We start from the raw sequence: 121,896 nt of genomic DNA, 5'->3' as shown, positions 1-121,896 counted from the left end.
CTGAAATGTACAGTATGTTTTTATAGTAGAAAGACCTCTTATATGTCAAAATATCAAGGAAAATTTGATTCCTCATGACATGACCCCTTTAAATTTTAACATTATAAGACCATCTATATTTTATTAAAATACCACAAAACATTAGCCTCTTCTACAGTAAATAAATGTGAGATGGTCATACCAGTTTGAAACGGTAGTGGGCGTATTGAGACTTCTGTATGTTGCCATTAACCTGGGCTGGGTGGAGTGAATGAACTCAGGTTGGTTAGCCTACTGAAGAAGTGTAGTTATCGAGGCTATGTGTAGTGACCTGACAGACCCAGGAATTAGTGTGCAAAAGCTTCATCAGTTTATCAAACATAATGTGCTCCCCTATGCCTTACATTTTCCCCTTATCACATGAGTGTCGACTACACGATTGTTTCGAAATGAACTCAACTTTAAATGTCAAAATCCCCTAAGAGTTCTTCGTGGTGTATCAGTATTTTAATCAAGTATGTGATCCATGTGATGACTCCAAAGCCATGAAAACACTCTTTTAGCTTTGCATTTAATCAATTTTACCAAGAAATCACACGTTTCTAACACTGTCACCCAATACAATAATATCCAAATGCAGGGATTCCCTACAGTATAAACAAACTTGTCCGCACACCAATTAGAAACATTGACCTTGAATATACTGTAGCTATTTTTGTAATCACACTTTTAGTAAGTGTTTCCTTATATACCATAGCTGTGTTTGTTCTCAACCATAAAACTGACTCACACTGGCACACACACACACACACAAAGAGCCAACAAGGTTTTTAACTCATTAAAGTGTCATACCTGAAACTTTTACCCTAGAGCAAACAGTTGTCACCCTGTTTTACAAAACCTCCAGGGCGGGAAAAACATAGACAGTCTGAAAGACTCCACAACATATTCGTAATGTTGATTCCTGTTGTAATATTTTCATCAGTGGATTTTACTTGTCTCACTCAGTGGCGTTCAACTCCCTTGGCAATTGCAATTTTATGCCATGTTTGAGTTCGGTGGGGTTTTTGCAATGTAGGGTCATTTTGGGTGTTAATAATGGGGTCACACTACATATCCAGTGTGAACCGCCACATGTATTCACATAATAACTCTTAGCACACTAGATTAAGGACGTGAGCTCATAGATTGTCTTCTCTGGTCTTGTGTTATTGCTTAAAACAGATATTTGCTCTACTGTGCTCTCAATGGGATGCAGATGTGGAGTGCCAAATATAGCACGACAGCTTGCTAATTCTGAAGCCGAACTGTGAACCTATTTCACACCATGATGAAGGATCACATGAGGTTTCACGTGAGAGAGAGAAAATTGACTTGGAAGTTGTGTCTGTTGAAAAAAACCTTCCCATCATATTTGATTAAATGAAGGCCTGAAAGTCTTGTTTATCCAAACCAAGATAGTGAGAACAAGGAATCGATGATAAGAAAGAATAAAAGAGAAAGTTAGAGAAAGCAAGATGAGTCAAATGAGATCTATTATTGCGTTTCCTGATTAAAATATCTAATCGTAATATATATAATCTATAATATTATGTCTTTTTAAATAATTTTTATATGCAGATATATGTTTTTAAAATGTTGATATTTAAATATTATTTTATATTTTATTAAATAAAATATTTTAAAATAATCTTATTTAATAAATATATTTTTAAAGTTTATATTTATATAATTATTTATTATTTTTATATATTTATATTAAATATGTTTCTAATTATATGAAATATTTATTCTGTAAAATATATTTGCATAATGTGAATGTGATATTTTTTTCACAATGTAAATAAAAATTGCATAATCTATTTAAATGTTAGTCTGCAGCTGTTAACAGATAATAATAATAATAATAATAATAATAATAATAATATATATATATATATATATATATATATATATATATATATATATATATATAATAATAATATATATATATATATATATATATATATATATATATATATATATATAGTGGTATTTAATTGACAAAGTTTTACATATTAAGAAAAAATAGTTCACTTTTATATCCTAATAATTTGTTTACAAGTAATTGTAAATAAAACATTTTAGTGGCATTTTATGGACATCAAAGTTTCCATTTTACTCAAAAAGTCACTTTGTATCAGAAAATGAAGCATTTAAAATGTCCTTGATTTTAAGCAAGTAAAAGCAAATTTTTTAAAACCACAACAAAAATAAAATAAAATATTTTTCTCCACTTTTTATAGAAGCAAGGGCACCTGTCTCACCTTTAGCGCAACTGTCGTCACTGTCATGTGCCGCCCAGCAGATGGCGTCTCTTTTCGAGGGTGGGGCCGCAGCTCTCCCCTCCTCCTCTGATTGGTCAGCAGGGAGCCGGTCTGTTCATCTCGTCCTCTGATTGGCCAGACGAATCGGGAGTGACGCGACCGCAGTGGCGGAGAATCACAGCAGTACGAATCCACTGCGCTCATGGCATCAAGGAGAATGGAGACCAAACCAGTAATAACCTGCCTCAAAACACTGCTTATCGTCTATTCCTTCGTGTTTTGGGTGAGTGAGTCTCGTTCTGAATAGCTTTTACGCGTTGTTAATTTTATGCAGCGTTTTAGGAGGATATGAAATAGATTTATTGTTTTTACAAGGCGATTATTGGGTTGTTGCGCCGCTGGAAAACAAGTACATCGGTAATGGCCAGGCTGGACCCATCTGAGGCCATTATAAATCATAGAAACCCTCGAATGATTATCTGTATATGGTATTTCCTACTCAGAATAAGATAAACAATGTGCATTTGACAGCCAGTGACGAAAACCCTAATAACTCATGTTTTTGAGCCTAATTAAATTTGCATCACATCAGATAATTGCACATTATTCATTATTATTTCAATATTAATGTCTGAATATGAACAGATGCACATATTTAATTATGAATTTAATATTAATGTCCAAACTGGGACATGTGCACAACATATTTATTGATGAATTAAATATTACAGTACAAATATGGACATTGATCATTAGAATTTGAATATAATAATGTTAAAATGTGGATAGATGCATAACATTTTAAACAATACATTTCATATTAATGTCCAACTCTGGACAGATGCTGGGCATTATTAACGAGTTTATTATGAGGTTGCAATGACCTTCATATATAATCTTAGAGTAAACAACGGTTAATGGAAACCAAAAAACTGTGCCACGGCACTGCCCTGGTACCTCTGTGGGTATTGAATGATCCATCCACCTATCAGTGTAGATTAAATTTGATTGCAATATTATCAGCATTATTGGTAAAACTTTCATTAATAGTTAGAGATGTTAAAGTTGACTAACGGCAAAAAGTCTGGACCACATTGCAGCTTATTCTGGCCAAGAACCACCCACTTAGGGGGTGTTCAGAATCAACGCGTTCTTGCGCTTATAAAAGCTAGATGCAGCGCTCCGAATATAACAGAATGGAGGCGTCTTGAGATGCCCTTTCGCGGTCCCTTTCCCGCCACCCCATTCTCCCCCGTCGAGGTTCGTGGGAGCAGCAAAACTATACGCATTGTGACCGACTGGCAGGGAGGCCCCGCGGAATTGTGAGCCCATGGGCCCCGAAGTACCTTAATGTGCTCCTGGCCGCGTCAAGCTAAAAAGAACGTGTCTCGTTGCACTGCGCGTAATGATTTTTTTGGGTTTGTGCTCTTCCACAGTGATGTAACACCAATTCATCTGTAGTAATCCCTGCTGAAAAAAAACTAGCTTAACCAGTATGCAATCCCATGCTGGTCTAGACTGGTTAGTGCTGGTCTATGTTGTCCGCCAGCACAACTTGGCTGGTAAAGTCGGTCGACCAGTACGGATTTTCTGGGAATGCTGGTTAAACAAGAAAGTCTTGCTGTTTAAGATGGTCAAAAAGCCTTGTTCGAACACCAGCATCCAGTACGGTGGACCTTATGTCAAACATTCTTCAGAATATCACAGAGGATCAGCGTTAGTCTTGAGAGGCATTCTTTTAGCTTTCAACATTGCAGCTTATTCTGGCCAAAACTGTCCATTTAAGGCCAGGGTATACTTTTGTTTTTCCGCGTGCTGTTACCAGGGGTGCTTTAAGGTACCTCTGGGCCCATGGGCTCGCTGTTCTGCAGAGGCCCCCTTGTAGCTGTTGAGAGGGTGGGGGGTGTTGGTGGAACTGCTGTGCATTGAATATGCGCTACATGGAAGCCTTTCACAGTTGCGCACTGTCTCTGTGTCAACAGCTCCATCTCCCGCTGAAAGTGTTAGATATTGTCCTCACATGGATAGGGGAAATTGGGGTGGCGGATGCAACAATCTGGGCCCCTGGGCTTCAGCCCATGTAAGCCTGTGCGTTAATGCATCCCTGGCTGTTACGCCTTTCAAAAATGGGGGGATTTTTTCCCCTTTTTCACCCAATATGGAATGCCCAATTCCCAATGCGCTTTTTTAAGTAGTGATTCGCCTCAATCCGGGTGGCGGAGGACGAATCTCAGTTGCCTCCGTGTCTGAGACCGTTAACCCGCGCATCTTATCACGTGGCTTGTTGAGTGTGGTGCTACGGAGACATAGCGCATGTTGAGGCTTCACCATCCACCGCAGCATCCACTCTCAACTCACCACGCGCCCCACCGAGAACGGACCACATTATAGCGACCACAAGGAGTTTACCCCACGTGACTCTACCCTCCCTAGCAACCGGGCCAATTTGGTTGCTTAGGAGACCTGGCTGGTGTCACTCAGCACTCAGACCTGGCTGGAGTCACTCAGCACGCCCTGGACGCCCTAGCAAACTAGCGAACTCCAGGGGTGATAGCCAGCATCTTCTACCACTGAGCTACCCAAGCCTCCTAAAAGTATACTCTTTTGACCGCGAGCCCTTTTGGGTATGTTCGATACAAGTAATACGCTTTTGTGCAGTTAACGAAATCCAAACTGTACAGTTAACGCCACATAATTTGTGTCACGTGCACTGTGCGCAGGACATAGTGGCACTTGGAAAAAAATTATACTTTGGCCTCTAGACAGGAAGAGACCATTTGACCGGCAAGTAGAGCGACCAGCCACAGTTTCGTTTTTTTATGCGTTTTGGGGCAAAACTGAAATCGGAAATAAAAAAGCAGAATATTTGGGACTGCTCAAAGATATCTCGTTTACGTGCTACTAAGTGTCTCAAACTAAATTGTGAATGTCTTTCAAAGCTTCAACCGTATTATACTGGTAAACTTTGGCGAATAGTTCTTCCTTGGAGGAGCTTATTTGAGCAGCTTGGCAACTCGTAAACACGACTTCGTTTCCTAGCGGACAGATTTAAAACCTGTTGAATTTAGAACAACAACAAAAAAAGATTTAGAGACGCAACTTCTTAGAGTGTTTAAAGTTGCGTCTCTAATTTCATCCCCTTTGAAGCTCTGCCGCGCAAAATATTACTGCTAAAACAAAAATGTGAAAAAGTCTAGATGAACATCTCACTAATCGATTAGTGATCATCCTGACCCATCTTTTGTTCAAACTATGAGCTTGCTGGTGGACTGATTTATGGTGCTGTTTGTCATCATTGAATCATCTGTTTGAAAGGGAAAGGTTCTGATGGTAATTAAAAAGATGAACGCAAAAACATCAGATTTTTGTGCCTGTTGGGATTTTGTGTATTCTCTGTTTGTGTAATAATCTTCTACAGATTTCATTATCAATCAACTTGTTCTAGCTGGCCGTTCTTATTTGCGTGGTTGCATTCTTACAAATACTAGATTGCAAATAGTAAAATTGAATTCTTACAAATTGCTTTCCTAGTGGAGGAAATGTCCTCTGGCAGGGTGAGATACGCTGGTAGAAATGCAAAGTGCAAATGACAAAATAGCTTTGAAAGTCACATTGTGTTGCTAAAGGGAGAGCGGCATAATTGAACCAAGAAATGTCAGATGGATGGAAGATGTGAATATAAAGGCGGAAGGAGATTTAGAGCGAGTGAGTGACAGATGAAAATAGAGACCGACTCATTTCATGATTCCTCCCATCAGCTGTTCTAGAACTGTTCAGTTCATTCTGTTCGTTTCTATGCAGACAGACAGAGCGTCCTGCTGTCTGTCCGCACAAAACACATCTCTCTCACAGAGGCAGACAGGAATAGACCAGCAGGGATGAGAAAAGACAGAATTACAAAGAGACTACGAGAAAGGAAGATGAAGTAGATGACTCCGAGCTTGTTGCTATCATACTCGGCCATTCTAGATTATCCAATTCACATTTATACATACTGTAGTAGCAAACATTGTACTTACTATGGACAACCAGATAGTATTCGTAGAGATAATCGTAAGTCTTCTGCATTCAGGTTATTTTTCTGTTCAACCTGAAAGGAAATTCTGCATTAAATAAAAAAAATCACAGCCAAACAGGATTCTGAACCAATGAGATTTCACTGTGGGCAGGGAAATAGAAAACAAGTGACAACAAAAACTCAGATTAACATTGATTGATCAGACTGTGAATTTGGCGACAGCTGGTCATAAGTTTTGCTGCTGAAATCGCTCCGTGTTTACCAAAATTCGAATTCGCTGCCCCAGTGGCCATATCTGGAAGTTTTATTAAACGTTTGGGTATGTATGAGCTCCAGTTTCCAAGTGAAATGTCCACAGAGTGGCGCCAAAATCACCAAATGATATTATACAGTGAACAGGAATGCATACTAATACACCTTCCAATCCAAACCCTAAACCTAACATCGGTGGAGTAAAACATTTATTTTAGAGTGAAAATGCAACCTTCGAATCACGCTTATTGTTTATGTGAACCCAGTTACTTCCTGGTTTCCAGGGGACCAAAACCAGTTTCTCTGAAGTTTCTAGCACAATGCACTGTCGGTAGCAAATGGGGTTTATATTTTAGAGTACATTAACTTTAGGAATTAAAATGTCGATTTGCCGTGTGATCATGTTGGATTGATTGCTTGTCGCTTTGTGTCGTTCCTGGTTATGCACACAGTGTTGTATGTTTTTTTGTTTTTTTTTTTTACCCCCAAATAGCTCTTTTTCTTGCCTTTTGAGAAAAATGACACGACCAGTCCATTTGGAGATGGAAAAGGAGTTAATGTACCAATAGCAAAAAAAGAAAAATCAGTTGTTTATAATGGACGCCCACTGGGAAACAGGTCATTAAGGGTGTATTAATTATATTTGAAAGCTGGCATTATCTAGAGATACAGAAGGAAAGCTCTGACGTCCATATGCACCCATGAGGAGATCTGAAGCTCTAGAACTTGTATCAGTGTCAGGACGTCAGTATATCATGTAGGATTGTATTTCAACTCAGTCGACATTATTAAAGCATTTGAATGTAAGGCAACACTTTATGCCACCTTTTCCTGGAAACACCATGATGGTTGGACTGCCATTTTTACTCTTTATTTTTCCTTAGAAAAACTGTTTATTATTTTACACTTTTTGAACTGGAAAACTGTTGTTTCTTCAAAGATTTATTTAAAATACGTTCTCTGAAAACTCTAAAAATGTGTATTGTCTTGCACAAGTAAATGTATCTTGTTTTTAAGGATGTTTTGATATTTTTACAGGAAAACTTGACAAAATTAAGACTGTATACTGATAAAGAAAATTAGTTTTGGCAGTGAAATTAATAATTATAAAAGTTAAGTTGTCAGGTTTGGTGAAATAGCTCATAATTGAAGTATGCACAGCTGAATCTTGGGTAAAGTCAAGCTGGCCTTTTACTGAGCAATCGTTTCGATTGATTGAGTGTGTGTAATGATATTCTATAGCTTTACAACAGCAAAGCCTCATGGCTCAGGATGTGACAAGATGACTTGCAGAGTGTGTGTAACTGATACACATCTAGAATGGCATGTGTCTATAGCAGCCATCCCAGACTTCGTGGCATCTTAATATAGCTCGCTAGAAGACATCAAAGCAGGCGACCGAAATCTTATTCTCACCGACACTAAACTCTCTCTTGGGAATCAAGGTAACTAGGGATCCACTAAAAAGGACAAGCACACTTTTTGCCAATTTAAAATTGTAGTGAAATATAGACCGAATTGGTGTAATTGAAACACAAAAAATTATATAATCGTAGACTTGGCTAGCGCTCAAGAAATAATAAAATACGTCAGAAAATTGTTCTGTTATTCTACAATCTATTATTGGTGCATGTCACTAGTGTAATGAAAAACTGAAAATCACTCTTCAGAATTACGAGGTGTGGCAAAACAAACGCATCTTCAGAAATATGTAACTTACAGCTGCAATATTTCAGAACGGTCTCAGCTGCGTCAGTCACCAAGCTGTGTGCTTCGTTTTGTGTTGTAATTTTGATGGGCAATGCTAGTCAGATCAGATACCTGCAAATCTAGAGGTAGCATCGCCATTTCGCTTTGTCATCTTCCGAGCATCGGGTAGTGAAGCAGCTTTTATGGTCAGAAGTCATAAATATCATGTAGGCATATTCAACATTCAATGAAACGACCATGCATGCTGCTTTAATTTGTTTAATAAGGCTAGTCAAATCAAAGACGTAATTGTAGCTACATCAGTAACTTGCAAGATTGGGTTTAACTATATTGCGACCTTTAGTTAGTTGTGTTTAATCTTTTGGAAAGGAAATTATAATGCCAATACAAAGTACAAGTAATTTGTGGATGCTATTTGGAGTACCGACGAGTAATAGTGGTGCAAGTAATTGGTTTCATTTTGAGATTCTTGGGGTGCCCCCCAAGAGTTATTTTGCTTCGAGCCAGTGTTATTAGCACTGGCAGATGGGAAGCTTGGTCATTACAAGCTTGGACTCGCCTGATCCAGTTTTCTCTATGGCCTTTGGTGTTATTATGGAAATGAGAGGGTAAAGTACTGCAGTGTGTGTGGGTGATTAGCTCTGGTGCACTGTTTGTTTCTCCTTAAGCTTGTTAAATTTAGTTTTTCAATTCTCTTCTTAATTGTATTGTTCCCTTTGGAATGCCTAACAGAGAATCTAACAGAGAATTATTTATATACCATTTCACTGTGAAGAAGACCACATTTGCATCATGAGGAGTTCAAGAAGTTCTTGTCAGTAGACATGGCCTAGTGGTTAGTGCGCATATGGTCCATGGTGCTTATGTGTGTGCCGCAGGTTCGAATCCGGCCATTCCTTGTCCAACCAGGGAGTCTAGTTAGGCTAAGTCTAGTGTATCTTATAATCTAGCAGTGTTATATAGTCTTATGAGTTGTCCTGTAGGTCAGTATGGCTCACCCTATTGGATCCTTTCACTGTCCTTGTGAATTAAGTCTTCACAGCTCCGTAGCCTTTCTCTAACCGGCTGTGTTGGTATTATCCAGACCGCAATCCTATTAAAGCAAGCTTCTGAAGACAAGCTCGAGCTCTGAGCTCAGCAGGTGGTGAGCCATGATACCTGGGTGATAGGTGGGGAAGATTAGCGAAGTGTTTGTACGTGTGTCCAATGAAAAATGTAAATAGGCTACATGATATCTGATATATCCATTCTCCGTAACTCTTTAAACTAGGAGGCAAATGGGTAAAAGTCAATCTTGATCAAAAGGAAATCAATCAAACAGGTGTAGAATGTGATTTACCTCCTGCGCTCTCAATTAATTCCCCGGGGTTGCCCTTTAGTGGTGTCTCCCTGGAAACAATATCCCTGCCTCCTATTATCTGCATCAAACCCTCATTGTGATTTTGTAAACAGGATGTTCTACACAAAAGCTAAAGGAGTGTTGGATTAATGCAGTTATCTGTGTGGCAGTAGCTTTGAGTCTCGATTCAAGCTCTCTTGAGTAAGGTAGGACCCATTGGAAACAAAACAACACTATCGAACTAAAAGTAAATTAAAATGAAATCTGATTGGTTCTGGGTCACTTGACTGGCATGGAAATGCGATTAAGGATTTTCACAGCCAAATCTCCCATCATTGATTTTGTTTGGTACTGAACATCTCTCCTGAAGGGTAACACTCATATCGGTTAATGATGTTTTGGGAAATCAAAGTCAAAATGTTGATTCGTAAGTGATTCGATTACTAGTACTTCTAGCTTTCTTCAAACAGAAGCCAAACCATTTGCATCGGCATTGGACTAAATGAATGTTTAAGTGGTAGGTGGTAATCCTAGTATGGCTAACAAGTTTTATGTGTCCCCTCCACTATTCTTAGACCCCTGTTAGTACCAAGCTTCTGATAAGCACAGTTGAAATAACACTTTGAGGTAAAAAGGTCATGCGACCTAAAATGAGTTTGCATTCCTGAAATATCCCTAATTAGTTTGTGGTTGTGGAATTTAAAGGTGACAGGGATTCCTGGCTTGAGGTCCTGGAATCCGCGAGAATACGCTTTTGCTAGCGTATCTCCAAGTTGACACACTGGGCTGTTTTACACAGGCCTGGTAATGAAAGAGATGCTATTATTAGCTGCTAGATTGAGCTGTGGTGCTAGATGCTTGTGCTTTGTTCTGACCTAGCAATTAGCAGCTTTAAGCTCGGGGAAGGGGGATGCTAAATGTTTGTTATGTGCTAGCAGCACGTAGCATCAGGTTTGCACGTAACGCAGGCTTTCGAAGAGACGTCATATGCCATCAAACTCTCATCTTATAACTGTTGGCGGGAAAATGGGAGATTTTTATCCTTAATCACTTGACCATAATCATGTGTTAATGCCTTCATGTTTTGCCGACTTATTCATCTCATGTTAGCCCTTCAGCAATGATGTGCAAACCATCTCCAGGACTCAACAAGTTGAAGACTCCTTGTCTGGTTGCCCACCCAAAACTTTACATTTTACATCAGTAACTGTTTCAGAAATGCTTAACATTCATCCTAGTCCTCAACTAGAGGAACTGAATAAGAAAAGCTGAAATAAATTTCTGCACCACTAGTGTCACCAAACAGAATTGCAAAACTAAGCTAATGACTGTTTTCACTGTATTTTACTTCAGCTTTGTTTTAATGACATGGTGACTGAAATGAAGGGTTTCCCCATTAGCATTACCGTTCTCATTTCCTGCACTATTAAACACAGATGCATTCTGGAAAGGCAAGTCTTGTATTTAGATGAAAGCTATTTGTCATTGTCAGTCACTGCCTGTTTTCTCTTTAATTTTACATGTTCACCTCTCCATCAGAGATGCATTACGATGGTCAACTAGTTTATCAATATTTTTTCTCCCCAGTTTGGAATGCCTAATTCCCAATATGCTCTAAGTCCTCGTGGTGGCATAGTGACTCGCCTCAATCCGGGTGGCGGAGGACGAATCTCAGTTTTTTTCCTGCATCTGAGACCATCAATCCGCGCATCTTATCACGTGGCTTGTTGAGCGTGCTACTGCGGAGACATAGCGCATGTGGAGGCTTCACGCTATTCTGCACGGCATCCACGCACAACTCGCCACGCGCCCCACCAAGAGCAAGAACCACATTATAGTGACCACAAGGAGGTTACCCCATGTGACTCTAGCCTCCCTAGCAACCAGGCCAATTTGGTTGCTTAGGAGACCTGGCTGGAGTCACTCAGCATGCCCTGGATTCAAACTCGCAACTCCAGGGGTGGTAGTCAGCATCTTTACTCACTGAGCTACCCAGGCCCCCTATCTAGATTGTTTCTTAAAGTTTTGAGATTTTTAGTGGCAGTGCTTTAATTAGCATGCTGACAGCTAACAGTTTGCCCAGTAAAACCCTCTTGGAAAAGTTGCATTTTTAAATTATTCCTCTTTAAAGTACCACTGCTACACTCAGTTATATTCAGACAGACATCATTGGCTATTTTGTCGAGGCTTGCGCTGTTTTTTGAATGTCCCGCTATGAGTGATGCGTTTTTAAGGTTGAGCGTCACGTTAAAAATGGTTCAACGCGTCTCAAGACCCCTGAATTCTGTTCTATTCTAATGCACTTTGTCTACATTTTTGAACACAAAAACACTTCATTTGTAAACTCTGTTCACACCGTAAATGTTTTTGCATCCATATGCACTGTTTTGCAATCATACATTTATTAGGCATGTCACAATTCTGATATCGGAAATGGGTCCGCACAAGTTAAAACCATGTTATGTCCTAATGTTATTATTAAACTGCAAAGGCTGCAATTTAATATGATGAATATATAGTTTGCATTTGCTGCGGGCTTCAAATGTGAGCGCTTGTGAATGTGTGGAGCCAGTGTTGTGCTAAAGCGCTAATTCACTTTGTAGTGTGAGGCACATACAGACTATATATATATATATTAAATAGCAGCCGTTTGCAGTTTAATAATCACATGGGGTCACGTAGCGACCTGCTCTTCTGGAAGTGAGAAACTACTGTCAAAACACAGATACGGAAAGGGCTTCACTCCAAAATAGAAGCTCCCGCCAAAACAAAAGCTCAATTTAAATGGAAAAAAGTACAAAAGAAATATATCACTACTGTATAGTAATGCAATATTCACTGTAATACTGCTACTTATAATAATAAATCAATAGTAATTATATTATATATAAGCAATATCTCAACATCTGTGATGCTCTGTTATGCAGCACATTTTTTTTTTGACAAAAATAACTCCAATTTTGGATTGTGCTATGAGGTTCTGTAGAAAGACAATTCATTTAAAAAAAATAATACAACGTTATGTTTAAAATGTATTGTTCTATATGTTTTATTTTATTAAAATTTGTATGTATTTATTTATTTAGACACCATTTTAACGATAAAATACTGAAAAAATAAAAGTATCAGTATTGGCGAATGAAGTATTAGTACTCGTACTCGTTCTCCAAAAAATGGTATCAGGACATCCCTAATATTTATATATATAAACATGCACTTGACAGATGTTTTTGACCATTAAGGTACCTCCTGCTGTATTTTCAGCGTTTCGCGTAGGAACGTCTGATTTTTTTATTTATTTTATTTTTTCTTTATTTTAAGTTTACTTTTAAAAACGTTCCTTTTTACAAAGGTGTTTCGATACTGTTTAATTCTGTGCACACTACGCTTTCGGTGTGAGAGGCCTCTAAAAAATCTGACTTACTGGGGTCTGGTGAATTTCAAACAAGATTAATTATACAGAGCTTCTTTCCAACTAATTAGTCAACTAGCTGATTTTGAAAATATGTAGTTATGCACATCCATCCGTTTGTCTGACCAAAGATGCCAGTCCATCCATTTTAGTTAACTGCCAGAGACACAGTCAATTTTGGACACGTAGTACTGATTAAACCTGGAGGCGGCCTCCATTTCCTCGTCAGTTGACTTTAGAATAATGAGACAGACCTTTCTGATGCATTAGCTTCTGTGAGATGTTATCATCTAGATTCTGAGTCTCTTTAGCCCACTCACTCTCTCTCTCTCTGCCTCTTTTCTGTGAACTTTCATGTAACGTTTCTTGGAAACAGTGCGAGAGAATCAGGCTGAATGGCCCTTGACAACTGTAGATGGACGTTAAATGTATGGTTGACCATCTAACTGCCGCTCTCAGGATAAACAGCACTTACCGCAAGCCACAGTGCATCATGATGATATACAGAGCTCTAATGGCCGAAAGAGAGAGAGAGAGAGCAATGAAGTGGAAGACAATGGAAAATTACTGGCTCAATCTGAGCCAACACTCGAGACAACAATGCTCTCGCGTATAGAAAGAAATAGAACTGTATAACTTGCTGCCATTTTATTCTACTTAATGTGATGGTGACCAGCCATTTGTGTTTAGAATAGTGTTTTTCAAGTGCTGAAAATGAGTAAACAATTGTGCCATTTTAGCACAATTTAGCACTTATTTGATAACCACCTGTGTTTCAGCTTAACAACTACATGCGCTACAGTTGCACTGCACCATATTTAAATGAAAACACACCTCCTTCTTTCTACTTAAATTAGACTTAAATTGTGTCGTATTCGCAAAACTTAGCGCAGTCTACCTTGACCTTATCATGGAAGAGCCCATTCGCAAGTCCCTGTGCTTTTCTTTGGATATGGCTCAGGTCTAGTGTTGCCACCCATCCCATTAAATACGGGATTGCCCCGTATTGAAAGATGAAATGACGCGTCTCTTATCGAATTAACATGGGACACGATTTGGCTCGTATTTATGCTAGTCCGATGCCGTCACGGCGAAATCGTACAAAATTTAACCTTGATATTGGTTGTAAATTTTGCCTTTGTTGGGTAATGGACTGTCTGAAAAGTCTTCATATTGTGCTAAAACATGGTAAAACTGTGGATGTTGTTTATAAAAGTCAGCCAGCACCCCCCCCCCCATCATCAACTCCAGAGAGAGTGTCCCATATTTTACAACTTCAAAATTGGCAACCCTACTCGGGTCCCTCCATCAATAGAGGTCTATGGGATTTTTCCACCAATTTTTCATCTGCCAATTGAAAATCATCTATCTGATTGCTTAAAAAAGTAATAGCAAACCTCATCTTTATAAGCCACATGATTTGAGGTAACATTAATGACTGTTGCATATGGGACAAAGTTACGCACCAAATTTTAACGCTTTAGGTTAGGGATCCCTAACCCTAAGTATGAGTAAATTACCATAGCAAATGCAACTAAAAGTGTGAAACAGTGAGGAAAAAATGGTTATTGTGTTGTGGATGGGTGAAAACTTGTCCAATGTAGTTTTCAGGTTCTGCTTATAATCTGGACTCCTTTAGCTGTTAGAAATGTACTATTGTGCATTCACTAAATCTAATTGAATGTCCACTAGAGTGACATTATTCACCATGGATCTTTTCTCATGGATGAAACTCAGACCTGAAGTGTGTGACTGTGTGCAAATTTGTTGTTCTGGACACCCTGTACGGCCAAATGCCTGTCTCAGTTTGACCATATGAGAGAGAAAGTGCCACAACAGCAAACTCTGATACACAGGTCAGCTGTCTCGTGAGCCGCCATCTGTGTTTAGAAGAGAGAGAGAGAATGTGTGTGTTTGAGGGAGGCAGATAAAGACCAAATATGTTTGTCATGTCACATGTTGTTTGGGAACCGTGCAGGGAGTCTGCGTATGTGTGCAGATGTCTAATCTCACACAGCCTGTTACTTGCGGACAGCAGGTCCGTGTATCAGCAATTCATAAGCAAAGAGAGAAATGGAGAGAGAGAGATCCACAGTGGTTCACACCCTTTACAGTGACTTCATATTATTTTATTGCAAACTGAATTCATACAATCATGCACTGCAGAAAATCATTTTATTTATTAGTAACAGAAGTCAAAAATAAAAAGGATTTTATATGAAAAAAAGACAACGGACGGGCACGTTTGCTGTGCTCAACCAGCCATGAGCTGTAACATTTGCAATTTGGACTAATTTATGGCTCGTCTGACTTTTATTAGCTGTGAGCCTTGTTCGTGGAAGCCCCTGGCTTTTGATGTTTTTCCATTTTTTATGGTGATGAACTGGCCTGTTTTTGGACTGTGCAGAGATGAGGAATTTGGCTGTATGAATTTAGGGTGCTTTCACACTTGGTTCAATTGCTTGGACCGAACTCATCTTCGCTTATGTGTGTGGTTTTAGTTTCAGTGATTTCAATGATTTGGCAGTGTGTTTTAAAATTATTTGGGATCAGTGATTGCAGTGCTTCGAGATTTCAACAATTTTGACGTCAGTGATTTCAGATATGTTGGTCCTCACAATGCAAGTCAATGGGTACCAAAAAGCACATAAAGCAGCATAAAAGCAATCCATAAGACTTCAGTGGTTTAATCCATGTCTTCAGAAGCGATATGATAGGTGTGGTTGAGAAAATATATTGTGAGAAAAGTATTCAAGTCTTCTAAGAATATTTAAAAAATATTATTTTGTTTTTGGCGATTCACATTCTTCTTGCATATCGGCACCTACTGGGCAGGAAGGATAATGTAAAGTAAAATGGGCTTGAATTTTTATCTGTTTCTCACCACACCTATCAAAACACTTCTGAAGACATGGATTAAACCACTGGAGTCTTACAGTTACTTTTACACTGTCTTTATGTGCTTTTTGGAGCTTCCAAATTTTGGTACCCATTCACTTGCATTGTATGGGCCTACAGAGCTGAGATATTCTTCTAAAAATCTTTGTTTGTGTTCAGCAGAAGACAGAAAGTGACATATCTGGGATGGCATGAGAGTGAGTAAATGATGAGAGAATTTTTGGGTGAACTATCCCTTTAACCATTTGGTGTTAGTGTTTCCAACAATTTGAGATCAGTTATTTCAGTAATTTGGAGCAGGGATTTCAACAACTTTGGGGTCAGTAGCTTCAACAATTTAGGTTCAGTTATTTCAAAGATATGTGGTCAGTGAAAACAATAATTTATGGTCAGTGATTACATTGATTTGGGGTCAGTGATTTCAAAGATTTGGGGTCAGTGATTTCAGTGATTTGGCTATGTGATGATAATGATTTGAAATCACTAATTTTGGGTTAGTGATTTCAGTGATTTGGGTTCAATTATTACAAAGATTTGGGGTCAGTAATTTCAAAGATTTGGGGTCAGTAATTTCATAGATTTGGGGTCAGTGATTTCATAGATTTGGGGTCAGTGATTTCAGTGATTTGGGGTCAGTGATTTCAAAGATTTGGGGTCAGTAATTTCAAAATTTGGGGTCAGTAATTTCAAAGATTTGGGGTCAGTGATTTCAGTGATTTGGGGTCAGTAATTTCATAGATTTGGGGTAAGTAACTTAAAAAAAATTTGGGGTCAGTGATTTCATAGATTTGGGGTCAGTGATTTCAAAGATTTGGGGTAAGTAACTTAAAAAAAAATTTGGGGTCAGTGATTTCATAGATTTGGGGTCAGTGATTTCAAGATTTGGGGTAAGTAACTTAAAAAAAATTTGGGGTCAGTGATTTCATGGATTTGGGGTCAGTGATTTCATGGATTTGGGGTCAGTGATTTCATGGATTTGGGGTCAGTGAGTTTGATGATTTGGGGTCAGTAATTTAAAAGATTTGGGGTCAGTAATTTAAAAGATTTGGGCTTAGTGATTTCAATGCCAGCAATTGTTTGCAGCACTGGTAAACACACAGGCTTGTTCTCTTTTAGTTGAATTCAAGGCCACAGAACAACACCGGATTTGATCAGATATTTGAAATATAAAGAACAGGATCGCTTTTCTCTGGCACTCTCTTGTTTTCCCTCGTTTTCTCTTTTTCATAAAAGCACTCCTCTCTTTATTCTTCTACTCTATCCTCTCTGTCCATGGTGATGTTTGGAGCTGGCGTGACTCGCCCTTGCTCCAGATGCACAGTGTGCTCAGTAAAATGGACAACAGCCACTTCCTGTCTGCAGCAGCTGTGCAGTCCATCAGCATCTCTCTCGCTCACTTTTTCTCTTTATAAATACAGCACTGGAAAAAATGAAGAGACCACTGCAAAATGATCAGTTTCTCTGGATTTTACTCTTTATAGGTATGTGTTTGAGTAAAATAAACATTTTTGTTTTATTCTATAAAGTACTGACAACCTTTCTCCCAAATTCCAAATACAAATATTGTCATTTAGAGCATTTATTTGCAGAAAATTACAACTGGTCAAAATACCAGGCATTGCTCTCTGATTCTTGATGTTTACCGAAAAACGTTTTTGTATTTAAGCTCTAGATTGTCTGTAATTCAAGAGGCATCACTGACATATCAAAGATGAACGCTGCTGAGCTGCATCAATTTGTGAATTATTTGAAAAAATTATAGGACAAATGCAGATGCCATTGGGAGTGAAATGTGCCTAAGATTCAGTTTAATATTGGACGGCTTTTGTCATTTCCAGACCTACTGCTGAATGGCCCTTTATTGCTGCTTTTATTTATGAAATAGTAGAGGACAAGAAATTTTGGTGTGATTTGGATATGTTGCAAGCCAGATTCAAACTTATATTTCCCACTTGAGCACCATGGCGCAATGTGTCAAACCATGTGCACTAACAAAGAAGCAATAGCTCCGCTGCATTCTTGAAACACACGTTACTTTAGAGTATTAGTATAGAGTATTAGTATATAGAGTACATTTATCAGTATTATATCATCATCAGCAAGCCTACTTTTTAGAGATCAGCACTGGCCATTAAAAAATGTATACTGGTTGAATGACCAAATTTAAATAAGAGCCTGTGTGATTGTATTGTTTAAAGTTTAGCGCATTGTTTTAGCGGTTTATGAGTTGGGTTTTGTTAAGTGAAAGATTTTTGGACGTGCAGCAATGTCCTTGTTTAACAGACCCCTGGCTAAGATAGACAGAGATGGAGAGAGGGTATGACAGACATACTGTTGAATAATTTATACCCTTCTGCTCAATAAAACATTTTCTTCTGCCAACGTTTTTGTAAGAAACGCAAGTTCTGTTCCTCTTGTCTAGTTTTGCATCATGATGTATGGACAGCGGATGGCTTCTTTATTTCTCTTTATTTATTTAATCCATTCCCCAAGTGAAAAAAAAAAATGCTCTGAATTTCTTCTACTCTGCTTTGTAGAGTCATGCTGTCTATCCATTCAACACCATTTAGGGGAGGATTCACTACAAATGAATTAATCTTTAAGTTTGATTCAAAATTTGTACCTTGTTGGGAGCATTAAAGGTGCACCTAGCGTAGTAGGTGCAGCATCACACAAGAGCAAAAGTTTTCAGTTTCCGTTGTCATTGTAGAAATGTGCTATTTACAAACAGCATCTCTAAGACTAACATAACTAGTCTCATTTTAAACATATTTCTGAAAAATACTATATATTTTTACCTGTTTAAAAGTTTATAAATCAGCAAAAAATCATTTTGTGCACATTTTAATAGCAGAATAAAAGACTACCACTCCTGGAGTCGTGAGTTTGAATCCAGGGCGTGCTGAGTGACTCCAGCCAGGTCTCCTAAGCAGCCAAATTGGCCTGGTTGCTAGGGAGGGTACAGTCACATGGGTAACCTCCTCGTGGTCGCTATAATGTGGTTCTCGCTCTCGGTGGGGCGCGTGGTGAGTTGTGCATGGATGCCGCAGAGAATAGCGTGGAGCCTCCACACGCACTAGGTCTCCGTGGTAACGCGCTCAACAAGCCACGTGATAAGATGCGCGGATTGACGGTCTCAGACGCGGAGGCAACTGAGATTCGTCCTCCGCCACCCGGATTGAGGCGAGTCACTACGCCACCACGAGGACTTAGAGCGCATTGGGAATTGGGCATTCCAAATTGGGGAGAAAAAGGAAAAAAAAATAGCAGAATAAAAAATCCTGAAAAAAATGTAACTCTGGTTCAATTATTAACTAGGGCTGTCAAACGATTCAAATTTTTAATTGAATTAATTACATTTGTGTGCCAACTAATTAATCGAATTAATCGCATATAAATATTTTCTGAGAAAGCCAAATAACAATAACAAGCCTAATAACAATAATTTAATATATAATGATGAAATTATTATAAATAGTTATATTTAAATAATTACAAATAATATATATAAACAGATGCTTTTGTAGCATCATGTTATAAACATACCATTTTTAGGTCAATGAAATGTTGTTTAATACTTAGAAAAACCCATCTTGACATCCCTAAATTCGGATATGCGCTCCATCAAGCTGTGTTTTGAATGCAAAATCATGTCGTCGTGTTGTCCTGTCTGCTGAAGTGTTGGTTTGTTCTCTGTATAAGCTGCGAGTTGCCTATACAGCTGATGTTTCGCTTACTGCCCCCTGGAGAAAACTGGTGGTACTTCAAACTTGAATTGATCAGGAATCTTCCTAACTACGGTCCGGGGACATGATTAATTGTTAATTTTTTTAACGTGTTATTTTTTATATAATTAATCGCACTGAATTAGCGTGTTAAATCGACAGCCCTATTGTTAACACTCATAGGTAGCTTTGCATTATGATATGGCACTTACAGGCTAAGCCTTGGATGCCATTTATATTTAGCGATACCCCTGGGGGGCAATAACAGCACAACCTTTAATAGGGCAGGCAAATAGTGCTGAATCCAATCCTTAAAGAATCCATCCAATTGTGAATTTAATGTGAAACATCAGAATATTGCATTAATACATGTTCCGAAATGCAGCTATACTATATCTCCATGCCTCCAAAAACATCTTGTTTTCCAGCTTAAAATAAAATAGGGAAAAGCTGTCTTTCAAAGACGAGCATTACATCCTCTGTATGCTCATGTCTGTATCTTCTCTCATCTTCCGACTCTCTGGATTTCAAAGTTCTTATCACTTTATTTTTTCTTTACTCAAAGTTAGAGCTGATCCTCTCTCTCTTTTTCTTGGATCCCTAATGAGTCACCATCTGCACACTCTTTCTCCTTTTCTCTCTCTGTCTCTTTCTTTTTCTCAGCGTGAGATTGGGGCAGGACTTTGTGTCCTCAATACTATGGTGGACATGGTCTGAATGACAACATGGCGGTACCATTGATTAGTAGAGTGGATGAAACTCTCTCCCACTCTCAAAACTTCATTAGCACATCCCTGAGAAAGATGAGTCCTTTAGAGGTGGCTCAAACTGACTGTGCATTTTAAAAAAAGAGATTATGTACTGCTCTGAGTTGACTGTTGAATTTACATTAAAACTTCTGTATTTATGAATGTTTTACTGTGGGTAGCATTGCTTGCAAATATTCATACACAATACTGCACACTATTATTCATCTTGGTTGCATGGATGTTAGTCCAAGGTCAGAAACATACCTAACCTTACACAAACGCAGACACGTCGCTAACACATTGCAAGCATGCGGTCTGTGCGTAACTGTTGTGTGAACAAACTTCAGCACTCAAGGGGGCGATAGAGATACCTATTTAAAGCAGTGTTTAAAAAACTTTGGCTGACGTTATCTAAAGGTTAAGAACATGCGTTAAAATAACATTAATGGAACATCGTTATGTTATTAGTAAGGCTGTGAATCAATTAACATTTCATACATGACATGCTGATTAATTAATCAAATTAATCACAATTAATATATCAATATTTGCTTAGAAAGGTCCCCAAAATAAAGCCTGAAGTCAAAAGTGATACATTTTGCAATTGAGTTTGTCAATCTGTCATAACACGCGTTCTTGTGCTCCGTCTGCACTATTTTTAGCTGTCATCTATGTGCATATGTGTAATTTTTAGGACGCTGTGTCAAGTCAAAAGTAGTCCTTCTGTCAACAACACGTCCTGTATGAACTATTCGTATTATGTGGCTGCGCTGCTTGCTAGGATTTTTAGACGTGCTGACTGACCCCTGCTGATGTGACGTAAAACCTGAGTTACCGTAGCCTTTCTATCAGCTCGAAGCAGTCTGGCCATTCTTCATTGACCTCTCTCATTAACAAGGCGTTTTTGCCTACAGAACTGCCGCTCACTGGTTATTTTTCACACCATTCTCTATACACTCTCGAGACTGTTGCACGTGAAGATCCCAGGAGATCATCAGTTACAGAAATACTCAAACCAGCCCATCTGGCACCAACAATCATGCCATGGTCAAAATCACTGAGATCACTTTTTTTTCCCCATTCTGATGGTTCATGTGAACATTAACTGAAGCTCCTGACCCATATCTGCATGATTTTATACATTACACTGCTGCCACATGATTGGCTGATTAGATAATTGCATGAATAAGTAGATGTACTGGTGTACCTAATAAAGTGGCCGGTGAGTGTATTTCACCAGGTGAGGTTTAATGAGGAATAAGGTTTTATTATTATTCACATCGGTGACATGACACGTGCTGCCTGGGGACGTTTTCCAGATTTCCAGTTGCAATTTTTTTTGCATGCTTTTGGTTCAATTTAGAACACTTGATTATCTGATCAAAATTACAAAATATGCATTGAAGTGAGGATAAAAAAATTATGAATATTGTCAATAACGAAAGATTTAGACAGCAAATCCCCACAAGGTGTCAGTGATTGTTTTTATTTCCCCTGTAGAACTTAATCCCAAAGTATACTTTGGTTGTCTGCGTTGCTGATCACTCCACGCTTGGTATGCATGACGCAAATTTCATTCATTAGCGCGGACTGTCCATGCACAGCCCAGATTTTCTCGACATGCGCACAGTCCACATTGTCCATAAAGTGCACATTGTCAGCGCATGAGCCAGCCATTGATTGTACTAAAAGAGTATCACAGAGCAGTTTTAATGTTCATGCGTCGAACGCGTTCGTATTCGCTTGTGGACAAAAGGGTATACTTTAAAAAGCAACGCATTTGATCGGGCGTGATCCGATACGGAACGCAGAAAAAACGAAGTATACCAGGGCCTTAAGCCGTTCTAACGGTAGAATCTCCAGTGCCAGCCACAGAGGAAATTATCAGCATAAATTAATTGCAAAACTGATATATCAGTTTATCTCTAGTGTCTACATTACATAGAGTAGGTTATAAAAGCTAAAAATCAAGTGCTCTTGCTCTAAATGTTCTGTAAAATAAGCTCTTGGATGAATAATACATGCAGAAATGTCTTGTTGTCACTCATACGTGCTGATCTGTGTTCTGTCCATCGTGTTCAATCTGTAACCTGTCAACCAGCCAGCAAAACTAGTGCAATACAAGCAACCAAAGGCGACTTCTACCCGCAGGCCACACTGTCCTCCAGACTGCTCATAAAAACTTCATTAACACTGGGGGAAATGCTAAAGCCTGAGAACTGAATTGATTTAACCCAGTTTTCTACACATCAGCCCCTCTGCAAACTGTTGCTTCTCTTGAGAGTCAGAGCTTTCAGAAGATAAATGTTTATGTTTACTGGTTTTAAATTATTTGTTTGATATTTAATTAACAAGAAGGGTTTAATTGAGAGTTCCATCGACAACCCATGAAAAACTACTGTGGAAGTACCACGTTACAGTAATGGTATCAAATTTTAATACCATGGTACTTTGAAATATATTTACATAGTTTACATACATTTAGGTTGAAGTCATTAAAACAAATTTTTTTTAACCACTCCACAGACTTTATATTAGCAAACTATAGTTTTGGTAAGTCATTTAGGACATCTACTTTGTGCATGACATGAGTAATTTTTCCAACAACTGTTTACAGACAGATTGTTTCACTTTTAATTGACTATATCACAATTCCAGTGGGTCAGAAGTTTACATACACTAAGTTAACTGTGCCTTTAAGCAGCTTGGAAAATTCCATAAAATGATGTCAAGCCTTTAGACAATTAGCCAATTAGCTTCTGATAGGCTAATTGGAGTCAACTGGAGGTGTACCTGTTGATGTATTTTAAGGCCTACCTTCAAACTCAGTGCCTCTTTGCTTGACATCATGGGAAAATCAAAAGAAATCAGCCAAGACCTCAGAAAAAAAAATTATGGACCTCCACAATCCTGGTTCATGCTTGGGAGCAATTTCCAAACGCCTGAAGGAACCACGTTCATCTGTACAAACAATAGTACGCAAGTATAAACACCATGGGACAACGCAGCCATCATACCGCTCAGGAAGGAGATGCATTCTGTCTCCTAGAGATGAACGTAGTTTAAATATATTTGGCTAAGGTGTATGTAAACTTCTGACTTCAACTGTATATGTGGTATTGCCATGGTATGTTATATGTACAAAAACATGGTATTACCATGGTACTATGTCCAAAAACATTGTAATACCATGGTATTTGTCCAAAAAACATAGTATTACAATATTAAATGTCCAAAAAACATGGTAATACCATGGTGATTGTCCAAAAACATGGTAATACCATGGTATATGTCCCAAAAACATGGTATTACCATGGTATATGTCCAAAAACATGGTATTACCATGGTATATGTCCAAAAACATGGTAGTACCATGGTATATGTCCAAAAACATGGTAGCACCATGGTGACTATGTCCAAAAACATGATAATACCATGGTATATGTCCAAACAACATGGTATTACCATGGTATATGTCAAAAAACATGGTAGTACCATGGTGACTATGTCCAAAAAACATGGTAGTACCATGGTATATGTCCAAAAACATGGTAGTACCATGGTATATGTCCAAACAACATGGTATTACCATGGTGACTATGTCCAAAAACATGGTAATACCATGGTGACTATGTCCAAAAACATGGTAATACCATGGTAAATGTCCAAAAAACATGGTATTAACATGGTATGTGTGCAAAAAACATGGTAATACCATGGTGACTATGTCCAAAAACATGGTAGTACCATGGTATATGTCCAAAAACATGGTAGTACCATGGTATATGTCCAAAAACATGGTAGTACCATGGTATATGTCCAAACAACATGGTATTACCATGGTATATGTCCAAACAACATGGTATTACCATGGTATATGTCCAAACAACATGGTAATACCATGGTGACTATGTCCAAATACATGGTAGTACCATGGTGACTATGTCCAAACAACATGGTAGTACCATGGTGACTATGTCCAAAAACATGGTAATACCATGGTATATGTCCAAACAACATGGTATTACCATGGTATATGTCCAAACAACATGGTATTACCATGGTATATGTCCAAACAACATGGTATTACCATGGTATATGTCCAAAAACATGGTATTACCATGGTATATGTCCAAAAACATGGTAGTACCATGGTATATGTCCAAATAACATGGTATTACCATGGTATATGTCAAACAACATGGTAGTACCATGGTGACTGTCCAAAAAACATGGTATTAACATGGTATGTGTGCAAAAAACATTGTAATACCACGGTATATGTCCAAAAACATGGTATTACCATGGTATATGTACAAAGACATGGTATTTTTTTGTAAGCTAAATCATTTTAACTGTCTAGGTCTAAAAGTAGACAAATCTAGATTATTTACATTTTTTATTTTGCCATTTTATATCGTGTCTTAATTTTGTTTTCCGGTGGGCTAATTCAGTTGTTTTGTTACCTTTTCGTTTGTTCTTTTAAATTATGGTGTGCTGCGCCACCTCAGACTTTACAAATCGCACGTTAATTTTGGTTCTCATTACTACTTATTTACATTGTAGTACATTTATTTATTTTTAGTAAGAAGGGTTGAAATAAATATTCACCGTCTGATGTGCAGATCATATATTACATGAAATCACCCCATTCTACAATCAGTCCAGTGTTTCATAGAGTCTAGTGATGGAAAAATGCAGCAGTGCGCTCTGCTGGATAACACGACAAACTGACTTTCTGTTTGTGTTTTAGTTTCCTGGTACAAACATACAGATGTGACTGTACTGCAAAATAAATGACTGTTCATTTGATTAATTATATAAAATAAATTATATAACTTAATTATAATTGATTTAAGAAATAATTTAGTGAGGGCTGTGCTTTGAACAAGTGGGAAAATGTGCCAATCCAAGACTTGCTACAGCTTTGATTTATGTTGTATAGAGGATGTTTAGATATTTTAACTGGAAAAGAAGGTTAAGATACTGGTCATTTCTATTTATGATTATTATTATTATTGCTGTTGAGTTACATACATGAGTAGCCATTTCATTTGCTGTATTAATTATGCTAAACATGCACTGTAAGTTGCACTTTAAATTATTCCCAAAACAGCAAATGAAACGGGTGACATTGTTACGTCATTCTGAGTAATAAAGGTTTAACATATTTCTTTGTTTATCTTCCCTGTGACCTCTTAAATAATATCTCATCCCTTTCTGCGCAATCCAAAGGATTTATGACATATAGTCTAGTGTTACATATATTTATCATTTACGTCATTGTATAGAAAAAGATGTTTTCATGCTCTTAATTGTTAGTGAATTGTTCGGGTATGTTCATGTGTTGTCCACTAGGTGCCAGCAAAGACATATAAATAATGACGTACTAGGCCAGCAAGTGTTTTTAGTGCATTTTACGATATTTCCTCTCACTTTCTTTCTTTCTAGATCACGGGGGCAATCCTGTTGGCAGTGGGACTATGGGGGAAGTTCATTTTGGGTCCGTATATCTCTCTGATTGCTGAAAACTCCACAAATGCCCCATTTGTGCTCATCGGAACCGGGACTACCATCATCGTGTTCGGACTGTTTGGATGCTTCGCCACTTGCCGTGGGAGCCCATGGATGCTCAAGCTGGTGAGAGAGAGACAAACATGTGAATAGCAAGATTTCCTGCATATGTAAACATTTATAGACATCACATTTAAACTCTCTGTCTCTTCAGTATACCATGTTCCTGTCTCTGGTTTTCCTGGCAGAACTGATTGCTGGCATCTCAGGGTTTGTTTTCCGTCATGAGGTGAGACATGTGCATATGACCCATAATGCATTTCGGAGCTCTCCATCTGTCTCACACTAGGAGAGCTTGTTTTGGTGATATCTGATGGTGTGTGTGTGTGTGTGTGTGTGTGTGTATGCGTGTATGTGTATGTGTGTGTTCTCTCAGATCAAAGGCACCTTTCTAAGGACATACAATGAGGCCGTGCAAAACTATAACGCTCAGGATGAGCGAAGCATTGCTGTGGATAATGTCCAGAGGAATGTGAGTTCAAACTCTGATCAACTTTCACCATAGAGATGTGTGTGCTTGGAGTGTTCAGAAAGATAAAAAAGACACAATTCAGATTGAAATTTTACGAAAAATCACTGACAATGGTTTTTGAGAGACCCAGAAATCTATTTAATGCAATGTATCTAATGCAAAGTGAAAGAGAAATGTAGGGTGGGACTTGATATGGTGTCCATATGACATGTGGCTGGAGGGGAGGGGTTGTCGACAGCATTTGTGGCATAATGTTGAAATTAGTTAAAATACTCACTTTCTTTTCAAAAGTATAGCCACAAGATGTAAACAAATGTGTGTTAACATGATATTAGTGTGATAAAATCACTTACTAACCTTTTCTGTGTAAAGTTATATCCAATTTGATGACATAATGCTGTAAACCCTGTTATCCCGCAAAAACGACGATTTAAACAACTTTACAGCTAAAATAATACACCACTTTAACCCTCCTACTGCATTCAAACCTGCTTACACCTTTTGCATTCATGGGTCAGTTTTGACCCGGCGGAGTTTTAAGCTTATAAAACATTTATAATCGAATTGTTTTCATCAAAAATCAAATTGTAGCTCATTGTTAACTTCTTAGCTGTTCATACATGTAAAAAGATCTATATTTTTGGCATGTTAACTAAAAAATATAAATGTTATTATGTAGTATTCAAAATGAGAATTTCTAGTAATACACAACATCTGTACGTTAGAGTATGGGAAAGACGCTAAGTAAAGTATTTTTAAGAAATATTGAAATCATAAATGTGCGAAAATATATGCATAATATCATGTATAAAGCCACAATTGATGGCCGGGTCAAAATTGACCCAGGAATGCAAAAGATGTAAACATTTTATAAAAATGGTTATAACTCTTAATTTCTTCTAAAAATTAAAAAAAATAAAAATAAGATAAAATAAAATAATAATAATAAAAATAATTTTCATAGACTTGACAAAGTCAAAAAGTTTGGTTCCCGTACGAAAAACTATGTGGTATTAAAATAATTATGATTTACCTCTACTGGGTCAAAAATGACCCGAACGCTTCTATAAAATTGTAAACTAAAATTATAAAATTCTGTGCTCTCTATCAACATCTGTGGTTGAAACATAAAATTACACGTTTTATTTTGCTAGCTATACCAAGAGTCCATGTGTTTCTATGCAAATGTTGGAATATTGCATAAAAAATGCTGTTTGTAGACACAAAGAAGCGAATAAGATCTCCAAAATGTGCATAGAAACAAAATATACGATCGCATGACGTGGATGCATTTATTATTCGATTAGAAGATGTGCGCATAAACTACGATGGAAACACATTTACCAAATATATACCTATAGAATTTATTTAGGACTATAGATGTGCATCAAAAAGCCATCAACAAGTCATTAATAATATCATCAGTATCATCGCATAGCATTTGAAATGTTGCTCTGATTAGTCTGAAATGCTTAACACAAAGCCTGTCCTCAAAACAATTGTCTATTATTACCTTCCAGAATTGTAACAAGCTTTTGCACCCAGATATAAGGCATCTGCCACTGAATGCTAGCAAACATGAAGTTCGTCAGAGCGTTTTTTTTTTCTTGTGCACTCTAAACCACAAGTACTCTATTATTTATATATATATATATATATATATATAAGAGCCTCGGTGGCTTTAAATTCCATTTTCATTTCTATTTTTTGTCCCAATTTTAAAAAATGGGATGGAAACACTGCTGTATTTGCAAATTCGTTTTTTGGCGACGAATGACGGAAACCTGAAACTTCCCACCAAATTGAACCCAACAGCTCTGAATGTCAAATCATTATTGTAGGCTTACCGTAGTGACTTAAAATAAGGCTTTTGAAAAACAAGTTCCATGGTTTTTTAATAAAAAAATTAAAAGAAAACTTCTTCGTAGTACACCTTTGTAGTGTACGAATGCTGGAAGCCTGAAATTTTCCACCAAATCTAACCCGACAGCTCTGAATGTAAATCATTATTGTAGGCTTACCGTAGTGACTCGAGTAAGGCAAGAACATGGTTCTGAATGAATTTTCTCTCAAAAAAGTTCTAAACAAAAAGTTATGTGGTTTTCTAACACTCTTCGTAGTGTACGAAAGAAGTTAGCTTGAAATTTCCCGCCAAATTGAACCCGACAGCTCACAATATATAATCATTACTATACTCTTACCATAGTGACTCGGGTAAGGCAAGAACACGGTTTTGAACCCCAAAAAAATAAACCTTCATACATGGTTTTCAAACAAAAATTTAAAGAGAAATCCTTCGTAGTGTACCTTTTGTAGTATGCGAATTACGGAAGCCTGAAAGTTCCCACTAAATCGAACTTGACAACTCAGAACATAAAATCATTACTATACACTTTTATCAGGAAGACTCGCAGACTTGAGTGAAATTTAAGATGACATTTATTTGATGAATATAAAACAGAAATGTAATGTCTCTCTTTGGAGTAAGCCCCGTCTGGCAGTCCGAAGAAGTTGTACTCAGAGCCGTCATATCCTGCCGGAGATAGGAGGCAGGGGTGAGGAGCCTACCCCCGTGCAGGACGGGACTCAACTGGTGGCGGTGGGGTGGTGGAGGTTGCCGTGTTAGGACAACTGAAACGCAATGTGATAGATTGTGAGCAGACTTCTAAAGCAATGGCTTACATGTGATTGGCTAGGAGTTACCTAAGCTAATGGTGTGATGATGTACAGCTGCTAGTCTTCCCGCTAGAACTGCGCTGCGGTAAGGCAAGAACAGCATTGTAAAGCCGACAACTCTGAATGTAAATCATTACTATAAGCTTACCGCAGTGACTCGGGTAAGACACGAACGCAGTTTTGAACAAAAAGTTATGTGGTTTCAAAACAAAAAATAAAAGCGAAATCCAATGTAGTGTACGAACGACGGAAGCCTCAAATTTCCCACCAAATCAAACCTGATATCTATGTATGTAAATCATTATTGTAGGCTTACCATAGTCACTCGGCTGAGGCAAGAACATGGTTTTGAACAAAAAGTTACATGGTTTTCTAACAAAAAAATAAGAGAAATTCTTCATAGTGTGCGAATGATGGAAGCCTGAAATTTCCCATCAAATCAACCCCGACAGCTCTGAATGTAAAACCGTTATTGTATGCTCACCGTAGTGACTCACGGTAAGGCTTTGTGCTTTTGAACAAAAAGTTACATAGTATTCTAACAAAAAATGAAAAGAGAAATCCTTCATAGTGCACCTTTTGTAGTTTACGAATGACAGAACCCGACAGCTCTGAATGTAAATCATTACTGTAGGCTTACCGTAGTGACTCCGGTAAAGCAAGAACACAGTTTTCTCACAAAAAAGTTTTGAATAAAAGTTACGTAGTTTTCTGACAAAAAAATTTAACTAGAATTCCCTTGTAGTGTACGAATGACGTTTGCCTGAAAGTTCCCACCAAATCAAACTTGACAGCTCTGAGCATAAAATCAATACTATACACTTACTGTAGTGACTCGGGTAAGGCAAGAACACCGTTTTATCAAAGATTATGCGGTTTTCGAACAAAAAATTAAACAAGAACGTCTTTGCAGTGTACCTTCAAAGTGTACAAATGACGAAAGCCTGAAATTTCCAGCTAAATTGAAGCCGACAACTCTGAAAGTAAATCATTACTGTTGGATTACCTAAGACGAGAACATGGTTCTGAACAAAAAATGTAATGAGAAATGCTATTTAGTGTATGAATGATGGAAGCCTGAAAGTTTCCACCTAATCGAACTTCACAACTCTCAGAATGTAAAGTAATTGTTATAGACTTACCGTAGCGAATCAAGGTTATGGCAAGAACAGCGTTTTGAACAAAAAGTAACTGATTTTCTAACAAAAAATTTAACAAGAAATCCTTTGCAGTGTATTCCCCTTTTTCTCCCCAATTTGGAATGCCCAATTCCCAATGCGCTCTAAGTCCTTATGGTGGCGTAGTGACTCAATCCGGGTGACGGATGATGAATCTGTTGCCTCCGCATCTGAGTCCGTCAATCCGTGCATCTTATCACGTGGTTTGTTGAGCGCGTTACCGCGTGTGGAGGCTTCACGGCATTCTCCGCGGCATCCACGCACAACTCGCCACGCGCCCCACCGAGAGCGACAACCACATTATAGCGACCACGAGGAGGTTACCCCATGTGACTCTACCCTCTCTAGCAACCGGGCCAATTTGGTTGCTTAGGAGACCTGGCTGGAGTCACTCAGCACGCCCTGGATTCGAACTTACAACTCCAGGGGTGGTGGTCAGCGTCTTTACTCGCTGAGCTACCCAGGCCCCCTTGCAATGTACCTTTTAAAGAAAAACGTTAAATAAAAATGCTTTACAAACCATATAAATATAATATCTTGTTAATTTGTTTTACCACTTTATAAGCACGTTTTACCAAAAATGGTGCTATTCAGTTGTATGACATTTTCAGTAAAAAGCTTATCAGACCTTGCAAAAATAACTTACTCTCTTTGTCCTTAGTTGCGTTGTTGTGGCGTTCTGAACTACACTAGCTGGTTCTCCAGCGTTTATTTCCCTGTCAATGGAATTCCACCCAGCTGCTGTGCCAACATTTCCGACTGCAACATCTCAGACCTGAGGAACACCACCATAGCAGTCACTAAAGTCCACCAACAGGTAACACACACACACTCACTCACACAAACAAACACACATGCTTGCTGTTTTCATTTCCATCTATTTAAAACATGTTTTTCATTTCTCAGGGCTGCTACAAACTAGTGACATCCTTTATTGAGACTAACATGGGCATTATCGCTGGAGTAACATTTGGAATCGCATTCTCACAGGTAGGAAAGAAGAGATTTTAGTGAAGAGTTTGGTGAAACTGGTACTCCCAAAATCGTGAAATGCTCTATACCTTTGTAGCATTTTCCCACTTTTCACTTACAATGTTAGTCTCGATTTCTTGCACCAAAAAACATTTTATTATTTAGTTTAATGTGACCATTTTCCACCCTCTGCCTGACCTTCACACTTTGTTTACACCAGATGCGAGCATTGCAACAGTTTAGGGACAACTCGTTAATTTCGTACATCTAACTCAAAATAGCAATAACCCATTTTCCTAAATATGACCCCTTTAAGTGATACTTAAGGTTTATTTTTTATTTTATCCGAACTTGAGCAGGATTCCTTTTCCTAAGGTTACGAGTCAAAAATCACTTCTGGTGTTACTGTTTGTGAAATAAAATGTACTGAAATCTGTTTTCTGTTTCTACCGAAACAAGTGAACAGCTGGCTGGTGTTTTCTCACACATGTGTAGCGGTGGATGTCGTAGAAATTAGTCACTCTGTACGGCTGTGTGTGCATTTGTGTGATGGCTAAAACAAGAAATGTGCTGCCATGACAACCTTGCGGTGAACGGCGACCTGGGCTGTCTGTGTTTTCCCAGCTCTCATTTAGTAAACACACACAGACACACGCACACAGTGGCGTGGGAGCCGAGTGTGTGGCACAACTGGGGTTTGCTGGCGAATGTGCCTGTTTCAAACACAATCAGCCACCCTGTCACTCACGGCCGACTCAGCGGAACACACACAAATACACTTCTTTGCCTCGGGACTATTATGCATATCTCTATCTCTCTTTTTCTATCCGCACTAATGGGTCTAATGGGTAGGAACAATTTTACCTCTCCGAAACACATTACAGTTCTGTTTCAAAACCTAGTAATCAACCTTGTTGTCTTCTAATGCTTTTGTGAGTGGTTTTTCCTTTTTTTTTATCATCTATTTGCTTAGTAGTTCATTTTATTTGGTCCTGTGGTCTGACAAATTAATTTATAAAAGTAGGAATATTCCATGTGGTTTCTGCATGATTTCTGCAAAAAAAACAAAAAAACAAAAAAAATGTTTTTTTTGCATGTATGCTAAAGACAAAAGAATTAGTAAAATGCTGTTTAAAATACGTTTAGGTGGAGTCAACTTCCCAAAAGTATTTTGTCATAAAATAGTCATGTTTTAATTCTGATGCCGCACGCATTTATTCACGCTCAAATTTAAAAGCTCACCATTTACACATACTGTGGACTAATTGCAAAAAAATTGGTCTCATTTTTCAGAAATCCCCCCCAGATAAAATAAAAAAAGACTCCAAAAATATTATTTGTGTTTATAATCGTATGATAATTTTCTTTTGATTTTATTTTATTTTTTTTTTATTTTTTTTTGCCGTTTTCTTTGTAAAAATGTTAAACATTTAATTCTGGTTCTGTTCACTCTACCTTATACTGAAAAGTCTTATTTCATTCCACTAGATGGCAGCAAGCACAAAAAAAAATATTTTTTTCTCTATCACATTCCTTCCCAATTTACCAATTTGAAATCTAGGTGGCGCTCTAACACATTTTAGCTCTCAAAGACTTTAGTTCGTCCATAGACATTCAGTCTAATTTTCAGTACATGCACCACCATATCTCGGCCTCTGAGTGGACTAGAAGCTCAATCTGGGTGCCATTAGGAAGCTGAGATCCCCTTTGTGATGATATATCATATTTTATCATCAATAGTCGAAAACATATTTTTCTGATGATTTGTTTAGCATGCTTTTCCTACTGTATGGCATATTTTGTTCTGGACATCTAAGATATAACATTGGAATATTCAGCCAAGCAAATTTACAGACAAGTAAACATTGGCTCATTTTTTAGATAACTTTCTAAGGTAAAAGCAGATATAAGGTTTTTAGCTATTTAAGGGTTAACATCAGCAGTTATCAGAGCATAAAAGAGACATTTGTATTTGATGACTTAAAGAAATCATATTTTACTTTGTGATTCTTTTGAAAATCTTTCAAACTGAGGTATTAGGGCAACAACATTAACTGTACAGTCACATTCCTGAGAACGAGAGCTTTCATTTGATATATGACTTGTCCATTTAGGTGCTATGTGAAAGATTATTATTTTCACATAAATATTTCTGCCCCATTACCTCTAGGGGGTGCTAATTTGTGCCGTAAATTATTTGAGGCCTTATTTTGTTAATGTAACATAAATTCAGAAGTGATTCTAAGCTTTCAAATGATTCATCATATGCCTGACTTATGTATACGGAGACTTTAACATTTTAAGCGTAAACTTTTTCCGTGTTATAGCGCCCCCACCCCTTTGGACTCACCGGTGGGTCCATAGAGTTTATGGGGATAAACAAATCTTCACAACAAAGGAGACACAAGCTCAGCTCTTAAACCTAGCGAGCAGCCTTTATTGTCTACATAGGCAGCTGCCTTCTTAAGGCTAGGGTATACTTCGGTTTTCTGTGTGCAGTTCTGTCTCACGCACAATCAAATGCTTAGCCCAAAAACTAAGCTGCACGCAGACAGTCCGTGTGTACCGTGCTGATGATCAAATTTGTGACACGCGCACTCTGCACAAGAAGTATTGACACATGGAAAAGCAAGGTAAACTTTGGCCTTTAGGTAGCATCCTAACTGAAATGGAGCCTCATAAGTGACTGAATTGGAAGGCTTTACATCGGCAGTAACTCCACATGGCACACAAATAACACTATTCGCATGAAGCACACAAGAGACTCAACTTTCTGACAGATTGATGTTAACATTTTCACAAATGCTGTCGATTGAGCTGAACTTGTATTAAACCCAGAATATTACTTTAATCCTTTTCGGTCTTGATCAGTGACATATCTTGGAGACGTTGCCCTGCTAATACATCTAATCCTGTACTATATGTGTGTGTCTGTGCTTTCCACGGATGTGGAATTCTTTCAGCTGAGTGAAATGAGAATCAGTAAACATTCATTATGATTATAACTAGAATTTCAGCCTGCAAAGAGAATAAACGGTGAACCCGAGAGAGCATCCAACAGTAACGACTATCACAATTTAATTTAATTAGCAATTACGCTGCAAGAGAAAAAAGTTCTCATCTGCAAAATACAGTTTTACCATGATAACAGCGATGTGTGTGTGTTTCAGCTGATCGGGATGCTGCTGGCTTGCTGTCTGTCACGATTCATCACTGCCAATCAGTACGAGATGGTGTAGTGGCGTGGGCACAGGTGAGTGACACACACACACTCAAACACAGGCTGTCTTTTTCAAACCTTAGTGAGCTGCCTCGATATCTGTTGTCTACACTGGCCGTTCTCTTCTTACATTTTAACCAAAATTGAACCTCATAAGCGACTGATTTGAAACAAAATTCAAAACACTAACATGCGGCACAAAAATAGCATTCCTCACTTGAAGTGTACAAGAGGCTCGACACTCGCAGCTGATTATTATAGAGATTGACGTTAGCATGTTGCTAAGCTAATGACGCAGTACTCAAATAAGCACAAAAAATGCGTTTTATTAGATGGAACTATTTTGTAATGATACTTTTTTCTGCACGATTCTCTTCCAACTGTTGCTCTGCCATGACAGTAGTTGACCTGACAGAAAACTGACCATAGAAGAAGACAGTTCACCCTAATGACCACTATACCACCCCTTGTGGAAACGCTGAGGATGCAAAGCGTACATGCGCTACGTTACAAATTGCACATTTTGGAAGACAAAGAAGTTGATTTAGTGTAGCTTCTGCGTTCATGTACTTGAATGTTGAATGTTTCATGTCCTAATGTGTTTTGTGCCTGTGAAAACTAAGGCAGCAATTTTACACGCACACACCAATTATCAAACCCACGGCGGCATTTGACAGCACTGCTGAGGGTGACAAGTAAAGCCGTTTGCATCAAATAAAATTCCTCTGTTATTACCCAGCTGACTTCATGTCTCTTTAACACCTTAGACAACTTCATTTCTCAGCCTGACACGCACATACAAACACACACATATGAATGAGTGTGAATATTATGCTGCTTTCAAGTCATGTTGGAATGATTGTATTTACGAGAGGAACGCACATGAACACCACCACAGTTTCGTAATTACCCTTTGGAAACACTGGATATTTGCTAAGCCCAGACTTTCCAGTTTTATCGAGCAAATTGGTATAGAGCTGTTCGGTCATGACGTCAATGTTTAGTCCAACCCGGAAGGCTGATTCGCCATGGAATTTCCAATAGGTTTTTAGAATAGCGGACTTTGCTCTATATGAGTAAAATAAAATAAAAATTTCCCCAAATTTGGAATGCCCAATTCCCAATGTGCTCCAAGTCCTCATGGTGGCGTAGTGACTCACCTCAATCCGGGTGGCGGAGGATGAATCTCGTTGCCCCTGCGTCTGAGACCGTCAATTCACGCATCTTATCACGTGGCTTGTTGAGCGTGTTACCGCGGAGACGTAGTGCATGTGGAGGCTTCACGCTATTCTCTGTGGCATCCACGCACAACTCGCCACGCGCCCCACCGAGAGCGAGACATTATAGCGACCACGAGGAGGTTACCCCATGTGACTCCACCCTCCCTAGCAACCGGGCCAATTTGGTTGCTTAGGAAGCCTGACTGGAGTCACTCAGCACGCCCTGGGATTCGAACTCGTGAACTCCAGGGGTAGTTAGTCAGCATCTTTACTCGCTGAGCTACCCAGGCCCCTGTAAAATAAAATTATTGACGAACATTACTTGAATAGATTTTCAGGTTTTGTTCTGCACATGGTCAGACCTGAAAAGTGAAGTGTGAAGCCACTGTCATAAGAACTACAATGGTTGTCTGATTCGTCAAGCAGGTACACTGAAACAAATTTATTTTGTATAAAGGTTAAAGTAAATTTAGCAGAAAAAATTAAGTACTTTCTACATTGATAAAGTTAAGGTGTAAACCTAAAAATATTAAGTAAATTCTTAATTTGTAATCTTCAAATGTAAAAAAATTATTTTGTGGTGAAATAAATTTAGCAGAAAAAATTAAGTACTTTCTACATTGATAAAGTTAAGGTGTAAACCTAAAAATATTAAGTAAATTCTTAATTTGTAATCTTCAAATGTAAAAAAATTAAGTACTTTCTACATTGATAAAGTTAAAGTGAGAACCTAAAAATATTAAGTAAATTCATAATTTGTAATCTTCAAATGTAAAATAATTATTTTGTGGTGAAATAAATTTAGCAGAAACAATTAAGTACTTTCTACATTTGTTAGTGTGAACCTAAAAATATTAAGTAAATTCTATATTTGTACTCATTTCAAACATGTAAAATAAATGCTCTAGCTTATAAGTAATTATTATTTGTGATTGTTTGTTATGTTTACAATGCATCATCATGTACCAGTCCTACAATAGAAAATCTTGTAATATTTATTTGCTCATTTGAGTAAATTTCCCAGGTAAATGAAACGTTTGGAAGCTGGTGCACCGGGCTTGAATAATTAATGAGCTTGCCTAGTTTCACTGTTTTCAAGTCCATTTATTGTTGATTTTGTTATTACGTTTAGGAACTTCTTGTTTAGTGAAGTCTGAAGTTCATTTTCTACTCAAAATGACCTGTTCATGATAAAAAAATAAATGTGTTGATTGTTACCGTCATCGTGTTTTGGGCCGCAAGTGTTGAGGTCTGCGTGCGCAGCTCCTGAATCTTGTTTCTTTCGACATTAAAGCAAGGTGATGTTGGCTAATAGAATACATAGTATGCATTAAGGTTCTCTGTGGAAGGCTCCCATGTGTCATGTCATGTGGTACATGAATAACTATGTTAAAAAATAATCGAAATGCTAGTACACTTCACTTAATTCAGTGCTACAATGCTTAAGAAATAGACACAACTTTTGAGAACCTTTTTAAGGGGTTTTACCGTGCAAACTGTCTAAAAAACAGCACACTAATGAAAGCACTGCCGTTAAAAGTACCCAGACTTGCACAATATATACAGTATATTTAGATAAACTAGTCCCTAATCGTAATTACAACTTCCACGCTTGTAAACTGGACTTTACGTGACAGAACTTGAAGGCAGCATTAGCTTGTTAACCTGTGATATTGAATATACGGTACACACACTCACACTGTCTAATCCTTTTCCCCTCCTTTACAGGTATAGACGACGTACGACACCTTGGAAAGGGAAAGCAACCCAAAAATGCTAGCACACTCCATTTTTATCATTCTCTCCTTCCTGTCTCTTTTTATTCTCTCTTTATCTTTCAGGCTGTCTTTCCAGGCTTCAATCTGTTATTGCATCATTCCTTAATTGTGCAGTTGTGTCATGACCGAAGCCTCTCTTTTCTTAACTTTAACGTCAGACAGGGAAAAGGAAATGGTTTTTGAGGCGCTTCTGTGTCTGTATTTTACTCTGTACAAAGCCTTGCATGCAGAGACCATCTCACGCCATAGACTAGAACTAAAATCAACAGCATTTTTATTTGTGTCCAAATCAGCTGCAATCGCAACAATGTACTGGTTAGGACACGGTATCAGTTGGTTTTTTGTCCAGTGCTTTTTCCAAGATGTTTTTGTATTTAATCAGCCGCGATAGCAACAAACAACGTGCAAAGGCTTGGGTTTAAAATTTTGTCGCATTGAATTTGGCAGCCCCAGCCACAGTGAAATCTCACTGGTCCAAAATCCAGCTCTTAATAGTTGTACATTACACATTAAATGTTCTAACTGGCTGTGGTTTTGTCGTTTCACCCAACATTTTCAGTGCTGTGGGCAGATAAACCGCAGTGTTAATTAACCCCTAGAAAGTCACTTCGATGCACATTTCTTAGTTACTTGTGTGCTGCTTTTTTGGAGAGGAAATCAATTAAAAAAAGAACAAAAATAAGAAGTTGTTGCTGTTGTAAAATCTTTGGCAAAGAAATGTCTTTTTTGTCTCCTTAAATTTCGTTTTCATCGCAGTACCAGGTTGAAAGTCTTGTTGAACTTGAGTCTTGGTAAAGTCACTCAAAAACGGTCAATTCTGCCGTGTTTGTGAAAGTCAAAAACAAGCAGCCTTCTGCCACATACACAAATGTCTGTACAGAATTTGTCGACGTTTAGACTGAAGTGTTAAGATGTGCCCTAAAACTAGCGGTACTTTTTGGTGTACAGTTCGGACTACGACCTAAACACTGTATAATTGCTGATTGTATTTCTCAGTCTTTGGGTTGTAGTGACAGTTTTACATTGTATCTCTCTCGTGGACTGTCGACACACTGTATTTTCTCTTTTGTGTAGAGTTTGATTGTAAGAATCCAATCACACTGGGCGTCTCTTTTAGCATTTATGGTATTCACACTTTACAGTTCAGGGAGCAGGCATTATTTTCAGTTATATTTCAGTAAACAATGTTGCAAGAAAACGTATGTGAACCCTTTGGAATTAGCTGGTTTTCTGCATTAATTGGTTATTAAATGTGATCTCAACGTCATCAAAGTCACAAGTATAGATTAGACACAATGTGCTTAAGCTAACAACACAAGCAATTATAATCTTTCATGTCTTTATTGAACACATTCCATTAAACGCTCACAGTGCTGTGGAAAAAGTAAGTGAACCCTCAATGATGGCAAGCGCTCCAGGCCCCGAATCAGCAAAGCAGTCCCAAATCATGACGCGCCCTCCACCGTACTTCACTGCTGGGATGATGTTTTCATGTTGGTATGTGGTGCCATTTTTACACCATATGTAGTGCTGCATGTTCTTCCCAAACAATTCAACCTTTTCAGAAGTTTTATCAGTACATAAAACATTTTCACCGTAGTGTTGTGGAGTGTCAAGGTGGTCTTTGGCAAACTTCAGGCATGCGGCAATGTTTTTGTTGGAAAGCAGCAGCTTCCATCGTGATATCCTGCCATGGACATCATGCCTGTTTAATGTTTTCCATATAGTAACTCATGCACAAAGATGTTAACCAGTTCCAATGATTCCTTCAAGTCTTTAGCTGTCACTCTAGGGTTCTTTTTTACCTCGTTGAGCATTCTGCGGTGTGCTCTTTGAGTCATCTTGGCTGGACGGCCACTTCTAGGAAGAGTAGCTATAGTACTAAATCATCTCAATTTATAGACAGTTTGTCTAACTGTGGACAGATGGATATCTAAGCTATTCGAGATAAATTTGTAACCATTTCCAGCTTTATGCAAAGCAACAATTCTTGATCGTAGGTCTTCTGAGATCTCTTTTTTGAGAGGCATGGTCCACGCAGATGCTTCTTATCAAAATGTTTGAGTACTTTTTATAAGTCAAAGTAGCTCTAACCCACACCTCCAATCTCATTTCATTAATTGGATGCCAGGTTTATCATGTCCTGACTCCAATTAGCTTTTGTTGACATCATTGGCATAGGGGTTCACATACTTTTTCCAACCTACACTGTGAATGTTTGAAAGACGTATTCAATATGTACAAGAACAATATAATAATTAGTGAATTATTAGTTAAAACAGATGTTGTTTGTTCATTGTTGTAATTTATGAAGATAACCAGATTTTAAGACAAATTTATACATAAATGCAGGTAATTCCAAAGGGTTCACATACTTTTTCTTGCCACTGTTTAAGTGGGTGAATGTTTGCATGAGAAGATAATGAGGATTTTGGTATGATAAATAATATTTCTAAGAAAGGATGGTATATTGTAAAAAAAAAAAAAGAAAAAAAAGAGAGAGACCCTTTTATCAAAGTCGTTTAACAGCCGTTAGATCTTAAAGAAACGGTGGTTGAAAGGTTTACCTTTCGTCAAATTTGGTCTGTAAAAGAGCTTTATTTTTATTGCAAATTGTCTTGTAATTTACTACCAACTAAAATTTCATAACTGAATTATAGACGAATGGAAATATTCACGTGAAATAAGATAGAACACTTTCATTTATGGCTCTAAATAAAGTGAAATTCACATAAATAAAAGATTTTCTGAAGAATCGACACAGAAAGTTCTTTACTTTGCGAAGCGTTTTGCGAAGCGTTTTGTTGGTTCACAATTTTTGAATGCCTGATTTCAGTCACATGAGCCAAGCTTTAGAGAGCTCTGTCATTTATTTTATTTATTATTCATTTATTTTAAATATGTGGTATAAATACTGCTTTCAATTTAAATTAATTGTTCTGTGAGGTACTGTTAACAAATTCTGACGATTCCATATTTACACGTGTCAGTGTGCATGTTTTTTTGTTTTGTTTTTCTAATTTAATTTATTTTTTTTGTATGGTTTTCTTATCATATAACTTTATTATCATATGGACTTAGTATTATTATATTAATCTTTTAAACAATCATTTCTGCAGCTGCCCCTTGTGTTAAATGGATCATTAAGTATTCGAGTCTGAACACACGTGATGAATTACACATCTCAAGATAGCCGAGCAGAGTAATAATATACAGTACTTTGTATAATGAAATAAAACTTTTTAAAATGCATCACCAGCTAGCATGCCAACAAAATGTATGTTGATATTGTAAACAACCGTGATCTCTATCAATAAAATGGTTCTTCGTCGTTGCCAGTTTCTGCTTTGTCTTCATTTAAATTCGAATTATTGGTGTTTGAACTGCATTGCCGACATTAAAATGCATATGAGCAAATTTCAGTAAAAGTTTTTAGATGGTATTTATGAGACCCAAGAAAGACTAAACAAAGATATGCCATACTTATAGTTTTAAAATGTAATGCCAAATGTAATTGAAATGAACAGAAAATAGACACCGTTTTCTGAAGTGGTTATTCTGAATAAGCATTATCTTCATTTTTGATACTCAAAAAAGCATCTTGCTGTCTCAATGTATTTGAATAAGTTGACAAATTTTGCACTATCACTACTGTCCTATATGTGCACAATATCACCCCCATGGGGGCCTTTTACCCCAAATGTGGGGTACCTCTTGCCACATTTTTTTTTTAATTTTTTTTTAATGTATTTTAATCAAAATAACCTTCCCTTATTATTCTTATTTTCACACAAATGATGTTGCTCCATCAATATTCAATAAAAAGAAATGTATTTTTTCAATCTTTATACCCTTTGTGACCAGAAAAAAATCCCATCTTCCTTAAGGGGTGCCTTTAGTCCCATTGTACCCTAATTAGTCATGCAGAATTGATAAAATAGTGATTAAAGTTGTGATTTTTTATTTTTTATTTTTTTATGCATTATAAGCCCAGACAAGTTCACTGAACTTAATTTTATGGAAACTCGTTGCCCTAAAAATTTTAATTCTTCACATTTTTCCTTAGTTATTGCTTTGACTCAAGTAACATTAATATAAAAATAAGTTTTTTTAAAGTGATAGTTCACCCCAAAATGAAATTTCTCTCATCATTTACTCACCCTCATGCCATCCCAGATGTGTATGACTTTCTTTCTTCCGCTGAACACAAACAAAGATTTTTAAAAGAATATTTCAGCTCTGTTGGTCCATACAATGCAAATGAATGATGACCAGAACTTTGAAGCTCCAAAAATCAAAGGCAGCATAAACGTAATCCATACGACTCCAGTGGTTTAATCCATGTCTTCTGAAGCGATGCAATCACTTTGGGTGAGAAACAGATCAATATTTAAGTCCTTTTTTACTATAAATCTCCACTTTCACTTTCACATTCTAAAAGTGAAAGTGGAGATTTATAGTAAAAAGGACTTAAATATTAATCTGTTTCTCACAAACAACTATCATATCACTTCAGAAGACGTGGATTAAACCGCTGGACTCGTGTGGATTACTTTTATGCTACCTTTATGTGCTTTTTGGAGCTTCAAAGTTCTGGTCACCATTCACTTGCATTGTTTGGACCAACAGAGCTGAAATATTCTTCTAAAAATCTTTCTTTGTGTTCTGCAGACACATCTGGGATGGCATGAGGGTGAATAAGATGAGAGAATTTTCAAGTAAATAAGTCTTGAGAGACAACAGGTAAAACAGTTAAAAAATTGTTTAAGTAATGTAGACATGACCTATTTTTTTTTATTTTTTATTTTTATTTTTTTTTTGTGTCTAACATGTTTAGATTCAAAGTAATTTACATTTCTTAGTATCGAAGATTTTACGATGAAGATTCACTGATTCACTGACCGATATTAGTTAATTCAGCTTGTTTTTGAGTTGATTTGGCAAATTCGCTTGTTAATTCAACTTAAGTATACAAATGGATTCAATGAGAATGGACTCAAACAAGCTCAGATTGATTGAACTCATATTCCAGCAGAATGAGAGAAATCATTCAAATCATCCACCTAACTCAAAACACCTACGCAATGGATTTATGTTTATTGTACTTAATTTATTTGGGTTAAAACAACATCAAGGATAACTGTGAATATATGTGTAAATTTGTCTGCATTAATGAAATAATTTTTTTATGAAATGAATTTAAATTGAATGGCCTGGGAAAATTGTTACATTAATTCCCCAAGAGAGCACTAGATGGCAACACAATGTTGATGAAAAACGTAACGTGGCCACAAACTACTGATATACAGCTCTGGAACAGAAAATGAAGAGACCACTGCAAAATGATCAGTTTCTCTGGATTTACTCTTTATAGGTATGTGTTTGAGTAAAATGAACATTTTTGTTTTATTCTATAAAGTACTGACAACATTTCTCCCAAATTCCAAATTAAAATATTGTAATTTAGAGCATTTATTTGCAGAAAATGACAACTGGTCAAAATAACAAAAAAGATGCAGTGTTTTCAGACCTCCAGTAATGTAATTCATAATGCAAAATAATGCATATTCATTTTTAAACAACACAATATTAATGTTTTAACTTAGGAAGAGTTCAGAAATCAATATTTGGTGGAATAACCCTGATTTTCAATCACAGCTTTCATGCGTCTTGGCATGCTCTCTTCCAGTCTCTCACATTGCTGTTGGGTGACTTTATGCCACTTCTGGTGCAAAAATTCAAGCAGCTCGGCTTTGTTTGATGGCTTGTGGCCATCCATCTTCCTCCTGATCACATTCCAGAGTTTTCAAAGGGTTCAGGTCTGGAGATTGGGCTGGCCATGACAGGTTCTTGATCAGGTGCTCCTCCATCCACCCCTTGATTGACCTGTCTGTGTGGCATGGAGCATTGTCCTGCTGGAAAAACCAGTCCTCAGAGTTGGGGAACATTGTCAGAGCAGAAGGAAGCAAGTTTTCTTCCAGGATAACCTTGTACGTGTCTTGATTCATGCATCCTTCACAAAGATGAATCTGTCCAATTCCAGCCTTGCTGAAGCACCCCCAGATCATCACTGATCCTCCACCTGGTCGTCTAATGGTTAGACGGAGACCTGGAGAGGCCTTCAAGCCACAGTGTCTCGCAACCACTGTGAAATTTGGTGGAGGATCGGTGATGATCTGGGGGTGCTTCAGCAAGGCTGGAATCGGGCAGATTCATCTTTGTTTTCTTTGCATTACTCGAGGTCTGAAAACACTGCATCTTTTTTGTTATTTTGACCAGTTGTCATTTTCTGCAAATAAATGCTCTAAATGACAATATTTTAATTTGGAATTTGGGAGAAATGTTGTCAGTACTTTATAGAATAAAACAAAAATGTTCATTTTACTCAAACACATACCTATAAATAGTAAATCCAGAGAAACTGATCATTTTCCAGAGCTGTATATTGTTATAACATGTTCAATTACTGGTTAAACAACCAGAAAGTATTCAAAACCTCTTAATTTTGAACCTAACAGACGCCATTTTGTGAAATGTTTGAGAAACGTGTGGTATCTTTAAAATAAATTCCACTTGCTTTGATATTGTGTTATATAATAGGATAAAATTACACAATCATGCATGTTAAAGTCTCATTATTTGCATGAAAAGTTTAAGGTGCATTTGCATAATTCCAGCACTGGCTTTGCATGCACATGTCAGAATTTACCTTTGCACTTTAAGGATAAGTTAAAGGATGTTACATAATATATTAAGGTCTCATTTAGAAATTGTATCTTCTTTAAATATATATATATATATATATATATATATATATATATATATATATATATATATATATATATATATATATATGCATATGTTAGTCTCCTTGCATCCTGTTTTTTTTTTTTTTTTTTTTTTTTTGACAAATAATGAAAGTGTAAGACTTCTTGTTTGCTAATGAATCAGAATACATCCTAAAAACAAAACAGAAATCTAAATTATTAAGTATTTCGTTGTGTTGGGTCATTAATCTAAACCCAACGTGAGTTAAAATCAAATAGTTAATGTTATGCAAACGTTTGTCTTCCACTTTCAAGAGAAAAAAAGAGGGGGAGACTAATTCAGTCAATCTTTTTGGCACTCAAAGTATGAAATCTAACACATAAAATGCTAAAAGTACGTATAATCTGCGTATTTAAAGTATTTTAAACGGTATTTCTATCACTCTAATCCGGTTGCTCCCTCACCAACACTGTCGTGTCTTTGACCCTGAACTGCTGCCTTTGGCAAGCAGCCGGATTTCCTTCCTGCCCTCTGATTGGCTGCTTCTAGGCGCGAGCCTAATCAGCCTAGAATCTGATTGGACGAGAGCGGCTGAGCGGTAGTGGGCTGATGCTTTGTCTCATGAATATTCTTAAATTCCATGGCGCTGCATGCGGCCACGCCCACTGCCCATTCTCTTCCGCCGACATTTCCACCGGTCACGCCTTGGACTTTGCCGGACTCTTTCGGGTTTAAGGGAGGACACATATCAGCAAAGGTTAGTATTTGAAAGCGTAATTTATTTGATTGAGATTAAGTTCGCCGGCCGGCTTTTCCTATAGGAAATCAGAGTGGTAGGAAGCGATGTACATTTGCATGCAGTACATATTTGAATCCAGTTTACTTTAAATATATGTAATAATGTAACATTTCGTGCCTTAATCATTTTTGTGAATGTTATAATTTATTATGGAAAAACAGTCATCTTATTCTTTCAATTTGATTGCCTTTCTAATCTCATTTTTCATGCTTACAGTAATATTTTGATCATATTTTAGTGTGTGCATCCTCTCTAATCTATTCCCCCATGTATGTTATTTCAGGTCACATTATCCGGTTACGACCTGGTTATGCTGAGCGTTTGATTGACGTGTGGAAGCCACGCCTTTGCTTTAAATCCACCTGCGTTTCCAGAAACTCACCCAACTGAAACGCACAAAGGATTTGAGCACTGTTTGGACACAAGTCATCACTGGGATAAACCCTCCGTGTCTCTGGACCGTCCAGCCCAAGAACCACTTGAAAACACCTACTGCGTATTATTAAGCATTGAGTTCAAGCTCTCCAGGTCAGCATTTCCTAAAGGGCATTGATCCATTCTCCAACAGCGAAGATGATGCAGATCTGCGATTCTTACAACCAAAAAAACTCTCTCTACAATGCTATGAACCGGTTTATCGGTGCTGTGAATAACATGGACCAGACGGTTATGGTGCCAAGCTTGTTGAGGGATGTCCCATTGGACCAGGAGGAGGAGAAGGAGGTGAACTCCTACCAGGATGGAGACATGTACGGCTCGTATGCGCTCCTCAAATCGATCAGGAACGATATCGAATGGGGCGTCCTTCAAGCCGACGAGCGGCGCAAGGACAAACTCGGAGTCACGGCGGCCCTGGAGATGTCCCGCATCGAACCAGATGATGAAAACTTGGAAAAGCTGTTTCACTTCCATCTTAACGGATTGCACACGGTACTGGCGAAGCTCACGCGCAAAGCGAACACTTTAACGAACAGGTACAAGCAGGAAATCGGAATCGGTGGCTGCGGGAATTGAAATGACTCGGAGTTTAATCGTGAAAAGTGAGAGGGGGCATCCGGGGTTGAGGCCAAATGACCCCCCCCCACCCCCCACCCCCCGGTGGCTTCCGCGCAACTACATTATCCTGGATCGGAAAAAAAGACTTGCACTTGATGCCCTTAATTCCCTTGCTGAAATCCCTTGAAATTGTTTGCGCAACCTGGCTACTCTACCTACTCTTACCCAGTTTATTTAAAAAAGCGAAACAAGCTAACTTTAAAAAAGAAAAATATGCAGTAAACTTTTGATGGGCGTTATGATAGTTTTGAGAACTCTGTTAATGTAGATTATAACAATTTGAGGCTATAGGGTAAAAAAATAACCCTATATTACAATTCTGCGCTAAAGTCACAGAGATTCTACGAGCCGTTGGTTCTTTATGACGTCATGACCGATGATGCGGAATCGAATGATGATTCTATTTGTTCCAAATAGAATGTTGACTGATTCCAGGAGATTATGTCAGAATAACTGTTGGTAATTGTCTAAGATTGTCTAAGAAAAAAGGAGAATTGTGTTGTGTATTTTTTGTAACATAAAGTTGAGTCCGCAAATAAACATTTTGTAAATGCAATGCCGTTGACGTGACTCTTTACTGTAGAGTGTAGATGATTGAGTACCGAATGAGCCCTCTCATCATGATAATGAATCATCTGTCTGTGGGATGTTCTTGCAAAATATCCTGATGTCAAAATGCGTATGTTGGGATCAGTGATGAATCATTTGCTTTTGGTACGTCCTTTGGAAATTACCAGATGTTTTAATGCTTAGGTTGAATCAGATTTTCCTAATTTAATGCTTTACTTAAGTGTCCATATGCTCTTCTGTAAATATGGAACTAAAGTTTGTATGGCGTAGGCTTCAGTATGCCGGCTGTTTTATCCTGCTCAGCAAACAGTAGCATGTGTTGGCACGCAAAGCACATCTGCTGCTGAGATCTGCAAAGGCGATCAGGCACAATCAGTTATATTAAGACCTGGCAATCTGAAAGAGCCCAGCACCTGCAGTGCATTTATCAGATTCGTATTGCTGAGTCACTGCTTGAGCTGCACTTAATGACAGATGTATTTAAGCTGCCCACACTAGTTTAATACTCAGAGGTAATCACTGAAAAAAAAAAAAAGACTAATTTTTTCTTTTCTTTTTTTTTTATATCCCCCTTTTCTCCCCAATTTGGAATGCCCAGTTCCCACTACTTAATAGGTCCTCGTGGTGGCGTGGTTACTCACCTCAATCTGGGTGTTGGAGGACAAGTCTGAATTGCCTCCGCTTCTGGGACTGTCAGTCGCACATTTTATCACGTGGCTCTTGTGCATGACACCGCGGAGACTCACAGCATGTGGAGGCTCATGCTACTCTCCGTGATCCACGCACAACTTACCATGCGCCCCATTGAGAGCGAGAACCACTAATCGTGACCATGAGGAGGTTACCTCATGTGACTCTACCCTCCCTAGCAACTGGGCCAATTTGGTTGCTTAGGAGACCTGGCTGGAGTCACTCAGCACGCCCTGGATTCAAACTCACGACTCCAGGGGTGATAGTCAGCGTCAATACTCGCTGAGCTACACAGGCCCCCTAATTTTTAGTTACAAGTTTTTGCACACAGTTTTTCTAAGTAAATCTCAATGGTATAAAAGTAAAACCTACTTAACTTATGACATAATATTGATTAAAGTGAGTAAATTTAACATAAACATTTTAGGAAATCAGTAACTTTTACTTGCAAATATGATATACATTTTACTTAAATAAACTTTCATGTCACGTTTTGAATTTTCCTTTCAAACAGGCTATGTTTAATCATGTCCTACATGACATACGAAAGCCTCCCACAGAAAAACTTAATACATGCTATGTAGTCTATGAGAAAGCATCACCCTGCATTACTGGTGATACTGACAAGATGTAGATCTGCGGACTCAGTCCTCAAGACTTTGTGCACAAAACACCATGATGGTAACAATCAACAGATCATTTTTTTGATCATGAATATGTATTTTTGAGTAGAAATTGAACGTAAAGGCAAAGTCACACATACCTTTGCACGGAAAAATTCAGCGGGCAAAATACAGTCATCTCAATAGGAATCCCTCAATCGTGAATTTCACATCATGGACTTCCGGTGGCGAAGAATTTCCTCTCGCGGATTTTGCGTGGAGTTCAAGTTTGGTGAACTTTGCGGCAAACTTTTGCCGCATTGACCAATATGAAGTTTCTTGGTTTGAGTGGGCGGTGATTCATACACAGCTACACTGAATACACAGTGGGCAAGGATATAATTTGAGCGTTGAGTTTCTTTTTAACGTAACTCTGCCAGACTATGAAGTGCAGCATTAAAAAGAGGCTGCTTGCTGATTTCACACGCACTCAGCATCCGTCCGCAGAATTTGACCATGCAAATGAATGTGTAACCGCGCCTTAAGACTGCACAAAACAAGAACGTAACAACAAAATTAACAATAAAACGGTGCAAATAATCTTGCAAGCTCATTAATTATACAAGTCCAGTGCACCAGCTTCGAAAAGTTAAGTAAATTTGACTTATTTTAATTACCAATTAAATTTAATAAAATTAGCAAATAAATATGACAAGGTTTTCTACTTTGGGATTAATACATGACACTTAACAAACAAAATAACAAACAATCATAAATAATATTTACATATTTGAATGTAAAATTTACTTAATATTTTTAAGTTCAGTCTTTAACTTATTCAATGTAGAAAGTACTTAATCTTTTCTGCTATATTTACTTTTTTTCAGTGTATAAGGGCACTGGCAGCATTACTGGATTTTTGAGTGGCACAGCATAGGGCTGGGTATCATTACAGATTTCCTGATTTGATTCACAATCTCTTGATTTGATTCTGATTCATTTGGGTATATACTTAGTTATAATGTCAATTCTGCTTACATATGAAAGAAATTCCCTCTCAGCTAATGCTGTAAATTATAAAGGGAACCTTCTAACTTGGTGCGTTACGAAAATACTTATTAAAAATATTACCAAAACGGCCAAAATTATGCAGTTCACTTGCAATTTATTTAACAGATAAAATAATCAACACAACCATAACTGAAATATTTAACCCTTGTGCAACCTTCAGAACATTTTTGTCTTTTTCATTTTTGCTTTTTCGATCATTTGGTTGTGTTAATGCCAACGGCATAAATTTTGCCAAAGGTGTGTATTTTTGGGGAAATTTTGATATTTCAACATCAGTTCCTAAAATACATCAATAATACACTATGTACACAAAATAGTTACACTCAGGACCTTCAGGACAAAAATGTCCCCATTGAAACTCATTAAAACTGCAATATTTGATCCCAGTGCCATAAAAGCATAAAATCATGAATTATATGATATTATGCTTTCATTCTGGAGCCCTGGCTTCAAAATGTAAATGTTTAATATTTTCCACCAGATGGCACCATTTTTCTCATATTTAGCCTATGGAGCATATACAAGCTTTTTCCCTATTTTCTGTTTGCTGTATTATAGAGCACTGCAGGACAATTGAATAAATGATGCAGCTAAAATTGTGTGGGTGTGTTGGTATGGATGTCAGAGTGTGTTTTGTATGTGTATTGAGAAATGTGCGTGTGTGTGTGTGTGTGTGTGTGTGTAAAAAAACAACAGTGGCATTACGTAAACAAACTGTCATTTAAAGGGTTAAAATCCTGAAAATGAACGAATATTTGGTAATTATGATCAGGGCTGATGTTGGTTAAAAAATCTAAGTCAGTGAAAGTGGAAAATAATATTAATATATAATATTTTTATGGCAGTTTTTTATGACATTTTTGTCTTCGAAGGACCACTGAGTAACTTTTTTTTTATCGACGCACAAGGGTTAAAGTAAAAGACCGATCTTGGGGTTTTAAGAATCAATATCGGGGTCATTTAAATGAAGATCGTGATTAATTGGAAAATGTATATTTTTATCCAGAACTATGGCATAGTGTATTGGAACTATATTGGAAACTATACGATTCATTTGGTGTGGCCAGCTGACAGTTTTTTGAGGCATTCTGTAAAATTAAAACCATAGATACAAAACTTCAAGTTCTCAGACGAGTAAAGATGAACATTGACAAGTACAAGATTTTTACTCTTGTAAAAGTCATAAAAATAAATTCTAGCTAAACTGAATGGACAGTATTTCATGTTAAAACACTATTTCCTCAGAATATATCATTTGAACTTTACTAAATAGATTAATTATTTCAGATTTGGCAGACCAAATGTAAAAGTTTACGAATCAGTCATTAAAAACCCATATTGATCGACCACTATTAAGAATATTGGGAGGGGATTTGTCCCCTCCATGCCTATGGTGGTTACAGCCCAGGTTTAGACAATATAGTCAATTTTTTTGCGTATTGAACAACATTGCTTGACTTTCTAATTACAGTGATAAGCAGTTATCAACCACAACAAAGGGCCACTTGCCTAGTCGATACGGCCATAATAAAATAATACATCAGTATTCAACACCCATGGCATGATAGTCCAGTGCTATCTGACGACATTCTAAATATAGAAGTGTCTGGCTCCAAAACAAATTTATTTTTGACCCAGGAAAAGGGTCACGGCAATGCATTATGGGTAGTTTATAGAAGTATATTGACATTGGATTACATAACTCATTATATAATGTGTACTGCTTATCAATGAAGCATCTAATTTTTCTTCACAAAACAATAGTTGGGTTTCCATTCACATATACTGTATGTATGCAAATTTTGGATGGAAACACCAAGATGCAAATAAAATCTCTAAAATGTGCAAAATTGTGTTCTAAATTGGGCACAAGGAAAATCTAGGGGCCAACGCCCCCCCGAGCCCTCCCTTAGACCTGGCCATGCTATATCATAAAAACATGTCATAAATTCATTTTTATGCACAGTAGGTTATTAATGCGGCTTTAATTGGATTTTATCCAGCACCCAAACACTCCAAGTCTAATTTTGCTTATTGACCATCATGCGTCTCGGTGCTTGGTGGACTAGTAGACAAACTGACCTTTAGTACCACTGTATCTACAACAGTGTACTATGATAAAACATGACATACTAGATAAAGCTGATTTGAGATGGGTATTGCATACTTGTTTGTCAACAATTCCTATTCTCCTGTGTTCTTCCTGTGACACTCATACTCTAACCCATCCAGGTTGACATTTTCATTCTCGTCTTCCTTCCTGTATCCTAATTATGGATGCTGCAAGAACTATACCGGAAAGAATGGCATCAGTGGGATTTGCTGATCTTGTGTTTCCCCTACCCATCGCCGAAAGGCTGTTTGTCTGCCGTCTAGCTGATGTAAGACCGGCCCATTGTGTGACATGCTTAAATTTCCACATTAGTTATGAGTGTTGGGGAGCTGTAAGACCATCGATACACCAGATAGGGTAAGCACGAATGGTAAGTATGTTGCAATGTGTCCTCTGGGAGCAAAAGGAGTTTGTACTGTATGTTAGCAGGTGCAACTCACAAATGCATCGGTAATGGCGAAAAAGCACACACACACAACAATTTCTCTTTTCATTAACTCAAGGCCAAAACGCGTATTGTGCAAAAAAGTCCAAAGATGAAAAAAGGGGGCACATTGTCCGCGGCCGGAATACAGTCATCTCAATGGGAATCTGTGAGATTATGAATTTCACGCAATGGATTTCTGGTGGCGAAGAATTTCCCTCATGAATTTTGCGTGGAGTTCAAGTTCGGTGAATTCTGACAGCTGATTTCGCTGCTTGGTTTGGCAGTGACCTCTGTGTGGGCGGTGCTTCAAATACAGCTACACTGAATATTCACATTGGACAAGGATATCATTTTAGCGACAAGTTTTTTTTTTTACTTCTCACTCCGAGAGTATAAAGTGCAGCATTAATATGATGCTGCTTGGCAGTTAATTTTTTGCTGGTTTCACACGTGCTCAACATCCGCCCACGCCTTTTTCGCCCGTGGAATTTCGCCATGTAAAGATAAATATGACTGCGCCTTTACTGACAAGCACCATCTCCCATCACACAACTTTCCATCAATTTAAATGTTTCCTTTTTTTGTGATTCTACTGATGGGCATTGCGCAAGCAACCTCAGGCTACATTCACATTTGAAAATGCCGTTTTTGTTTTCAAAACGCTCTCCGTCCACACTGCCATTTTTTTTTGGGGGGGGGGGTGTTCCCCTTTTTCTCCCAATTTGGGATGCCCAATTCCCAATGTGCTTTTAAGACCTTGTGGTCATGTAGTGAATTGCCTCAATCCGGGTGGCGGAGGACGAAACCCAGCTGCCTCCGCGTCTGAGACCATCAATCCGCGCATCTTATCACATGGCTTGTTGAGTGCATTGCCACGGAGACATAGCACATGTAGAGGCTTCTACCCTAGCAACCGGGCCAATTTGGTTGCTTAGGAGACCTGGCTGGAGTCACTCAGCACGCCCTGGGATTCGAACTAGCGACCTCCAGGGGTGGTAGCCAGCATCTTTACCACTGAGCTACCCAGGCCCCCCCACACTGGCATTTTCAAGCGTTTTCCACAAGCTACTTGTCCACATTAAAACGTACAAAAACACTTAAATCCCCTTACTGCCGTTTCATGTATGAGCTGAAATGCAGTTGTCCTTCTGTTTCGTAGCAATTCCGAGTAAACTTCACGTTGCCTTTGAAGGAATGCATTTTGAAGGTTGTACAAAGTAACATTTATCTTTAACAATGCTCTCAAAGTTAATAACAGGCACAATAATGCTGCTACACTGTGGGCCACCATCTTGATTGTTTTGGTTGAATGGATCACATGACTGCATCACATGACAACAAATACGTCATTGTTTTCAGTTATTTCTGTCTTCCCCGTCTACACGACAACATGAAGACTGCATTTGTAAATGTATCCACTTAGGAGAGCATTTTCGAAAAGCTCAGTTTTTGCTGTCAAAAACGCTGTTGCAGTGTGGACAGAAGGCCAAAACGTAGAGAAAAAGATGCATTTTCAAACAAAAACGTATTAGTGTGGGCCTGGCCTCAGAGACACAATTCTGGTCCTGCGGAAACCATTATGCGTTCACATAATCAATGATGAGCAAAATTCGGAGATTGCATTTTCCCTCTAAGCTCGCATTTTTACTCCACTGAAGGTTAGGGTTAGGTTTAGGCTTATGGTTAATAAAATATGCTTTCCTGTTGACTGTATTACATAATTTAAAACTAAATACAACTCACTTTACAACTAGAAACTGGAGCTCAAACATGGCCATACATTCAACAACACTTCCAGCTTTTGCCATCGGGGGCAGTGATTTGAATTTTGGTACACAAAGACTTATTTTAGCAGAAGAACTTTCGACCTGCTGTCATCGAATTCATAGTGAGATCAGTCTGGTTTTAAACTGTTTTAGATGGAGTATAGAATGTCATACCACATGACTAGTAGTCAACCTCCCAAAGATATTACATGTCATGACATTTTTTACTGTTGTGAACAATACTGCACACCCAAAGAGACACAAGCTCTGTTCCAAAACTAGGTTTGAGCTACTACAAAGGCAGCATCAGAACTCAAATAGAACCTCATTAGACAGCAATTTGGGACACCCTACATAGACATTAGCATGTTGCTAAGCTAACGATAAACTATTATTTATCTATATTTTTCAGTATTGAATGAGTTTGTAAGTTTATTCTACTGTATATCCTTAAACACTTTCTTAATATGGCTAAACAACTATAAGTAAACCATTTTTAGGTTGATTTTCAAGAAAACATTGTGGCGCTATCAAAAATTGCTGTTTGTTTGACTATCCTGACCAATCCAACACAGCAGCTTTGACTTAACCAATGGTGTGAATTCACTGTTTTGGAACAGAACAAGAGAGACAGTGTGCGTTTTAGTGAGTTACCAACTAGTATGACAAGTTCATGCAGAGGTCGGGCGCAGTTGTCTTGTTAAGAGGATTCGATGTCTCTTTCTGGGTTATTTCAGTGGCAGCTGGTCATATTCCTCAACATTTTCACTTCTCGTCATCTGTTAAAGACTTCCCAGAATGCAAACGCAGGGCAGGGCATTCTACTCCAGGGACAATAACAAGCTGTGTACAAGTGCGCTACCTGGGTGATTAACAAACATATCCTCAATGGCCAAAAGCAAACCTCAAGCCAGTGGTCAAAAATCACTTTTGCGAAGTTGTTACTATGGAGACAAGATGACAAGATTCCTCTGAAGCCGGCATGTAATTCGGTTATACAATTGATTTAAAGGAAGCATTCTGTGCTGAACTTAATAAAATGGACTCGCTGGAAAGAGCCAAAGTTTTAAACACCCTCAAGAGGCTTTTGTGGAAAAGTTTGAAAAATCTCCAATCCTTTTAAATTAAATTTGCTGAAGCATTCATGTTGAAAAATTGTTTCCAAACATCAGAGCTATCGATTTACGCCACCACATGTGTGTGGAAGTATTTAGGCTTCAGTAGATTACTGTAAATTAGGCGTGACGAATGGTCCAGCAACTCAAATGTAATTAAAAAGTATAAATGGATCAGTCATATTGTAAATCATCTTGCCTGAGTCTCACGGTAATTATTTTTACAACCGCAGATTTAAGGCTATCGGTGCATCATAAAAAGGAACTGCTTTCACTTAACTCACACAAGGGATATTATACTATGTGCAGTTTGTACAAATAAAGGTTCTTTAATGGTTCTTTGAAGCATTTTAGGTTCACAAAGAAACCTCTTCTTATCAAAAAACATTTTAGCTGTATAGGGTTCTTTTTTTTTTTTTTTTTTTTTGGGGATTTTTCCCCTTTTTCTCCCAATTTGGAATGCCCAATTCCCAATGTGCTTTTAAGTCCTCGTGGTCGCGTAGTGATTCGCCTCAGTCCAGGTGGCGGAGGACGAATCCCAGTTGCCTCCGCGTCTGAGACCGTCAACCCGCGCATCTTATCACATGGCTTGTTGAGCGCGTTGCCACGGAGACATAGCGCGTGTAGAGGCTTCACGTCATCCACTGCGGCAACCACGCTCAACTCACCACGCGCCCCACCGAGAACGAACCACATTATGGTGATTATGAGGAGGTTACCCCATGTGACTCTACTCTCCCTAGCAACCGGGCCAATTTGGTTGCTTAGGAGACCTGGCTGGAGTCACTCAGCATGCCCTGGGATTTGAACTAGTGAGCTAGCGAACTCCAGGGGTGGGAGACGTAGAACGTTTTGCAGCAAAACGTAGAAAGCGGCCTAGTTGACAAAAATGTAGTTATAGTAATGTTCATTCTATCATACTAGGTTGAGACCCTTTTTTCACAATTTGCATACTTAAAAGTGCAAAAAAAAAGTATATCATCCAGGCACCTTTGGTTAAGTATGTTCAATGTTCTACTATGCTTTTGAACACACAAATTTTAGTCTTGCATACAAAATAAAATTCATAGTATGTGAATTGGGATGCAGTAAATGTCTCATATCTCCAAGAAAAAGCTGAATATGATCAGGTCAGGACTGCATAGAGTCAGGGATTAGATTTCTGTCCTTATTGTGGCTTTGATCCAAGATCAGGTTTTGCTGTATATGCATTTAATCGTTAAATACAGGAAGGCTGACCCTGGATCAGCGCTCAAGGGCAGCGTCTGCACAGCATGGTGATGTGAAATGTCGAAGCCTTCATTTAGTATTCAAAGGATTCTGCGGTATTTCATCTTTAGAGTGGCGCTGAATGGTGTGTCATGATTACTTCCTTTCCATTAAAATGGCCTCTTTCTCCCTTCCTGCATTTTTTTTTTAGAGCATCCTCACCAAAAATTATTAATGGTTCGATACATTTTCCATGAGAGCATTGCTGATTTGCATGACTCACAGCGGAGAGAGGGAAAGTGGGTAATGAGGGAAGGAAAGGAAAAAAAGCAGAATGCAAAGACGAGATGGCAGGGCTGTGCGGCTGCCGAGATCAAGGAGTCATAATTGCCTTCTGCAGCGAGATTGCATGATGAGGAGAGAGAGACCTGTTTCCAGCAGAACTCTGGTTTTGCATCATGAGAACCTCCTTTAAAATATGTTAAAGATTTAATTTATAGATTCATGTTTTTTGTGTTTTTTTTTATTAAAATTAAAATATTTATTACCCAATTTAAAAAAAAATAAAAAATTACAAATTAAGATATGAACAACCAGTCAGTTTTGCCTAACATCTTGGATTGGAACAGGGCCATTACTAGGATGCAATCTTTGGGGGGGGCATTTTTATCTTTAGGGTGGGCAAGTGGTTGTCACTTCATTGGACTGGGATGTGGGGGCCATTTAAAAATGACTAGTGTACTAGTCAGACTAGTGTATTTGGTAGTGCATTTGGTTTTTGAGTGCAGCTAACAAAGACAACGCGATAGAAAGTTGTCTTTTTATCTCATCATATTCAATTCAGGCTACAAACCCATAACTCGTGTAAAATCTAATTTTTCACTACAGTGCTGTAGATTCAGTACTAGTGGAGTGCCACCATGGAATAGAGGTTCAGGAAGCATTGGGAGAGAGAGAGAGAGAGAGAGAGAGAGAGAGAGACAAAACACTTTAAAATTTAATCTCAGGACCATTAAAGTCTGTAAAATGTTGGCACCGCCACATTCAACAATTCCCTCTGCTAGTCCTCTCTTTCTCTCTTTCTCTGTTTCTCTCTCTGTGTGTGTGTGTTCTGTCGGTGACAGCATGAGGCAGGTGGGTGATAAACGAGGGCTGACGGGTCAGGAGAGGCCTTGCTGTGCCCTTAAGCTCTACGGACACCCTGAGCTGGCAGGACATTGTGACAAAACCTCAAGGCTTTGCAAACAACATGATAAATGTTATGTTATGTTTTGGTTTGATTCAATAGAAACTGCATAAACATGGCTTGTGGACCAAGGTTAAAGGATAATTGTCGGTTAAAGGGATAGTTCACCTAAAAATACAGATTCTGTCATTATTTGTTCACTCTCATATTGTTCCAAACCTTTGTAAAAGGAGATCTTAGGCAAAATGTTCAGTCTCGTTCACTATTCATTTTCATTGTACGGAAAAAAGATGCAATGAAAATGAATGGTGACTGGGCTGTCAATCCCTACCATTCTGCCTAACATCTACTTTTGTGTTTCATGGAAGAAAGTAAGTCATACAGGTTTGAAACAATATGAGAGTGAGCAAATGACAACAGAATTTTCAATACTGCGTGAACTATCCCTTTAAGGATTTTCATGCAAACAGGCACTGGGGTGTTAACAGAGAATTTGTACGTTCAAATCCCAGAAGGGTTAATCCATAAACTATTGTCAGTGTGTCCTTCAGCAAGATACTTAACCTCAGGTTATTCTAGCTGGTTTGAATATGATTGACATAGCCTTGTAGTTAAAGATCTTGTCTGGTAACCAAAAGGTTGAAGGTTCCAATCCCAGAAGAGTTAATCCATGAGCTATCACAACTGATTCCTTGAACAAGACACTTTATGTCAAGTTACTCCAGATGGACTGAACCTATGTGGTGTAATATTGTGGTTAGAGACTTAAAATGGTAACCAGAATCTTGTACTGCATATTCAAATCCCACAAGGGTTAAACCATGAACTATCACCACTGTTTCCTTTAGCACACTCAAGATACTTAACCCAATGTTAAGAACCTGAGTAGTAAAGATAATTATTTAAAGATTTAGTCAGGTGACGGTGCTGAAGGTTGTTGGTTCAAATCCCACAAGGGTTAATCCATGAACTATCACCATTGTGTCCTGTGCCTTTAAACAAGACACTAGTTCAAGTTACTCCAGATGGACTGAACCTAGGTGGTGTAATATTGTGGTTAGAGACTGAAATGGTAACCAGAACACTGTAGGTTCATTATCCACAAGGGTTAAACCATGAACTATCACCACTGTTTCCTTCAGCACACTTAAGATACTTAACCCCAGGTTATTTCAGGTGAAAATAATCTGAGTAATAAAGTCAATTATTTAAATATGTAGTCTGGTAACCAAAAGGTTGTAGGTTCAAATCCCACAAGGGTTAATCCATGAACTATCACCACTGATTCCTTAAACAAGACACTCAACTTCAGGTTACTCCAGACGGAATAAACCTAGGTGGTATGATATTGTAGTTAGAGATTTGAACCGGTCACCAGAATGTTGTAGGTTTAAATACCACAAGGGTTAATCCATGAACTATCACCACTGTGTCCTTGAGCAAGACACTTGACTTAAAGTTACTTTAGATGGACTTAACCTAGGCGGTGTACTTTTTGGTTGAGACTTAAAATGGACACCAAAAGGTTGTAGGTTCAAATCCCACAAGGGTTAATCCATGAACTATCACCATTGTGTCCTATGTCCTTAAACAAGACACTTAACTTCAGGTTACTCCAGATGGACTAAACTTGGGTGGTGTACAATTATAGTTAGGGACTTGAACTGGTAACCAGAATATTGTAGGTTCAAATCCCACAAGGGTTAATCTGTGAATTATCACCATTTTTTCCTTGAGCAAGACACTTACCTTTACGTTACTCCAGATGGACTGAACCTAGGTGATGTAACTTCTTAAAATGGTAACCAAAAGGTTGTAGGTTCAAATCCCACAATAGTAAATCCATTAATTGTCACCACTGAAGCCTTTAGCACACTTAAGACACTTAACCTCAGGTTACTCCAGGTGAACTGAACCTGAGTCATATCGCAAAGTTGTTAATGAGCTGGTCTGGTAGCCTAAAGGCTGTAGGTTCAAATCCCACAACGGTTAATCCATGAACTGTCCCCATTGAGCCCACTTAACCTCAAGTTGCTCCAGATGGACTGAACATAGATGGTGCAATATAGTGCTTCGTGACCTGGACTGGTAAACAAATTGTTTTAGGTTAAAATCCCACAATGTGTAATTTATGAATTATCACAGTTTTCTTTAGCACACTTAAAATAATTAAACACAGGTTATTCTAAGTTAACCAAACATGAGTAATATAGCCTAGTATTTAAAGATTAAACAGGTAACCAAAAGGTTTTAGGTTCAAATCCTATAGGAGATGATCTACAAACCATCAACATTGTGTTCATGAGCAGGACAATTAGATCCAGTTACACAAGGGGGATTGTCCCTTTACTGTGCACTGTAAGTTAAAATAAAAATGTCTGCTAAATGACGGCTTTCAGTTTGCATTCATGTCTTCGCTATAGATAGAGCCCTGATCTTGTAACAGTTCTGAAAAAATTGAGATGATGTGTTAAGATCAACAAGGTTGACATAAAAAGCTGTCAAGCAATCCTGCTGTACGTCATCTTGGGACAAGAACAGAATACAGTGATTACTATCTTAAATTTAATTTCCCTTCCTCTCTGTCTCAAACCTGTATCCGTCATCCACCAATCAGCGGTGACTCATGTGCTCTTGGATCGTGGAGTTCTGCCCTTCATTTTCTGCGTAATTAAATTTTGATTACCCCTTTAGCTCAGCGACGGGGGAATACTCCATAGCACAGTCTGATTACTGTCACACGTCGACTCACAAACGCACACACACACACACACATGAAGAGGGAAGACTCAACATAATGCTGGGCTCAACAATAAGGGTGGCCCATCTTACTTTTTTTGATCATGTACATGTGTTTTTAGGTCTTGCGAATTTAAAGGGATAGTTCACACAACAATGAAAATTCTGTCCTCATTGATTCACCCTCTTGCCCAATCGGGAAAGCATAAAAAGTCTTTATTGTTGATGTCTGACGTGTGTGTGTGATTGTTGGATCCCTGAGCTTTATTTAATTTTTTTACCTTGTTTATGAGGTTGCGTTTCTCTCATCAGCAACATTTGCAGCTGCAAGCAGAGATGAATGGGATCGTCCTTGCTTGCGGACTCACACACACATACACACACACACATGCTACCCGCTGTGCTGTAATGCTGCATGGCTGACCTTTCTAGATGTCCTTGTTGAAAGAACACACACACTGAGAGCTCATAATGTTAAGACTGGTATATGAATGTAAACGGATGTATGCGTGTGTCTATCTGGCTATCTGAAAAAATGGTAATACCATGGTATCTTGATATTAATCATGATGATAAATTCATGTGCTAAGGTATTTACATTGATATGATTTACTTCAAAGAATACCATGGTATTACCATAATGTTAGTGTAAAAATACCGTATGACTGTATTACCTAAATTACACTGAAATTGGCTTACTGAGTGTATTTGTCTTGTTTTTCCAGTAAAAAAAAATCTAGAAATCCTTAAAGGAATATTCTGCATTTGTTGCATAATTTTGATTACCACATTGTTCATTATCACAAAATGTTTTTTCAAATTGTACCTTATTTTCTTAAAAAAAAAAAAAAAAAAAAAGTGCAAAAACCAAGGTTACAGTGAGGCACTAACATAAATTATTTTTTGTGGCAATCAACATTATGCCACTAATGCTGTCGACTGAGCTTAACATGTATTAACCTGAAATATTTATTTAAATCAAGATATTTTCGCCTGATAAACAAATCTCAGTAAGATATTTAGACCTGTTTTTGGTTTGGAATTTTTTTTTTACTTTTAAATACTCACAACAGAAGAAAATCTATTTATTTATATATATATATATATATATATAAAAAAATACTGCTGAATAGATGCTAAAATAAAGAACTGATGTGATAAAATAAGCACTGCCCTTGCGGCTTCTCTCTCTCTCGCCTTCAACAGCATTCTGCCCTTGCCAGCTGCACAAACTCTACAAACTCTCCGCTCAAACTGATTTCTTTCTCTCCACCATCTCCTTTATACCAGACGGGCTGATGCAAATAACTGGGCAAGCTGGAATACCCCCTCCTCCTGTCCCCTTTGTCTGGTTATTGATTGGTTAATGCAGGATGTCAGCGAGTCCATTTGAGAGCGACGCCCCCTCTCTCTCCCCGAACATTTATCAGCCTGCCATCGGCTCTCCAGGGAAGAGCAGTACGTCAGGCTGAATGCTAATCAGTTCAGAGGAGAGTAAGGATAAGTGGAGAGGAGAGGAGATATGTGATGACATGAGTTGAGATGAGACAAGTTGAGATGAGTAGGAGGGAAGAGGAGAGAAGATAAGACAAGAAGAGACGAGATGAGTTGAGTTGAGATGAGAAGAGTTGAGATGCAATGTTGAAATGAGGTGGACGGAAGATCAGAGAAAATAAGACGAGAAGTGATGAGTAGATTTTAGTTGAGATGAGTTGAGATGAGGTGGGGGAATAGCTGAGATGAGTTGACATAATACAAGTTAAGATGAGGTGGACGGAAGAAGAGAGAAGATAAGACGAAAAGAGATGAGATGAGATGAGTTGAGATAAATTGAGATTAGACCAGCTGAGATGCATTGAGTTAAGGTGAGATGACAGGGGCTAAGATGCAATGAGATGAGACGAGTTTAGATGAGGTGTGGGGAAGATGAGAGAACATAAGACGAGAAGATATGAGATGAGATGACACGTTATGAGTTGAGATGACATGGGGAAGAGGAGAGAAGATAAGACGAGAAGTTGAGTTGGGATAGGTTGAGATGAATTTAGATGAGTTGAGACAAGATGAGATGAGAAGAGTCGAGATGAGTTGAGATGAGACGATTTAAGTTGAGGTGGGGGGAAAGGAGTGAAGATAAGACAAGAAGAGATGAGTGGAGGTGAGACGAGTTGAGATAAGAGCAAAGATGAGATGAGTTGAGGTGAGAGGAGATAAGTTGAGATAAGATAATTGGCATAAATACAGGCAGTGCCGGGTGTACAGCCGCACTGGAGCCCAGGGTAGAGGTCTGCAACCCTACCTCGGCCTGATGGGACCTGAGAACCCGACAGGTTTCGGGCCGGGTTCGGGTCAGTTTTTCAAGTAGGACTTCGGGTTTGGGTCGGGTTTGTAATTAATGAAAAAATAAACAGGCTTACCAAACTTGTTTCGCACACGCGCTCTCTCACTCACAGACATGCATGAACGGACGAGTTAGGGGCCATTCACACCGAACGTGTTGTTTTCCTATGTAAACACATGCTGGATGACATTTGCACTGCATCTTGCTTTTTCTTCAGGTGCACTGGTTTCCCCTGCAGTCCAGAAATATGTAAGTTGAATTGGCCATAAATGTGAGAGAGTGAATGTGGTTGTCTGCCTATGAGTAATGAACTGGCCAGCTATTCAGGGTTTCCCTGCTGGGAGGCTCCAGCACCCCTGTGACCCTACATAGGATAATAGACATAGAAAATGGATGGATGGACATGAGATGAGATGAGACAAGACGAGTTGAATCGAGATGAAATGAGAGGAGAAGAGATGAGAGAAGATGAGATGAGGAAAAATGAAATGAGCAAAGATGTTATGAAAAAGAAAGTGATAAATGGAAGAGAGAGGGAGACAGAAAGAGAGATGGGGGGACGCAGTGAACTGATGAGCAGTTACAGTATCTTTTTCAGTCCTTCTGCTGTGCTTCTCTGAAAAATTCCATAATTCAGTTAGCTCTGACCTTCCCCTGACTCTGTGAGTGTGTGTCTCACAGATACCTTAGTGGATTTGAGTTAATGGACAGACTTGAGCTGCAGCCGTGTTCTTCTGTTCTTTGTGTGTGTATGTGTGTGTGTCATTGATCAGGTTGTTCCCTAATTTAAATCCCTCATTCTCTGTATCTTTCTAAGGTTCTTAACCCTACTTCACCTGTCCTAATGCAGTATGTGTTCGGTATTTTCCACAAACATCTGTGTACAGACAAAATATTGATATTGATGTTTCAGTATCTGTGTTGCACTTGCAATGCAAAGAACCAGAGTACAAGTCCCGAAGACCATGTGAGTCGACATGTGAGCCAAAACTGTCATAGAAGCACCACAAATTGACATGGTTGCTTCTGCAATCGGTTAGGTTTAGGTTTAAGGGTTAGGGTAGGGAGGTCGGTTTTGTTGATTTAAACTCGATAGAGTATTAACCTTAAAAACATCACCTGTTGGGAGAAAATGTAACTCACTTTTAGCGTCACACAGTAAATATTTCACCTCGGAAATGCCGCGATATGTGTAAGAAGCTGCATAAAATCAATTATCAAATCAAATCAAATCAAATCACTTTTATTGTCACACAACCATATACACAAGTGCAATAGTGTGTGAAATTCTTGGGTGCAGTTCCGAGCAACATAGCAGTCATGACTGTGATAAGACATATACCAATTTACAATAAACATCAAATTAACACAACACAATTTAAAATTTAATATACACATAATTACATACAACACAATATACAAATAATAACATACAATGTACAGTATACAATACACACAATATAGAATACACATTTATACAATAAAAAATAGTATATATAGTATATACAGTATAAAATATACAGTAGGTTGTATTGTACTGTATTGACATTCAGGCTGTCGGTTGATAGTCAGTTGCCAGTGTGTTGTTAAGAAAGAATATAATTTAAGACAGTCCAGTGTGAGATAATACGATTATAAGATTAATAAAGTGCAGTGCTGATGTATATTGATCGTGAGAGATCAAGAGTTCAAAAGTCTGATTGCTTGGGGGAAGAAGCTGTCATGAAGTCGGCTGGTGCGCGTCCTGATGCTGCGATACCGCCTGCCTGATGGTAGCAGTGAGAACAGCACATGGCTCAGGTGGCTGGAGTCTCTGATGATCCTCCGAGCTTTTTTCACACACCACCTGGTATATATGTCCTGGAGGGAGGGAAGCTCACCTCCGATGATGTGTCTGGCAGTTCACACCACCCTTTGCAGGGCTTTGCGGTTGTGGGCGGTGCTATTGCTGTACCAGGCGGAGATGCAGCCAGTCAGGATGCTCTCTACAGTGCTGGTGTAGAACCGTGTGAGGATGTGGTGGTTCATTCCAAACTTCCTCAGTCGTCTCAGGAAGAAGAGGCGCTGATGAGCCTTCTTCACAACGGCCTCAGTGTGGACAGACCATGTGAGTTCCTCAGTGATGTGGACACCGAGGAACTTGAAGCTGCTGACTCTCTCCACTGGTGCTCCATTGATGGTGATGGGGCTGTGTTCTCTGTCTTTTCTCCTGAAGTCCACCACAAGCTCCTTTGTCTTGCTGATGTTGAGGGAGAGGTCGTGCTCCTGACACCAGCAGGTCAGAGTGTGCACCTCCTCTCTGTAGGCTGTTTCATCATTGTTAGTGATCAGACCTACCACCGTCATATCATCAGCAAACTTAATGATGGCATTGGAGCTGTGTGTTGCCACACAGTCATGTGTGTACAGGGAATACAGGAGTGGGCTGAGAACACAGCCCTGTGGTGCTCCAGTGTTGAGGGTCAGTGATGAGGAGATGTTACTGCCCATTCTAACCACCTGGTGTCTGCTTGACAGGAAGTCCAGGATCCAGCTGCACAGCGAGCTGTTTAAGCCCAGAGCCTGGAGTTTCTCATCAATCTTGGAGGGCACTATGGTGTTGAATGCTGAGCTGTAGTCTACAAACTGCATTCTCACATAAGTGTTCCTTTTTTCCAGGTGGGAGAGAGCAGTGTGTAGTATAGATGCAATGGCATCATCAGTGGAGCGGTTGTTGCGGTATGCAAACTGCAATGGGTCCAGTGAGGGAGGCAGCACAGAGCAGATGTAATCTCTGATTAGTCTCTCAAAGCATTTGCTGATGATGGGGGTCAGAGCAACAGGATGCCAATCATTTAAGCAAGTGATTTTGGATTGCTTTGGTACAGGCACAATGGTGGACGTTTTGAAGCATGGGGGGACCATAGACAAGGAGAGGGAAAGGTTAAAAATGTCCGTAAAAACACCAGCCAGTTGGTTCGCGCACGCTCTGATGACGCGGCCCGGAATGCCGTCTGGACCCGTGGCTTTACGGATATTCACCCGTCGGAAGGATCGGGTTACATCCGCTACAGAGACGGAGAGTGAACTAACCTCTGTAGCTTCGGCCGCAAGAGCTCTTTCCGCGAGTGCAGTGTTATTTCCCTCGAAACGAGCATAAAAAGAATTTAGCTCATCCGGGAGAGAGGCAGCGGTGTTCACGGCGGAGTTTTTATTCCCTTTAATGTCCGTGATGATATTAATTCCCTGCCACATGCTTCTAGAGTTGGTGGTGTTAACTGTACTTCAATCTTGTTCCTGCACTGGCGTTTTGCTGCTCTGATAGTTTTGCGGAGGCCATAACTGGCTTGTTTATGCTCCTCCACATTCCCGGAATTAAAAGCAGAGGTCCGCGCATCAAGTGCCATGCGAACATCGCTATTAATCCAAGGTTTCTGGTTGGGGTAGATCCGTATTGTTTTGGTCAGAACAAAATCCTCTACGCACTTTCTGATGAAACACGTTACGCTATCAGTGTAAAGCTCGATGTCATCATCAGAGGAGACCGGAACATCTCCCAGTCCGCATGATCAAAACAGTCTTGTAGCGTAGAGTCTGATTGGTCCAACCAGAACTGGATCGTTCTGAGGGTGGGTGCTTCCTGTTTCAGTTTCTGCCTGTAAGCGGGCAGAAGCAGAACGGAAGAGTGGTCCGATTTGCCAAATGGTGGGTGGGGGAGGGATTTGTAGCCATTTTGGTGCGATTGATTTGAGAAAGTCCCCGGTCATGAACGCGGCCTCAGGGTGCGCGGTTTCCTGCTCACTTATACTCCCATACAGTTCCTTGAGTGCCCGGTCTGTATCGGCTTGTGGTGGGATGTACACAGCAGTGATAATGACCGCTGTGAATTCCCTCAGTAGCCAGAATGGTCAACACAGAAGCATGAGAAATTTCAGATCAGAAAGAGAGCAGAAAGACTTGATAGAATGTACATTCCTCTGATCACACCAGGATTTTTTGATCATAAAACATACACCACCACATCTGCTTTTACCTGAGAGGTCTTTTGCTCTGTCCGCTCGGTGCATGGAGAACTCTGCGGGTTCGATGGCTGAATCTGGAATCTCAGCAGACATCCAAGTTTCTGTAAGGCAGATAATGCAGCAGTCCCTCGTCTCTCGTTGGAAAGAGATCCGCGCTCTCAGGTCCAGAGATTTAACATTTGCCAGTAGAATACTGGGTAAGGGGGTTCGATTTGCGCAACGTCTTACTCTGATGAGAACGCCGGCTCTATTTCCCCTTTTCCTTCTGCATTTCCGCAGCCGGGCTGCCCAGACAAAGGGCTCCGCTGCCGTGTTTGTAAACAGCGGGTCGGCATTGAGGAATTTGAAGTCCGGTTTATGGTGTGTAACTGCAGAACCAATGTCCAAAAGTGTTTGTCTGTCGTAGACAATAAGGCAGACAACATCCAAGACAAAAAACATAAGAACTGTAAACAAAACAAACAAAAAAACTACAATGTTGTGTCGGAGCTCGCAACGCAGCAGCCATACTCTGAGCCGTCATGCAAAAATATCACGACAGTCACATTGTTTTCATGAGATCAGGCTTGCATAGCTTGTGCTAAATTGTCTGGCAAGAAAATAAATGTAACCTCACAAACACACACACACTGAGCTTTAACCAGCAGACTGAAAGACTGACAGAGGCTAAAGGCTAATTTCTTCCTGCTCTGAGTTTAATCTCTAAATGGATTTAATAATTCACCTTTTGGTGGCTTGAACAGAAACTGTGTGTGTGCACCTAACCTAACCCTCAATGATGATGGTGAACCCTCAATGACCCATAGGGCTGCAGGAAATTAGTGCACTTGTGTGTGTAATGTCTCTAGAATTTATACCAAAAACAAAAAATATCCAGTGAGCGGCAGTTCTGTGGACTGAAACGCCTTGTTGTTGAGAGAGGTCAACAGAGAATGGCCAGACTGGTTCGAACAGACAAAGTCTACGGTAACTCAGATCAGGGATTTTTTTCAAACTTTTTGAAGCCAAGGACCCCCAAATATGACAATCACCTTGCGAGGGACCCCCTCCTAAAATATATAAAAGTTGCGATATATTTGTGTGTATAAAGACCAGAGAAAAATTAAGACTTTTTTTAAGTGCGATTTTAAAAGGTAATTTAAATTATTAGCTTTTATATAGTTATTGTGCTAGAGCCAAAAAAAATAATTAAAATAATATCTGCATCAATGTATCGCCCACCATATTTATTATCTGTAGGGATGCCCTGTATTTATCAGCCAATTGACCAATTTAAAACCATTGATAGAAACCGCTTGTATAAACCATTGTTTTTCCATATCGGCACTTTCATGCTTATGATCGAATAAGCATGAAAACGCTGATATGAAAAATTGATGGTTTATTTATAATTAATTATGTAAATGTATTTAGTTGTTGTGTGTAGTATAAAGAAATACTAACCAAAATGAACAAAATCCGAAAAAGTAAAGCATGTAGAATATAATGATTTATAATATATATTTGTAATATTCTATCATAAAATGTAAAATGTGAGGTTTATCGTTTAGAACTGCAAAAAACAGAAGAGCAAAAATGTTTTAGAAGTGATTTGATAACAAAATAAGGTGAGTAAGTGGCAAAATATTGGTTTTGGACTGTAGTTTTTTGTTAAAATATTTATCGTATCGGCCAAAAACATTCATTTCAGTGCATCCATTATCTGGAAAATATTTAGGTTACTTTGTACTTTTTTCTACCTAATAAATGAGTAATGTTACATGTATAAACCTGAAGAAAACATTTAGATTAAACTGAAATGGCAATCATGTCAAATTCGGATAATATAGTGTTTTACTTTTTTACATCTATGAACACTTTCTTCTTTCTGAAATTTTCCACGGACAACCTAGCCCCCTTCGCGGACCCCAGTTTGAAAACCCCTGACTCAGATAACCGCTCTCTACAATCGTGGTGAGAAGAATGCTATTCTGTGATGCGGGCCGGCTCTGTTTTGGTGGCATGAGGGGGATCTACACAATATTAGGCCGGTGGATTTAATGTTTTGGCTGAATGGTGTATATACAGTAGTAAAGGATTGATTAGGCAATAAAAAAAAGTGCCTTTAGAAGGCAATATTGTATTTATTTCCATATTACTCAATATAAGCCTATCACTGGCCTAAAGTCCTCAGCAATCCATTTTGAACTGAATTTGTCAATCTGTCTGAGATAGATTTATTATAAGGGCTTTTCTTAGGGCGCATCAATGTACACATGCATCAGATGGATGCATTTGAAGTGTCTCATTTTGTTTGCGCCCCATCATAAACAGTGTTTTTAGGATGCTCTGTCAAGTTAAACGTAGTTTAAAACTTAGAAAAACACATCTCAAGACACTTGCATTCGGAGTTGTGCTCCGTCTGCTAGGTAAGTGTGGTTTGTTTGTAGCCTGAACAGTTGCGCTTACTGCCCACTGCTGACTGGGACTCGTAAAAACATGAAGGTGGTACTTCAAGCTTGAATTGATCAGATGAAAGGAATATTCCTTATTACAGTCCAGGGGCATTATTTGTGATATTTTTTTTAATGATTCTTTTTTTGTATATAATTAATCGAACTGGATTAACATGTTAAATTGGCAGCCCTAGTATAAACGCATGAAGTGATCGAGTATAAATACCCCCTAGGTGTGTCTCTGAGTGTTGGTATGTGTTGTGTGCTTGTTGTCATGACTGTGTGGCTCATTTTGTTTTGTGCATCTGGGTGATGAAAAGACTCAGATTTGTTTTGTGACCAGCACAAACACACAGAGTCATCGCCATGACAGCATATACAAACACTCGCACAGTTCAACAATAGTGAGGAAATAGAGAATATAGCAAAGATAACAAACACACACAAGCATACACACACTAGATTAAACTGAATTAGGACGCTGAATTGTTGTGTTGTGTTTGTGATGAAACTCAAAACCGCTGTAATATCATCAAGGAAACACTGAATTGTGGATTAAGGCTGAAGTATACTTCGGTTTTCCGTGTGCCGCTATGTTTTGCGCATCAGCACAGTACATGCGGACTTTCCACGTGCAGCCAAGTTTTTGTAGACACACGTCTGCTTCTGTTCGCCTCATCTCCGCATGTCGTAGCAGTCATAGTGCTCATGCATCGAACATGTACGTATGGGCTAGCAGTCAAAAGAGGATACTTAGTGCGAGACATAACAACTCACAAAAAAACGAAGCATACCCTAGACTTTACACTCCATAGCAATGTGACATGATCAACTAGAATTCTTGCGTTATAATCAACAAACCCGTCGACATTGCAAATGTGCGATTTCACATGTTTTGCTTACTGTTTACTGTGTACTTTACTCTCAGAATGTAAAATACTGTATACAGTATTTCCTACTATTAAAAGAAAATTGTATGTGAAACAATACTACAATGCATAGTATGTAAAAGGCATTGTTGTCACCGGACCCGAGTGGCAACCACTTATTACCTTTGAATCTTTCCCTGATAGTAATTGAATGTGACATGCATCAACATGCATCGGCCAGGCATGGAATCCCTAATAATTTTACACATTACAAATTTGGTCTGAGGCAATGTTAATTTTTATTGTTTTTTTATTTATTTAATTTTTTTTATTATTAATTGGCCAAACTTTTGCCTTTTGTTGTAAATGTCTTTTAAAGCTGAAGTGTGTAATTGCTGTGCCACTAGCCCCATCTCACACCATTGGTTGAGTCAATGTTGTTGTGTCAAATAATTGCGTTTCTTGTTAATGACAATCACAATAAAAAAAACAATTCCCACCATATAATATAGTTCATTATAGTGTAATGGCTATGTAGTAGTTTCGACGTTAAAATACTTTCTCCTATCCTAGTATGCAGATAATATACAGAAACAACAATTAGTAAATCATTCATAGGTTGATTTCACCGGAAAGTTTGAATTAGCAACAACACATGAAAATCAATGCACAATATATCCATACAGCTATAAAGCATTTAAAAACTCATAACAACATGCTAAAAACCACACAGAACACCCTAGCAACACCACAGCAGCATGCTAAAAACCACTCAGAACACCCTAGCAACACCATAGCATTATGCTAAAAAACAATGAGAATCCCTTACATGATTGCTGTTCAACGCATGTACCATATGTGTGTTTATTTTCACTGGTTAAAGAGACATTGTACCTTACACAGGTAACTCACACACTTTATCTACAACTAGATATAGCTGGTATAGGCAGCATACAAAAACAAGTTGAAACACACAAACACGGTTAAAATAACATGCTGCCATCACATGTTGTAGTGGGTTTGTGTTCAGTGTGTCTTTAGCAAATTCCTTATTTACAGACAGCACTTGTGTGTGTTTTTATGACATTGCAAATGTCCCAAAGTTTTTTGCATGCCTGTTTGAGTGCCTAAGACTTCCTGAAAACAATAGCAACACTATTAGCAATCAGTATAAGATGCATCAGAACTTCCTTCTGAGAAACTTTCACTGACTGAAACTTTACCTGAATGAATTACAGGAATGACCTGTTGCACGGATGCAGGAAATACAGTGCTAAAAGATTAAATAATATTTTAATACTGCTCAGGTCAATGGCCAAATTACTGGACTCCACCTCTGCTTATTATCTCTCTATGAAAACACTCTCTCGCTCTCTCGCTGTATTATTTTATGGCTGTTATCTGTGAATGTGTTACATAAAAAAGCGTGCAAAGGTTAATTTTATACACACACATTTATCGGACATGTGTGGCCGCTGCCAGTTTCCTTATCAAGCACATAAAGGTCAGTGTGACTGAGGCATTTACTCTTCAACTGTATGGGGGGTGTCGAGGATCAAAGGCCAGGCTACTACTTCAGAAACACCGAAACGCACAATTGACTAACAACGTTTAAAAATCTATCAGCCGTGTTGAAGATATGCCATGTTTTCATCCCCCAAGTCTTTTCAACAACCTAGATACTGTTTACTTGTAAGAACTATGTTGTGGATCTATTCACACAATGTGCATATAGACAGCTATAAATAGTGGTTTTTGCTAAGTCAACCAAGCAACACCCTAGCAACCACGTAACAGCATGCTAAAAACCACTCAGACCACCCTAGCAACAGTATAGCAATATGTTAAAAACCACTCAGAACACGTTAGCAACCACATAGCTACAAGCTTAAACACACTCAGAAAACCCTAGCAACAGCATAGCAATATGTTAAAAACCACTCAAAAACCCTAGCAACTGCATAGCAACATGCTGAAAAACACTCAGAAAACCTTAGCAATGGGATAACAACATGCTACAGTAAAAACCACTCAAAAAACTCTAGTAACTGCCGAGTAAAATGCTAAAACCCACTTAGAACACCTTAGCAACCACATAGCAACATGCTAAAAACCATTTAGAACACCTTATCAGCAGCTTAGCAACTTACTGAAAACCACTAAGAACACCCTAGCAACAGCATAGCAACATGCTTAAACCAACTCAGAACACACTAGCAACAGCACAGCAATATGCCAAAAAAATAATCAGAACACCCAAGCAACGGCATAGCAACATGCTGAAAACCACTCAGAACACCCTTGCAACAGCTTAGCAACATGCTAAAAATTTAGAACACCATATTGGGTGCCTGGGTAGCTCAGCGAGTATTGACGCTGACTACCACCCCTAGAGTCGTGAGTTTGAATCCAGGGCATGTTGAGTGACTCCAGACAGGTCTCCTAAGCAACCAAATTGGCCCGGTTGATAAGGAGGGTAGAGTCACATGGGGTAACCTCCTTGTGGTCGCGATTAGTGGTTCTCACTCTCAGTAGGGCGTGTGGTGAGTTGTGCGTGGATCGCAGAGAGTAGCATGAGCCTCCACATGCTCTGAGTCTCCGCGGTGTCATGCACAACGAGTCACGTGATAAGACGCACGGATTGGCGGTCTCAGAAGCAGAGCCAACTGAGACTTGTCCTCCGCCACCCAGATTGAGGTGAGTAACTGTGCCACCACGAGGACCTACTAAGTAGTGGGAATTGGGCATTCCCAATTGGGTGAAAAGGGGATAAAAAAAGAAAAAAATATAAAGATGATCTAGCTGATCTCAGAGCCATCTGTGTATAAGGTATGTTGTGATAAATTTTGGAGGTAAAACCCAAGGGACAAAACCATTAAATAAAAAGGGAAGCATCCTAAGGTACCATGCATATGTATATAATTGCAGGTTATATTCAGAGAAGTTTCAAACATGTTTAGCTTAACCATGTTTGACTTCTGGACAACACTATTTGATCGTACCCTATACAGAGTCTGTGTATAAGGTATTTGTATGAACTCAAACACTCAGTCAAGGACTAGCATCAGGTTTCAGGCTAGCTAGAAAACACCCAGTAAAACTATAAACAGAACTGCTGTTACTAAAACTTCCCAGCACCCTTCGAGAGCATGGACAGGGCATGCAGAGTGTGTCCATGTGCATGTGTGCATGTGTTTGTTATGTTGCTATTCTTGCAGGGTTGGGCTATAGTTAGCTTCTGACTAAAGGGATGATCTCTGATTTATCACTTAGATATGCATGTGTTGTTGACGTTTTATGATGTGTATGTGTGTTTACTTATATGCTATAATATAGCGACATCCCCATTTGGAAAGACAATTAATTAATAAATAAAGTAAAATAAGAAATTAAAATTGTGACATTTTTGAGAAATTATATATATATTATATAAGTGTTAATGTGATGGGACATTTTGATGTGTTGTTGCTGTTTACTAATAAAAGTTTTTTGTGTGTTTGTTTATTTTTGACTGTTGAGGGGAAAGTTGTTTGCAATTTTTGGTTTGTTCTTTGAAGGATGCAGTTTGTTTTTTAAATGCTGTTGTTTGTTCCTTAAAAGCTGTTGTTGTTTTATTTTTGAAGGCTGTTGTTTTTATTCAGAATGTACATTTTTTATTTATGTTGTTTGTTTGTTCACATTAGTTTTTATCTTCTTTAATATTAGTTGTTTGTTCTTCAAAAGTTGTTGTTTGTTCTTTACATTTTGTTGCCTGCTCCTTAAAAGTTGTTGTTTGGTTTTTGAAGGTTGTTATTGTTGTTATAAAGCTGATTTTATAAATGTCGTTTGTTCTTTCACGTTTGTTATTTGTCTTCAAATGTAGTTGTTTGATTTTTGAAGGTTGTACTGTAGTTGTTTGTACTTTAAAGGTTGTTGTTTGTTCTTTGAAGGATGTAGTTTGTTCTTTACATTTTCTTGTTTGTTCCTTAAAAGTTGTTGTTGTAGTTTGATTTTTGAAGGTTGTTATTTGGAAGTTACTTTGAAAGTTGATGCTACTTGTTTTTCCAAGGTTGTTGTTGTTTATCATTTCCATACAGTGAGGGGAACCACATGTGATATTTTTACACTTGTTAGAGTTGTTTGTGTGAAAGAGCATGACAGAGAGTGCCGTGAAGTTCTTGCACATGTCGTACAGTGATTACGTTTATCTTAGTCTCAGCCTCAGATGGCACGCTCACAATGTACTAACCGTCAGACGCTTATAGCACACAAAATTGGAAATGCTTTCTCAGTCCAGTCAGACCAAATCTGATTGGCTGACTTCTACAGGATTTCCGAGAGCTTAGTTTGCGCTGGTCCGGGTGGAAGCATGAGTTGAGTTCACAAGGTTCCGTGTTGATACAATGAGTGCTTTTGAGGACTAAATAATCACAGAATTTGCAGTTCTTTGCCAGTATTAGCTGTGACAGACCCCAGACCTTTGCTGTTTAAGCCAAAGGTCTGGCTATGCGAGACTATGTTTATCTTTAAGAGTAAGATCGAAGTAACTGTAGTGTAAGAGTAAGACTGTAGTGTCTACAGCTTTGAATTTAATGACTCTTAAAGGGTCATTAAAGGGACATGAAGGAATTCAACAGGTGTTGCCCAATCCAGTGTGCTTCTGGCTAAGCTAGCATTTTATTAGCATGCAAATGTCTACTAATTTGAGTGCTAGCGATTTACAGAGCCGTCGCTTTTTGTTTAAGACTCTAAACATAGGAGTTTGACAGAGTGTTGACAGTGTGGGAGTGTGCATGCATACAGCGAGCGACCATCTGGGGACGACATTCACATCAACGTTATCAACCGCAAATAAACACAGCTTAAATTACTGGCTGAGCACATGCCGTTTAGAATCCATGTTAGCTGTGCACCAATTTAGAGTTTCAAAGAATCTATTGTTTGTCGTACAGTTCTTCATGAATATGAATTTAAACAAATAATTAAATATCTTCCATTGGCGGTATTCTTGGCGGTTGACTTCAGAGTCTGAATCATTTGAACTTTTCACTGGGAATATACAGCACCTGCTCCTGAGGCACTGTTTTGTGAAGTAATCACGCCGAATGTGCCTGAACTTGTTGACACTGAGACGAACATCCTGCTTTGTTGTGGTTTTCCCACAATTCAAGTACACACTGTGAGATTTTGACAGCGGTGCACGTCAGCATTTCTACTGAAGACACATTTTGATTTTACTGTAAACATGAGGGTGATGATGTAACTGTCTATGGGTGTTGAAGAACCATGAAAAAACAAAAAAAATAGTAGCTAATATATACTGTATGTAGGCCTATAAACACTTGCTTGTTGGCCTATATACTGTTTACTGTTTCAGGACTATAAACATTTCAAAGCAAAGCATTATCAAAGAGATTTTATAATTTCATATTGTAATTAAATTAATTATAAAATATGTCATACAATTCACCATGCTAATAAAACTAATTGAATCTTGAATCATTAATCGAGAATCTTGTGAGAAAGAAAAACCCATGGATGTGGTTTGTGGCCATGGTAGTGAAATATCGCTTTAATGTGTGTGTACTGAGATCTTGTGCCCTGACTGCTGACGTATGTAATGACACAGTGTCATCGAATCGGATAAAAGGGTCACACTGCTCTCTTTCTCTCTCTCAAGAGTGTATAATAACAAAATTATACAGCTGTCACTGCTGTCTATAATACATGGTCGTCAGTTTCTCTGCATCATTCATTTCCCTGTAAACACACATCCATCAACGACATTTTTCCTCTCGATCACACACTCCAGCTCGGCCAGCTTCCCACGATAAATAACACCCCCGGTGAATGCAAACCGTCAAAGACCCGCGCTGCTTTTATTCACTGATTTTCATCATTTACGTCTCTATTGATGCCTGTGTTTTATTTGATGTTAACAAAACCTTATCTAGACCTATATCTTATTTATCTCTGCTTTTGTGTGCTTGTTCATTTATTACAATGCCTTTCTTTATCTTTTTGCCAAATTTAAAATTTGTTGAATATTTCATCTCTGTTATGAGACTGACCAAACGAGTGTACCTACTATGCATGTTGAGTTTTTTTTCATGTTGTAAGGATTTACCTTGCATTTACTGTGGAAAATGATGATGTTAGGAAAACATTGATGTTAGGAGACTGAAAACAGATCCGTTTCGATGGAGGCGTTTTCCTAAACCGAAAATTTAGCATTTTGAAAACGTTCTCCATTACCGCATAATTTGTAAAACGATGATGTTGGAAAACAGAAAATAGAGTTTTCAAACAAAAACAGATAAGTGTCAGTGGAGGTGTTTTCCTACACTGAAAATTGAGCATTTAAAAGACATTCGTCATTACTTTGGAAAACGATGAGTCAACAGAAATACTGTAGATTAGTGTCGCCTCCATCGAAAACGGAGCATTTCGAAAACATTCTCCATTAACGCGTACTTTGGAAAATGATGACATTGGGAAACTCAAAATGGAGTTTCAAATTAAACCAGATTAGTGTCGGTGGAGGCGTTTTCCTACACCGAAAATTGAGTGTTTTAAAAATGTTCGCCTTTACAGCATTCTTTGGAAAACGATGACGCTGGGAAACTGAAAAGGGAGTTTTCATACAAAAACAGATTAGTGTCGGTGGAAGTGTTTTCCTACACCGAATATTGAGCGTTTTAAAAACGGTCGCCATTATAGCATACTTTGGAAAACGATGACGTTGGGAAATTGAAAATGGAGTTTTCAAACCAAAACAGATGTGTCTGTGTTTTCCTACACTGGAAATTGAGCATTTAGAAAACGTTCGCCATTACCGCATACTTTGGAAAATGACGTTAGGAAACTGAAAACCAGTGGTTCTCAACCTTTTTGACTCCAAGGCCACCCACTGTCCAAGATAATATTTGAAGGCCCCCTTGCCCGAAACTAGATATGTCTGATTAAAATAATTAATCATGGATAATTTTTGATTCTAGAAGTTTCAGAAAGAGTCTGTTTATAATTTGTAGGCATACATCTTAAAATATTTTTAGCATTTTAATTAAGTTGGATTATTTTAATATTTCTTATTTTAAATGAAAGTCATCTTAAAGGCCCCCTTGGAAGTGTGCTGAGGCCCCCTAGTGGGTCCCGGCCCCCTGGTTGAGAACCACTGCTGAAAATTACATTTTCAAACGAAAACAGATTAGTGTCGGCTCCACCGAAAATTTAGCATTTCTAAAATGTTCGCATTACCGCATACTTTGGAAATCAATGATGTTAGGAAGCTGAAAACTGAGTTTTCAAACTAAAACAGATTTGTCATGGAGGGGTTTTCCTACACTGAAAATTGAGCGTTTTGAAAACATTCGCTATTATGTTGTTTGAACACTGAGCTTTCAAACAACATATTAGTGTAGACGTGTGGAGAGATCAGTGATTACAATATGAAAATACCAAAAACATGGACTCATACACACCCTGATAGATGCGTCTTGTGAATCGCACAGCCAGATTCTGTTTATTTTAGTGAACGGATCAAAACTTGATTAGTCAAAACGTTCTATACTATGTTCGCACTATTAATACTTTATATATTATAAATAATTTAAATAATATAATACAACCTTCCATTCATGCCACATTTCTTTCGTTCTTTTATCCTTTTGTCAACATTTGAAATTACGTGTTGCTCATAAATATTAATTATGTAATGTGACATTCACAGAGTAGGCCTAACTGATTTGCCGAAAGGCTTGGCTCATAAATTATGTTCAGTAAACTGATGATCGGCAACTAGGCCTAAATTTCCACTATCCTGATTTTTCTCAACTTTTTCATCACTCCATTTATATATTTATATACAAACATACATATATATTATACTGTATATGTTTATATATTCTTGTCTCTTCACAGAACATTCATATATTTTCTTTAAGAGTAGGACACGAACAGCTCCTTCACTGGTCAACGGGAACAGAAAACGTTCTGCGGAGATGGATGATGTAAACCGTCATCACGTTAATGGAATCTCCCTCTGCAGACACTGATGGATCTGTTGCCGTGGCAGCCATTGCCACCCGCTGACATTCAGGCCTGCCCTCGTCTGATGGCTGGCAGTGCCAAGCACTCCACCTGCTGTCACACAACTGTGTGTGTGTGTGTATGTGTGTGCTGTCTGGGCCTCCAGCTAAAGTGCTGACTGACAGGGCCCCCTCGTGCAGCTCCACTGAGAGGACCGCGCAGGGCTCGAGAATACAGAAGAGTCCCTGTGAGCGAGCTGCGCTTTAGGGCAATGGGTTCATTGTTTCCCAGCCTCTGGACACACGGGGTTCACAGTCACACACAGCATCCTAACCAGGCACGAAGCACCAACTTTCGAGTGCAAATTTCCGTCCTCACTGAAAACATAATCCTGTGCAAATATGCACCACTTGTGTCACCAAAAGGAAGAGGATTCCTTCTCTCTGTCTCTTTCCAAATTCTTTGTGTATTATGTGTTAATAGTAGTTGCTTAACCCTCATGGGCAGCATGCTCTATTTAATTCCTTCACACTTTGTGTGTGTATGTGTTTATGAGTTGATTCTGAGTTGAAATTCAAACAGCCTCCCTTCTCGGTCTGTTGTATGTGTATGTATGTGTGTGTGTGTGTGTGTGTGTGTGTGCCCTGATTTCCAACTCATTGATGTGTTTCTGTGTGTGAACTGTCTGGTGCTGCTCTCTAGTTGACATTTAAAGGTATACACCATGCGCAGGGACTTGATACACAGAAACAGGCTATGTTTGGACTGGCATACTTTGGTACTGCTTACTGCACAGTATATACTGTATACTGCATACTATTTGTATATGTACTGTTAAAGAGTTAGTTCACCTAAAGAAAATTCAGTCATTGATTACTCACCCCTGTGTTGTTATAACCATATATGACTTTCTTTTTCTTAACACAAAGGGAGAAATTGCTAAACAAAAAAAAAAAAAATTGCTCAGTGATGTCATACAATGGCAGTTTATGGTGACCACCTCTTCAAGCTTCAAAAGAATGCAAAAGTATAATTCAGAAGTCTAATAAATTATTCCTTGAGATTCCATGAATGTTATGAAAGGTTTGGTTTAAAAAAAAAAAAAAATCGAAATCATATGTATTATTTAGTGAAAATGTTCACTGACCGTTGATCTCCTGTGCGCATTCATGGTAGGGCACGAGAGCAACAGTTCATGCAGACCCCTTGCGACATTGGGGCGTTCAAGTGAAAACTCGTTTATCTAAAAACAGGTCCTCCACAGTAATAGCGACAACAGAACACAACACAGCTGCACACAAAACAGTGAACAGAACTTAAACATGTCTGAAGAGTTTTTATTCAAAGAATTGTTGCATTTCTATGCCCAGCTATATTTTTTGAAAGTTTTTAGACCGGTGCCAGTTCACAGCGGACAGAGTTACCCATGCGATGCCGAAAACAGAAAACAAGTGATCAATAGAATGTACCATCGCTCGTCACTGCTGGATAGGACAAAAACCATAGAAAATGGTTTTACCATGATTACCATAGAAAATATACCTTTTATCGCTTGCCGCCAGGTTAGGACATTGTGTGACTGTGGTTGCCTGTAGCCTCCTCTATGTTTCTGTTTGATTTCCGAATACTCTGTTCAAAAAAATAAGGCTGGGCATAGAAATGCATCAATCCTTTGACTACAAACTCTTCAGACATATTAAGTAAGTTCTGTTCTCTGATTTGTGTGCAGCTGTGTTGTGTTCTGTTGTCGCTATCGCTGTGGAGAACCTGTTTTTAGATAAACAAAATTAGTTTTCACTTGAACGCCCCAATATCGCGATGGCTGCGTGAACTGTTGCTCTCGTGCCCTATCATGAATGCACACAGGAGATCAACGGACAGTGAACATTTTCACTAAATAATACATTAGATTTAGGTTTGTTTCTCACCAGACCTTATTGTATGCTTTCATAACAATCATGAGTCTCATGGAATAATTTATTGGACTTCTGAATGATACTTTTGCATTCTTTTGAAGCTTGAAGATGTAGTAACCATAAACTGCCATTTTATGACATCACTGAGCACAAAATTGTTTCACAATTTCTACCTTTGTTTTAAGAAAAAGGAAGAAGGAGGCAGAGAGGCCAGGAGACACCCACCGCCAAGCCTGGCCCAGTCCTGTCCCCCGTGGCCACCACCATGCCTGACTTTATCCGTGTCCTCAGGGGTCCTCCCTGACCACCGGACCCCGCTGCCGAGCCTGACCTAGTCCTGTCCCCAGCGGCTGCTGCCCTGCTTGACCTCATCCCTGTCCTCAGGCTTCCTCCCTGGCTGCCGGACCCCGCCCCTGAAACTGACCCAGTTCAGTCCCCAGCGGCCGCTGCAGAGCCTGACCCAGTCCTGTCCCCAGCAGCCTCCGCTGAGCTTGGACCCGGTCCTATCCCCAGCGGCTGCCACCCTGCCTTACCTCTGTCCATCAGCCGCCGCCTTAACTGACCTCATGACTCAGTCCTCCTCCCTGACTGCCAGACCCCACTGCCGAGCCTTATCCAGTCTTGTCCCCAGCAGCCGCCACCATCCCGGACCTCTGTCCTGTCCTCTGGCCCCATTCTGGAGCCTCCTCCCAGGTTGCTGGACCCCACCCCCTTTCTGAAGCCTCCCCCTTGCCCCCCCCCACAAGCTGGTTCTGTTGGTGTCCCCCTGGTCTGACTTCTGCTATCCTTCCCTGACGGCCCTCCTCTGGCTTGCCCCACCCTGGTCTGTGCCTCCGGTCCCACCCTGGTCTCTAGCTCTGCCCTGGTCTGTGCCTCCAGCCCCATCCTGGACTGTTTCGTCTGCCCTCCCCATCTGTTCCGTGTATTTTTGTTTCTAACTACCTACCTCTATTCAGTTTTGTTTGTCTTTGTTCAGGTTGGGATGCCTGAAATTCGTCCCGTGGAGAGGGGGTAGTGTCAGGATCCCCAATCTATAGTTGAGTTTTTGTTGGGTCAGGATCCTCTCACGTTTCTGTGTTTGTGCCTGTCTTGTGTTTCTAATGTCAGGATCCTGCCACTTCGGTTGGTTGATTTTATAGTTTTGTTGATGGATCCTGACACTAGTATTGAGTGAGTGCACATGGCTTTATTGGCTCTTCATTTGCTATGTGCACTTGTGTCTGTGCTGTCTTAAGTGAAACCCTGCCCCCTCGTTTGCCTTGTTATTAGTTTATCTGTTACACCTGCCTTTCCTTGTTACCCTCCTTGTTTGCTTACCTATCAGTCCACGTAATTTCAACTTCATAAAAAAAATAACATGTTAAATAGCAGAATGTTTGGTAAAGAACTACACTTCCCACGACCCTGAAGTGAAACGATCCACCAAACAGAATTTCAACAAGTTCTGTAGCGAACGCCCACTCATATGATGTAGTGTGAATGACGCAATCGAGTGAGTCTGCCTACACTCTCAAACTACTTATACTGTACATCTGAATATTTTGCAATGTACTTTAAATATATTTATTTAAATACTTATAATCAACAACATTAAATCAGTAGTTGAATATATTTTTTTATTTGATTACGTCATTTGCAATGCTTCATGGGATTGTAGTTCATTCCCTCAATGAAGACGCTACTTCATTAACATACAATACACCCACAGTTTGCGCGCATACACCCACAGATAGCGCAAACACTCCCACCCATGCCCACTTGGGCTTTGCACTGGCACGTAAATTGCACTTAGAATTAGCGCTCTCATGAAAATTGGATAATATGTTGCGCATGGTTGTAGCTCACGAAAATAGAGCCCTTAAATGTTAAAATGTCTTTTGTCCCTATGGCACTTGGTTGTCCGATCAAATAACGAGGGAAGATAAAAATGCTTCGAATTCTTTTATCACACTGGAAATGGATGGTATGAGTAGTATAAGTAAAAGAGTATGAGCAGTATGGTAGTATGCTATTCGGAGTAGTAAAACACTTGCCAGAGCCATGAATTTATGTCTTTATAGTCTGAAGAATGCACCATTGTGTGTTTGAAATTAACCCTGTAATTCTAGCTGGTGATGGAACAATAAAAATGAACAAAAGCAGCTGATGGGTCCAGTTAAAAGCCCTGCTGTTGTGTAAAAGTGTGTGTGCCAGTAATGCAGTAAAAAATTGGTACAACACTTGCCAGTGTGGTTTACCGCAGCATGTGTGTACGTGTGTGTTTGTCGCGGTAGCAGCCACACGCAAACCTGGTATTTCCCTTGGGGAAGTTTTTTGCTGCTTGTACGCCTTATGTCTTTGATTTTGAGTGTGAGAAAGGCAGAGCAAACAGCCATGCGCCCTCTCTTGTGTAGGGGTAGACAGACAGACAGACAGACAGACAGACAGATAGATAGACAGATAGATAGATAGATAGATAGATAGATAGATAGATAGATAGATAGATAGATAGATAGATATTTCTAAAGGAGGGTGGGTGGGTTTTTCCCTATTTTGAGCTATGCGGGTTAAAGGAAATGAGAGGATTTAACGTCTTGGGTGAGCAAAGTGTCCTGCCAGGAACCCCCACACACACGGCATATCCTGCCAACTGTTTATTTGTCTGCCTGTTCACAGGAGACACAGCACAACACGCTCTGATATGACGTGCCAAGAGCCGAATACGGTGATGGAGAAAGTGAAGGACGAATACTTCGTCCCCATAAGGAATAAATGAGTCTCTCTCTCTCTCTCTCTCTCTCTGTCTATCTGTCTAACCTATTCCTGGTCAATTGGCAGTTGAAACAGCGACATGAGAGAAACCAACAGAGAGAGAGAAAAAAAGAAGAAAGTGACAGAAATGTAGTAGTGCACCCCTTTCAACAAGCCGCATGATTTGGGGTACAAAATAAGGATTTTGCAGGTTTTTAGTTTACTTTAACCCTTGTGTTGTGTTTGTTTTCTGCTAACACATTTTGTGTTCCCGGTCAAAAATGGCCGGCCCACTAAGATTGTTTATAAATCTCTCATATTGCATATATTTTCACAAGATATTGCATTAGATCTTTTTTCAACTTATTTTTCAGCAATTATGACAGGTTTTGTACTCCTTTTTTGAACATATTTTAAAATATATATATCTTTACTGATAGAAGGATTCAATGAACTTAGCTCATACTGACCCAGTGGGAGACACTCACTGCGGTAAAAATAAAATAAAACATAATTATATAATAAATTAATAACTACTTGCTTGATCTGAACAAAATAGGTGTCATTTTAAAGCCTAGAATTTGGACTTTACAATGAACATAGCTGATCCTACCAATTCATAAATATTGCTTTTTAATTTGATGACAAATAAGAAAAAACATTTTCTCATGATTTGCAAATATGTTATCACAACAGAGTTGTTCAGAAGAGATAGTCATGTGTTATATATCGTTGGAACTAATTTGTTTCACTGCAGTGAGTATTATTGTATGAAATTCCCACAAACACACATAAATATAATAAACAGGAGTGTCTTTTTGTCAAGTTTTTCCTTATTACTTCCTGAAACATACATATAACATAGACAATGACATATCGTAACTTACAACAGACTATCCCGATTCAAACGAGCCCAAACACAATATAATATGATGAGTAGATCTTGAATTATTCTGCAAAGAGTGTACATGGAAAGACGATGCACAAAAGGGCACTCAACACACATTATGTGTGTGTGTATTTGTATGTGTGTGTGTATGTGTGTGTGTGTGTGTGTGTGTGTGTGCACATGTCCGAGGACTTTGTGTGTGCAAACACACATCCACATATGTGCTCATCTAAAGAATTGGGATGCTCCTGAACACTTAATAATTCTGTATTTTGTAGTCTAATCCATTCATTTCCAATGGCCGGTCATTTTTGACCGGGAACACAAGTGTAACAAAGGCAAGAAAAAATAAAATGTAAACGTCACGGCTGGTTAAGACAAAAACTCGCCAGGTTAGGACACGATGTAACTGTGGCTGCCTGTAGCCTCCTCTATGTTTCTGTTTGATTTTCCGAATACTCCGTTCAAAAAATAATAAGGCTGGGCATAGAAATGCATCAATTCTCGACTACAAACTCTTCAGACATGTTTAAGTTCTGTTCTCTGTTTTGTGTGCAGTTGTGTTGTGTTCTGTTGTCGCTATCGTTGTGGAGGACCTGTTTTTTGGTAAACTAACGAGTTTTCACTTGAACGCCCCATTGTCGCAAGGGGTCTGCATGAACTGTTGCTCTCACGCCTTATCATGAACATGCACAGGAGATCAACGGTCAGTGAACATTTTCACTAAATAACACATTAGATTTCGGTTTGTTTCTCACCAAACCTTATTGCATGCTTTTATAACAATCATGGAATCTCATGGAATAATTTATCAGACTTCTGAATTATACTTTTGTATTCTTTTGAAGCTTGAAGATGTAGTCACCATAAACTGCCATTTTATGACATCACTGAGCACAATTTTTTTTTTCTCAATTTCTCCCTTTGTGTTAAGAAAAAGAAAGAAAGTCATATAGGGTTATAACAACACAGGGGTGAGTAAACAATGACTGAATTTTCATTTTTGGATGAACTAATCCTTTAAGGGGGTCTTAAGCCCCATTGTACACTATCATTCATGTCCGTAGCTACAAGCACGAACCATGCTGGACGAGTTATGTGCAGAGGTTTAATACTTGTTGATCAATAGTAATAGTAATATACTTAAAACCTGCCTTTATTAGGCTCAGAAATTAACCAGGTATTATAGTTAATTTCTCTTAATGAATCTGTTATCTGACATATAATATGTTTCATAATTTTCTAATCTAGACCTGATATCTAGATATCTAGTAAAGGGTTTAGAGGAAAAGTATGTTACTAATGCTTTGGCAATGCCAAGCATCTTGAATGTGTGAATGTGAACGAGGGAGCGGAGACCCGATTGCATTGGCAAGTGTGCAGTTAATAATACGCTAGGGGGGGCTGCTGTACCACCGTTCTCCGTATCGCCTCCGTTCGCGTCCCGTTCGCTCTCTCTTTAATCACTCTCTCAGTCTCTTCCCCTCTCTTTATCATTCCGAGCCACCCCTCCTCCCTCCCGTCACTTACCCTGCCCTCCTGAGAGATGAATCCACGGCGTGTGTGATATAGAGTGTGTGTGTTAGTTTATGAGCGCAGGCTTGTGTTCGTGTGTGTGCGTAAGAGGCTGTTAACACCGAACACGTCGAAAAAAAAAAAGAGCCACAAACAGAGCAGAACTAAAGTGTTTCCAGATGCGTTTTTGAAGTTGAAGTTCTTTTTAACTTGACGCTGCGGCTGCAAAACGCGGCGCAACGGTCAAAGACGTCCGTCTAGCGTTTGTTTACGTCGAAAAACAACTGACAAACAGCGCAGACGGAGGCAAAAACACTTGGTGTGAACGGCCCCTAACGGTGCCATGAAGGCCGGCTTTATTGTGGGAAGCGCCGTGTTCTGTTACCTGCGCTCGAGTTATTAGAGCGCCGTAATAAACGGAAAGAGGGAGCGAGCGAGAGAGAGAGGGAGAGAGAGAGGGAGGGGGTGAGTGAAAGAGTAATAAAGACCGAGGGAGGAGATGAAATTCCAGCTGCCTGTGAAAGGCCGTTTCCTGCGGCGCTGCCACGAGATTAATGACGAGAGAAACGAGAGAGAGAGAGAGAGAGACCGTTGAGACAGCGGAGGAAAGAGTGCCGAGAGAAGGAACCCACGAAAGGATTCAGTCCGTTTAGTGCCACACATGATAGTTTATAGACCTAGTTAATTTAAAATTTGACTTTTGTGGCTTTTAGTCCATTTCTGTAAGCTTTGATGTCATATATATACCCTAGTGAACTCCTAAAAGCTGACGAAATGAACTTTTAGCAGATATAGGCAAACGAAAAACGGACAAGAAATATTGATGAGGTCATCTCGCACTAGACAGATTTTTGTCCAATGAAATTCTGTCTAGATTTAGAATGTCCCGCCCCCTATAGCCGCCTGCCAATGACTAGCAAGTGCAGTAGCAAGTCATGATTCACAACGGTGACTTAACTTAAAGCTATAGGCCTTTTTTTTTTTTTTTTACAAGAGAGGAGCGTGATGCACCTCTGACCACCTCCGAATGTGAAGTGGACAGATGTCAAAACGCTAAAGAAAGGAGCGTCTTCCTGTTTTAAGCAGATCCCCCAAAATGCATCTTAAAACTAGGTGTAAATGGGGCCCATGTTTCAACAGGTTATACGCCATCACTGGAAAGAAAACTGTGCTCATCAAGTCATTTGATAGGATCTTTGAGGGCATGATTAACAAAAAATAAATCAAATTGTCATCGGTTATGTTTTTATATTTTCTATAGAACACAAAAGTATCAATTTTAAAATCATTTTAAAGTTCTCATTTATCATTTTAATAGCATTCTTTCATACGTAGACACGCACAGGATGTTGAGGCAGATCAGCAGATATTCTTCGCTCAGAGGGCATGCAGAGACATTTTCAGTGCCAGTGCCCTCGCTTCATTGGCAGGCCTCTCCCTGCTCTGCCTGTAATGAAAGAATTTCATTTTATGCCATGGTTGGTGTGCGTGTTTTTTTACACAGTTAAAAAAGAGAGAGGAAGCAAGAGTTTGCATGTGCTTGTGTGGTTTGCTTCTCTATTTTCCTTATTACGTCTCTTCCCGAGATCGATCCGTCATGATGTCATCACAGTTAGTGGCTGTTTTTCTGGAGTGCAGTTTGTGGTCTCTCTTTACCCACGATTTTTCTTGGCAAATGTTTCAATATTTACAGTTGCTTAATCTTTAAATATTAGTAATTAGCCTATATCTGATAATTGGAAAGATAAACAATCCACCTCCTAAAATCAACATCACAGATAAATGCACAGTTAAATCAGTGACACACAATTTAAACTCTGAAATTCTCTGAATTACCTGTGTTAACAGTGTCAGTTGTACTGTTTTCTGTTCTCAAAAGTTATCTGGTAATTGTGTCAATCTTGTTGCTCTCTGGTTTTATTTTGTTACCTGTGTCAACTGTGCCATGGTCAGAGAGTTACTTTTGGTAACTGTGCTATGTTCTCTGACTTATCTGTTAACTGTGCCAGCTGTGCTTTTCTGATTTACCTGTGTTTAGGGTGTCAGCTGTGCTGTTCTCTGATTTATCTGTTAACTGTACCAGTTGTGCTGTTCCGATTTACAGTACCTGTGTTAAAGGTGTCAGCTGTGCTATGTTCTGTGAGTAACCTGTTACTGTGTCAGTTGTGCTAAGTTCTCTGATTTAACTGTGTTCACTATGTCAGTTGTGCTAAGTTCAGTGATTTCCATGTACTAACTGTGTCAGTGGTGCTGTTCTCTGATTTTACCTGTCAACTTCGTCAGCAGTGCTATGCCTTCTGATTTACCTGTTAACTCTCAACTGTACTATGTTCTGTGATTTACCTGTTAACTGTATCAGCTGTGCTGTTCTCTAAATTTACATGTGTTAACTCTGTCAGCTGTGCTAAATTCTCCGATTTCCCTGTGTAAACTTTGTCAGCTGCGCTACGCATTCTGATTTACCTGCGTTAACTGTACCATGTTCTGTGATTTACCTTTGTTAACTGTGTCAGCTGTGCTGTTCTCTGAGTTTATCTGTGTTTACTGTGTCAGTGTCACTGTGCCTTCTGATTTACCTGTGTTGTGTCAGCTGTGCTATGCCTTCTGATTTACCTGTGTTAACTGTACTATGTTCTGTGATTTACCTGTGTTAACTGTGTCAACTGTACTATATTCTGTGATTTACCTGTGTTAACTGTGTCAGCTGTGCTGTTCTCTGAGTTTATCTGTGTTTACTGTGTCAGTGTCACTATGCCTTCTGATTTACCTGTGTTGTGTCAGCTGTGCTATGCCTTCTGATTTACCTGTGTTAATTGTACTATGTTCTGTGATTTACCTGTGTTAACTCTGTCAACTGTACTATGTTCTATGATTTACCTGTGTTAACTGTGTCAGCTGTGCTGTTCTCTGAGTTTATCTGTGTTTACTGTGTTAATGTCACTATGCCTTCTGATTTACCTGTGTTGTGTCAGCTGTGCTATGCCTTCTGATTTACCTGTGTTAACTATGTCAACTGTACTATGTTCTGTGATTTACCTGTTAACCATGTCAACTGTGCTGTTCTCTGAGTTTATCTGTTTACTGTGTCAGTGTCACTATGCCTTCTGATTTACCTGTGTTGTGTCAGCTGTGCTATGCCTTTTGATTTACCTGTGTTAACTGTACTGTGTTCTGTGATTTACCTTTGTTAACTGTGTCAACTGTGCTGTTCTCTGAGTTTATCTGTGTTTACTGTGTCAGTGTCACTGTGCCTTCTGATTTACCTGTGTTGTGTCAGCTGTGCTATGCCTTCTGATTTACCTGTGTTAACTGTACTGTGTTCTGTGATTTACCTGTGTTAACTGTCAACTGTACCATGTTCTGTGATTTACCTTTGTTAACTGTGTCAGCTGTGCTGTTCTCTGAGTTTATCTGTGTTTACTGTGTCAGTGTCACTGTGCCTTCTGATTTACCTGTGTTGTGTCAGCTGTGCTATGCCTTCTGATTTACCTGTGTTAACTGTACTGTGTTCTGTGATTTACCTGTGTTAACTGTGTCAACTGTACTATGTTCTGTGATTTACCTGTGTTAACTGTGTCAGCTGTGCTGTTCTCTGAGTTTATCTGTGTTTACTGTGTCAGTGTCACTATGCCTTCTGATTTACCTGTGTTGTGTCAGCTGTGCTATGCCTTCTGATTTACCTGTGTTAATTGTACTATGTTCTGTGATTTACCTGTGTTAACTGTGTCAACTGTACTATGTTCTATGATTTACCTGTGTTAACTGCGTCAGCTGTGCTGTTCTCTGAGTTTATCTGTGTTTACTGTGTTAATGTCACTATGCCTTCTGATTTACCTGTGTTGTGTCAGCTGTGCTATGCCTTCTGATTTACCTGTGTTAACTGTGTCAACTGTACTATGTTCTGTGATTTACCTGTTAACCATGTCAACTGTGCTGTTCTCTGAGTTTATCTGTGTTTACTGTGTCAGTGTCACTATGCCTTCTGATTTACCTGTGTTGTGTCAGCTGTGCTATGCCTTCTGATTTACCTGTGTTAACTGTACTGTGTTCTGTGATTTACCTGTGTTAACTGTCAACTGTACCATGTTCTATGATTTACCTTTGTTAACTGTGTCAGCTGTGCTGTTCTCTGAGTTTATCTGTGTTTACTGTGTCAGTGTCACTGTGCCTTCTGATTTACCTGTGTTGTGTCAGCTGTGCTATGCCTTCTGATTTACCTGTGTTAACTGTGTCAACTGTACTATGTTCTGTGATTTACCTGTTAACCATGTCAACTGTGCTGTTCTCTGAGTTTATCTGTGTTTACTGTGTCAGTGTCACTATGCCTTCTGATTTACCTGTGTTGTGTCAGCTGTGCTATGCCTTTTGATTTACCTGTGTTAACTGTAATGTGTTCTGTGATTTACCTTTGTTAACTGTGTCAGCTGTGCTGTTCTCTGAGTTTATCTGTGTTTACTGTGTCAGTGTCACTGTGCCTTCTGATTTACCTGTGTTGTGTCAGCTGTGCTATGCCTTCTGATTTACCTGTGTTAACTGTACTGTGTTCTGTGATTTACCTGTGTTAACTGTGTCAACTGTACTATGTTCTGTGATTTACCTGTGTTAACTGTGTCAGCTGTGCTGTTCTCTGAGTTTATCTATGTTTACTGTGTCAGTGTCACTATGCCTTCTGATTTACCTGTGTTGTGTCAGCTGTGCTATGCCTTCTGATTTACCTGTGTTAATTGTACTATGTTCTGTGATTTACCTGTGTTAACTGTGTCAACTGTACTATGTTCTATGATTTACCTGTGTTAACTGCGTCAGCTGTGCTGTTCTCTGAGTTTATCTGTGTTTACTGTGTTAATGTCACTATGCCTTCTGATTTACCTGTGTTGTGTCAGCTGTGCTATGCCTTCTGATTTACCTGTGTTAACTGTGTCAACTGTACTATGTTCTGTGATTTACCTGTTAACCATGTCAACTGTGCTGTTCTCTGAGTTTATCTGTGTTTACTGTGTCAGTGTCACTATGCCTTCTGATTTACCTGTGTTGTGTCAGCTGTGCTATGCCTTTTGATTTACCTGTGTTAACTGTAATGTGTTCTGTGATTTACCTTTGTTAACTGTGTCAACTGTGCTGTTCCCTGAGTTTATCTGTGTTTACTGTGTCAGTGTCACTATGCCTTCTGATTTACCTGTGTAATGTCAGCTGTGCTATGCCTTCTGATTTACCTGTGTTAACTGTACTATGTTCTGTGATTTACCTGTGATAACTGTGTCAACTGTACTATGTTCTGTGATTTACCTGTGTTAACTGTGTCAGCTATATTATGTTCCCCAAATTACTTTTGCTTTTTTTTCTACATAAGCTGTTACCTGTGCTGTCTAAAATCTACAGTGTGAGAAGAGTGAGATATATAAATTAAAAGCAGTTTTCTGATCTTCATCAGATTGCTTGAAGTATATTGAATGGTTAGACATTTAGAGTATACACCACACACATACACACACACACACACACACACACACAGAGAGAGAGAGAGAGAGAGAGAGAGAGAGAGAGAGAGAGAGAGCTGTGTGTTTCTGTGCTTATGTCAAATACTTTGCAAACTGTGCAGTCAATTACACTACACAACCAATTTGTTAAAGACCCCACAAAATCACTTTACGAGCACAGTTGTCTTTCAAGTGTTTTTTTTTTTTTTTCTGGAAAAGGTAATTTTGTCGACATTTATGAGTACACTAGAATATAAACAGATATGGATTAAAAACCACAAAACCCTTCAATTAAAATTTTACAGCAATATTGCCTTCCACGTCCCTCCCGTTTATGCCCAACTTTTGTGAATCTTAGCATCTTCCTGTGCTTTTGACTTTCTCTCACAAGGTACTATTTCACTTCTGCTTTCTATATTTACAGAACTGATCACAGAGTCAGAGTGGAGAGAGAGAGCGAGAGCTGTAGTTGTCTGCAGGCTGTGGGGTTTCTCCGGGGATATCTTTTTGTCATGCTCCACTGGCCACTGAAGAGCAGCAGGGAAACCCGGACTGCAAGAGCACGACGAGAGCTGAGCTGCGACGAAGAGACATTGTGTGTGTGTGTAAGTCTCTGTGGGAGCGAAACAGGTGCTTCCTGCGCTTTTGAAATCCGAGTATGTGTGTGTGCGCACGTACAACTCCCTGACAAGCGTGTGCTGTTTGCATGCGATTACGGCCGCGCTCTGTGTGTGTGTGATTGTGTAACAGTGTGCAGTGTGTGTGTACCTGGCTCACGCTGAGACAGGCCCATTAATCCTGCTTACTGGCCGTTGAGCAGCGCAGAGCACCGGAGAGATAAAGAGCCAAATCCCTCGCTCTCTCTCTCTCTCTCTCGCTCGCGGCATGATGACTGACTCGGCTTGTCTGTCGTCACCTGTAACAAGCAGACGTGATTTAATTTAATTGCATTCGGTTAGGCGATTCGACTATAATATCATAAACTGCAATATGCTAATTGAATTGATTATGCATTTCCTGTAGCTGAATACCTGATGCGAGATCAAATACATTCTGCGGTTGTGTGTGAAATCGTTACAAGTGAGGTCAGAACAAAACTGATCTGGAATCCGAGCAAGAGAGAGGGAGATGGGTGGGAGCTCGGTCAAATCGCTGGGTACACTTTATGTAACGCACGCGTTTGTCAATAACTGCCTGATCAATATTCTTAACTGCGCATTGATGACCAATACACTCACAGGCCTGCTGTAAACGCACACACTCTCACACACACAGTTTTGAATGTGCAGGCTCTCACACCACACCTGTCTCTCTCTTCCTGTCTATCTTTCTGGCTTTGTCTCTCTGTCAATTTTTCGTTGACTGCCTGTCTAGTTATCTGCCTGTCTATCCTTCTATTCATCAATCTATCTGTCCATCCATATGTCTGTTTGTCTGTCTATCCATCCATCCATCCGTCTATCTGTCTGTCTACCTCTTTCTCTATTTCTCCTTCTGTCTCTCTCTCTCTCGGGGCTACTGTGTTCAATATATTAATAGCTCCAGCCGCTGGGACACAATTCCCTGAGTACTGGAAGTATTCATCTTCTCTCGCTCTCTCCAGCTGGAATGCAGTCTCTCACGTATTTGGAAATTTGGCCTGTAAGTATCCTTCAGCTGGGGATCAACACACACGCAGCCTGAGAAAGGATGTATAGGCCCATATGGAAGAAGTGTGTGTGTTGAAGAGGTCAGCAAATGGCAAGTCTTGAGCACTGCACAATCCGCAGACGGCGACCCCCACTATTCAGGATTAAACAGTGTGTATTTGTGTGTGTGTGTGTGTGTGTGTGCGTGTGTGTGTGCGTGCGTGGCTTTTACAAACACTGATCCATGTGCTGAAAAACACAGCTTGACGCAAATTTTCCACACCGGTCTCAAGGGAATAAAACTGACCTAGGAAGACTGTGGCTGTGGGACTCAAGATCCAGTTCAAGTTTATTGCCCTGAACTCTCAGTTGTTCCTCACTGACCAACAATCAGTCCTTCCCACAAATAGTTTATAGTGACTGATTTTTATAGCAAAGTTTAAATTTCCTTTTCTTAATCAATATTTTTGTCTTGTGGCCTAGGAGAAATCTCTTAAAGGACTAGTTCACCCAAAAATGAAAATTCCTGTATCATTTACCCTCATGTCTTTCTAAACCTGTATGACTTACGTTCTTCTGCGGAACACAAAAGGAGATGATTTAATGAATACTGCGGTCCATCTTTTCAGTACAATTGCAGTGGATAGTTGCTCACTTTAAAGCTTCCAACATTCTTCCAACAAGGTACATTTACTTGAGAAGCAACATTGTGTGAGATAGTAAAATACTTGTTTTCAGAGAATTTATCTTGAATCAAGTTTATTTTCCTTACGCTTTGGAGACATATTTTTTGTTTGTTTGTTTAAACCATAAACCTGACAAAAGGTTGGAAAATGTATTCTTAAAACAAGAAAAAAGTGTACCAGTGGGGGCTTTTGCAGTGTCCCGTACGCCATTGCCTGCACTTATTTTCTATTCTAGTGAACCATTTCTATTCTAGCTGTTCCAGAATCAGCAGTAGACAGACATAAAGCTTTAATAAATGTGCTGTCTGAGGTAACTGGCAGGTAAGAGGAGATTTGGGAAACAGTCACGGAACGCCTGTGAGTCACGGCACCCTTCCGTCGACAAGACCCATTTGATTTTCTCTCATTCTCTCACCGCTCACTCGCTCGTCTCTGCCAGATCTGACACTTCTTTTAATTCTCTCACGCCCGCTTGCCTCTCTCTCTTCATCAGGTTTTCTCTATCACCTGTGTCTGCCATCGCACCTATTAAAGATGCTGCGCAAATGGAATTCCGCACCACTTTTATGTGAAAGAGAGACAGAGAGAGAAGGGGGGAGGGAAGGATGCGAAAAGAAGCTGCCAAATTGCGTGCTCGTTTTATCAAACGCGGGCTGATATTTGTCACTGAACGGCTCAGACTCCACAGAGTATTTCAATTAACGTGGGAAACTCCGCTTAAGACTCTTCTAGGGCAAATTCACTCTGTGCCACTTTTTGTGCATGGTATTTCAGCTAAACCTGCATCTTGATCACAAATCACCACCATCAGTTTATTAAAACCAGGCGCTATCTGTGCTGGTATAGCACTTGGCCATGCATATATAAATTGAGTCATTGTCATTCTTTTTAGCACAAACACACCTCTTTTCTTTGTAAATTAGGCCTATTATAGATTGCACCGTAATCACAAAAGTCAGCGCTATTTGACTTGCACAAATAACATTGCGTAATTACTGGCCACCCTGCTGAAAAGATGAGCTTAACCAGCATGCAATTCCCATGATGGTCTAGGCTGGTTATTCTTGTTTGTGCTGGTTTGGTGCTGGCCTAGCTGGTGGACCAACATAGCCATGCTTTTCACCAGCTAAACCTTGGTCTTTCTGATGAATCTGGTTAAGTTAGTTTAAAAGCCTAATGGGGACACCAGCACACCAGCATTTGATGCCAGGGAACCAGCACCCAAAACACAACACAAGCTGGTGACCAGCAATGCTGGTCTTTTCGGCAGAGCATGAAGTCAAAGGTCAAGATTTGGTTATGAAGAAGGCGAAGAAGACATGGATGGATGAAAAGCAAGAATGAAACCTGTAAAAACTTTGGAAAAATACTTATAAAGAAACGCACCGCTAAAATTATTTCCTCATCCATTGTGAATATTCATTGTAGCTACACTCACTGAGTACTTTATTAGGAACACTATGGTCCTAATAAAGTACCCGACATGGTCTTCTGCTGTTGTAGCCCATCCACCTCAAGGTTCGACATGTTGTGCATTCTGAGATGATATTCTTCTCACCACAATTGTACATAGTGGTTATCTGAGTTATTGTAGCCTTTCTGTCAGCTCGAACCAGTCTGGCCATTCTCTGTTGACCTCTAAATCAACAATCCATTTCCGGGGCCTGCGTAGCTCAGCGAGTAAAGACGCTGACTACCACCCCTGGAGTCCTGAGTTCGAATCCAAGGTGTGCTGAGTGACCCCAGCCAGGTCTCCTAAGCAACCAAATTGGCCCAGTTGCTAGGAAGGGTAGAGTCACATGGGGTAACCTCCTCGTGGTCATGATTAGGGATTCTCACTCTCAGTGAGGTGTGTGGTAAGTTGTGCGTGGATCGCAGAGAGTAGCATGAGCCTCCTGTGCTGTGAGTCTCTGCGGTGTAATGCACAGCGAGCCATGTGACGGATTGACTGTCTCAGAAGTGGAGGCAACTGAGACTTGTCCTCCGCCACCTTGATTGAGATGAGTAACCGCGCCACCACGAGGACCTACTAAGTAGTGGGAATTGAGCATTCCAAATTGGGAGAAAAGGGGAAAAAAATAAATAAATAAAATAATCTAATGATACGTTTCCAACCTAGGAACTGCCATTCACTGGATGAAATTCCCAGGAGATCAGCAGTTACAGAAATACTCAAACCAGCCCGTCTGGCACCAACAATCATGCCACAGTCTAAATCACTGAGATCACATTTTTCCCATTCTGATGGTTGATGTGAACATTAACTGAAGCTCCTGACCCGTATCTGAATGATTTTATGCATTGCACTGCTGCCACACAATGGGCTGATGAGTAGGTGTACAGGTGTTCCTAATAAATGTGACCACACATTAGTCAACGCTGCAAATTTGCATCAAAGTTCACCAAACCTGCGGAAATTCTTCACTACTGGAAGCCCATCAGGCAAAATTCCTGATTGCGAGGATTCCCATTGAGATGACTGTATTTAGCCCGGCAAAGGTAAATGTGACCGAGCATTAAAAAGGGCTACAATGGTTGTCTGATTCATCAAGCAAGAAAACTCGCAGCCTTTTGGTAGTTGACATTCTTATTTACCAACTTGTTAGCGGCTTTAAAATCACATTTGAGGTATAATTGTGTGTAACTTATGTTGTAGAACAAATCGTAAAAGTCTCTTCGGGTAATTTTACCAGAGCTTATTTTACTCATAAATTGAAAACTGCAATTATTTTGTTTATTTTGTCCTCAAAAGTGCTCATTCTATCAACGCGGAAACTTGTGAACACGGCTCGGCTTCCAGGCGGACTAATGAAACATCCTGAGTCCGTCTACTCGCGGAAGTTCCATTGAATCAGCCAATCAGATTTGCGCTGAGTTGATCGAGAAAGCCTTTTCCAGTTTTGTGTGCTATAAGCATCAGACGGTTAGTGCACGGACTGTGGGTGGACTATCTGAGACTATATAGGCATCTTTGTTGTAAGTGAATCTTTTCTCTGTGAATCTTAATTGCGGCCAGGGAGAAGGATTAACAGATAACTGGGGGAAAAAAATGGAAAACGGTGAGATTGATAGAGATTGAGAGGGCGGCCCACACTGCGGGGACATCTGCCAACCGCGTGACCTCTGCCATTTGTAATTATCAACCGTGGACAACACACACATGCACCCAAACGACAGTTTGAACGTGGCCAAAATTTAGCTGAAAAGACTTGGCAGACTGTGAAAGAGAGTGTGTGTGTGTATGTGTCTAGCTATGCCAAGGTTGGCAGGGCCTTTGATTCAGTCTGACAGTCTTTGATGCCCTCTCAGTGCCCGCTGTACCTTAGTACACACACATCCACTGTGCCAGGATCAGACATTGCAGCACAAGTCTGACGTAACGCAGAGGAAAAGATGAGAGTGGGCCCGGAATGGGGGGATGAAATGCAGAAAAAAGAGAAATGTTGTTGTCATCCAGATATATTTGCCGGACACGTTTCCCACCTCGAGCCACAGAACATCAGTCTGCTGAATGCAAAAACAGGAGCAGAGAGACAGGAACACTAGCTGAGACAGACAGCCAGTTAATGTTAGACAGGTACAAATGTGTCCTTCCCCTCCCTGTCTGTCTCTCTCTCTCTTATTACAACTAGCAGAGCTAATGCTCTTATATCAGCCATTGAAGGTACAGGATTAAAAAAGATACATAGATGTTTGTATTCATGTCCTTCCCCAACCCCTACTCTAACCCCAACTATTTAAATGATTTTAAAATATACATAGGTGGTTTCATTACAAATAGTTTAAGCTTTGTTATTTTCAGTCAGAGTGCTTGTGTCTTTGTGTTTAATGTTTTGATATCTTGCAGAAACCTTAAAAGATGTTACAAAACCATATTGCAAGTTTGATCTTGGCCTCTTTTCTACTTGTCTTTCCATCCTATATGTCTCAACAGCTCTTTATACTTTATTTCCTGCTCTTTCTAGTTTCCCTCCCTCTTTGTCATCTTTTTCTCTCTGTTCTGCAAACAGATTTTTGGGCATGAGAGAGAAAGAGTGAGAGAGAATATGAAAGGGAAACCCTGCGTGAGCAGTACCATGTCATACGTGTTAAGAGCATAGCTGCAGTGTGTATGCTTGTGTACTTAGTGGGTTGTGTTTCTAAATGACAGATCATTGTCATGCTAATTAAAGCATTTTGTAGCTCTGTGTGTGGGGGGGGGGGGGGGGGTATAATTAAGGCAAATTTATCAGTGCCCAGCTCATTTACACTGTACTAGAACTACACACTGATTCAAACGGACAGTACTGAGCCAACACAACCCAACACAGCCGAAGTGAATCATCACTCCAACACAACCAAACACAGCTGAACAAGGCCAATACAACACAGCTGAAAAAGTTCAACACAACACAGCTGAACAAGGTCAATATAACACAGCTGAACAAGTTCAACACAACACAGCTGAACAAGTTCAACACAACCCAACCTTGCTGAACAACTCCAACACAACTCAACACAGCTGAATCACTCCAACCCAACATAGCTTAACACAACTGAATCACTCCAACCCAACATAGCTTCACTAGTTCAACACAACCAACAAAGCCGAACAAGTTGAACACAACCCAACACAGCTGAACCACTCCAACACAACCCAACACAGCTGAACAAGTTGAACACAATGCAACACAGCTGAACCACTCCAACTCAATCCAACACTGCTAAACCAATTCAATACAACCCAACACAGCTAAATCACTCCAACACAACCAAACACAGCTGAACCATTTCAGTACAACCCAACACAGCTAAATCACTCCAACACAACCAAACACAGCTGAACCAGTTCAACACAACCCAACACAGCTGAACAAGTTGAACACAACGCAACACAGCTGAACCACTCCAACTCAACCCAACACAGCAAAACCAGTTCAATACAACTCAACACAGCTAAATCACTCCAACACAACCAAACACAGCTGAACCAGTTCAACACAACCCAACACAGCTGAACAAGTTGAACACAACGCAACACAGCTGAACCACTCCAACTCAACCCAACACAGCAAAACCAGTTCAATACAACTCAACACAGCTAAATCACTCCAACACAACCAAACACAGCTGAACCAGTTCAACACAACCCAACACAGCTAAATCACTCCAACACAACCAAACACAGCTGAACCAGCTCAACACAACCCAACACAGCTGAACAAGTTGAACACAATGCAACACAGCTGAACCACTCCAACTCTATCCAACACTGCTAAACCAGTTCAATACAACCCAACACAGCTAAACCAGTTCAATACATCGCAACACAGCTGAATCACTTCAACACAACCAAACAAAGCTGAACCAGTTCAACACAACCCAACACAGCTAAATCACTCCAACTCAACCCAACACAGCTAAACCATTTCAATACAACCAAGCACAGCTAAATCACTCCAACAAAACCAAACACAGCTGAACCAGTTCAACACAACCCAACACAGCTAAATCACTCCAACACAACCAAACACAGCTGAACCAGCTCAACACAACCCAACACAGCTGAACAAGTTGAACACAATGCAACACAGCTGAACCACTCCAACTCAATCCAACACTGCTAAACCAGTTCAATACAACCCAACACAGCTGAATCACTCTAACACAACACAACACAACACAGCTAAACCAGTTCAATACATCGCAACACAGCTGAATCACTTCAACACAACCAAACAAAGCTGAACCAGTTCAACACAACCCAACACAGCTAAATCACTCCAACTCAACCCAACACAGCTAAACCATTTCAATACAACCAAGCACAGCTAAATCACTCCAACAAAACCAAACACAGCTGAACCAGCTCAACACAACCCAACACTGCTAAGCCAGTTCAACACAATCCAACACAGCTGAACAAGTTCAACACAACCCAACACAGCTGAACCAGTTCAATACAACCCACCACAGCTGAATCACTCCAACACAACACAGCTAAGCCAGTTCAATACAAACCAACACAGCTGAATCACTCCAACACAACCAAACACAGATGAACCAGTTCAACACAATCCAACAAAGCTGAACCAGTCACACAACCCAACATAGCTGAACAAGTTCAACAAAACCCAACACAGCTGAACCAGTTTAACATAACCCAACACAGCTAAATCAGTTCAACACAACCCAACACAGCTGAGCCACTTCAATACAACCCAACTCAGCTGAATCACTCCAACACAACCCAACATAGCTTAACCAGTTCAACATAACCCAACAAAGTTGAACAAGCTAAACACGACCCAACACAGCTGAACAAGTTGAACACAACCCAACACATCTAAATCAGTCAAACACAACCCAACACAGCTAAGCCAGTTCAATACAACCCAACACAGCTTAATCACTCCAACACAACCCAACACAGCTAAACCAGTTCAATACAGCTCAACACAGATGAATCACTCCAACACAACCCAACACAGCTGAAGAAGTGAAACACAACCCAGCACAGCTGAACCAGTTCAGCACAACCAAACACAATGATGCCAGTTCAATATAACACAGCTGAATCACTCCAACACAACCCAACATAGCTTAACCAGTTCAAAACAACTCAACCAAGCTAAACAAGTTGAACACAGCCCAACACAACACAGCTGTATCACTCCAACACAACTCAACATACTGTTGAAGAATGGTGAAGAATTTCTAACGGAAAAGTGTCCACTGATTATGCCAATTCTTGCAGTAAATACTGTATATAAAGCATACATTTTTGTATACTGTATACAATGTGCTGTTTTAAGACCAGATCCAAAACCACCTGTTATTCTGGTGATAAACGAAAAAACGTATCTTTAAGCAGCACCTTTAACCCAAGAGGTTGTCGGCACATGACCTCCATTTGACTCAATTATTTTGGAGAGGACACAGGTCTTAGTTTGGTTCAATTAAGTGCTTCCTCATGCTAATGCTAAAGACTGGAGTGAGATAGGCTTAATTAGCGACTTAGTATTGATCAGAGCTGAGGTTACCTTGCTGACAGAGCACAGTGTGTGTTTGTGTGTGTGTGAGTGGTTGTGTGAGCCAATACCCGGAATGTAATTAAGAAAATCTCTCTCTCTCTCTCTGATTGCTTTGAATTCAATAGTGGAGGGAGAGAGACAGGAAACCATGGAAACCAGAGGTTTTTGATAAATAGCTAAAGTGTGTCCTTGCGTGTGAGTGTGTGTCCTGTGCTCTGTCATGCCTGCTATCTATAAGTTCTGTGTATGCACCTGAACCTTTCTTGAACTGATAGCCAATAAACAAGTGGGCAGGACTGTGATGCGTCTGTGTGTGTTAGTGTGGTCTAACATGCATGCTCAACATATAGATCAGTGATTCTCAACTGTTTCGGCTTCAGGGATTATCATGGACGTTTACATTGATTCAGTGTGTGTTACTGTATTTGGGCATGATTGTTGCAAATGTTTCTGGGGCCACAGCGGGACGTGTATGTCTGTCTTGTATAATTGTTGATCTTTAATTCGGTTAAACTCAGGACAAAGGAACTGCAGATCCATTCTGCTCTTCGTCATTATTCTCGTCCTTTTTTACGTTCTTTTTCCGTCTAATTGGTGGATGGCAGCGTGGCTTAATGAAAGCAGACTGTGCTGAAAGCTTTTCAATGCTCACACAATTAATCTCTCTCTCTATCTGTCTCTTTCACAAACACTTATTCAAAAGTTTTCTCTCCACTTTTCGTCAGGCACACACAAAGTTAGTAGATTCTTGGGTGAATCTCACAAACTCTCTCTTGATGCGCGTCAAGAACATGTCTGGTTCATATATCACCATAAAATCAAAATAAATAAATACAAAATGTACAGGGGCAATTACTAATTTTTAGTTCACCATGTCTTATGGGACTCTCTCTCTAGCTAATATACACACACACACACTGGCTGTATAACAGATAGCAGAGCGTTTTATAAACGCTGGCCTCCTGCAGTCTCAGCTCTCTGCACAGATGCTGACAAATAGATGCCTTTCTTGAAAAGCTGAGTGTGTGTGTGTTTGCTGCAGTGAGGTGAAGAGTGGGAGGGTGAGAGAGAGTTTTAGACAGAGAGAGAGAGAGAGAGAGATGGAGAGCTAGAGTGGGCTGTAATGGGTGCAATTTGAGTTGAGAGAGAGAGGCAGACAAAATGAACAGCGTAAGGAGAGGAAGAAGGGGTTAGAGAGCGAAAAACAGAAAAATGGCAGAACGCAAGAGCATCTGAGAGATTCGGCAAGAACTGAATGTAAAAGAGAGAGAAAGATAGATAAAGATAATTTTTAAAGGGAATCTTCACGTTAAAATGATAATTCGTTCATTATTTACTCACCCTCAAGTCGTTCCAAAACTGTAATTTACTATTTTTCTTCCGTGGAACACAAAAGTAGAATTTCTGAAGAATTTATTGGTCGCACTTTTACAAATACAATGAATGGGGCCTTAAGCTTTTAAGCTTAAAAAAAGGATGAAAAAGTTCCCAAAATGACTGAGCAAACAATGTCGTTTTTACAAGGTACCAGGCTGATACGAGGAGAGCTGGTTTTGGAAGACTAGGAGTGCCACTTAAAAATAAAATGAATTAAATTCTCAATTTATTAATCCAAAAATAAAAATGTAAATAATAGGGCTGGGAAATGTAAATTGGCATATTTAAAATTCCAGGAGGTACATGCTTGACTTGACTGCACATTCTAGCAAAGAAACTGATTGTGTGGAGCAGTGCATGCTTATTCATTACGCACGACGCATGTCCCGGGCATAATAAACACGGGAGCGAATTTACTGTACGGAGACTGGAGACTTCACCTGCATGTGTGAGCCAGGTGTGGGAGAGATATGGGCAAGCTGTTTTATATCTGCATGTACAGTGTCTAATAATGCATTGACAATGTACACTTAAGTTTATCTTGCCAATATATCTTGATATGAATTTAATCTGCCGTTTGATTCTCCCCTTTTCTCCCCAATTTGGAATGCCCAATTCCCAATGCGCTCTAAGTCCTCGTGGTGGCGTAGTGACTCGCCTCAATCTGGGTGGCGGAGGACGAATCTCAGTTGCCTCCGCGTCTGAGACCGTCAATCCGCGCATCTTATCACGTGGCTTGTTGAGCACGTTACCACGGAGACTTGGCGTGTGTGGAGGCCCACACTATTCTCCACGGCATCCACTCACAACTCACCACGCTCCCCACCGAGAGCGAGAACCACATTATAGTGACCACGAGGAGGTTACCCCATGTGACTCTACCCTCCCTAGCAACCGGGCCAATTTGGTTGCTTAGGAGACCTGGTTGGAGTCACTCAGCATGCCCTGGATTCAAACTTGTGACTCCAGGGGTGGTAGTCAGCGCGTTTGATACTATTATTAAAAAAGTCCACTGGAAAACGGCAGAAGATTTTGTCCAAACCAATTTAAGCTTGACTACGGATTTTATGGCATATAAATGTATTCATTTATCAAAGATTTATACCTGTAAAAATATGTCTAATTAACTCTATTTGCAAAAAGACTGAACATTTTAACGTGCATATTTAAATTATTAAAATAAATGATGATTAAGCAACTTTTTGCAGTTCTTTTGGACAAAGTATAAAGTAAAAATAAATATGATTATATTTTAATATTTGTTTAATGTACCATGTACCAAGATTAATCACGATTAATCACAGAAAACTGCAATTAATTAGTAAAACATTAAATACACTCTTGTAAATAAATAAATCACTTTTCAGATACTATTCAAACTGTTTAATTAATTCATGTTTTAAAGTTAAGTTGAATGTAACGATGAAATAATGCATTAATAAATCACTTTTAAAATTGATTCAAATAAGTAGACCTTTTTAGAGCTGTTTATTAAATTCATTTATAAAAGCATAGTTAAATATATTAAAATATATTAATAAACCACTTTCTAAATGGACAAATAGACCTATTTAAAAGTATTTAATTCATGTTTAAAAATGTTGTTAAATTTAACAAAAAAAATACATTAAAACATTTTATGTAAATGCGTTTTTAAATGTAAATTGCATTTTAAAAAGATTTTTTTTCAAATTCCTTTTCTTAAATACATTTGCCAACTGATTGTCTTTATCCTTTTGCCCAAATGCTTTGATTTATCCATATGACTATTGAGTTTAAAAAAATGCCACTGGATAGTTCACACGTGGGAGCAACTATTAAACTTCCTACTGATTTTTATGACAGTTTTCCAGTTTAGTGTTATCCAATCTTTGAAACATCTTTGAAGATTTGTTTGAGACAGTTAGTAGCAAGTAAACCAGGATGGATAGTAATTCTGATTACAAAGTATACCTATTTTCCGCTATTTTTTTTATCAAATATTTTTATATACAAAAAGCTCTTGAAAACTTTTCATAGATTCAAAGTCATGAACCTTGTTGACATTGACATATTCAGTGACTCGTTCTTCCTCAGAAGTGCTCATCGTAGTAGCCTGGTAACTTGTAAACATGTCATTGTTCACCGGGGAACTGATAATAAACTTTGCACTCTAACTCATGGAAATTGCGTAAAGCCAGCCAATCATATTGGAGCTTGCCATTTTCAAAACCTCTTGCCATTTTTGTGATCTGTATGCTTCAGACAGTGGGCTGAATCTAACCTCAAACAACATTTTGTTGGTGATTTTCAGGTAAAATGTAATTACCGTCAGTTTTCTAGAAAGAAACAAACAAGGTTATGGTGAATTTAATGCATTCCAGAGGTGAATATCATTGTAATCAAAGTAAGTCAGTGTCACTTTATGTTTTCAATGTAACACAGAGAGGACAGACATTGCATGAGTTCACGAAAGCTTTGAGGTAGAGCAGAGAAGACATTCACTTGTCCATGCGTCCTTGAAGACACAACAAGGTCTTTCTACAAGCTTGTGTGGCAGAACATTGTTGTGTGTGTGTGTGTGTGTGTGTGTGTGTGTGTGTGTGATGCTGGCGAGGTCACACTTTCCACTGTGTGGTATTAACCTGATAACATGTCTGGTCCGTCCCCACAGCAACAGAGGCACCCCCCCCCCCCCTCCACTCTGCATCCCCACGGCAACAGAGGCTGCTGTCCCTTTCCATCACTGACATGCCAACCTTTACAGTGACCTGCCCCAGGACTGAGAGAGAGAGAGAGAGAGAGAGAGAGAGACAGGCCACACACCTGCCCTCTGTTAGAGTTTGGCATCTGCTGCCTTCAAAGCCATAGTGATGCACGAGTGTGTATGTGTGTACATGAAAGGAATCAGATTTTCACATCAAACAGGGCTGCCTGAATGCGGACCCCATACGTCCACACACATTAAATAAATATTCTCTATTCACTCTGTTTCTCTTTGTCTGCTTGTGGTTAACACTTAAAGACTGTTGTGTGATGTGTGTGGGTATCGCATGCTGCTACGTCTAGACCACGTCTTTGAGCGTCGTCTCCAAATGCACCTCGCGTTGACTGTACAAAAGTGTTTCACAAAGCAGTCGTAGTGTGCATGCGTTGAATGCGTCCGTACAGGCCCACGGTCAAAAGAGTATTCTATGAAAGGCTAGAGCGCTTGACCGCGTGCAAGGCGTAACAGTGCACAGAAAACAAAGTATACCCGAGCCTTTGCTATTGTGAAAATGGTTGCAACAGGGATAATTTTGTTCTTAACCTCAAGCGACCCTGTGTCCACACACGTGGACGTTGTATTTTGGCTTTGCTATACACAGCGCATCATTTCCTTTCATTTAAACTGACTGATCTCAGTTCAGAAGACTCTGGGCTGTCAGTAAAGGGTTAAACTTTCGACACACAGAATCATCTGACAAAACAACATGGCACCAACTACAGCGGAGTTTGTCTTTGGGAGAAATGCAATCAAAACTACATCTGGTAAGAAACCTAATTAAGTTATTACATTGAAACCTGTTTGAGTCAAAAGAAGAGAGTGTCTAGTTTCATCCGATATGCTATTTTTTAAATTTGAGCGATTTATCGTGAAACGCCACACTGATAAACACAATGTACAGTATAGTGCACAATAGCACAAGGTTTTCATAAGAAACCCTATATTTACTGTGCATTTTAACATTGAGGAAAAAAATGTGCTTTCAAGACTTTATGTGGAGTTATGATAAAAATAAGGTGCATTTCGAACTGTTCTGAGAATAGTGCAGACAGACAGCACACTGGAGGTTAAGTCATTTACTAAATAGCGAGCAAGGGAGCATCCCTATTAGCTTTCCTATGAAGCCAATGCATTTAATCCAAACTTCCGATCAAAGGTTCAGTTTCAGGCTAAAGATGAAACTGGTTGACAGACATGGGACAATGATAATCAGTACATAGATTCAGAATTTATAATGTATAATTTTATTTTAACATGGTTGGCAGTGATTGGATGATGCTGGACTTTACTTTAAATCAGAATTAATTATGCTATTGTTAAAATGCTTCAGCACTGGTTATCACTTCTTTGTTTGACAGTGCATAAGAACGTTGAGATTTTGTTGCCAAAGTAGAACAAATTGTGTATAGTTTTTTATTTGTGCTTTTTCCAATACACAGGTTCCAAAGCAGCTTTACAGAAAATCAGCTGTAATTTCTGTAACGTCTCAAAAACATGAATAACCAACACTCCTAGAAACAATAAACAATTTGATTTAAAAAAATCTGACTTTCTATAGCTTGGTATTATTTAAAATTATTAAAACTTAGTCCCGCTGTCCACACATGTGGACATAAATGTTTTTTTTTTTCCTTTTTCTCCCCAATTTGGAATGCCCAATTCCCAATGCACTCTAAGTCCTCGTGGTGGTGTAATGACTCAATCTGGGTGGCGGAGGACGAATCTCAGTCGCGTTCGTGTCTGAGACCGTCAACCCACGCATCTTATCACATGGCTTGTTAAATGTGTTACCGCGAAGACATAGCGCGTGTGGAGGCTTCACGCCATCCACCGCGGCATCCACGCACAACTCACCACGCGCCCCACCAAGAGCAAACCACATTATAGCGACCACGAGCAGGTTACCCCATGTGACTCTACCCTCCCTAGCAACAGGGCCAATTTGGTTGCTTAGGAGACCTGGCTGGAGTCACTCAGCACGCCCTGGGATTCGAACTCGCGAACTCCAGGGGTGGTAGTCAGCGTCTTTACTCGCTGAGCTACCCAGACCCCGTGGATATCAATTTTAAGGAAAACTATTTGCTTTAGATGTTTTTTTTTTTTTTTTGCATTTTTATTAGGTGCTACTAGTTACAAATCAAAACAGGAAATGGAAAATGCACACAACAGTCACACTCAGATCTCAGGAGGTTAAAGTTATGTCAGATTTACCCGTCCCTATATTACAATAAAAGGAACTGTGGTTGGTCATTTTACGTGTTGACGTTTCTGTCTAATTACCAGTTCTTAGCCAGAATAAGCTGCAATGTGTACCAGACTTTATAGCGTTAGCTAAACATCAGGCTACGCACAACTTTTGCAGGCCATGTCCACACTAATCTGTTTTAATTTGAAAACACATCGATTTCTGTACGTTCACACCGCTCATCCACACTGGAGCGGTGTTTTCCTCTACTGAAAATGGCAATGCTCGAAAAAGCTCTTCGTTACCACATACTTTGTAAAACAATTATGTTAGAAATCTGAAAACGGACTTAAATGGATGAGTGTGGACATGGCCTAAGGCCAGAAACATACTTTACACAAGTACACGTACGCAGATGCGAGCGCTTGGCTAATGCGTTATCAATGAATTGCCAACGGGCAGTTAACGTGCGTTCTTGCAGCAGTAACAAACTCAGTACTCAAGGGGGCGATAGAGTTACCTTCAAATTCTGTGCCGTTAAACTGAATGTGTTATTATTCAGGTAAGTTCCTTTAAATACATTGATTTGACCTTACTTGCTCTGCAATATTCCCTTCAAACTGTTGAAGTAGATAGTTCAGTAGTGGACATTAAACAGAAAACAAACTGTAGAAGTAGACAGGTCACACTAATGTCTGCTAGAGCACCCATTGTGGCAATGTTGAGAATGCAATGCGTACTCGCGTTGTGTTACGTTTTATGCTCTGACACATTTTGGAACACAACAATGCATGAAACTAAGCTTGCGTAGCTAAAATCGTCTTCGTTCATGTATTCAGTCATAAGGGCGCCTATACACTGAAGTTCTGGCAGAGTCAGAAAACTTGCATTGCAGTCACTCCTACGACGTGCAGATGAGATAAAACACGTGGGGGGAATTAATTATGAATGAATTGTTCTTGGGAAAAGAGTCGGTTATTTGCACACACTGGGTTTAAGCCCAAAGTATGCTTGGTCAGACATGGACGTGTGAAGCAAATTTGATCATCAGCAGAGTGCGTGAGCACTGAATGCGTGCAGCCCGATTTTTATAACTGCACATACTTGAATGCGTAGAATGCCTGGAATTACATTTTGAGCCGTTGCTGTCAGAAGCACTAGAAGAAGATGTAATCACCGCTAAACATCAGGAGATGAAGGTAAAAATAACAACAGTGGATGTGCACGTCAAGTGCGCATGTGTGAGTAGGTCTGGAGATACCTAAATTTGTATAGCTTGAGTCTGAAGGAATATAAGACATCTTTATGGGTGTAAACTTCTGAAGAGAAAGTCTGGTGTCTCATAGCAGTCGTAGGCCGCATGCGCCAACTGCCTGTGTATGCACACACAGTTACATGGAGAATACTTTGACAGGCTCGTGTTTAGACGCTAAGCACTCAAGTCAAAATGGAAGTACTGTATATCTAGGGCTTTAGCACCTGATGCACTAAAGAAATGATGCAGATCAGGCAACGGTGCAAATACGGCCACAAAATTGCTGTAGAACGCAATTTGCACATGCTATTATGATCTTGTGGGCCAATTCTGAGCGCTATATAGCGGAGGATGCAGCAGACCACTGTAATTTGACACACTCTACCAAGACTGTACAGCATGGTAAATGGTCTGCACTTATATAGTGCCTTTTTTAACCTTAGCGGTTCCAAAGTGCTTTACATGGGACTCATTCACCCATTCACACACACACTCACACACCAATGACGGCAGAGCTGCCATGCAAGGTGCTAGCCTGCCATTGGGAGCAACCTGGGGTTCAGTGTCATGCCCAAGGACACTTCGGCATGTGGAGTCATGGGCCAGGAATCGAACCACTTGTTTTCATCTGGCGTTAATAGCGCAATGCCATTGACTTGACAATTACTTAATTGAAATACACAAGACGCCTGTTTTTAAACTAGATTGCAGGTGTTTAGTGAGTTAGACGCTGGTTTTTGTGTAAAAGTGGCGCAACTGTTTAGTGAATTCGCCCTCATTCAGTGCTGTTAATCGCGATGACTAGGACCAAAGTCTTGGCTACGATGCATATCGTACAGTCTATCATAACGTCGAGAAGTGTGCCATGACATTTACGCAAGATCTCACTGAGACTATATCGTAGAGTCTGACTAGCAACAATTGTAAAGGACTGCAAAAAAAAAAAAAAAAAAAAACGTTCAGTGTGCACCCGACTACAGGCATGACCAATGGGAATTTCAGAGGGTCATGTCCAGTTTTGCTTTCGGAAATCCAATTCGCTGTATTCCCACTTGATTGCAAACTGACCTGGCCTTTGTCAAATGCTCCGTCAGAGCTCTCTCTAGTGTGTAAGTGCTGATACGCCACTGCACAGCGATTATTCCCGGCTGCCTCATTTCCAATTCCAATGTCTCAAAAGCAAGCGATTGAGTGACGGCAACCGAAAGGCCCCTCACATCCTCTCCCTCCCCCCAATGTCTTCCTTCCTGCCGCAGGAAGTCAGGTGTGTAGAGAGCATCCTGCAGTCGATAGCGGTATCGATCCCACTCGGGTTTGGTAAAGTGATAGATAAAAAACAAGTGGAGTGACAGAGCGCGGAGAATCATTTAACCCCACGGGGGGAGAGGAGGAGGGACGGTAATGACAGCGTACACTGTGCGCTTATCTTCACAGAGAGAGAGAGAGGCCGAGAATGCAAACACCGTGCAGAGAAGAGAGGGAAGAAGAGATAAGGAGGGAGAGAGAGATAGAGAGACGTGGCTCATTTTCTAAGAAGTGATTTGAATAATGAGGAAGTGTAATTTTCTCTCTCTCTGTCTGTCTTCTGTGGTCTCGGGACTCTAATTGCTCGGGCTGAATGTAGAGCAAGTCGCTCTCTGTGATCTCGCTCTCCTGTTCGCACATAATCGCACACGTTTTTCCTCTCTTTTTTCACTTCTTAATGCCTCTCTCTCTTTCTTGTTCTCTTTTATTTCCAGACATATTCTCTTACAACAAATTTCAAAGCCGGGCAGCCCATCAAACCTTTCCTTGTATCCATCTCTCTGACATTCTTTTGCTGTCTCCCTCTTTTTCAAAGCCTCACACTGCAAAAAACATTTTCTTTTTTAGTATTTATGTCTTATTTTCCAGTAAGAATGCCTAAACGAATGACATACAAAGTCTTGTTTTGAGATAAATAAATTTGTTCTCCCTTTAAATCAAGTTCATTTTCTTACCCCATTGGCAAATGGTTTTTTCTTATTATAAGCATAAATGTTAAAATGTTTTTTAGACAAAATATATAGTACAGGGGTCAATGATGTGAGTCTAATAAATTATTCAAAAAAACATTTGAATAAAGTCACTTTGATATTTTTTCTGGGCTTAAAGTCAAAAATGTCACTTGGTGTAACCGTCCAAAAAAATTTTCAAAGTCTCATTAAAAGCAGAAATTCTTGAAAAAAGAAATGATGGCATGAGTTTTGAATGATATTTTATTATTATTTCTTAAAGAAAAATGCTGTGAAACAAAAACTTTTGTCCACCAACAAAGTCATTTGGTGCAACCAACATGTTGTAGAAATGTTGCTGTCATGTGACAAAAATCATAAAACAGAGAAGAACTCTTTAGACTGTGTGTGAAGATTTTAAAACAAATCATTATTTGTCATGTCATTAAATATCAATCATTTGACATTTTAATGAAAAAGCACACTTGGTTCAGGTCATTTGGTGCAACCATGAGAAAACTTTGAACATGAGAAAAACATTTTTAAGTCACAATTTTTGACTTAGAGAAAAAATGCAATGGAAGTGAATTTTGACTAAGACTAACATTTTGTCAAACCATATACTCAAATTATTTAATATGTGTAAGTGTGTATACAGGGTTGGGGAGTAACGGAATACATGTAACGGGATTACGTATTTAAAATACAAAATATAAGTAACTGTATTCCACTACAGTTACAATTTAAATCATTGGTAATTAGAATACAGTTACATTCAAAAAGTATTTTGATTACTGAAGAGATTACTTTGCATTTTATTGTCATTTGTTTCATTTAATATTTAGTCCTTTCAGATGGAAAACATTTATACATATAAATGATGTGATCCAAAGTGCATTTGAACAGCGGTGAAACACTTTCTTATGATGTGTTACATTCATACGAGCAGACAGAGAAGTATGTTTGAAGTAAGTTTGGAGCAGAAGAAATATAAATAAACCTTGTGTAAATTGTCAGCTTTACGCTAAGATAAAATACTATTTCTAGCCATTTTACATGCACGTTACCAGACACGATCATATTTTTCATCAAGAAAATTTACGTTGGATCATAATTTCTTTTTTTCTAGTAAGATCTTTAATATTAGGGCAAAAATCATATTCTTGATAATAATTTTTGTATTGTTTTCCTGTAAAAGTATCTAAAAATCCTTAAAACAAGATCAGTTTGATTGATCTGGTTTTAGAAACAACACTGCATAAGATATTTAGGTTTTTCAGAGAATGTATTTTTAACATGTGTATTTTGTCTTACTGTACTGGCAGAGTTTTTATAGTCAAAACAAGTGAAAAAATCTACCAGTGCTGAAGAAGTAATCCAAAGTATTTAGAATACGTTACTGACCTTGAGTAATCTAACAGAACATGTTACAAATTAAATTTTACAGCATGTATTCTGTAATCTGTAGTGGAATACATTTCAAAAGTAACCCTCACAACCCTGCGTATATATACACCTCTTTGTAAGAATGTGTGTGTGTGTCCAAGCCATCGAGTGCTACTCCTGAGTGGCAAAAACAATAATTGTACGTTACGCCAGAGCAAAGCATTCTTCAGACATGAATGAAGAAATTAATTGGATGATCTCTGGAGTCTAAAGTAAGAGTCCCTCCCTCCCCGACACACAAAAACACACATACACACACACTAATCAGCCGTGGCTGACAGGCCCTCCCCGTGAGCGTTAGCGGGCAGAGGATCAGAGAGGGACATTATGGGAGATGAAAGAGGTGCGGAGCCGACTGCAGAAGATGCTGGGGTGTGTTACGCACCACAAGCTTGCCTGGCAAAAGCAGACAGACCAGCCCCACACACACACAAACATATACAGGATACAGCTACAAATTACAACTGCTAGCGTTTAAAGTTGTATAGTATGAGTTACCGACTATGTAACAACAGAGAAACCGTAAACATAAGTTCCGTTGGATAAAATTATTTTCTAAATGAATAAATGCAAATCCAGTGTTGCAAAGTAATTAGTTACTGCAATCTAATTACTTTTAGTCAGTAAGTAGTATGATGCATTACATTTTAAATTCCTGTAATCAGATTACACTTACTGACTTTCAATCAGTTTAATTACTTTTAAGTTGTGCAGCACTTTATTTGACACAAACAACTTCAATGTTGTATTTTGAGAACTGGTATAAAAGTACTTCATTGGATGAAAATAATGCAATGTTATGTTGAAAATTAGTAGTAATTGTTCTATTTTTATTTAATTAAAGTTTTATTTCATTAATTTATTAAGACACCCTTTGATTAAATTTATTTAACTGTTGTATATAGAATTTGTGAGAAAAATTAAATAGATTTCATATGGCCATTGATGTTTACATGCAGAGATGCTTCTGTTCATGAAAAATAATCTTCCCCTTAAATTTGCACAAGAATCCATATTGATACATCTTGGTTTTAATTTGATTTGCAGTTGCTGAAAACAAAAATGTCAGCAGGTCTCTTGGTTTTGTTTATAGTGATTATTTTTTATAGAGATTTTTATACAGTATTGTAATTTTACAGTATTGTATCTGAAAACTGCAAGATTACAAAAAAGTATAGGCACCAGAATAGGCAAGTACTGAAAAAAGTATCATACTGCAAGTTTACAAAAAAAAAAAAAAAAACAGGTATTGGCATCGGTATTGGCAAGTACTGAAAAAGCATCGGTAACTGCAAGATTGTAAAAAAAACAGGTATCGCCATTGATATCGTATCGACAAGTACTGAAACAATTATTGGTAACTGCAAGATTACAAAAAAAATTATAAAAATAAACAGGTATCAGCATCGTATCGGCGAGTACTGAAAAAAGTATTGGTTACTGCAAGATTACAAAAAAAATAAATAACAGATATAGGCATCGGCGAGTTCTAAAAAAGTATCGGTAACTGCAAGATTACAAAAAAAAAACTGGTATCGGCATCGGCGAGTTCTAAAAAAAGTATCGGTAACTGCAAGATTACAAAAAAAAACTGGTATCGGCATCGGCGAGTTCTAAAAAAAGTATTGGTTACTGCAAGATTACAAAAAAAAGAAATAACAGATATAGGCATCGGCGAGTTCTAAAAAAAAGTATCGGTAACTGCAAGATTACAAAAAAAAAACTGGTATCGGCATCGGCGAGTTCTAAAAAAAGTATTGGTAACTGCAAGATTAAAAAAAAAAAACAGGTATCGGCATTGGCGAGTTCTAAAAAAGTATCGGTAACTGCAAGACTACCAAAAAAAAACAAACAAACAAAAAAACAGGTATCGGCATCGGTATTAGTGAGTACTGAAAAAAGTATCGGTAACTGCAAGATTAGAAAAAAAAAAACCCGGTATCGACGAGTACTGAATAAAAGTATTGGTAACTGCAAGATTACAACTAAACAGGTATCAGATTCGCCATCGGTATCAGCCAGTTCTAAAAAAGTATTGTAACTGCAAGATTACAAAATAAAAACAGGTATCAGCATCGATATCAGCGAGTACTAAAAAATAGTAGCGGTAACTGCAAGATTACAAAAAAACAGGTATCGGTATCAGCGAGTTCTAAAAAAAATATCGGTAACTGCAAGATTACAAAAAACAAAAACAAAACAGGTATCGGCATCGGTGTCAGCGAGTTCTAAAAAAAAACATCGGTAACTGCAAGATTACAAAAAAACAGGTATCGGCATCGGTATCGGTATCAGCGAGTTTTAAAAAAATATTGGTAACTGCAAGATTACAAAAAACAAAAACAAAACAGGTATCGGCATCGGTGTCAGCGAGTTCTAAAAAAAATATCGGTAACTGCAAGATTACAAAAAAACAGGTATCGGCATCGGTATCGGTATCAGCGAGTTCTAAAAAAAGTAGCGGTAACTGCAAGATTACAAAAAAAACAGGTATTGGCATCGGTATCAGCGAGTACTAAAAAAAAAGTATTGGTAACTGCAAGATTACAAAAAAGGTATCGGCATCGGTATCAGCGAGTTCTAAAAAAAATATCAGTAACTGCAAGATTAGAAAACATAAAACAGATATCGCATCAGTATCAGCGTGTACTAAATAAAAATATCGGTAACTGCAAGATTACAACCCCCCCCCCCCCCCCCCCAAAAAAAAACGGGTATCGGCATCGGTATCAGCGAGTTCTAAAAAAATATATTGGTAATTGCAAGATTACAAAAAAAAAACTGGTATCAGCATCGGTATCAGCGAGTTCTAAAAAAAGTAGCAGTTACTGCAAGATTACAAAAAAAAAAACAGGTATCGGCATCGGTGTCAGCGAGTTCTAAAAAAAAACATCGGTAACTGCAAGATTACAAAAAAACAGGTATCGGCATCGGTATCGGTATCAGCGAGTTTTAAAAAAAGTAGCGGTAACTGCAAGATTACAAAAAAAACAGGTATCGGTATCGGTATCAGCGAGTTTAAAAAAAATATCGGTAACTGCAAGATTACAAAAAACAAAAACAAAACAGGTATCGGCATCGGTGTCAGCGAGTTCTAAAAAAAATATCGGTAACTGCAAGATTACAAAAAAACAGGTATCGGCATCGGTATCGGTATCAGCGAGTTCTAAAAAAGTAGCGGTAACTGCAAGATTACAAAAAAACAGGTATCGGTATCGGTATCAGCGAGTTCTAAAAAAAGTAGCGGTAACTGCAAGATTACAAAAAAAAAAAGGTATCAGCATCGGTATCAGCGAGTACTAAAAAAAAAAGTATTGGTAACTGCAAGATTACAAAAAAGGTATTGGCATCGGTATCAGCGAGTTCTAAAAAAAATATCAGTAACTGCAAGATTAGAAAACAAAAAACAGATATCGCATCAGTATCAGCGTGTACTAAATAAAAATATCGGTAACTGCAAGATTACAAACCCCCCCCCAAAAAAAACGGGTATCGGCATCGGTATCAGCGAGTTCTAAAAAAATATATTGGTAATTGCAAGATTACAAAAAAAAAAAAAAACTGGTATCAGCATCGGTATCAGCGAGTTACTGAAAAAAGTACCAGTTACTGCAAGATTACAAAAAAAAAAAACAGGTATCGGTATCAGCGAGTTTAAAAAAATATATCGGTAACTGCAAGATTACAAAAAAAACGGTATTGGCATCGGTATCAGCGAGTACTAAAAAAAATATCAGTAACTGCAAGATTAGAAAACAAAAAAAAAGAGGTATTGGCATCGGTATCAGCGAGTATTGAAAAAGTATCAGTAACTGCAAGATTATAAATAAATAAAAAACAGGTATTGGAGTCAGTATTGGCGAGTACTGAAAAAAGTATTGGTACTCCTACTCATTCTCAAAAAAATTGTATCAGGACATCCCTACTTCTGACTTTGTTATAAGTTACCATCAAAGGAGAAACAGTAAAAATAAGTCAATTCTGATAAAAGCATTTGCAAAACAAAAGAAGGTATATGTAATACATTAAAATCTATTTTAGAAGGAGCATAAATGTAAATATTTGTGGGCTTTCATGCATAAACATAAAAACAACGCAGTTACACCCGTCTTGACGGGTAATTTCCAGTATGACAGTTGAAGCGTTTAAGCCCCAGTGTGGCAGTACGATGACTCATATTAAATTTTCCCTCTAACTGCCCCTACTTTCACCCCACCCCCCACCATCTATGCTGCATTACCGTTGGCACAACCAGACTGTTTAATGAACGCACCTTCTCCCCAGGGGTTTGCACGTGAATGTGTGGGCTCCTGGAATTCAGAGGTGACAGGGTCGCACAAATGGTTTGTGTTTCTTGCGACTTGGGGCTTGTTTTTGACACACCGCTCGCTCATGCATGCCAAATGCATACACAGTAGCTGTGCTGAGTGTGTGATGTGGGAATGACACTTTGTGATTTTAAACGCAGATCTGAGAGCAGGTGTTTCGTGCATGGCATAAACACTTTTATAATTCCGTGCTTTCATCCTAGATGAGAATATACACAGGAAGTTGGATGTACAGGAGGAAAAGGAGGAGAAGAAGACTAGAGGAAGATGCAATAGCAGCTGCATGTCAGGGGAAAAAAATGTCTGAGGATTGCATTGTCTGGCTCTGCCTCACTTAAAAACATCCCAGCGTGAAACCGCTTGGAGCACAGCCTGGGACAGAGAAAAGAAAGACAGACAGGGAGAAAGTAGCAGAACAAATTTCCTTTCCCTGCAAAAACATTTTTAAAGGCACATTTTTGCGACCTCATTAGTTTGTAGCGCAACAAGGAAGAACGCTTCGCATCCGTTTGCGGGATAAACAAGAGAGAGACCTTTTCAAATGTTTAGCGTGCATGAACACGCAATCTCAATTAGCGTGAGCATCTCTCACTCCCAACGAGACACCAGGCCCTCTGCACATGCCGAATCGATCAATTAATTAGCTGTCGGTACACGGATGCGCCGGAGGTCTTCAATCAAATGTGCGTGTAAGAAACAGCGTGGAGGGAGATAAACCAACAAGCAGCAATCTCTCTCTCTCTCTCTTGTGTCCGTACCACACAAGGGCCCCCGGGACAGCGTATTATTCATCTGACAGACAAGTGGGAGAGAGCGAGAGCATGCAAGAAAGCGAGCGCAATAAAAGCACGTCTTCGCAGGCGCACGCTGACTCAGAAGCTGCATATATCAAAATAAGAGGGGGGAAAAAAGCAGAATTATCCGGTGTGCTGCAGAGAACGTGTGAGGAATACAAATAACACAGACATCCGCGCAATCTTCAGTGCTTTTGCGCACGCTGCTTTGCTTTCTCTCTCCACGGCAGTCTCAGCATTGCGCAGAATGGTTTCCTCTTTACAAACAGACTGCGGGCAACTTCCTGCACTGATTAGTCAGATTACATGCATTAGACAAGTGAAGTATTTAAATTGCAATAAAATAACAGGAAAAGAGTGCCGAGACTCGGGGAGTTCACCAAACACTGTCTATCTCTCGCTCTCTGCGATACACACACATACACATGCATGTGGTGAAAAAATTATTCAGGCACTGAAGGGAAGCGCTGTCTGTGAATACTAATGCCAGCATGCTGAAAGACCCTGGCAGCACAGCACGCACACACATACAACTTATGGCAGCGCTGTGTGTCTGTGTGGGTGTTAGAGATGTAAAGTAAGTACGTTTAAAATGTAAATAATAAATTAAATTCAATATTTTCCCAAATCACATCATTGCATTTTCGAAAAGACATCTCTTTTGTTCAAAAAGGTGTATATTACATAAAGCCTTAGGATTCAGCTGTCTGATTTTGTCATTCTTCTTGGCAAGTAAGCTTGAGAATGACCTCCAATATAATTTTTCATAATTTTGCCTTTAGATAAATTCAATAATCAAGACATTTGGGTATGCACAAACAATTAGTGTTTTTTTGTGATATACCTTATTTTTTGTGTCTGAAAAAATCATTGTCAACTAAGTTATCCAATAGAAAAACCCACTTAAAAAGGAGTGATTTTTCTCAATATTATATAGTTCACATAATGTTGTGTCATTTCCTCGGGAATCGCATGGAAATGTTTGTTAAAAAGCCAAGCCTGAGTCAAGAGTGGATTAATTGAACATCAGCAGTGCTACTCAAGTATTCATGATTCAGCTGTTTACAAGAAAAAAATACAAATGATGTAATGTTTATGAAAATGCATTTCAAAAGATACCATGAGTAGTTGAGCAGTAGCTAAGTAGTTCTAGGCCTTTAAGTTGTTAAAAATGTAGGGCTCGGAAATTTAACGCATTCATTTGTGCGATTAACAGTTGACTGTTTAACGCGTAAAAAAAAATTACGCAACTAATGCAGTATCTGTGGAACTTCCCTCATGTTTTCCCCAACTTCCTGTGGCTAAAACTGGCTTATATAAATTATATAAATCGACAGCATTTGTGGCATAATGTTGATTATCACAAAAAATAATTTTGTCCCACGCTTATTTAAGATGTATAAAACTTTTTTAATGCCAAATGTACCCCTAATGATAGAATCACACAGTATGTTTTTGTATGTATGTGCGTTAGACAGGTGAAGTGTGTGTGTGTCTGTGATTTCCTCTTAACTGCTCTTTAATATCTTTCATCTCATGCTTCCTAACGAGCCTCTAACGATCCGCGCACCATTATGGCTCTGCTCTTCGGTTCCTGTTAATGTTCACACACACTCACACACACTCTCACACACTCTCACATACACTCACACACACACACACACACACACACACACTCACACACACTTACACACACTCACACACTCACACTCACACACACACACACACACTCACACTCACACACACACTCTCACACATTCACACACACACTCACACACACACACACACACACTCGCACACACACACACTCGCACACTCACTCGCACACACACACACACACACACACACTCACTCACTCACACACATACTCAGTCACACACACACTCAGACACAAACACACAAACACACACACACACACACACACACACACACACAAACACACACACACACACACCTCATCTGCATGGTAAAGGTCACACAGCTGCTGTAGTAATTGGCCTCTGTCGCTCTGAGCAACGGCAATGGAACAAACGAATGTCAGATATTCCTGCCGTGCGCGGGAGTTGCCTGTCTTTCGCTGCTGTTTGTTTTCGTACTTGTCAGGTCGTTAGTTTGAGTATGTGTAAACACAAAGTGGTGGATGGAAAGGGAGAGATATTTGCATGCAATCTGAACATAAAATAAATAAAATCTTGAAATTATTGAAAGAGTGTTTGTCATCTGCTCGGTATGCATTGTGATCAGTGTTAGGTGTAATGCATTACTAAGTAATTAATTACTGTAATTAAATTACTTTATCATTGAAAAAAGTAAATTAAGGGATTACTCTTAATTTTCCAGTAATTTAATTACAGTTACTTCTGATGTATTTGCGTTAAATACTGTATAGACCCTAGAACAATTCTATACAATAGTCTAAATTGACTAAAACAATAGTCAATTTAATATGTTTTCTAATTGAACGCTGCCCCCTTAAATTCTTTGGCCAGTTCATGAATAATTTATTTGATTTTATATTATTTATTTGAAAGAATTAAAAGTACAGTTTCATGTCTATCCTTGTATTTTTCATCTGGTCGAGGTTGATCAGGGTTTTAGAAATTAATAAATAATGCAGTTACTTTTCAGACAGAGTAATTAGTACAGTAATCTAATTACACTGTAGAAGATATAATTAGTAGTTAGCAATTAATTACTTTTTTAGAGTAACTTACCCAACACTGATTGTGATCCGTGACATTATTCTGTGATAATTATTTTGCATGCAGAGTTTTGGTTGTGTGTGCACACAGACTGCTCCTAAAATCAAATATTCAGGTAAATTACTCTTTAAAAAAATAAATAGAGATTTTTGTAAAAGTTAAGATTGAAAAATTAAGACGAAAACTATTAAAGGTGCTGTAAGCGATTTTTTTCATGGAAAGGTCTGCAAATTTTTTTACTAGTACTCCCTGAAAGATATGAATGAATATGAATGGACCGCGGCCTCTGACGCTTTCTTTCCGTCAATAATTTTGCAGGTTCTCATAGAATTGTAGTTGCAGCTAATTATTGAGGCTTAATGGCATTTTTATGCCATGTTGCTCATAACAATTGTCAGTTGAGGGCGCTATTTTGCTGCTGTTGTTTTTAACAACTGTTTCTGCTCGTGTCGGTCTTAAAAAAGCTCAGTTGACATCTTTGGAGTGCGGGGTTTTGGCGTGGCTAATCCAACGGCTCAGCTTGTGGAAATTCTACTACGGCTATAATCGCTTACAGCACCTTTCAGATTAAATCAAAGATTAAATTAATATGGGATCAAATTTGAACAATGAAAAAAGCCTTAAAAATCTTTAATTTCTTTTTGAATGACAGAATTTTTTTATGACAGTTTTAAAATAAACATCATTTTATTGTTATTTCTGCGACACCAAAAGTAACTGCAAAAATAACTAACTTGTTTTCGAAATACTCGTCCTATCTGCCATTGATCGAAGAAACAGATAGTCCCTCCCCAAACTTATACCATTGGTCGAGCCAATGTTGCATAACATCGGGCTGGTCGGGGTGCTCAAACAAACAATGTTTGATAGTGCCACAGTGTTGCACTTCTCGGAAAATCAAACCACGAATGGTTTATTTATAGCTGTCTTTTGCGCATCGTGTCGGAATAGGAGAACATTAGGATTGGACAAATTAAACTTCGCCTTTAACAATTAGGATTTACAGTTGTGCAGCCAGTTTTTCATTTACGATGCAAGTGTTGCAGTTATTACATTTGTACGTTTTTTAGATATATGCTGTTGCTAATTAATCGTATTGGTATTTAATAGTTAATTAATTAACTTTATATTCCTCTAATGTTAGGTGTAAAGTAGGTGTAAAATTATACAGTCACACACTATCCTATACTCACTGTGTGTGATGTAGGAACACACAGGTAGTTAAGTGTACGTTGCCCCTTGCTCTCGCTTATCTACAGAGAGACCACATTTAAACCAGTAAATTTTAATTATTGAGATTCAGTTACCAGGTTATATGTGTGTGTACGTGCGTGTGTGTTTCCTGGCACTCTACACATCATCCATACACAGTAGAGAAACCTCAACTTGTGTAATGAATATGCAATCGCTGCTCTGATTTTAAACGAAAGTAATAGACTCATTTTGATCTCCTGAGGGAGATCTTCTGGAGGGATTTAACGCTTGGGATTTTTTCCTTACAGGAAATGCGTACGAAATCATGACGACAGTTATATAATTATTAATGAAAATAATTAGTGAAATTAATGTCGACATGCAGTTCGTGTAGACTTCTATTGATCTGCTACCTGACCCAACAAAAAGTTGCATTTCAGGCCAGGTTTGGGTCAGTTTTTAAAGTATAACTACGTTTTTTTTGTCAAGATACCATTTATTTCTCCCGATTCCAATACCTGAGCTCTCGGTATCGGCTGATACTCATCCTGATCCGATACCAATGTTGTAGTTTTTTCTTAATGAGTTATAGAGAATATCTCTAACTCGCTGAGTAGAACTGATGTGTAAGAAAACCATAAACTCTAACTACACATTATTTCATTATAGGAAATCAAAAACCAATTATATAAAAACGTGCAGCCTATTAAGAAAAACTTTATTGTTAACTAGTCTTCTAAATGCAGCAACAAAATTAACAGTTATTCCAGTAAAAGTCTTCAGTAGAAAAGAAGCCAGTTAAAAAAAAAAAAAAAGTCTCCGGACTTGTAAATGGTTTCAGATCTTTTTTATTTTCACTTTACTTGTAATAGGACATCAGTCCACTTTTAAATCACACAGTAATTTTTTGGAACCCTGTTGAATTATATATATATAGTATTTTTATATATCATTTGTTTAATTACATATGTATTTTTTATTACTGTCATTTGTAAAATAATGATAATTATAGTAATTTTATTTTATTATACAATAGTCATGATGGATGGGACGATATGGTTATCTCACAATTCGGTTCGATATACGATATGAGGTTCGCAATTCGATATAATCTCGAATTGATATAATAACACTTAACAAAATATTACTTTTTTAATTAAAAATTATTTAATAATTTTTTTTTTTCTGAAAAAAGTTTGAGCAAAATGCACATTATAATTTCTCATCAAAATAAAGTTCTTTAATACACAATATAAATGCTCAAAGTTTAAATAATAAGAGATGCTCAGATGCCTTTCTCTAAAGAAAAGATCACAAACAAATAAGCTTTCAAAAATAGTGGGAAACATTCAGGCTGATCAGGTGCAGGACAAGCAAGAGAACTGAACAAAACCAGTCCTTAAAAATTATGTGAAAGTGTATTTTTAATTTTTTAATAATTTGTCATCATTATTATAATCACATTTTAACTTTGTAAAAAAAAAAAAAAAAAAAATTCCACATTTTATTAATTAATACTATATCATGAAATGGTATATATAATAATGATATGAGTTATCACTGTTTGAAATAATGTGTTAAATTTACAAGTAATAACAGTGTTTACATTCATTTGTATAAGAAATGCTAAAGAGGTTACTGTCACTTTAAGAGTTCAACGATCGTCTCACAGTGTTCCTGTTCAGCGAACATTAAAACAAATCTCTCTGTTTCTTTAGCGCATCCATGCTGCTTGAGATTACAATTTATTATTTTTACATTTTTATCTGACAAGAAAATAAAAGATATTAAGACACATTAGTCAATGAAATGGGAGTTCACCTCATCTTTGATGGACACATATTACACGGAGGAAACGATCCGCTTTAATCTCAAGGAATTTTCATTAAAACAAGGCGATTTTCCAGGTATTCCAGTACTTAAATTTCTAAACCTAAACTCAAGCACTCAAGCACTACGCAAGCTCGATTTTGGGCGCTGTCGCGTTCCAAAATGTGTCAGAATGTAATTCATAACACATGTTGCCACAAGGGGCGCTATAGCTGATATTAGTGTGCACTGTCCGCTTTTATAGCAAGTTTTCTCTTTCAAGTCAACTAATGTGATGGCGCAGCATCAGTTTGAAGAGAATATTGCAGAGCAAGTAAGGTAAATTCAATATATTAATAGCAAAAATACTGAACACATCTAGTTTGACGGCACAGACTTTTGAAGGTATCTCTATCGCCCCCTTGAGTACTGAATTTTGTAAAGGTCTTCCTCTCTGACTCCAGGTAAACTGCACATAAATCTCCCCTCCTCTTCAAATCCTCCCACCTGTCCATGAGTTTCAACCATCCGTGGCTCTATTCTCTCGTGTGTCCCTTTTTTTTCTCTCCGCTACACTTTCCTGACAGTCTGTCTCCCCCACCTCCTCTTCCGTGCTCTAGTTCTCTCTCCAGCTTGCGGCGGTCTTTCATTCTGTAAACTGCTCTCTCTCTCTCTCTCTCTCTCTCTCTCTCTGACTGATACGAGGCCGACAGGGTAAGTGTGACGTACATTGGCAGAGCACACACACAAGAGTTGAGCATGACGTGCGCTGGCACTATTTGCAGCCTGCCTCCTCACTTATCAGAGCTGTCAATCACGGGCTGGTGACAGCGCCTGGCAGGCAGTGCCACGGGGAGCCGACACGCAAAGACACACACGCGATGCTTGTTCCCAGCAGATCAAGCATCACTGTTCCCGCTACACACGTACGCATATATATGGTCCGTACGTACTGTAACATACAGAAAATTCACAGTATTTGCATAATGAG

General features: G+C 39.0%; 2 protein-coding genes across 3 annotated transcripts; both read left to right on the top strand.

Annotated features, from left to right (window-relative positions):
* Positions 1 to 2,459: 2,459 nt before the first annotated feature.
* LOC127438540 (tetraspanin-7-like) lies at positions 2,460 to 40,812 on the top strand. Its single transcript, XM_051694183.1, has 8 exons — positions 2,460 to 2,568; positions 25,840 to 26,028; positions 26,117 to 26,191; positions 26,339 to 26,434; positions 30,950 to 31,105; positions 31,195 to 31,278; positions 34,431 to 34,513; positions 37,429 to 40,812. The coding sequence occupies exons 1-7, from the start codon at positions 2,488 to 2,490 to the stop codon at positions 34,497 to 34,499; spliced, it is 750 nt and encodes a 249-aa protein (XP_051550143.1). The 5' UTR covers positions 2,460 to 2,487; the 3' UTR covers positions 34,500 to 34,513; positions 37,429 to 40,812.
* A 4,080-nt stretch (positions 40,813 to 44,892) lies between these two features.
* On the top strand, positions 44,893 to 46,657 carry LOC127438179 (mid1-interacting protein 1-B-like). 2 transcript variants are annotated; one of them, XM_051693539.1, is made up of 2 exons: positions 44,893 to 45,003; positions 45,329 to 46,657. In XM_051693539.1, exon 2 carries the CDS (start codon positions 45,619 to 45,621, stop codon positions 46,057 to 46,059), a length of 441 nt encoding a protein of 146 aa, XP_051549499.1. In that variant the 5' UTR covers positions 44,893 to 45,003; positions 45,329 to 45,618; the 3' UTR covers positions 46,060 to 46,657. The 2 variants fall into 2 exon arrangements, with proteins under 2 accessions (XP_051549499.1, XP_051549500.1); XM_051693540.1 differs by lacking the exon at positions 44,893 to 45,003 and adding an exon at positions 45,010 to 45,079.
* Positions 46,658 to 121,896: the final 75,239 nt, after the last annotated feature.

The sequence above is a fragment of the Myxocyprinus asiaticus genome, chromosome 49, assembly GCF_019703515.2.
Source record: "Myxocyprinus asiaticus isolate MX2 ecotype Aquarium Trade chromosome 49, UBuf_Myxa_2, whole genome shotgun sequence".
NCBI lineage: Eukaryota > Metazoa > Chordata > Actinopteri > Cypriniformes > Catostomidae > Myxocyprinus > Myxocyprinus asiaticus.
The sequence above is the reverse complement of the archived record's forward strand: the minus strand, read 5'-3'. Positions and strand labels throughout refer to the sequence as shown.

What these genes read in the sequence shown, in the direction of transcription:
- LOC127438540 (XM_051694183.1), top strand. Translation starts at nt 2,488, where the DNA reads ATGGCATCAAGGAGAATGGAGACCAAACCAGTAATAACCTGCCTCAAA. An exon ending in GCCCATGGATGCTCAAGCTG is followed by an intron (nt 26,029 to 26,116) that starts GTGAGAGAGAGA and finishes CTGTCTCTTCAG; the next exon opens with TATACCATGTTCCTGTCTCT. An exon ending in TCACTAAAGTCCACCAACAG is followed by an intron (nt 31,106 to 31,194) that starts GTAACACACACA and finishes TTCATTTCTCAG; the next exon opens with GGCTGCTACAAACTAGTGAC.
- LOC127438179 (XM_051693539.1), top strand. Translation starts at nt 45,619, where the DNA reads ATGATGCAGATCTGCGATTCTTACAACCAAAAAAACTCTCTCTACAAT.